The sequence below is a fragment of the Mesoplodon mirus genome (assembly GCF_964341445.2).
Source record: "Mesoplodon mirus genome assembly, chromosome: 16".
NCBI lineage: Eukaryota > Metazoa > Chordata > Mammalia > Artiodactyla > Ziphiidae > Mesoplodon > Mesoplodon mirus.
Genome location: NC_138992.1, coordinates 45,752,336 through 45,891,260, shown reverse-complemented (window position 1 = coordinate 45,891,260; position 138,925 = coordinate 45,752,336).

Sequence of the window (138,925 nt, the reverse complement as noted above, 5' to 3'; positions counted from 1 at the left end):
GAAGTCAAGGCTTCTGCCCTCCGGCCCCCACTTCCAGTGAACACGTAGTCCACTCCCTTGGCATTTCTAGTAAGTGCCCAGGGACACTAGCTACGCACTCGCTCCTGCCCTGAATCCACTTTTCTTCCCAGGGTGTTCTGTATGTAGCCAACTCCCTCATCCAAGGAACCCTCTAGGTAGCCTCTATCGGGCCATAGCCTCAACCAAAGGCTTGCAGTGTAAGAGGAAGCACTGTACTTCAGTGGCAGCGGGAACGCAAGCCGACTGTCTCCTGCAGGTATGGTGCCCTCGGCTAAGGGTTCCTGGAAGGGCTGCGAAGCAGATGGTTTCCCTAGGTGCAGCTCAGACGAGGGCAATGAGGCAGAGTTCCTTGACAAGTGGCACGTGAGAGAACAGTTTCCCTGGAGCTGCTGCCGTGCCGAGGAAATCTACCTCTCCCCAGGGTGGTGTGCAGGGCGTTGCCCTACACTCGGCATACACAGAGTGACTGGGAAGGGCTGCCGGCCTGGATGCCGCTGAGCAGGCCAGGGGAGCCTCCCGGTATTCAGTGGTCTTGCACGGAATCGGGTGCAAACAGGAGGGCCCTGGGTGTCTTGAACGGCGCACTAGCAAGAAGAGAAAGCAGAGCCGCGACGAAGGCCCCTTGGAAAGTGCTGCATGCCTCCGCTTCAGCAGGGCAATAGAGCGACTTTGCTCGAGGCAGGGGCTGACGTTCGGTCTCCAGGTAGGTGTAGAGCAGAGCGGCATGAGCTCCCAACCAGGCCCTGGACGCACCGTGTTTTACGAGAGAGCACTCATTTTCTTCCCAGAGCCATGCCTCCCGTGTACGAGAGGCCCGTCAGAGAGGGTGCCTCTCCGAGTAATTCAAGGCCCTACGGAGGGAACTTTCCAACTGTGCCTTCAGGCCCGCACCTGAAGCCCGACAGGCGGTAAACGTCACCTGGGCCTTCAACAAGGCACCAACCACACAAGGTAAAAAACCGGCCCTTCCCTGGATCAGCGTGTATACGCAGGGTGTTCTGAGTGGAGCAAACGGCCTCAACCAAGGCAGGCGCCCTTTACGCATGTAAGCGTCTGCCTCTTCCAAACGACCGATGTGTTGCCTGAAGAACTCTGCTTTAGCTGCCGCTGCAATGCAAGCGGACTTTCTCCGTGAGTAGAGCGGCTTTCCAACGGAGGTGCCAGAAGGCGTTCTAAGCAGACTATTTCCTCAGGGCAGCTGAGAGAAGGTCCATGTGCAAAACTTCCAGGGCACGGCGGACCGGCTAGAAACGCGTTCCTGATGCTGTTGGAGTGCCGAGGAATCGTAGCCGTCCTCTTTAAAAGCGCTGGTTGTAGTCCTTCCCTCGGCAAACACAGTAGTCCTCTCTCTGAAGGGCCTGGGGGCCTGGGTGTGGCACAGCATGCTCACAGGGGCAGGGGCTTTTCGCAGGGAAAAGGGTGCACGCCCAAAGCGCCTAGGAGTGCTGAGAAGGGCAGCACCGCTCAAATAAAGCACTACAGTGACTAAGACCTCCAAGAGCTTGCTGTATGCTCCGATCCATTAGGGCGACTCAAAGGCTTTCTCGAGGCATGCCCTCTCGTGGGCGTTCCCTGTAGTCCTACAGCCCGACAGGAGGAGCTCCCAGCACGGCTCCGGAAGCCCCCTGAGAACTGAGAGAAAAATTCCTTCTCTTCCCCGAGCCCTGCCTCCCGCGCCTAGAGGCCCGTCAGAAACGGTGTTATTCAGGTAGCTCCAAGGCAGCACGAATGGAGCTTTCAAAATGGGAAGTCAAGGCTTCTGCCCTCCGGCCCCCACTTCCAGTGAACACGTAGTCCACTCCCTTGGCATTTCTAGTAAGTGCCCAGGGACACTAGCTACGCACTCGCTCCTGCCCTGAATCCACTTTTCTTCCCAGGGTGTTCTGTATGTAGCCAACTCCCTCATCCAAGGAACCCTCTAGGTAGCCTCTATCGGGCCATAGCCTCAACCAAAGGCTTGCAGTGTAAGAGGAAGCACTGTACTTCAGTGGCAGCGGGAACGCAAGCCGACTGTCTCCTGCAGGTATGGTGCCCTCGGCTAAGGGTTCCTGGAAGGGCTGCGAAGCAGATGGTTTCCCTAGGTGCAGCTCAGGCGAGGGCAATGAGGCAGAGTTCCTTGACAAGTGGCCCGTGAGAGAACAGTTTCCCTGGAGCTGCTGCCGTGCCGAGGAAATCTACCTCTCCCCAGGGTGGTGTGCAGGGCGTTGCCCTACACTCGGCATACACAGAGTGACTGGGAAGGGCTGCCGGCCTGGATGCCGCTGAGCAGGCCAGGGGAGCCTCCCGGTATTCAGTGGTCTTGCACGGAATCGGGTGCAAACAGGAGGGCCCTGGGTGTCTTGAACGGCGCTCTAGCAAGAAGAGAAAGCAGAGCCGCGACGAAGGCCCCTTGGAAAGTGCTGCATGCCTCCGCTTCAGCAGGGCAATAGAGCGACTTTGCTCGAGGCAGGGGCTGACGTTCGGTCTCCAGGTAGGTGTAGAGCAGAGCGGCATGAGCTCCCAACCAGGCCCTGGACGCACCGTGTTTTACGAGAGAGCACTCATTTTCTTCCCAGAGCCATGCCTCCCGTGTACGAGAGGCCCGTCAGAGAGGGTGCCTCTCCGAGTAATTCAAGGCCCTACGGAGGGAACTTTCCAACTGTGCCTTCAGGCCCGTACCTGAAGCCCGACAGGCGGTAAACGTCACCTGGGCCTTCAACAAGGCACCAACCACACAAGGTAAAAAACCGGCCCTTCCCTGGATCAGCGTGTATACGCAGGGTGTTCTGAGTGGAGCAAACGGCCTCAACCAAGGCAGGCGCCCTTTACGCATGTAAGCGTCTGCCTCTTCCAAACGACCGATGTGTTGCCTGAAGAACTCTGCTTTAGCTGCCGCTGCAATGCAAGCTGACTTTCTCCGTGAGTAGAGCGACTTTCCAACGGAGGTGCCAGAAGGCGTTCTAAGCAGACTATTTCCTCAGGGCAGCTGAGAGAAGGTCCATGTGGAAAACTTCCAGGGCACGGCGGACCGGCTAGAAACGCGTTCCTGATGCTGTTGGAGTGCCGAGGAATCGTAGCCGTCCCCTTTAAAAGCGCTGGTTGTAGTCCTTCCCTCGGCAAACACAGTAGTCCCCTCTCTGAAGGGCCTGGGGGCCTGGGTGTGGCACAGCATGCTCACAGGGGCAGGGGCTTTTCGCAGGGAAAAGGGTGCACGCCCAAAGCGCCTAGGAGTCCTGAGAAGGGCAGCACCGCTCAAATAAAGCACCACAGTGACTAAGACCTCCAAGAGCTTGCTGTATGCTCCTCTCCATTAGGGCGACTCAAAGGCTTTCTCGAGGCATGCCCTCTCGTGGGCGTTCCCTGTAGTCCTACAGCCCGACAGGAGGAGCTCCCAGCACGGCTCCGGAAGCCCCCTGAGAACTGAGAGAAAAATTCCTTCTCTTCCCCGAGCCCTGCCTCCCGCGCCTAGAGGCCCGTCAGAAACGGTGTTATTCAGGTAGCTCCAAGGCAGCACGAATGGAGCTTTCAAAATGGGAAGTCAAGGCTTCTGCCCTCCGGCCCCCACTTCCAGTGAACACGTAGTCCACTCCCTTGGCATTTCTAGTAAGTGCCCAGGGACACTAGCTACGCACTCGCTCCTGCCCTGAATCCACTTTTCTTCCCAGGGTGTTCTGTATGTAGCCAACTCCCTCATCCAAGGAACCCTCTAGGTAGCCTCTATCGGGCCATAGCCTCAACCAAAGGCTTGCAGTGTAAGAGGAAGCACTGTACTTCAGTGGCAGCGGGAACGCAAGCCGACTGTCTCCTGCAGGTATGGTGCCCTCGGCTAAGGGTTCCTGGAAGGGCTGCGAAGCAGATGGTTTCCCTAGGTGCAGCTCAGGCGAGGGCAATGAGGCAGAGTTCCTTGACAAGTGGCCCGTGAGAGAACAGTTTCCCTGGAGCTGCTGCCGTGCCGAGGAAATCTACCTCTCCCCAGGGTGGTGTGCAGGGCGTTGCCCTACACTCGGCATACACAGAGTGACTGGGAAGGGCTGCCGGCCTGGATGCCGCTGAGCAGGCCAGGGGAGCCTCCCGGTATTCAGTGGTCTTGCACGGAATCGGGTGCAAACCGGAGGGCCCTGGGTGTCTTGAACGGCGCACTAGCAAGAAGAGAAAGCAGAGCCGCGACGAAGGCCCCTTGGAAAGTGCTGCATGCCTCCGCTTCAGCAGGGCAAATAGGGCGACTTTGCTCGAGGCAGGGGCTGACGTTCGGTCTCCAGGTAGGTGTAGAGCAGAGCGGCATGAGCTCCCAACCAGGCCCTGGACGCACCGTGTTTTACGAGAGAGCACTCATTTTCTTCCCAGAGCCATGCCTCCCGTGTACGAGAGGCCCGTCAGAGAGGGTGCCTCTCCGTGTAATTCAAGGCCCTACGGAGGGAACTTTCCAACTGTGCCTTCAGGCCCGCATCTGAAGCCCGACAGGCGGTAAACGTCACCTGGGGCTTCAACAAGGCTCAAACCACACAAGGTACACAACGGGCCCTTCCCTGGATCAGCGTGTTTACGCAGGGTGTCCTGAGTGGAGCAAACGGCCTCAACCAAGGCAGGCGCCCTTTACGCATGTAAGCGTCTGCCTCTTCCAAACGACCGATGTGTTGCCTGAAGAACTCTGCTTTAGCTGCCGCTGCAATGCAAGCGGACTTTCTCCGTGAGTAGAGCGGCTTTCCAACGGAGGTGCCAGAAGGCGTTCTAAGCAGACTATTTCCTCAGGGCAGCTGAGAGAAGGTCCATCTGCAAAACTTCCAGGGCACGGCGGACCGGCTAGAAACGCGTTCCTGATGCTGTTGGAGTGCCGAGGAATCGTAGCCGTCCCCTTTAAAAGCGCTGGTTGTAGTCCTTCCCTCGGCAAACACAGTAGTCCCCTCTCTGAAGGGCCTGGGGGCCTGGGTGTGGCACAGCATGCTCACAGGGGCAGGGGCTTTTCGCAGGGAAAAGGGTGCACGCCCAAAGCGCCTAGGAGTCCTGAGAAGGGCAGCACCGCTCAAATAAAGCACTACAGTGACTAAGACCTCCAAGAGCTTGCTGTATGCTCCGATCCATTAGGGCGACTCAAAGGCTTTCTCGAGGCATGCCCTCTCGTGGGCGTTCCCTGTAGTCCTACAGCCCGACAGGAGGAGCTCCCAGCACGGCTCCGGAAGCCCCCTGAGAACTGAGAGAAAAATTCCTTCTCTTCCCCGAGCCCTGCCTCCCGCGCCTAGAGGCCCGTCAGAAACGGTGTTATTCAGGTAGCTCCAAGGCAGCACGAATGGAGCTTTCAAAATGGGAAGTCAAGGCTTCTGCCCTCCGGCCCCCACTTCCAGTGAACACGTAGTCCACTCCCTTGGCATTTCTAGTAAGTGCCCAGGGACACTAGCTACGCACTCGCTCCTGCCCTGAATCCACTTTTCTTCCCAGGGTGTTCTGTATGTAGCCAACTCCCTCATCCAAGGAACCCTCTAGGTAGCCTCTATCGGGCCATAGCCTCAACCAAAGGCTTGCAGTGTAAGAGGAAGCACTGTACTTCAGTGGCAGCGGGAACGCAAGCCGACTGTCTCCTGCAGGTATGGTGCCCTCGGCTAAGGGTTCCTGGAAGGGCTGCGAAGCAGATGGTTTCCCTAGGTGCAGCTCAGGCGAGGGCAATGAGGCAGAGTTCCTTGACAAGTGGCCCGTGAGAGAACAGTTTCCCTGGAGCTGCTGCCGTGCCGAGGAAATCTACCTCTCCCCAGGGTGGTGTGCAGGGCGTTGCCCTACACTCGGCATACACAGAGTGACTGGGAAGGGCTGCCGGCCTGGATGCCGCTGAGCAGGCCAGGGGAGCCTCCCGGTATTCAGTGGTCTTGCACGGAATCGGGTGCAAACAGGAGGGCCCTGGGTGTCTTGAACGGCGCACTAGCAAGAAGAGAAAGCAGAGCCGCGACGAAGGCCCCTTGGAAAGTGCTGCATGCCTCCGCTTCAGCAGGGCAATAGAGCGACTTTGCTCGAGGCAGGGGCTGACGTTCGGTCTCCAGGTAGGTGTAGAGCAGAGCGGCATGAGCTCCCAACCAGGCCCTGGACGCACCGTGTTTTACGAGAGAGCACTCATTTTCTTCCCAGAGCCATGCCTCCCGTGTACGAGAGGCCCGTCAGAGAGGGTGCCTCTCCGAGTAATTCAAGGCCCTACGGAGGGAACTTTCCAACTGTGCCTTCAGGCCCGCACCTGAAGCCCGACAGGCGGTAAACGTCACCTGGGCCTTCAACAAGGCACCAACCACACAAGGTAAAAAACCGGCCCTTCCCTGGATCAGCGTGTATACGCAGGGTGTTCTGAGTGGAGCAAACGGCCTCAACCAAGGCAGGCGCCCTTTACGCATGTAAGCGTCTGCCTCTTCCAAACGACCGATGTGTTGCCTGAAGAACTCTGCTTTAGCTGCCGCTGCAATGCAAGCTGACTTTCTCCGTGAGTAGAGCGACTTTCCAACGGAGGTGCCAGAAGGCGTTCTAAGCAGACTATTTCCTCAGGGCAGCTGAGAGAAGGTCCATGTGCAAAACTTCCAGGGCACGGCGGACCGGCTAGAAACGCGTTCCTGATGCTGTTTGAGTGCCGAGGAATCGTAGCCGTCCCCTTTAAAAGCGCTGGTTGTAGTCCTTCCCTCGGCAAACACAGTAGTCCCCTCTCTGAAGGGCCTGGGGGCCTGGGTGTGGCACAGCATGCTCACAGGGGCAGGGGCTTTTCGCAGGGAAAAGGGTGCACGCCCAAAGCGCCTAGGAGTGCTGAGAAGGGCAGCACCGCTCAAATAAAGCACTACAGTGACTAAGACCTCCAAGAGCTTGCTGTATGCTCCGATCCATTAGAGCGACTCAAAGGCTTTCTCGAGGCATGCCCTCTCGTGGGCGTTCCCTGTAGTCCTACAGCCCGACAGGAGGAGCTCCCAGCACGGCTCCGGAAGCCCCCTGAGAACTGAGAGAAAAATTCCTTCTCTTCCCCGAGCCCTGCCTCCCGCGCCTAGAGGCCCGTCAGAAACGGTGTTATTCAGGTAGCTCCAAGGCAGCACGAATGGAGCTTTCAAAATGGGAAGTCAAGGCTTCTGCCCTCCGGCCCCCACTTCCAGTGAACACGTAGTCCACTCCCTTGGCATTTCTAGTAAGTGCCCAGGGACACTAGCTACGCACTCGCTCCTGCCCTGAATCCACTTTTCTTCCCAGGGTGTTCTGTATGTAGCCAACTCCCTCATCCAAGGAACCCTCTAGGTAGCCTCTATCGGGCCATAGCCTCAACCAAAGGCTTGCAGTGTAAGAGGAAGCACTGTACTTCAGTGGCAGCGGGAACGCAAGCCGACTGTCTCCTGCAGGTATGGTGCCCTCGGCTAAGGGTTCCTGGAAGGGCTGCGAAGCAGATGGTTTCCCTAGGTGCAGCTCAGGCGAGGGCAATGAGGCAGAGTTCCTTGACAAGTGGCCCGTGAGAGAACAGTTTCCCTGGAGCTGCTGCCGTGCCGAGGAAATCTACCTCTCCCCAGGGTGGTGTGCAGGGCGTTGCCCTACACTCGGCATACACAGAGTGACTGGGAAGGGCTGCCGGCCTGGATGCCGCTGAGCAGGCCAGGGGAGCCTCCCGGTATTCAGTGGTCTTGCACGGAATCGGGTGCAAACAGGAGGGCCCTGGGTGTCTTGAACGGCGCACTAGCAAGAAGAGAAAGCAGAGCCGCGACGAAGGCCCCTTGGAAAGTGCTGCATGCCTCCGCTTCAGCAGGGCAAATAGGGCGACTTTGCTCGAGGCAGGGGCTGACGTTCGGTCTCCAGGTAGGTGTAGAGCAGAGCGGCATGAGCTCCCAACCAGGCCCTGGACGCACCGTGTTTTACGAGAGAGCACTCATTTTCTTCCCAGAGCCATGCCTCCCGTGTACGAGAGGCCCGTCAGAGAGGGTGCCTCTCCGTGTAATTCAAGGCCCTACGGAGGGAACTTTCCAACTGTGCCTTCAGGCCCGCATCTGAAGCCCGACAGGCGGTAAACGTCACCTGGGGCTTCAACAAGGCTCAAACCACACAAGGTACACAACGGGCCCTTCCCTGGATCAGCGTGTTTACGCAGGGTGTCCTGAGTGGAGCAAACGGCCTCAACCAAGGCAGGCGCCCTTTACGCATGTAAGCGTCTGCCTCTTCCAAACGACCGATGTGTTGCCTGAAGAACTCTGCTTTAGCTGCCGCTGCAATGCAAGCGGACTTTCTCCGTGAGTAGAGCGGCTTTCCAACGGAGGTGCCAGAAGGCGTTCTAAGCAGACTATTTCCTCAGGGCAGCTGAGAGAAGGTCCATGTGGAAAACTTCCAGGGCACGGCGGACCGGCTAGAAACGCGTTCCTGATGCTGTTGGAGTGCCGAGGAATCGTAGCCGTCCCCTTTAAAAGCGCTGGTTGTAGTCCTTCCCTCGGCAAACACAGTAGTCCCCTCTCTGAAGGGCCTGGGGGCCTGGGTGTGGCACAGCATGCTCACAGGGGCAGGGGCTTTTCGCAGGGAAAAGGGTGCACGCCCAAAGCGCCTAGGAGTCCTGAGAAGGGCAGCACCGCTCAAATAAAGCACTACAGTGACTAAGACCTCCAAGAGCTTGCTGTATGCTCCTCTCCATTAGGGCGACTCAAAGGCTTTCTCGAGGCATGCCCTCTCGTGGGCGTTCCCTGTAGTCCTACAGCCCGACAGGAGGAGCTCCCAGCACGGCTCCGGAAGCCCCCTGAGAACTGAGAGAAAAATTCCTTCTCTTCCCCGAGCCCTGCCTCCCGCGCCTAGAGGCCCGTCAGAAACGGTGTTATTCAGGTAGCTCCAAGGCAGCACGAATGGAGCTTTCAAAATGGGAATTCAAGGCTTCTGCCCTCCGGCCCCCACTTCCAGTGAACACGTAGTCCACCCCCTTGGCATTTCTAGTAAATGCCCAGGGACACTAGCTACGCACTCGCTCCTGCCCTGAATCCACTTTTCTTCCCAGGGTGTTCTGTATGTAGCCAACTCCCTCATCCAAGGAACCCTCTAGGTAGCCTCTATCGGGCCATAGCCTCAACCAAAGGCTTGCAGTGTAAGAGGAAGCACTGTACTTCAGTGGCAGCGGGAACGCAAGCCGACTGTCTCCTGCAGGTATGGTGCCCTCGGCTAAGGGTTCCTGGAAGGGCTGCGAAGCAGATGGTTTCCCTAGGTGCAGCTCAGGCGAGGGCAATGAGGCAGAGTTCCTTGACAAGTGGCCCGTGAGAGAACAGTTTCCCTGGAGCTGCTGCCGTGCCGAGGAAATCTACCTCTCCCCAGGGTGGTGTGCAGGGCGTTGCCCTACACTCGGCATACACAGAGTGACTGGGAAGGGCTGCCGGCCTGGATGCCGCTGAGCAGGCCAGGGGAGCCTCCCGGTATTCAGTGGTCTTGCACGGAATCGGGTGCAAACAGGAGGGCCCTGGGTGTCTTGAACGGCGCACTAGCAAGAAGAGAAAGCAGAGCCGCGACGAAGGCCCCTTGGAAAGTGCTGCATGCCTCCGCTTCAGCAGGGCAATAGAGCGACTTTGCTCGAGGCAGGGGCTGACGTTCGGTCTCCAGGTAGGTGTAGAGCAGAGCGGCATGAGCTCCCAACCAGGCCCTGGACGCACCGTGTTTTACGAGAGAGCACTCATTTTCTTCCCAGAGCCATGCCTCCCGTGTACGAGAGGCCCGTCAGAGAGGGTGCCTCTCCGAGTAATTCAAGGCCCTACGGAGGGAACTTTCCAACTGTGCCTTCAGGCCCGCACCTGAAGCCCGACAGGCGGTAAACGTCACCTGGGCCTTCAACAAGGCACCAACCACACAAGGTAAAAAACCGGCCCTTCCCTGGATCAGCGTGTATACGCAGGGTGTTCTGAGTGGAGCAAACGGCCTCAACCAAGGCAGGCGCCCTTTACGCATGTAAGCGTCTGCCTCTTCCAAACGACCGATGTGTTGCCTGAAGAACTCTGCTTTAGCTGCCGCTGCAATGCAAGCGGACTTTCTCCGTGAGTAGAGCGACTTTCCAACGGAGGTGCCAGAAGGCGTTCTAAGCAGACTATTTCCTCAGGGCAGCTGAGAGAAAGTCCATGTGCAAAACTTCCAGGGCACGGCGGACCGGCTAGAAACGCGTTCCTGATGCTGTTGGAGTGCCGAGGAATCGTAGCCGTCCCCTTTAAAAGCGCTGGTTGTAGTCCTTCCCTCGGCAAACACAGTAGTCCCCTCTCTGAAGGGCCTGGGGGCCTGGGTGTGGCACAGCATGCTCACAGGGGCAGGGGCTTTTCGCAGGGAAAAGGGTGCACGCCCAAAGCGCCTAGGAGTGCTGAGAAGGGCAGCACCGCTCAAATAAAGCACTACAGTGACTAAGACCTCCAAGAGCTTGCTGTATGCTCCTCTCCATTAGGGCGACTCAAAGGCTTTCTCGAGGCATGCCCTCTCGTGGGCGTTCCCTGTAGTCCTACAGCCCGACAGGAGGAGCTCCCAGCACGGCTCCGGAAGCCCCCTGAGAACTGAGAGAAAAATTCCTTCTCTTCCCCGAGCCCTGCCTCCCGCGCCTAGAGGCCCGTCAGAAACGGTGTTATTCAGGTAGCTCCAAGGCAGCACGAATGGAGCTTTCAAAATGGGAAGTCAAGGCTTCTGCCCTCCGGCCCCCACTTCCAGTGAACACGTAGTCCACTCCCTTGGCATTTCTAGTAAGTGCCCAGGGACACTAGCTACGCACTCGCTCCTGCCCTGAATCCACTTTTCTTCCCAGGGTGTTCTGTATGTAGCCAACTCCCTCATCCAAGGAACCCTCTAGGTAGCCTCTATCGGGCCATAGCCTCAACCAAAGGCTTGCAGTGTAAGAGGAAGCACTGTACTTCAGTGGCAGCGGGAACGCAAGCCGACTGTCTCCTGCAGGTATGGTGCCCTCGGCTAAGGGTTCCTGGAAGGGCTGCGAAGCAGATGGTTTCCCTAGGTGCAGCTCAGGCGAGGGCAATGAGGCAGAGTTCCTTGACAAGTGGCCCGTGAGAGAACAGTTTCCCTGGAGCTGCTGCCGTGCCGAGGAAATCTACCTCTCCCCAGGGTGGTGTGCAGGGCGTTGCCCTACACTCGGCATACACAGAGTGACTGGGAAGGGCTGCCGGCCTGGATGCCGCTGAGCAGGCCAGGGGAGCCTCCCGGTATTCAGTGGTCTTGCACGGAATCGGGTGCAAACAGGAGGGCCCTGGGTGTCTTGAACGGCGCACTAGCAAGAAGAGAAAGCAGAGCCGCGACGAAGGCCCCTTGGAAAGTGCTGCATGCCTCCGCTTCAGCAGGGCAAATAGGGCGACTTTGCTCGAGGCAGGGGCTGACGTTCGGTCTCCAGGTAGGTGTAGAGCAGAGCGGCATGAGCTCCCAACCAGGCCCTGGACGCACCGTGTTTTACGAGAGAGCACTCATTTTCTTCCCAGAGCCATGCCTCCCGTGTACGAGAGGCCCGTCAGAGAGGGTGCCTCTCCGTGTAATTCAAGGCCCTACGGAGGGAACTTTCCAACTGTGCCTTCAGGCCCGCACCTGAAGCCCGACAGGCGGTAAACGTCACCTGGGGCTTCAACAAGGCTCAAACCACACAAGGTACACAACGGGCCCTTCCCTGGATCAGCGTGTTTACGCAGGGTGTCCTGAGTGGAGCAAACGGCCTCAACCAAGGCAGGCGCCCTTTACGCATGTAAGCGTCTGCCTCTTCCAAACGACCGATGTGTTGCCTGAAGAACTCTGCTTTAGCTGCCGCTGCAATGCAAGCGGACTTTCTCCGTGAGTAGAGCGGCTTTCCAACGGAGGTGCCAGAAGGCGTTCTAAGCAGACTATTTCCTCAGGGCAGCTGAGAGAAGGTCCATGTGCAAAACTTCCAGGGCACGGCGGACCGGCTAGAAACGCGTTCCTGATGCTGTTGGAGTGCCGAGGAATCGTAGCCGTCCCCTTTAAAAGCGCTGGTTGTAGTCCTTCCCTCGGCAAACACAGTAGTCCCCTCTCTGAAGGGCCTGGGGGCCTGGGTGTGGCACAGCATGCTCACAGGGGCAGGGGCTTTTCGCAGGGAAAAGGGTGCACGCCCAAAGCGCCTAGGAGTCCTGAGAAGGGCAGCACCGCTCAAATAAAGCACTACAGTGACTAAGACCTCCAAGAGCTTGCTGTATGCTCCGATCCATTAGGGCGACTCAAAGGCTTTCTCGAGGCATGCCCTCTCGTGGGCGTTCCCTGTAGTCCTACAGCCCGACAGGAGGAGCTCCCAGCACGGCTCCGGAAGCCCCCTGAGAACTGAGAGAAAAATTCCTTCTCTTCCCCGAGCCCTGCCTCCCGCGCCTAGAGGCCCGTCAGAAACGGTGTTATTCAGGTAGCTCCAAGGCAGCACGAATGGAGCTTTCAAAATGGGAAGTCAAGGCTTCTGCCCTCCGGCCCCCACTTCCAGTGAACACGTAGTCCACCCCCTTGGCATTTCTAGTAAGTGCCCAGGGACACTAGCTACGCACTCGCTCCTGCCCTGAATCCACTTTTCTTCCCAGGGTGTTCTGTATGTAGCCAACTCCCTCATCCAAGGAACCCTCTAGGTAGCCTCTATCGGGCCATAGCCTCAACCAAAGGCTTGCAGTGTAAGAGGAAGCACTGTACTTCAGTGGCAGCGGGAACGCAAGCCGACTGTCTCCTGCAGGTATGGTGCCCTCGGCTAAGGGTTCCTGGAAGGGCTGCGAAGCAGATGGTTTCCCTAGGTGCAGCTCAGGCGAGGGCAATGAGGCAGAGTTCCTTGACAAGTGGCCCGTGAGAGAACAGTTTCCCTGGAGCTGCTGCCGTGCCGAGGAAATCTACCTCTCCCCAGGGTGGTGTGCAGGGCGTTGCCCTACACTCGGCATACACAGAGTGACTGGGAAGGGCTGCCGGCCTGGATGCCGCTGAGCAGGCCTGGGGAGCCTCCCGGTATTCAGTGGTCTTGCACGGAATCGGGTGCAAACAGGAGGGCCCTGGGTGTCTTGAACGGCGCACTAGCAAGAAGAGAAAGCAGAGCCGCGACGAAGGCCCCTTGGAAAGTGCTGCATGCCTCCGCTTCAGCAGGGCAATAGAGCGACTTTGCTCGAGGCAGGGGCTGACGTTCGGTCTCCAGGTAGGTGTAGAGCAGAGCGGCATGAGCTCCCAACCAGGCCCTGGACGCACCGTGTTTTACGAGAGAGCACTCATTTTCTTCCCAGAGCCATGCCTCCCGTGTACGAGAGGCCCGTCAGAGAGGGTGCCTCTCCGAGTAATTCAAGGCCCTACGGAGGGAACTTTCCAACTGTGCCTTCAGGCCCGCACCTGAAGCCCGACAGGCGGTAAACGTCACCTGGGCCTTCAACAAGGCACCAACCACACAAGGTACACAACGGGCCCTTCCCTGGATCAGCGTGTTTACGCAGGGTGTCCTGAGTGGAGCAAACGGCCTCAACCAAGGCAGGCGCCCTTTACGCATGTAAGCGTCTGCCTCTTCCAAACGACCGATGTGTTGCCTGAAGAACTCTGCTTTAGCTGCCAATGCAATGCAAGCGGACTTTCTCCGTGAGTAGAGCGACTTTCCAACGGAGGTGCCAGAAGGCGTTCTAAGCAGACTATTTCCTCAGGGCAGCTGAGAGAAGGTCCATGTGCAAAACTTCCAGGGCACGGCGGACCGGCTAGAAACGCGTTCCTGATGCTGTTGGAGTGCCGAGGAATCGTAGCCGTCCCCTTTAAAAGCGCTGGTTGTAGTCCTTCCCTCGGCAAACACAGTAGTCCCCTCTCTGAAGGGCCTGGGGGCCTGGGTGTGGCACAGCATGCTCACAGGGGCAGGGGCTTTTCGCAGGGAAAAGGGTGCACGCCCAAAGCGCCTAGGAGTGCTGAGAAGGGCAGCACCGCTCAAATAAAGCACTACAGTGACTAAGACCTCCAAGAGCTTGCTGTATGCTCCTCTCCATTAGGGCGACTCAAAGGCTTTCTCGAGGCATGCCCTCTCGTGGGCGTTCCCTGTAGCCCTACAGCCTGACAGGAGGAGCTCCCAGCACGGCTCCGGAAGCCCCCTGAGAACTGAGAGAAAAATTCCTTCTCTTCCCCGAGCCCTGCCTCCCGCGCCTAGAGGCCCGTCAGAAACGGTGTTATTCAGGTAGCTCCAAGGCAGCACGAATGGAGCTTTCAAAATGGGAATTCAAGGCTTCTGCCCTCCGGCCCCCACTTCCAGTGAACACGTAGTCCACCCCCTTGGCATTTCTAGTAAGTGCCCAGGGACACTAGCTACGCACTCGCTCCTGCCCTGAATCCACTTTTCTTCCCAGGGTGTTCTGTATGTAGCCAACTCCCTCATCCAAGGAACCCTCTAGGTAGCCTCTATCGGGCCATAGCCTCAACCAAAGGCTTGCAGTGTAAGAGGAAGCACTGTACTTCAGTGGCAGCGGGAACGCAAGCCGACTGTCTCCTGCAGGTATGGTGCCCTCGGCTAAGGGTTCCTGGAAGGGCTGCGAAGCAGATGGTTTCCCTAAGTGCAGCTCAGACGAGGGCAATGAGGCAGAGTTCCTTGACAAGTGGCACGTGAGAGAACAGTTTCCCTGGAGCTGCTGCCGTGCCGAGGAAATCTACCTCTCCCCAGGGTGGTGTGCAGGGCGTTGCCCTACACTCGGCATACACAGAGTGACTGGGAAGGGCTGCCGGCCTGGATGCCGCTGAGCAGGCCAGGGGAGCCTCCCGGTATTCAGTGGTCTTGCACGGAATCGGGTGCAAACAGGAGGGCCCTGGGTGTCTTGAACGGCGCACTAGCAAGAAGAGAAAGCAGAACCGCGACGAAGGCCCCTTGGAAAGTGCTGCATGCCTCCGCTTCAGCAGGGCAATAGAGCGACTTTGCTCGAGGCAGGGGCTGACGTTCGGTCTCCAGGTAGGTGTAGAGCAGAGCGGCATGAGCTCCCAACCAGGCCCTGGACGCACCGTGTTTTACGAGAGAGCACTCATTTTCTTCCCAGAGCCATGCCTCCCGTGTACGAGAGGCCCGTCAGAGAGGGTGCCTCTCCGTGTAATTCAAGGCCCTACGGAGGGAACTTTCCAACTGTGCCTTCAGGCCCGCACCTGAAGCCCGACAGGCGGTAAACGTCACCTGGGGCTTCAACAAGGCTCAAACCACACAAGGTACACAACGGGCCCTTCCCTGGATCAGCGTGTTTACGCAGGGTGTTCTGAGTGGAGCAAACGGCGTCAACCAAGGCAGGCGCCCTTTACGCATGTAAGCGTCTGCCTCTTCCAAACGACCGATGTGTTGCCTGAAGAACTCTGCTTTAGCTGCCGCTGCAATGCAAGCGGACTTTCTCCGTGAGTAGAGCGACTTTCCAACGGAGGTGCCAGAAGGCGTTCTAAGCAGACTATTTCCTCAGGGCAGCTGAGAGAAGGTCCATGTGCAAAACTTCCAGGGCACGGCGGACCGGCTAGAAACGCGTTCCTGATGCTGTTGGAGTGCCGAGGAATCGTAGCCGTCCCCTTTAAAAGCGCTGGTTGTAGTCCTTCCCTCGGCAAACACAGTAGTCCCCTCTCTGAAGGGCCTGGGGGCCTGGCTGTGGCACAGCATGCTCACAGGGGCAGGGGCTTTTCGCAGGGAAAAGGGTGCACACCCAAAGCGCCTAGGAGTCCTGAGAAGGGCAGCACAGTTCAAATAAAGCACTGCAGTGACTAAGACCTCCAAGAGCTTGCTGTATGCTCCGATCCATTAGGGCGACTCAAAGGCTTTCTCGAGGCATGCCCTCTCGTGGGCGTTCCCTGTAGCCCTACAGCCTGACAGGAGGAGCTCCCAGCACGGCTCCGGAAGCCCCCTGAGAACTGAGAGAAAAATTCCTTCTCTTCCCCGAGCCCTGCCTCCCGCGCCTAGAGGCCCGTCAGAAACGGTGTTATTCAGGTAGCTCCAAGGCAGCACGAATGGAGCTTTCAAAATGGGAATTCAAGGCTCCTGCCCTCCGGCCCCCACTTCCAGTGAACACGTAGTCCACCCCCTTGGCATTTCTAGTAAGTGCCCAGGGACACTAGCTACGCACTCGCTCCTGCCCTGAATCCACTTTTCTTCCCAGGGTGTGCTGTATGTAGCCAACTCCCTCATCCAAGGAACCCTCTAGGTAGCCTCTATCGGGCCATAGCCTCAACCAAAGGCTTGCAGTGTAAGAGGAAGCACTGTACTTCAGTGGCAGCGGGAACGCAAGCCGACTGTCTCCTGCAGGTATGGTGCCCTCGGCTAAGGGTTCCTGGAAGGGCTGCGAAGCAGATGGTTTCCCTAGGTGCAGCTCAGACGAGGGCAATGAGGCAGAGTTCCTTGACAAGTGGCCCGTGAGAGAACAGTTTCCCTGGAGCTGCTGCCGTGCCGAGGAAATCTACCTCTCCCCAGGGTGGTGTGCAGGGCGTTGCCCTACACTCGGCATACACAGAGTGACTGGGAAGGGCTGCCGGCCTGGATGCCGCTGAGCAGGCCAGGGGAGCCTCCCGGTATTCAGTGGTCTTGCACGGAATCGGGTGCAAACAGGAGGGCCCTGGGTGTCTTGAACGGCGCACTAGCAAGAAGAGAAAGCAGAGCCGCGACGAAGGCCCCTTGGAAAGTGCTGCATGCCTCCGCTTCAGCAGGGCAATAGAGCGACTTTGCTCGAGGCAGGGGCTGACGTTCGGTCTCCAGGTAGGTGTAGAGCAGAGCGGCATGAGCTCCCAACCAGGCCCTGGACGCACCGTGTTTTACGAGAGAGCACTCATTTTCTTCCCAGAGCCATGCCTCCCGTGTACGAGAGGCCCGTCAGAGAGGGTGCCTCTCCGTGTAATTCAAGGCCCTACGGAGGGAACTTTCCAACTGTGCCTTCAGGCCCGCACCTGAAGCCCGACAGGCGGTAAACGTCACCTGGGGCTTCAACAAGGCTCAAACCACACAAGGTACACAACGGGCCCTTCCCTGGATCAGCGTGTTTACGCAGGGTGTTCTGAGTGGAGCAAACGGCCTCAACCAAGGCAGGCGCCCTTTACGCATGTAAGCGTCTGCCTCTTCCAAACGACCGATGTGTTGCCTGAAGAACTCTGCTTTAGCTGCCGCTGCAATGCAAGCGGACTTTCTCCGTGAGTAGAGCGACTTTCCAACGGAGGTGCCAGAAGGCGTTCTAAGCAGACTATTTCCTCAGGGCAGCTGAGAGAAGGTCCATGTGCAAAACTTCCAGGGCACGGCGGACCGGCTAGAAACGCGTTCCTGATGCTGTTGGAGTGCCGAGGAATCGTAGCCGTCCCCTTTAAAAGCGCTGGTTGTAGTCCTTCCCTCGGCAAACACAGTAGTCCCCTCTCTGAAGGGCCTGGGGGCCTGGGTGGGGCACAGCATGCTCACAGGGGCAGGGGCTTTTCGCAGGGAAAAGGGTGCACACCCAAAGCGCCTAGGAGTCCTGAGAAGGGCAGCACCGTTCAAATAAAGCACTGCAGTGACTAAGACCTCCAAGAGCTTGCTGTATGCTCCTCTCCATTAGGGCGACTCAAAGGCTTTCTCGAGGCATGCCCTCTCGTGGGCGTTCCCTGTAGCCCTACAGCCTGACAGGAGGAGCTCCCAGCACGGCTCCGGAAGCCCCCTGAGAACTGAGAGAAAAATTCCCTCTCTTCCCCGAGCCCTGCCTCCCGCGCCTAGAGGCCCGTCAGAAACGGTGTTATTCAGGTAGCTCCAAGGCAGCACGAATGGAGCTTTCAAAATGGGAATTCAAGGCTTCTGCCCTCCGGCCCCCACTTCCAGTGAACACGTAGTCCACCCCCTTGGCATTTCTAGTAAGTGCCCAGGGACACTAGCTACGCACTCGCTCCTGCCCTGAATCCACTTTTCTTCCCAGGGTGTTCTGTATGTAGCCAACTCCCTCATCCAAGGAACCCTCTAGGTAGCCTCTATCGGGCCATAGCCTCAACCAAAGGCTTGCAGTGTAAGAGGAAGCACTGTACTTCAGTGGCAGCGGGAACGCAAGCCGACTGTCTCCTGCAGGTATGGTGCCCTCGGCTAAGGGTTCCTGGAAGGGCTGCGAAGCAGATGGTTTCCCTAGGTGCAGCTCAGACGAGGGCAATGAGGCAGAGTTCCTTGACAAGTGGCCCGTGAGAGAACAGTTTCCCTGGAGCTGCTGCCGTGCCGAGGAAATCTACCTCTCCCCAGGGTGGTGTGCAGGGCGTTGCCCTACACTCGGCATACACAGAGTGACTGGGAAGGGCTGCCGGCCTGGATGCCGCTGAGCAGGCCAGGGGAGCCTCCCGGTATTCAGTGGTCTTGCACGGAATCGGGTGCAAACAGGAGGGCCCTGGGTGTCTTGAACGGCGCACTAGCAAGAAGAGAAAGCAGAGCCGCGACGAAGGCCCCTTGGAAAGTGCTGCATGCCTCCGCTTCAGCAGGGCAATAGAGCGACTTTGCTCGAGGCAGGGGCTGACGTTCGGTCTCCAGGTAGGTGTAGAGCAGAGCGGCATGAGCTCCCAACCAGGCCCTGGACGCACCGTGTTTTACGAGAGAGCACTCATTTTCTTCCCAGAGCCATGCCTCCCGTGTACGAGAGGCCCGTCAGAGAGGGTGCCTCTCCGTGTAATTCAAGGCCCTACGGAGGGAACTTTCCAACTGTGCCTTCAGGCCCGCACCTGAAGCCCGACAGGCGGTAAACGTCACCTGGGGCTTCAACAAGGCTCAAACCACACAAGGTACACAACGGGCCCTTCCCTGGATCAGCGTGTTTACGCAGGGTGTTCTGAGTGGAGCAAACGGCCTCAACCAAGGCAGGCGCCCTTTACGCATGTAAGCGTCTGCCTCTTCCAAACGACCGATGTGTTGCCTGAAGAACTCTGCTTTAGCTGCCGCTGCAATGCAAGCGGACTTTCTCCGTGAGTAGAGCGACTTTCCAACGGAGGTGCCAGAAGGCGTTCTAAGCAGACTATTTCCTCAGGGCAGCTGAGAGAAGGTCCATGTGCAAAACTTCCAGGGCACGGCGGACCGGCTAGAAACGCGTTCCTGATGCTGTTGGAGTGCCGAGGAATCGTAGCCGTCCCCTTTAAAAGCGCTGGTTGTAGTCCTTCCCTCGGCAAACACAGTAGTCCCCTCTCTGAAGGGCCTGGGGGCCTGGGTGGGGCACAGCATGCTCACAGGGGCAGGGGCTTTTCGCAGGGAAAAGGGTGCACACCCAAAGCGCCTAGGAGTCCTGAGAAGGGCAGCACCGTTCAAATAAAGCACTGCAGTGACTAAGACCTCCAAGAGCTTGCTGTATGCTCCGATCCATTAGGGCGACTCAAAGGCTTTCTCGAGGCATGCCCTCTCGTGGGCGTTCCCTGTAGCCCTACAGCCTGACAGGAGGAGCTCCCAGCACGGCTACGGAAGCCCCCTGAGAACTGAGAGAAAAATTCCCTCTCTTCCCCGAGCCCTGCCTCCCGCGCCTAGAGGCCCGTCAGAAACGGTGTTATTCAGGTAGCTCCAAGGCAGCACGAATGGAGCTTTCAAAATGGGAATTCAAGGCTTCTGCCCTCCGGCCCCCACTTCCAGTGAACACGTAGTCCACCCCCTTGGCATTTCTAGTAAGTGCCCAGGGACACTAGCTACGCACTCGCTCCTGCCCTGAATCCACTTTTCTTCCCAGGGTGTTCTGTATGTAGCCAACTCCCTCATCCAAGGAACCCTCTAGGTAGCCTCTATCGGGCCATAGCCTCAACCAAAGGCTTGCAGTGTAAGAGGAAGCACTGTACTTCAGTGGCAGCGGGAACGCAAGCCGACTGTCTCCTGCAGGTATGGTGCCCTCGGCTAAGGGTTCCTGGAAGGGCTGCGAAGCAGATGGTTTCCCTAGGTGCAGCTCAGACGAGGGCAATGAGGCAGAGTTCCTTGACAAGTGGCCCGTGAGAGAACAGTTTCCCTGGAGCTGCTGCCGTGCCGAGGAAATCTACCTCTCCCCAGGGTGGTGTGCAGGGCGTTGCCCTACACTCGGCATACACAGAGTGACTGGGAAGGGCTGCCGGCCTGGATGCCGCTGAGCAGGCCAGGGGAGCCTCCCGGTATTCAGTGGTCTTGCACGGAATCGGGTGCAAACAGGAGGGCCCTGGGTGTCTTGAACGGCGCACTAGCAAGAAGAGAAAGCAGAACCGCGACGAAGGCCCCTTGGAAAGTGCTGCATGCCTCCGCTTCAGCAGGGCAATAGAGCGACTTTGCTCGAGGCAGGGGCTGACGTTCGGTCTCCAGGTAGGTGTAGAGCAGAGCGGCATGAGCTCCCAACCAGGCCCTGGACGCACCGTGTTTTACGAGAGAGCACTCATTTTCTTCCCAGAGCCATGCCTCCCGTGTACGAGAGGCCCGTCAGAGAGGGTGCCTCTCCGTGTAATTCAAGGCCCTACGGAGGGAACTTTCCAACTGTGCCTTCAGGCCCGCACCTGAAGCCCGACAGGCGGTAAACGTCACCTGGGGCTTCAACAAGGCTCAAACCACACAAGGTACACAACGGGCCCTTCCCTGGATCAGCGTGTTTACGCAGGGTGTTCTGAGTGGAGCAAACGGCCTCAACCAAGGCAGGCGCCCTTTACGCATGTAAGCGTCTGCCTCTTCCAAACGACCGATGTGTTGCCTGAAGAACTCTGCTTTAGCTGCCGCTGCAATGCAAGCGGACTTTCTCCGTGAGTAGAGCGACTTTCCAACGGAGGTGCCAGAAGGCGTTCTAAGCAGACTATTTCCTCAGGGCAGCTGAGAGAAGGTCCATGTGCAAAACTTCCAGGGCACGGCGGACCGGCTAGAAACGCGTTCCTGATGCTGTTGGAGTGCCGAGGAATCGTAGCCGTCCCCTTTAAAAGCGCTGGTTGTAGTCCTTCCCTCGGCAAACACAGTAGTCCCCTCTCTGAAGGGCCTGGGGGCCTGGGTGGGGCACAGCATGCTCACAGGGGCAGGGGCTTTTCGCAGGGAAAAGGGTGCACACCCAAAGCGCCTAGGAGTCCTGAGAAGGGCAGCACCGTTCAAATAAAGCACTGCAGTGACTAAGACCTCCAAGAGCTTGCTGTATGCTCCTCTCCATTAGGGCGACTCAAAGGCTTTCTCGAGGCATGCCCTCTCGTGGGCGTTCCCTGTAGCCCTACAGCCTGACAGGAGGAGCTCCCAGCACGGCTCCGGAAGCCCCCTGAGAACTGAGAGAAAAATTCCTTCTCTTCCCCGAGCCCTGCCTCCCGCGCCTAGAGGCCCGTCAGAAACGGTGTTATTCAGGTAGCTCCAAGGCAGCACGAATGGAGCTTTCAAAATGGGAATTCAAGGCTCCTGCCCTCCGGCCCCCACTTCCAGTGAACACGTAGTCCACCCCCTTGGCATTTCTAGTAAGTGCCCAGGGACACTAGCTACGCACTCGCTCCTGCCCTGAATCCACTTTTCTTCCCAGGGTGTGCTGTATGTAGCCAACTCCCTCATCCAAGGAAACCTCTAGGTAGCCTCTATCGGGCCATAGCCTCAACCAAAGGCTTGCAGTGTAAGAGGAAGCACTGTACTTCAGTGGCAGCGGGAACGCAAGCCGACTGTCTCCTGCAGGTATGGTGCCCTCGGCTAAGGGTTCCTGGAAGGGCTGCGAAGCAGATGGTTTCCCTAGGTGCAGCTCAGACGAGGGCAATGAGGCAGAGTTCCTTGACAAGTGGCACGTGAGAGAACAGTTTCCCTGGAGCTGCTGCCGTGCCGAGGAAATCTACCTCTCCCCAGGGTGGTGTGCAGGGCGTTGCCCTACACTCGGCATACACAGAGTGACTGGGAAGGGCTGCCGGCCTGGATGCCGCTGAGCAGGCCAGGGGAGCCTCCCGGTATTCAGTGGTCTTGCATGGAATCGGGTGCAAACAGGAGGGCCCTGGGTGTCTTGAACGGCGCACTAGCAAGAAGAGAAAGCAGAGCCGCGACGAAGGCCCCTTGGAAAGTGCTGCATGCCTCCGCTTCAGCAGGGCAATAGAGAGACTTTGCTCGAGGCAGGGGCTGACGTTCGGTCTCCAGGTAGGTGTAGAGCAGAGCGGCATGAGCTCCCAACCAGGCCCTGGACGCACCGTGTTTTACGAGAGAGCACTCATTTTCTTCTCAGAGCCATGCCTCCCGTGTACGAGAGGCCCGTCAGAGAGGGTGCCTCTCCGTGTAATTCAAGGCCCTACGGAGGGAACTTTCCAACTGTGCCTTCAGGCCCGCACCTGAAGCCCGACAGGCGGTAAACGTCACCTGGGGCTTCAACAAGGCTCAAACCACACAAGGTACACAACGGGCCCTTCCCTGGATCAGCGTGTTTACGCAGGGTGTTCTGAGTGGAGCAAACGGCCTCAACCAAGGCAGGCGCCCTTTACGCATGTAAGCGTCTGCCTCTTCCAAACGACCGATGTGTTGCCTGAAGAACTCTGCTTTAGCTGCCAATGCAATGCAAGCGGACTTTCTCCGTGAGTAGAGCGACTTTCCAACGGAGGTGCCAGAAGGCGTTCTAAGCAGACTATTTCCTCAGGGCAGCTGAGAGAAGGTCCATGTGCAAAACTTCCAGGGCACGGCGGACCGGCTAGAAACGCGTTCCTGATGCTGTTGGAGTGCCGAGGAATCGTAGCCGTCCCCTTTAAAAGCGCTGGTTGTAGTCCTTCCCTCGGCAAACACAGTAGTCCCCTCTCTGAAGGGCCTGGGGGCCTGGGTGTGGCACAGCATGCTCACAGGGGCAGGGGCTTTTCGCAGGGAAAAGGGTGCACACCCAAAGCGCCTAGGAGTGCTGAGAAGGGCAGCACAGTTCAAATAAAGCACTGCAGTGACTAAGACCTCCAAGAGCTTGCTGTATGCTCCGATCCATTAGGGCGACTCAAAGGCTTTCTCGAGGCATGCCCTCTCGTGGGCGTTCCCTGTAGCCCTACAGCCTGACAGGAGGAGCTCCCAGCACGGCTCCGGAAGCCCCCTGAGAACTGAGAGAAAAATTCCTTCTCTTCCCCGAGCCCTGCCTCCCGCGCCTAGAGGCCCGTCAGAAACGGTGTTATTCAGGTAGCTCCAAGGCAGCACGAATGGAGCTTTCAAAATGGGAATTCAAGGCTTCTGCCCTCCGGCCCCCACTTCCAGTGAACACGTAGTCCACCCCCTTGGCATTTCTAGTAAGTGCCCAGGGACACTAGCTACGCACTCGCTCCTGCCCTGAATCCACTTTTCTTCCCAGGGTGTTCTGTATGTAGCCAACTCCCTCATCCAAGGAACCCTCTAGGTAGCCTCTATCGGGCCATAGCCTCAACCAAAGGCTTGCAGTGTAAGAGGAAGCACTGTACTTCAGTGGCAGCGGGAACGCAAGCCGACTGTCTCCTGCAGGTATGGTGCCCTCGGCTAAGGGTTCCTGGAAGGGCTGCGAAGCAGATGGTTTCCCTAAGTGCAGCTCAGACGAGGGCAATGAGGCAGAGTTCCTTGACAAGTGGCACGTGAGAGAACAGTTTCCCTGGAGCTGCTGCCGTGCCGAGGAAATCTACCTCTCCCCAGGGTGGTGTGCAGGGCGTTGCCCTACACTCGGCATACACAGAGTGACTGGGAAGGGCTGCCGGCCTGGATGCCGCTGAGCAGGCCAGGGGAGCCTCCCGGTATTCAGTGGTCTTGCACGGAATCGGGTGCAAACAGGAGGGCCCTGGGTGTCTTGAACGGCGCACTAGCAAGAAGAGAAAGCAGAACCGCGACGAAGGCCCCTTGGAAAGTGCTGCATGCCTCCGCTTCAGCAGGGCAATAGAGCGACTTTGCTCGAGGCAGGGGCTGACGTTCGGTCTCCAGGTAGGTGTAGAGCAGAGCGGCATGAGCTCCCAACCAGGCCCTGGACGCACCGTGTTTTACGAGAGAGCACTCATTTTCTTCCCAGAGCCATGCCTCCCGTGTACGAGAGGCCCGTCAGAGAGGGTGCCTCTCCGTGTAATTCAAGGCCCTACGGAGGGAACTTTCCAACTGTGCCTTCAGGCCCGCACCTGAAGCCCGACAGGCGGTAAACGTCACCTGGGGCTTCAACAAGGCTCAAACCACACAAGGTACACAACGGGCCCTTCCCTGGATCAGCGTGTTTACGCAGGGTGTTCTGAGTGGAGCAAACGGCGTCAACCAAGGCAGGCGCCCTTTACGCATGTAAGCGTCTGCCTCTTCCAAACGACCGATGTGTTGCCTGAAGAACTCTGCTTTAGCTGCCGCTGCAATGCAAGCGGACTTTCTCCGTGAGTAGAGCGACTTTCCAACGGAGGTGCCAGAAGGCGTTCTAAGCAGACTATTTCCTCAGGGCAGCTGAGAGAAGGTCCATGTGCAAAACTTCCAGGGCACGGCGGACCGGCTAGAAACGCGTTCCTGATGCTGTTGGAGTGCCGAGGAATCGTAGCCGTCCCCTTTAAAAGCGCTGGTTGTAGTCCTTCCCTCGGCAAACACAGTAGTCCCCTCTCTGAAGGGCCTGGGGGCCTGGCTGTGGCACAGCATGCTCACAGGGGCAGGGGCTTTTCGCAGGGAAAAGGGTGCACACCCAAAGCGCCTAGGAGTCCTGAGAAGGGCAGCACAGTTCAAATAAAGCACTGCAGTGACTAAGACCTCCAAGAGCTTGCTGTATGCTCCGATCCATTAGGGCGACTCAAAGGCTTTCTCGAGGCATGCCCTCTCGTGGGCGTTCCCTGTAGCCCTACAGCCTGACAGGAGGAGCTCCCAGCACGGCTCCGGAAGCCCCCTGAGAACTGAGAGAAAAATTCCTTCTCTTCCCCGAGCCCTGCCTCCCGCGCCTAGAGGCCCGTCAGAAACGGTGTTATTCAGGTAGCTCCAAGGCAGCACGAATGGAGCTTTCAAAATGGGAATTCAAGGCTCCTGCCCTCCGGCCCCCACTTCCAGTGAACACGTAGTCCACCCCCTTGGCATTTCTAGTAAGTGCCCAGGGACACTAGCTACGCACTCGCTCCTGCCCTGAATCCACTTTTCTTCCCAGGGTGTGCTGTATGTAGCCAACTCCCTCATCCAAGGAACCCTCTAGGTAGCCTCTATCGGGCCATAGCCTCAACCAAAGGCTTGCAGTGTAAGAGGAAGCACTGTACTTCAGTGGCAGCGGGAACGCAAGCCGACTGTCTCCTGCAGGTATGGTGCCCTCGGCTAAGGGTTCCTGGAAGGGCTGCGAAGCAGATGGTTTCCCTAGGTGCAGCTCAGACGAGGGCAATGAGGCAGAGTTCCTTGACAAGTGGCCCGTGAGAGAACAGTTTCCCTGGAGCTGCTGCCGTGCCGAGGAAATCTACCTCTCCCCAGGGTGGTGTGCAGGGCGTTGCCCTACACTCGGCATACACAGAGTGACTGGGAAGGGCTGCCGGCCTGGATGCCGCTGAGCAGGCCAGGGGAGCCTCCCGGTATTCAGTGGTCTTGCACGGAATCGGGTGCAAACAGGAGGGCCCTGGGTGTCTTGAACGGCGCACTAGCAAGAAGAGAAAGCAGAGCCGCGACGAAGGCCCCTTGGAAAGTGCTGCATGCCTCCGCTTCAGCAGGGCAATAGAGAGACTTTGCTCGAGGCAGGGGCTGACGTTCGGTCTCCAGGTAGGTGTAGAGCAGAGCGGCATGAGCTCCCAACCAGGCCCTGGACGCACCGTGTTTTACGAGAGAGCACTCATTTTCTTCCCAGAGCCATGCCTCCCGTGTACGAGAGGCCCGTCAGAGAGGGTGCCTCTCCGTGTAATTCAAGGCCCTACGGAGGGAACTTTCCAACTGTGCCTTCAGGCCCGCACCTGAAGCCCGACAGGCGGTAAACGTCACCTGGGGCTTCAACAAGGCTCAAACCACACAAGGTACACAACGGGCCCTTCCCTGGATCAGCGTGTTTACGCAGGGTGTTCTGAGTGGAGCAAACGGCCTCAACCAAGGCAGGCGCCCTTTACGCATGTAAGCGTCTGCCTCTTCCAAACGACCGATGTGTTGCCTGAAGAACTCTGCTTTAGCTGCCAATGCAATGCAAGCGGACTTTCTCCGTGAGTAGAGCGACTTTCCAACGGAGGTGCCAGAAGGCGTTCTAAGCAGACTATTTCCTCAGGGCAGCTGAGAGAAGGTCCATGTGCAAAACTTCCAGGGCACGGCGGACCGGCTAGAAACGCGTTCCTGATGCTGTTGGAGTGCCGAGGAATCGTAGCCGTCCCCTTTAAAAGCGCTGGTTGTAGTCCTTCCCTCGGCAAACACAGTAGTCCCCTCTCTGAAGGGCCTGGGGGCCTGGCTGTGGCACAGCATGCTCACAGGGGCAGGGGCTTTTCGCAGGGAAAAGGGTGCACACCCAAAGCGCCTAGGAGTCCTGAGAAGGGCAGCACAGTTCAAATAAAGCACTGCAGTGACTAAGACCTCCAAGAGCTTGCTGTATGCTCCGATCCATTAGGGCGACTCAAAGGCTTTCTCGAGGCATGCCCTCTCGTGGGCGTTCCCTGTAGCCCTACAGCCTGACAGGAGGAGCTCCCAGCACGGCTCCGGAAGCCCCCTGAGAACTGAGAGAAAAATTCCTTCTCTTCCCCGAGCCCTGCCTCCCGCGCCTAGAGGCCCGTCAGAAACGGTGTTATTCAGGTAGCTCCAAGGCAGCACGAATGGAGCTTTCAAAATGGGAATTCAAGGCTCCTGCCCTCCGGCCCCCACTTCCAGTGAACACGTAGTCCACTCCCTTGGCATTTCTAGTAAGTGCCCAGGGACACTAGCTACGCACTCGCTCCTGCCCTGAATCCACTTTTCTTCCCAGGGTGTTCTGTATGTAGCCAACTCCCTCATCCAAGGAACCCTCTAGGTAGCCTCTATCGGGCCATAGCCTCAACCAAAGGCTTGCAGTGTAAGAGGAAGCACTGTACTTCAGTGGCAGCGGGAACGCAAGCCGACTGTCTCCTGCAGGTATGGTGCCCTCGGCTAAGGGTTCCTGGAAGGGCTGCGAAGCAGATGGTTTCCCTAAGTGCAGCTCAGACGAGGGCAATGAGGCAGAGTTCCTTGACAAGTGGCACGTGAGAGAACAGTTTCCCTGGAGCTGCTGCCGTGCCGAGGAAATCTACCTCTCCCCAGGGTGGTGTGCAGGGCGTTGCCCTACACTCGGCATACACAGAGTGACTGGGAAGGGCTGCCGGCCTGGATGCCGCTGAGCAGGCCAGGGGAGCCTCCCGGTATTCAGTGGTCTTGCACGGAATCGGGTGCAAACAGGAGGGCCCTGGGTGTCTTGAACGGCGCACTAGCAAGAAGAGAAAGCAGAACCGCGACGAAGGCCCCTTGGAAAGTGCTGCATGCCTCCGCTTCAGCAGGGCAATAGAGCGACTTTGCTCGAGGCAGGGGCTGACGTTCGGTCTCCAGGTAGGTGTAGAGCAGAGCGGCATGAGCTCCCAACCAGGCCCTGGACGCACCGTGTTTTACGAGAGAGCACTCATTTTCTTCCCAGAGCCATGCCTCCCGTGTACGAGAGGCCCGTCAGAGAGGGTGCCTCTCCGTGTAATTCAAGGCCCTACGGAGGGAACTTTCCAACTGTGCCTTCAGGCCCGCACCTGAAGCCCGACAGGCGGTAAACGTCACCTGGGGCTTCAACAAGGCTCAAACCACACAAGGTACACAACGGGCCCTTCCCTGGATCAGCGTGTTTACGCAGGGTGTTCTGAGTGGAGCAAACGGCGTCAACCAAGGCAGGCGCCCTTTACGCATGTAAGCGTCTGCCTCTTCCAAACGACCGATGTGTTGCCTGAAGAACTCTGCTTTAGCTGCCGCTGCAATGCAAGCGGACTTTCTCCGTGAGTAGAGCGACTTTCCAACGGAGGTGCCAGAAGGCGTTCTAAGCAGACTATTTCCTCAGGGCAGCTGAGAGAAGGTCCATGTGCAAAACTTCTAGGGCACGGCGGACCGGCTAGAAACGCGTTCCTGATGCTGTTGGAGTGCCGAGGAATCGTAGCCGTCCCCTTTAAAAGCGCTGGTTGTAGTCCTTCCCTCGGCAAACACAGTAGTCCCCTCTCTGAAGGGCCTGGGGGCCTGGGTGTGGCACAGCATGCTCACAGGGGCAGGGGCTTTTCGCAGGGAAAAGGGTGCACACCCAAAGCGCCTAGGAGTCCTGAGAAGGGCAGCACAGTTCAAATAAAGCACTGCAGTGACTAAGACCTCCAAGAGCTTGCTGTATGCTCCGATCCATTAGGGCGACTCAAAGGCTTTCTCGAGGCATGCCCTCTCGTGGGCGTTCCCTGTAGCCCTACAGCCTGACAGGAGGAGCTCCCAGCACGGCTCCGGAAGCCCCCTGAGAACTGAGAGAAAAATTCCTTCTCTTCCCCGAGCCCTGCCTCCCGCGCCTAGAGGCCCGTCAGAAACGGTGTTATTCAGGTAGCTCCAAGGCAGCACGAATGGAGCTTTCAAAATGGGAAGTCAAGGCTTCTGCCCTCCGGCCCCCACTTCCAGTGAACACGTAGTCCACCCCCTTGGCATTTCTAGTAAGTGCCCAGGGACACTAGCTATGCACTCGCTCCTGCCCTGAATCCACTTTTCTTCCCAGGGTGTTCTGTATGTAGCCAACTCCCTCATCCAAGGAACCCTCTAGGTAGCCTCTATCGGGCCATAGCCTCAACCAAAGGCTTGCAGTGTAAGAGGAAGCACTGTACTTCAGTGGCAGCGGGAACGCAAGCCGACTGTCTCCTGCAGGTATGGTGCCCTCGGCTAAGGGTTCCTGGAAGGGCTGCGAAGCAGATGGTTTCCCTAGGTGCAGCTCAGGCGAGGGCAATGAGCCAGAGTTCCTTGACAAGTGGCACGTGAGAGAACAGTTTCCCTGGAGCTGCTGCTGTGCCGAGGAAATCTACCTCTCCCCAGGGTGGTGTGCAGGGCGTTGCCCTACACTCGGCATACACAGAGTGACTGGGAAGGGCTGCCGGCCTGGATGCCGCTGAGCAGGCCAGGGGAGCCTCCCGGTATTCAGTGGTCTTGCACGGAATCGGGTGCAAACAGGAGGGCCCTGGGTGTCTTGAACGGCGCACTAGCAAGAAGAGAAAGCAGAGCCGCGACGAAGGCCCCTTGGAAAGTGCTGCATGCCTCCGCTTCAGCAGGGCAATAGAGAGACTTTGCTCGAGGCAGGGGCTGACGTTCGGTCTCCAGGTAGGTGTAGAGCAGAGCGGCATGAGCTCCCAACCAGGCCCTGGACGCACCGTGTTTTACGAGAGAGCACTCATTTTCTTCCCAGAGCCATGCCTCCCGTGTACGAGAGGCCCGTCAGAGAGGGTGCCTCTCCGTGTAATTCAAGGCCCTACGGAGGGAACTTTCCAACTGTGCCTTCAGGCCCGCATCTGAAGCCCGACAGGCGGTAAACGTCACCTGGGGCTTCAACGAGGCTCAAACCACACAAGGTACACAACGGGCCCTTCCCTGGATCAGCGTGTTTACGCAGGGTGTTCTGAGTGGAGCAAACGGCCTCAACCAAGGCAGGCGCCCTTTACGCATGTAAGCGTCTGCCTCTTCCAAACGACCGATGTGTTGCCTGAAGAACTCTGCTTTAGCTGCCGCTGCAATGCAAGCGGACTTTCTCCGTGAGTAGAGCGACTTTCCAACGGAGGTGCCAGAAGGCGTTCTAAGCAGACTATTTCCTCAGGGCAGCTGAGAGAAGGTCCATGTGCAAAACTTCCAGGGCACGGCGGACCGGCTAGAAACGCGTTCCTGATGCTGTTGGAGTGCCGAGGAATCGTAGCCGTCCCCTTTAAAAGCGCTGGTTGTAGTCCTTCCCTCGGCAAACACAGTAGTCCCCTCTCTGAAGGGCCTGGGGGCCTGGGTGGGGCACAGCATGCTCACAGGGGCAGGGGCTTTTCGCAGGGAAAAGGGTGCACACCCAAAGCGCCTAGGAGTCCTGAGAAGGGCAGCACAGTTCAAATAAAGCACTGCAGTGACTAAGACCTCCAAGAGCTTGCTGTATGCTCCGATCCATTAGGGCGACTCAAAGGCTTTCTCGAGGCATGCCCTCTCGTGGGCGTTCCAAGTAGCCCTACAGCCCGACAGGAGGAGCTCCCAGCAAGGCTCCGGAAGCCCCCTGAGAACTGAGAGAAAAATTCCTTCTCTTCCCCGAGCCCTGCCTCCCGCGCCTAGAGGCCCGTCAGAAACGGTGTTATTCAGGTAGCTCCAAGGCAGCACGAATGGAGCTTTCAAAATGGGAATTCAAGGCTTCTGCCCTCCGGCCCCCACTTCCAGTGAACACGTAGTCCACCCCCTTGGCATTTCTAGTAAGTGCCCAGGGACACTAGCTACGCACTCGCTCCTGCCCTGAATCCACTTTTCTTCCCAGGGTGTTCTGTATGTAGCCAACTCCCTCATCCAAGGAACCCTCTAGGTAGCCTCTATCGGGCCATAGCCTCAACCAAAGGCTTGCAGTGTAAGAGGAAGCACTGTACTTCAGTGGCAGCGGGAACGCAAGCCGACTGTCTCCTGCAGGTATGGTGCCCTCGGCTAAGGGTTCCTGGAAGGGCTGCGAAGCAGATGGTTTCCCTAGGTGCAGCTCAGACGAGGGCAATGAGGCAGAGTTCCTTGACAAGTGGCCCGTGAGAGAACAGTTTCCCTGGAGCTGCTGCCGTGCCGAGGAAATCTACCTCTCCCCAGGGTGGTGTGCAGGGCGTTGCCCTACACTCGGCATACACAGAGTGACTGGGAAGGGCTGCCGGCCTGGATGCCGCTGAGCAGGCCAAGGGAGCCTCCTGGTATTCAGTGGTCTTGCACGGAATCGGGTGCAAACAGGAGGGCCCTGGGTGTCTTGAACGGCGCACTAGCAAGAAGAGAAATCAGAGCCGCGACGAAGGCCCCTTGGAAAGTGCTGCATGCCTCCGCTTCAGCAGGGCAAATAGAGCGACTTTGCTCGAGGCAGGGGCTGACGTTCGGTCTACAGGTAGGTGTAGAGCAGAGCGGCATGAGCTCCCAACCAGGCCCTGGACGCACCGTGTTTTACGAGAGAGCACTCATTTTCTTCCCAGAGCCATACCTCCCGTGTACGAGAGGCCCGTCAGAGAGGGTGTCTCTCCGTGTAATTCAAGGCCCTACGGAGGGAACTTTCCAACTGTGCCTTCAGGCCCGCACTTGAAGCCCGACAGGCGGTAAACGTCACCTGGGGCTTCAACAAGGCTCAAACCACACAAGGTACACAACGGGCCCTTCCCTGGATCAGCGTGTTTACGCAGGGTGTTCTGAGTGGAGCAAACGGCCTCAACCAAGGCAGGCGCCCTTTACGCATGTAAGCGTCTGCCTCTTCCAAACGACCGATGTGTTGCCTGAGGAACTCTGCTTTAGCTGCCGCTGCAATGCAAGCGGACTTTCTCCGTGAGTAGAGCGACTTTCCAACGGATGTGCCAGAAGGCGTTCTAAGCAGACTATTTCCTCAGGGCAGCTGAGAGAAGGTCCATGTGCAAAACTTCCAGGGCACGGCGGACCGGCTAGAAACGCGTTCCTGATGCTGTTGGAGTGCCGAGGAATCGTAGCCGTCCCCTTTAAAAGCGCTGGTTGTAGTCCTTCCCTCGGCAAACACAGTAGTCCCCTCTCTGAAGGGCCTGGGGGCCTGGGTGGGGCACAGCATGCTCACAGGGGCAGGGGCTTTTCGCAGGGAAAAGGGTGCACACCCAAAGCGCCTAGGAGTCCTGAGAAGGGCAGCACCGTTCAAATAAAGCACTGCAGTGACTAAGACCTCCAAGAGCTTGCTGTATGCTCCTCTCCATTAGGGCGACTCAAAGGCTTTCTCGAGGCATGCCCTCTCGTGGGCGTTCCCTGTAGCCCTACAGCCTGACAGGAGGAGCTCCCAGCACGGCTCCGGAAGCCCCCTGAGAACTGAGAGAAAAATTCCCTCTCTTCCCCGAGCCCTGCCTCCCGCGCCTAGAGGCCCGTCAGAAACGGTGTTATTCAGGTAGCTCCAAGGCAGCACGAATGGAGCTTTCAAAATGGGAATTCAAGGCTTCTGCCCTCCGGCCCCCACTTCCAGTGAACACGTAGTCCACTCCCTTGGCATTTCTAGTAAGTGCCCAGGGACACTAGCTACGCACTCGCTCCTGCCCTGAATCCACTTTTCTTCCCAGGGTGTTCTGTATGTAGCCAACTCCCTCATCCAAGGAACCCTCTAGGTAGCCTCTATCGGGCCATAGCCTCAACCAAAGGCTTGCAGTGTAAGAGGAAGCACTGTACTTCAGTGGCAGCGGGAACGCAAGCCGACTGTCTCCTGCAGGTATGGTGCCCTCGGCTAAGGGTTCCTGGAAGGGCTGCGAAGCAGATGGTTTCCCTAAGTGCAGCTCAGACGAGGGCAATGAGGCAGAGTTCCTTGACAAGTGGCACGTGAGAGAACAGTTTCCCTGGAGCTGCTGCCGTGCCGAGGAAATCTACCTCTCCCCAGGGTGGTGTGCAGGGCGTTGCCCTACACTCGGCATACACAGAGTGACTGGGAAGGGCTGCCGGCCTGGATGCCGCTGAGCAGGCCAGGGGAGCCTCCCGGTATTCAGTGGTCTTGCACGGAATCGGGTGCAAACAGGAGGGCCCTGGGTGTCTTGAACGGCGCACTAGCAAGAAGAGAAAGCAGAACCGCGACGAAGGCCCCTTGGAAAGTGCTGCATGCCTCCGCTTCAGCAGGGCAATAGAGCGACTTTGCTCGAGGCAGGGGCTGACGTTCGGTCTCCAGGTAGGTGTAGAGCAGAGCGGCATGAGCTCCCAACCAGGCCCTGGACGCACCGTGTTTTACGAGAGAGCACTCATTTTCTTCCCAGAGCCATGCCTCCCGTGTACGAGAGGCCCGTCAGAGAGGGTGCCTCTCCGTGTAATTCAAGGCCCTACGGAGGGAACTTTCCAACTGTGCCTTCAGGCCCGCACCTGAAGCCCGACAGGCGGTAAACGTCACCTGGGGCTTCAACAAGGCTCAAACCACACAAGGTACACAACGGGCCCTTCCCTGGATCAGCGTGTTTACGCAGGGTGTTCTGAGTGGAGCAAACGGCCTCAACCAAGGCAGGCGCCCTTTACGCATGTAAGCGTCTGCCTCTTCCAAACGACCGATGTGTTGCCTGAAGAACTCTGCTTTAGCTGCCGCTGCAATGCAAGCGGACTTTCTCCGTGAGTAGAGCGACTTTCCAACGGAGGTGCCAGAAGGCGTTCTAAGCAGACTATTTCCTCAGGGCAGCTGAGAGAAGGTCCATGTGCAAAACTTCCAGGGCACGGCGGACCGGCTAGAAACGCGTTCCTGATGCTGTTGGAGTGCCGAGGAATCGTAGCCGTCCCCTTTAAAAGCGCTGCTTGTAGTCCTTCCCTCGGCAAACACAGTAGTCCCCTCTCTGAAGGGCCTGGGGGCCTGGGTGTGGCACAGCATGCTCACAGGGGCAGGGGCTTTTCGCAGGGAAAAGGGTGCACACCCAAAGCGCCTAGGAGTCCTGAGAAGGGCAGCACCGTTCAAATAAAGCACTACAGTGACTAAGACCTCCAAGAGCTTGCTGTATGCTCCTCTCCATTAGGGCGACTCAAAGGCTTTCTCGAGGCATGCCCTCTCGTGGGCGTTCCCTGTAGCCCTACAGCCCGACAGGAGGAGCTCCCAGCACGGCTCCGGAAGCCCCCTGAGAACTGAGAGAAAAATTCCTTCTCTTCCCCGAGCCCTGCCTCCCGCGCCTAGAGGCCCGTCAGAAACGGTGTTATTCAGGTAGCTCCAAGGCAGCACGAATGGAGCTTTCAAAATGGGAATTCAAGGCTTCTGCCCTCCGGCCCCCACTTCCAGTGAACACGTAGTCCACTCCCTTGGCATTTCTAGTAAGTGCCCAGGGACACTAGCTACGCACTCGCTCCTGCCCTGAATCCACTTTTCTTCCCAGGGTGTTCTGTATGTAGCCAACTCCCTCATCCAAGGAACCCTCTAGGTAGCCTCTATCGGGCCATAGCCTCAACCAAAGGCTTGCAGTGTAAGAGGAAGCACTGTACTTCAGTGGCAGCGGGAACGCAAGCCGACTGTCTCCTGCAGGTATGGTGCCCTCGGCTAAGGGTTCCTGGAAGGGCTGCGAAGCAGATGGTTTCCCTAAGTGCAGCTCAGACGAGGGCAATGAGGCAGAGTTCCTTGACAAGTGGCACGTGAGAGAACAGTTTCCCTGGAGCTGCTGCCGTGCCGAGGAAATCTACCTCTCCCCAGGGTGGTGTGCAGGGCGTTGCCCTACCCTCGGCATACACAGAGTGACTGGGAAGGGCTGCCGGCCTGGATGCCGCTGAGCAGGCCAGGGGAGCCTCCCGGTATTCAGTGGTCTTGCACGGAATCGGGTGCAAACAGGAGGGCCCTGGGTGTCTTGAACGGCGCACTAGCAAGAAGAGAAAGCAGAGCCGCGACGAAGGCCCCTTGGAAAGTGCTGCATGCCTCCGCTTCAGCAGGGCAATAGGGCGACTTTGCTCGAGGCAGGGGCTGACGTTCGGTCTCCAGGTAGGTGTAGAGCAGAGCGGCATGAGCTCCCAACCAGGCCCTGGACGCACCGTGTTTTACGAGAGAGCACTCATTTTCTTCCCAGAGCCATGCCTCCCGTGTACGAGAGGCCCGTCAGAGAGGGTGCCTCTCCGTGTAATTCAAGGCCCTACGGAGGGAACTTTCCAACTGTGCCTTCAGGCCCGCACCTGAAGCCCGACAGGCGGTAAACGTCACCTGGGGCTTCAACAAGGCTCAAACCACACAAGGTACACAACGGGCCCTTCCCTGGATCAGCGTGTTTACGCAGGGTGTTCTGAGTGGAGCAAACGGCCTCAACCAAGGCAGGCGCCCTTTACGCATGTAAGCGTCTGCCTCTTCCAAACGACCGATGTGTTGCCTGAAGAACTCTGCTTTAGCTGCCGCTGCAATGCAAGCGGACTTTCTCCGTGAGTAGAGCGACTTTCCAACGGAGGTGCCAGAAGGCGTTCTAAGCAGACTATTTCCTCAGGGCAGCTGAGAGAAGGTCCATGTGCAAAACTTCCAGGGCACGGCGGACCGGCTAGAAACGCGTTCCTGATGCTGTTGGAGTGCCGAGGAATCGTAGCCGTCCCCTTTAAAAGCGCTGCTTGTAGTCCTTCCCTCGGCAAACACAGTAGTCCCCTCTCTGAAGGGCCTGGGGGCCTGGGTGTGGCACAGCATGCTCACAGGGGCAGGGGCTTTTCGCAGGGAAAAGGGTGCACACCCAAAGCGCCTAGGAGTCCTGAGAAGGGCAGCACCGTTCAAATAAAGCACTACAGTGACTAAGACCTCCAAGAGCTTGCTGTATGCTCCTCTCCATTAGGGCGACTCAAAGGCTTTCTCGAGGCATGCCCTCTCGTGGGCGTTCCCTGTAGCCCTACAGCCCGACAGGAGGAGCTCCCAGCACGGCTCCGGAAGCCCCCTGAGAACTGAGAGAAAAATTCCTTCTCTTCCCCGAGCCCTGCCTCCCGCGCCTAGAGGCCCGTCAGAAACGGTGTTATTCAGGTAGCTCCAAGGCAGCACGAATGGAGCTTTCAAAATGGGAATTCAAGGCTTCTGCCCTCCGGCCCCCACTTCCAGTGAACACGTAGTCCACTCCCTTGGCATTTCTAGTAAGTGCCCAGGGACACTAGCTACGCACTCGCTCCTGCCCTGAATCCACTTTTCTTCCCAGGGTGTTCTGTATGTAGCCAACTCCCTCATCCAAGGAACCCTCTAGGTAGCCTCTATCGGGCCATAGCCTCAACCAAAGGCTTGCAGTGTAAGAGGAAGCACTGTACTTCAGTGGCAGCGGGAACGCAAGCCGACTGTCTCCTGCAGGTATGGTGCCCTCGGCTAAGGGTTCCTGGAAGGGCTGCGAAGCAGATGGTTTCCCTAAGTGCAGCTCAGACGAGGGCAATGAGGCAGAGTTCCTTGACAAGTGGCACGTGAGAGAACAGTTTCCCTGGAGCTGCTGCCGTGCCGAGGAAATCTACCTCTCCCCAGGGTGGTGTGCAGGGCGTTGCCCTACCCTCGGCATACACAGAGTGACTGGGAAGGGCTGCCGGCCTGGATGCCGCTGAGCAGGCCAGGGGAGCCTCCCGGTATTCAGTGGTCTTGCACGGAATCGGGTGCAAACAGGAGGGCCCTGGGTGTCTTGAACGGCGCACTAGCAAGAAGAGAAAGCAGAGCCGCGACGAAGGCCCCTTGGAAAGTGCTGCATGCCTCCGCTTCAGCAGGGCAATAGAGCGACTTTGCTCGAGGCAGGGGCTGACGTTCGGTCTCCAGGTAGGTGTAGAGCAGAGCGGCATGAGCTCCCAACCAGGCCCTGGACGCACCGTGTTTTACGAGAGAGCACTCATTTTCTTCCCAGAGCCATGCCTCCCGTGTACGAGAGGCCCGTCAGAGAGGGTGCCTCTCCGTGTAATTCAAGGCCCTACGGAGGGAACTTTCCAACTGTGCCTTCAGGCCCGCACCTGAAGCCCGACAGGCGGTAAACGTCACCTGGGGCTTCAACAAGGCTCAAACCACACAAGGTACACAACGGGCCCTTCCCTGGATCAGCGTGTTTACGCAGGGTGTTCTGAGTGGAGCAAACGGCCTCAACCAAGGCAGGCGCCCTTTACGCATGTAAGCGTCTGCCTCTTCCAAACGACCGATGTGTTGCCTGAGGAACTCTGCTTTAGCTGCCGCTGCAATGCAAGCGGACTTTCTCCGTGAGTAGAGCGACTTTCCAACGGATGTGCCAGAAGGCGTTCTAAGCAGACTATTTCCTCAGGGCAGCTGAGAGAAGGTCCATGTGCAAAACTTCCAGGGCACGGCGGACCGGCTAGAAACGCGTTCCTGATGCTGTTGGAGTGCCGAGGAATCGTAGCCGTCCCCTTTAAAAGCGCTGGTTGTAGTCCTTCCCTCGGCAAACACAGTAGTCCCCTCTCTGAAGGGCCTGGGGGCCTGGGTGGGGCACAGCATGCTCACAGGGGCAGGGGCTTTTCGCAGGGAAAAGGGTGCACACCCAAAGCGCCTAGGAGTCCTGAGAAGGGCAGCACCGTTCAAATAAAGCACTGCAGTGACTAAGACCTCCAAGAGCTTGCTGTATGCTCCTCTCCATTAGGGCGACTCAAAGGCTTTCTCGAGGCATGCCCTCTCGTGGGCGTTCCCTGTAGCCCTACAGCCTGACAGGAGGAGCTCCCAGCACGGCTACGGAAGCCCCCTGAGAACTGAGAGAAAAATTCCCTCTCTTCCCCGAGCCCTGCCTCCCGCGCCTAGAGGCCCGTCAGAAACGGTGTTATTCAGGTAGCTCCAAGGCAGCACGAATGGAGCTTTCAAAATGGGAATTCAAGGCTTCTGCCCTCCGGCCCCCACTTCCAGTGAACACGTAGTCCACCCCCTTGGCATTTCTAGTAAGTGCCCAGGGACACTAGCTACGCACTCGCTCCTGCCCTGAATCCACTTTTCTTCCCAGGGTGTTCTGTATGTAGCCAACTCCCTCATCCAAGGAACCCTCTAGGTAGCCTCTATCGGGCCATAGCCTCAACCAAAGGCTTGCAGTGTAAGAGGAAGCACTGTACTTCAGTGGCAGCGGGAACGCAAGCCGACTGTCTCCTGCAGGTATGGTGCCCTCGGCTAAGGGTTCCTGGAAGGGCTGCGAAGCAGATGGTTTCCCTAGGTGCAGCTCAGACGAGGGCAATGAGGCAGAGTTCCTTGACAAGTGGCCCGTGAGAGAACAGTTTCCCTGGAGCTGCTGCCGTGCCGAGGAAATCTACCTCTCCCCAGGGTGGTGTGCAGGGCGTTGCCCTACACTCGGCATACACAGAGTGACTGGGAAGGGCTGCCGGCCTGGATGCCGCTGAGCAGGCCAGGGGAGCCTCCCGGTATTCAGTGGTCTTGCACGGAATCGGGTGCAAACAGGAGGGCCCTGGGTGTCTTGAACGGCGCACTAGCAAGAAGAGAAAGCAGAACCGCGACGAAGGCCCCTTGGAAAGTGCTGCATGCCTCCGCTTCAGCAGGGCAATAGAGCGACTTTGCTCGAGGCAGGGGCTGACGTTCGGTCTCCAGGTAGGTGTAGAGCAGAGCGGCATGAGCTCCCAACCAGGCCCTGGACGCACCGTGTTTTACGAGAGAGCACTCATTTTCTTCCCAGAGCCATGCCTCCCGTGTACGAGAGGCCCGTCAGAGAGGGTGCCTCTCCGTGTAATTCAAGGCCCTACGGAGGGAACTTTCCAACTGTGCCTTCAGGCCCGCACCTGAAGCCCGACAGGCGGTAAACGTCACCTGGGGCTTCAACAAGGCTCAAACCACACAAGGTACACAACGGGCCCTTCCCTGGATCAGCGTGTTTACGCAGGGTGTTCTGAGTGGAGCAAACGGCCTCAACCAAGGCAGGCGCCCTTTACGCATGTAAGCGTCTGCCTCTTCCAAACGACCGATGTGTTGCCTGAAGAACTCTGCTTTAGCTGCCGCTGCAATGCAAGCGGACTTTCTCCGTGAGTAGAGCGACTTTCCAACGGAGGTGCCAGAAGGCGTTCTAAGCAGACTATTTCCTCAGGGCAGCTGAGAGAAGGTCCATGTGCAAAACTTCCAGGGCACGGCGGACCGGCTAGAAACGCGTTCCTGATGCTGTTGGAGTGCCGAGGAATCGTAGCCGTCCCCTTTAAAAGCGCTGCTTGTAGTCCTTCCCTCGGCAAACACAGTAGTCCCCTCTCTGAAGGGCCTGGGGGCCTGGGTGTGGCACAGCATGCTCACAGGGGCAGGGGCTTTTCGCAGGGAAAAGGGTGCACACCCAAAGCGCCTAGGAGTCCTGAGAAGGGCAGCACCGTTCAAATAAAGCACTGCAGTGACTAAGACCTCCAAGAGCTTGCTGTATGCTCCGATCCATTAGGGCGACTCAAAGGCTTTCTCGAGGCATGCCCTCTCGTGGGCGTTCCCTGTAGCCCTACAGCCTGACAGGAGGAGCTCCCAGCACGGCTCCGGAAGCCCCCTGAGAACTGAGAGAAAAATTCCTTCTCTTCCCCGAGCCCTGCCTCCCGCGCCTAGAGGCCCGTCAGAAACGGTGTTATTCAGGTAGCTCCAAGGCAGCACGAATGGAGCTTTCAAAATGGGAATTCAAGGCTCCTGCCCTCGGGCCCCCACTTCCAGTGAACACGTAGTCCACCCCCTTGGCATTTCTAGTAAGTGCCCAGGGACACTAGCTACGCACTCGCTCCTGCCCTGAATCCACTTTTCTTCCCAGGGTGTTCTGTATGTAGCCAACTCCCTCATCCAAGGAACCCTCTAGGTAGCCTCTATCGGGCCATAGCCTCAACCAAAGGCTTGCAGTGTAAGAGGAAGCACTGTACTTCAGTGGCAGCGGGAACGCAAGCCGACTGTCTCCTGCAGGTATGGTGCCCTCGGCTAAGGGTTCCTGGAAGGGCTGCGAAGCAGATGGTTTCCCTAGGTGCAGCTCAGACGAGGGCAATGAGGCAGAGTTCCTTGACAAGTGGCACGTGAGAGAACAGTTTCCCTGGAGCTGCTGCCGTGCCGAGGAAATCTACCTCTCCCCAGGGTGGTGTGCAGGGCGTTGCCCTACACTCGGCATACACAGAGTGACTGGGAAGGGCTGCCGGCCTGGATGCCGCTGAGCAGGCCAGGGGAGCCTCCCGGTATTCAGTGGTCTTGCATGGAATCGGGTGCAAACAGGAGGGCCCTGGGTGTCTTGAACGGCGCACTAGCAAGAAGAGAAAGCAGAGCCGCGACGAAGGCCCCTTGGAAAGTGCTGCATGCCTCCGCTTCAGCAGGGCAATAGAGAGACTTTGCTCGAGGCAGGGGCTGACGTTCGGTCTCCAGGTAGGTGTAGAGCAGAGCGGCATGAGCTCCCAACCAGGCCCTGGACGCACCGTGTTTTACGAGAGAGCACTCATTTTCTTCCCAGAGCCATGCCTCCCGTGTACGAGAGGCCCGTCAGAGAGGGTGCCTCTCCGTGTAATTCAAGGCCCTACGGAGGGAACTTTCCAACTGTGCCTTCAGGCCCGCACCTGAAGCCCGACAGGCGGTAAACGTCACCTGGGGCTTCAACAAGGCTCAAACCACACAAGGTACACAACGGGCCCTTCCCTGGATCAGCGTGTTTACGCAGGGTGTTCTGAGTGGAGCAAACGGCCTCAACCAAGGCAGGCGCCCTTTACGCATGTAAGCGTCTGCCTCTTCCAAACGACCGATGTGTTGCCTGAAGAACTCTGCTTTAGCTGCCGCTGCAATGCAAGCGGACTTTCTCCGTGAGTAGAGCGACTTTCCAACGGAGGTGCCAGAAGGCGTTCTAAGCAGACTATTTCCTCAGGGCAGCTGAGAGAAGGTCCATGTGCAAAACTTCCAGGGCACGGCGGACCGGCTAGAAACGCGTTCCTGATGCTGTTGGAGTGCCGAGGAATCGTAGCCGTCCCCTTTAAAAGCGCTGCTTGTAGTCCTTCCCTCGGCAAACACAGTAGTCCCCTCTCTGAAGGGCCTGGGGGCCTGGGTGTGGCACAGCATGCTCACAGGGGCAGGGGCTTTTCGCAGGGAAAAGGGTGCACACCCAAAGCGCCTAGGAGTCCTGAGAAGGGCAGCACAGTTCAAATAAAGCACTGCAGTGACTAAGACCTCCAAGAGCTTGCTGTATGCTCCGATCCATTAGGGCGACTCAAAGGCTTTCTCGAGGCATGCCCTCTCGTGGGCGTTCCCTGTAGCCCTACAGCCTGACAGGAGGAGCTCCCAGCACGGCTCCGGAAGCCCCCTGAGAACTGAGAGAAAAATTCCTTCTCTTCCCCGAGCCCTGCCTCCCGCGCCTAGAGGCCCGTCAGAAACGGTGTTATTCAGGTAGCTCCAAGGCAGCACGAATGGAGCTTTCAAAATGGGAATTCAACGCTTCTGCCCTCCGGCCCCCACTTCCAGTGAACACGTAGTCCACCCCCTTGGCATTTCTAGTAAGTGCCCAGGGACACTAGCTACGCACTCGCTCCTGCCCTGAATCCACTTTTCTTCCCAGGGTGTTCTGTATGTAGCCAACTCCCTCATCCAAGGAACCCTCTAGGTAGCCTCTATCGGGCCATAGCCTCAACCAAAGGCTTGCAGTGTAAGAGGAAGCACTGTACTTCAGTGGCAGCGGGAACGCAAGCCGACTGTCTCCTGCAGGTATGGTGCCCTCGGCTAAGGGTTCCTGGAAGGGCTGCGAAGCAGATGGTTTCCCTAAGTGCAGCTCAGACGAGGGCAATGAGGCAGAGTTCCTTGACAAGTGGCACGTGAGAGAACAGTTTCCCTGGAGCTGCTGCCGTGCCGAGGAAATCTACCTCTCCCCAGGGTGGTGTGCAGGGCGTTGCCCTACACTCGGCATACACAGAGTGACTGGGAAGGGCTGCCGGCCTGGATGCCGCTGAGCAGGCCAGGGGAGCCTCCCGGTATTCAGTGGTCTTGCACGGAATCGGGTGCAAACAGGAGGGCCCTGGGTGTCTTGAACGGCGCACTAGCAAGAAGAGAAAGCAGAACCGCGACGAAGGCCCCTTGGAAAGTGCTGCATGCCTCCGCTTCAGCAGGGCAATAGAGCGACTTTGCTCGAGGCAGGGGCTGACGTTCGGTCTCCAGGTAGGTGTAGAGCAGAGCGGCATGAGCTCCCAACCAGGCCCTGGACGCACCGTGTTTTACGAGAGAGCACTCATTTTCTTCCCAGAGCCATGCCTCCCGTGTACGAGAGGCCCGTCAGAGAGGGTGCCTCTCCGTGTAATTCAAGGCCCTACGGAGGGAACTTTCCAACTGTGCCTTCAGGCCCGCACCTGAAGCCCGACAGGCGGTAAACGTCACCTGGGGCTTCAACAAGGCTCAAACCACACAAGGTACACAACGGGCCCTTCCCTGGATCAGCGTGTTTACGCAGGGTGTTCTGAGTGGAGCAAACGGCGTCAACCAAGGCAGGCGCCCTTTACGCATGTAAGCGTCTGCCTCTTCCAAACGACCGATGTGTTGCCTGAAGAACTCTGCTTTAGCTGCCGCTGCAATGCAAGCGGACTTTCTCCGTGAGTAGAGCGACTTTCCAACGGAGGTGCCAGAAGGCGTTCTAAGCAGACTATTTCCTCAGGGCAGCTGAGAGAAGGTCCATGTGCAAAACTTCCAGGGCACGGCGGACCGGCTAGAAACGCGTTCCTGATGCTGTTGGAGTGCCGAGGAATCGTAGCCGTCCCCTTTAAAAGCGCTGGTTGTAGTCCTTCCCTCGGCAAACACAGTAGTCCCCTCTCTGAAGGGCCTGGGGGCCTGGGTGGGGCACAGCATGCTCACAGGGGCAGGGGCTTTTCGCAGGGAAAAGGGTGCACACCCAAAGCGCCTAGGAGTCCTGAGAAGGGCAGCACCGTTCAAATAAAGCACTGCAGTGACTAAGACCTCCAAGAGCTTGCTGTATGCTCCGATCCATTAGGGCGACTCAAAGGCTTTCTCGAGGCATGCCCTCTCGTGGGCGTTCCCTGTAGCCCTACAGCCCGACAGGAGGAGCTCCCAGCACGGCTACGGAAGCCCCCTGAGAACTGAGAGAAAAATTCCCTCTCTTCCCCGAGCCCTGCCTCCCGCGCCTAGAGGCCCGTCAGAAACGGTGTTATTCAGGTAGCTCCAAGGCAGCACGAATGGAGCTTTCAAAATGGGAATTCAAGGCTTCTGCCCTCCGGCCCCCACTTCCAGTGAACACGTAGTCCACCCCCTTGGCATTTCTAGTAAGTGCCCAGGGACACTAGCTACGCACTCGCTCCTGCCCTGAATCCACTTTTCTTCCCAGGGTGTTCTGTATGTAGCCAACTCCCTCATCCAAGGAACCCTCTAGGTAGCCTCTATCGGGCCATAGCCTCAACCAAAGGCTTGCAGTGTAAGAGGAAGCACTGTACTTCAGTGGCAGCGGGAACGCAAGCCGACTGTCTCCTGCAGGTATGGTGCCCTCGGCTAAGGGTTCCTGGAAGGGCTGCGAAGCAGATGGTTTCCCTAGGTGCAGCTCAGACGAGGGCAATGAGGCAGAGTTCCTTGACAAGTGGCCCGTGAGAGAACAGTTTCCCTGGAGCTGCTGCCGTGCCGAGGAAATCTACCTCTCCCCAGGGTGGTGTGCAGGGCGTTGCCCTACACTCGGCATACACAGAGTGACTGGGAAGGGCTGCCGGCCTGGATGCCGCTGAGCAGGCCAGGGGAGCCTCCCGGTATTCAGTGGTCTTGCACGGAATCGGGTGCAAACAGGAGGGCCCTGGGTGTCTTGAACGGCGCACTAGCAAGAAGAGAAAGCAGAACCGCGACGAAGGCCCCTTGGAAAGTGCTGCATGCCTCCGCTTCAGCAGGGCAATAGAGCGACTTTGCTCGAGGCAGGGGCTGACGTTCGGTCTCCAGGTAGGTGTAGAGCAGAGCGGCATGAGCTCCCAACCAGGCCCTGGACGCACCGTGTTTTACGAGAGAGCACTCATTTTCTTCCCAGAGCCATGCCTCCCGTGTACGAGAGGCCCGTCAGAGAGGGTGCCTCTCCGTGTAATTCAAGGCCCTACGGAGGGAACTTTCCAACTGTGCCTTCAGGCCCGCACCTGAAGCCCGACAGGCGGTAAACGTCACCTGGGGCTTCAACAAGGCTCAAACCACACAAGGTACACAACGGGCCCTTCCCTGGATCAGCGTGTTTACGCAGGGTGTTCTGAGTGGAGCAAACGGCCTCAACCAAGGCAGGCGCCCTTTACGCATGTAAGCGTCTGCCTCTTCCAAACGACCGATGTGTTGCCTGAAGAACTCTGCTTTAGCTGCCGCTGCAATGCAAGCGGACTTTCTCCGTGAGTAGAGCGACTTTCCAACGGAGGTGCCAGAAGGCGTTCTAAGCAGACTATTTCCTCAGGGCAGCTGAGAGAAGGTCCATGTGCAAAACTTCCAGGGCACGGCGGACCGGCTAGAAACGCGTTCCTGATGCTGTTGGAGTGCCGAGGAATCGTAGCCGTCCCCTTTAAAAGCGCTGGTTGTAGTCCTTCCCTCGGCAAACACAGTAGTCCCCTCTCTGAAGGGCCTGGGGGCCTGGGTGTGGCACAGCATGCTCACAGGGGCAGGGGCTTTTCGCAGGGAAAAGGGTGCACACCCAAAGCGCCTAGGAGTCCTGAGAAGGGCAGCACCGCTCAAATAAAGCACTACAGTGACTAAGACCTCCAAGAGCTTGCTGTATGCTCCGATCCATTAGGGCGACTCAAAGGCTTTCTCGAGGCATGCCCTCTCGTGGGCGTTCCCTGTAGCCCTACAGCCTGACAGGAGGAGCTCCCAGCACGGCTACGGAAGCCCCCTGAGAACTGAGAGAAAAATTCCCTCTCTTCCCCGAGCCCTGCCTCCCGCGCCTAGAGGCCCGTCAGAAACGGTGTTATTCAGGTAGCTCCAAGGCAGCACGAATGGAGCTTTCAAAATGGGAATTCAACGCTTCTGCCCTCCGGCCCCCACTTCCAGTGAACACGTAGTCCACCCCCTTGGCATTTCTAGTAAGTGCCCAGGGACACTAGCTACGCACTCGCTCCTGCCCTGAATCCACTTTTCTTCCCAGGGTGTTCTGTATGTAGCCAACTCCCTCATCCAAGGAACCCTCTAGGTAGCCTCTATCGGGCCATAGCCTCAACCAAAGGCTTGCAGTGTAAGAGGAAGCACTGTACTTCAGTGGCAGCGGGAACGCAAGCCGACTGTCTCCTGCAGGTATGGTGCCCTCGGCTAAGGGTTCCTGGAAGGGCTGCGAAGCAGATGGTTTCCCTAGGTGCAGCTCAGACGAGGGCAATGAGGCAGAGTTCCTTGACAAGTGGCCCGTGAGAGAACAGTTTCCCTGGAGCTGCTGCCGTGCCGAGGAAATCTACCTCTCCCCAGGGTGGTGTGCAGGGCGTTGCCCTACACTCGGCATACACAGAGTGACTGGGAAGGGCTGCCGGCCTGGATGCCGCTGAGCAGGCCAGGGGAGCCTCCCGGTATTCAGTGGTCTTGCACGGAATCGGGTGCAAACAGGAGGGCCCTGGGTGTCTTGAACGGCGCACTAGCAAGAAGAGAAAGCAGAACCGCGACGAAGGCCCCTTGGAAAGTGCTGCATGCCTCCGCTTCAGCAGGGCAATAGAGCGACTTTGCTCGAGGCAGGGGCTGACGTTCGGTCTCCAGGTAGGTGTAGAGCAGAGCGGCATGAGCTCCCAACCAGGCCCTGGACGCACCGTGTTTTACGAGAGAGCACTCATTTTCTTCCCAGAGCCATGCCTCCCGTGTACGAGAGGCCCGTCAGAGAGGGTGCCTCTCCGTGTAATTCAAGGCCCTACGGAGGGAACTTTCCAACTGTGCCTTCAGGCCCGCACCTGAAGCCCGACAGGCGGTAAACGTCACCTGGGGCTTCAACAAGGCTCAAACCACACAAGGTACACAACGGGCCCTTCCCTGGATCAGCGTGTTTACGCAGGGTGTTCTGAGTGGAGCAAACGGCGTCAACCAAGGCAGGCGCCCTTTACGCATGTAAGCGTCTGCCTCTTCCAAACGACCGATGTGTTGCCTGAAGAACTCTGCTTTAGCTGCCGCTGCAATGCAAGCGGACTTTCTCCGTGAGTAGAGCGACTTTCCAACGGAGGTGCCAGAAGGCGTTCTAAGCAGACTATTTCCTCAGGGCAGCTGAGAGAAGGTCCATGTGCAAAACTTCCAGGGCACGGCGGACCGGCTAGAAACGCGTTCCTGATGCTGTTGGAGTGCCGAGGAATCGTAGCCGTCCCCTTTAAAAGCGCTGGTTGTAGTCCTTCCCTCGGCAAACACAGTAGTCCCCTCTCTGAAGGGCCTGGGGGCCTGGGTGTGGCACAGCATGCTCACAGGGGCAGGGGCTTTTCGCAGGGAAAAGGGTGCACACCCAAAGCGCCTAGGAGTCCTGAGAAGGGCAGCACCGCTCAAATAAAGCACTACAGTGACTAAGACCTCCAAGAGCTTGCTGTATGCTCCGATCCATTAGGGCGACTCAAAGGCTTTCTCGAGGCATGCCCTCTCGTGGGCGTTCCCTGTAGCCCTACAGCCTGACAGGAGGAGCTCCCAGCACGGCTCCGGAAGCCCCCTGAGAACTGAGAGAAAAATTCCTTCTCTTCCCCGAGCCCTGCCTCCCGCGCCTAGAGGCCCGTCAGAAACGGTGTTATTCAGGTAGCTCCAAGGCAGCACGAATGGAGCTTTCAAAATGGGAATTCAAGGCTCCTGCCCTCCGGCCCCCACTTCCAGTGAACACGTAGTCCACCCCCTTGGCATTTCTAGTAAGTGCCCAGGGACACTAGCTACGCACTCGCTCCTGCCCTGAATCCACTTTTCTTCCCAGGGTGTTCTGTATGTAGCCAACTCCCTCATCCAAGGAACCCTCTAGGTAGCCTCTATCGGGCCATAGCCTCAACCAAAGGCTTGCAGTGTAAGAGGAAGCACTGTACTTCAGTGGCAGCGGGAACGCAAGCCGACTGTCTCCTGCAGGTATGGTGCCCTCGGCTAAGGGTTCCTGGAAGGGCTGCGAAGCAGATGGTTTCCCTAGGTGCAGCTCAGACGAGGGCAATGAGGCAGAGTTCCTTGACAAGTGGCACGTGAGAGAACAGTTTCCCTGGAGCTGCTGCCGTGCCGAGGAAATCTACCTCTCCCCAGGGTGGTGTGCAGGGCGTTGCCCTACACTCGGCATACACAGAGTGACTGGGAAGGGCTGCCGGCCTGGATGCCGCTGAGCAGGCCAGGGGAGCCTCCCGGTATTCAGTGGTCTTGCAGGGAATCGGGTGCAAACAGGAGGGCCCTGGGTGTCTTGAACGGCGCACTAGCAAGAAGAGAAAGCAGAGCCGCGACGAAGGCCCCTTGGAAAGTGCTGCATGCCTCCGCTTCAGCAGGGCAATAGAGAGACTTTGCTCGAGGCAGGGGCTGACGTTCGGTCTCCAGGTAGGTGTAGAGCAGAGCGGCATGAGCTCCCAACCAGGCCCTGGACGCACCGTGTTTTACGAGAGAGCACTCATTTTCTTCCCAGAGCCATGCCTCCCGTGTACGAGAGGCCCGTCAGAGAGGGTGCCTCTCCGTGTAATTCAAGGCCCTACGGAGGGAACTTTCCAACTGTGCCTTCAGGCCCGCACCTGAAGCCCGACAGGCGGTAAACGTCACCTGGGGCTTCAACAAGGCTCAAACCACACAAGGTACACAACGGGCCCTTCCCTGGATCAGCGTGTTTACGCAGGGTGTTCTGAGTGGAGCAAACGGCCTCAACCAAGGCAGGCGCCCTTTACGCATGTAAGCGTCTGCCTCTTCCAAACGACCGATGTGTTGCCTGAAGAACTCTGCTTTAGCTGCCAATGCAATGCAAGCGGACTTTCTCCGTGAGTAGAGCGACTTTCCAACGGAGGTGCCAGAAGGCGTTCTAAGCAGACTATTTCCTCAGGGCAGCTGAGAGAAGGTCCATGTGCAAAACTTCCAGGGCACGGCGGACCGGCTAGAAACGCGTTCCTGATGCTGTTGGAGTGCCGAGGAATCGTAGCCGTCCCCTTTAAAAACGCTGGTTGTAGTCCTTCCCTCGGCAAACACAGTAGTCCCCTCTCTGAAGGGCCTGGGGGCCTGGGTGTGGCACAGCATGCTCACAGGGGCAGGGGCTTTTCGCAGGGAAAAGGGTGCACACCCAAAGCGCCTAGGAGTCCTGAGAAGGGCAGCACAGTTCAAATAAAGCACTGCAGTGACTAAGACCTCCAAGAGCTTGCTGTATGCTCCGATCCATTAGGGCGACTCAAAGGCTTTCTCGAGGCATGCCCTCTCGTGGGCGTTCCCTGTAGCCCTACAGCCTGACAGGAGGAGCTCCCAGCACGGCTACGGAAGCCCCCTGAGAACTGAGAGAAAAATTCCCTCTCTTCCCCGAGCCCTGCCTCCCGCGCCTAGAGGCCCGTCAGAAACGGTGTTATTCAGGTAGCTCCAAGGCAGCACGAATGGAGCTTTCAAAATGGGAATTCAACGCTTCTGCCCTCCGGCCCCCACTTCCAGTGAACACGTAGTCCACCCCCTTGGCATTTCTAGTAAGTGCCCAGGGACACTAGCTACGCACTCGCTCCTGCCCTGAATCCACTTTTCTTCCCAGGGTGTTCTGTATGTAGCCAACTCCCTCATCCAAGGAACCCTCTAGGTAGCCTCTATCGGGCCATAGCCTCAACCAAAGGCTTGCAGTGTAAGAGGAAGCACTGTACTTCAGTGGCAGCGGGAACGCAAGCCGACTGTCTCCTGCAGGTATGGTGCCCTCGGCTAAGGGTTCCTGGAAGGGCTGCGAAGCAGATGGTTTCCCTAAGTGCAGCTCAGACGAGGGCAATGAGGCAGAGTTCCTTGACAAGTGGCACGTGAGAGAACAGTTTCCCTGGAGCTGCTGCCGTGCCGAGGAAATCTACCTCTCCCCAGGGTGGTGTGCAGGGCGTTGCCCTACACTCGGCATACACAGAGTGACTGGGAAGGGCTGCCGGCCTGGATGCCGCTGAGCAGGCCAGGGGAGCCTCCCGGTATTCAGTGGTCTTGCACGGAATCGGGTGCAAACAGGAGGGCCCTGGGTGTCTTGAACGGCGCACTAGCAAGAAGAGAAAGCAGAACCGCGACGAAGGCCCCTTGGAAAGTGCTGCATGCCTCCGCTTCAGCAGGGCAATAGAGCGACTTTGCTCGAGGCAGGGGCTGACGTTCGGTCTCCAGGTAGGTGTAGAGCAGAGCGGCATGAGCTCCCAACCAGGCCCTGGACGCACCGTGTTTTACGAGAGAGCACTCATTTTCTTCCCAGAGCCATGCCTCCCGTGTACGAGAGGCCCGTCAGAGAGGGTGCCTCTCCGTGTAATTCAAGGCCCTACGGAGGGAACTTTCCAACTGTGCCTTCAGGCCCGCACCTGAAGCCCGACAGGCGGTAAACGTCACCTGGGGCTTCAACAAGGCTCAAACCACACAAGGTACACAACGGGCCCTTCCCTGGATCAGCGTGTTTACGCAGGGTGTTCTGAGTGGAGCAAACGGCCTCAACCAAGGCAGGCGCCCTTTACGCATGTAAGCGTCTGCCTCTTCCAAACGACCGATGTGTTGCCTGAAGAACTCTGCTTTAGCTGCCGCTGCAATGCAAGCGGACTTTCTCCGTGAGTAGAGCGACTTTCCAACGGAGGTGCCAGTAGGCGTTCTAAGCAGACTATTTCCTCAGGGCAGCTGAGAGAAGGTCCATGTGCAAAACTTCCAGGGCACGGCGGACCGGCTAGAAACGCGTTCCTGATGCTGTTGGAGTGCCGAGGAATCGTAGCCGTCCCCTTTAAAAGCGCTGGTTGTAGTCCTTCCCTCGGCAAACACAGTAGTCCCCTCTCTGAAGGGCCTGGGGGCCTGGGTGGGGCACAGCATGCTCACAGGGGCAGGGGCTTTTCGCAGGGAAAAGGGTGCACACCCAAAGCGCCTAGGAGTCCTGAGAAGGGCAGCACCGCTCAAATAAAGCACTACAGTGACTAAGACCTCCAAGAGCTTGCTGTATGCTCCGATCCATTAGGGCGACTCAAAGGCTTTCTCGAGGCATGCCCTCTCGTGGGCGTTCCCTGTAGCCCTACAGCCTGACAGGAGGAGCTCCCAGCACGGCTACGGAAGCCCCCTGAGAACTGAGAGAAAAATTCCCTCTCTTCCCCGAGCCCTGCCTCCCGCGCCTAGAGGCCCGTCAGAAACGGTGTTATTCAGGTAGCTCCAAGGCAGCACGAATGGAGCTTTCAAAATGGGAATTCAAGGCTTCTGCCCTCCGGCCCCCACTTCCAGTGAACACGTAGTCCACCCCCTTGGCATTTCTAGTAAGTGCCCAGGGACACTAGCTACGCACTCGCTCCTGCCCTGAATCCACTTTTCTTCCCAGGGTGTTCTGTATGTAGCCAACTCCCTCATCCAAGGAACCCTCTAGGTAGCCTCTATCGGGCCATAGCCTCAACCAAAGGCTTGCAGTGTAAGAGGAAGCACTGTACTTCAGTGGCAGCGGGAACGCAAGCCGACTGTCTCCTGCAGGTATGGTGCCTTCGGCTAAGGGTTCCTGGAAGGGCTGCGAAGCAGATGGTTTCCCTAGGTGCAGCTCAGACGAGGGCAATGAGGCAGAGTTCCTTGACAAGTGGCCCGTGAGAGAACAGTTTCCCTGGAGCTGCTGCCGTGCCGAGGAAATCTACCTCTCCCCAGGGTGGTGTGCAGGGCGTTGCCCTACACTCGGCATACACAGAGTGACTGGGAAGGGCTGCCGGCCTGGATGCCGCTGAGCAGGCCAGGGGAGCCTCCCGGTATTCAGTGGTCTTGCACGGAATCGGGTGCAAACAGGAGGGCCCTGGGTGTCTTGAACGGCGCACTAGCAAGAAGAGAAAGCAGAACCGCGACGAAGGCCCCTTGGAAAGTGCTGCATGCCTCCGCTTCAGCAGGGCAATAGAGCGACTTTGCTCGAGGCAGGGGCTGACGTTCGGTCTCCAGGTAGGTGTAGAGCAGAGCGGCATGAGCTCCCAACCAGGCCCTGGACGCACCGTGTTTTACGAGAGAGCACTCATTTTCTTCCCAGAGCCATGCCTCCCGTGTACGAGAGGCCCGTCAGAGAGGGTGCCTCTCCGTGTAATTCAAGGCCCTACGGAGGGAACTTTCCAACTGTGCCTTCAGGCCCGCACCTGAAGCCCGACAGGCGGTAAACGTCACCTGGGGCTTCAACAAGGCTCAAACCACACAAGGTACACAACGGGCCCTTCCCTGGATCAGCGTGTTTACGCAGGGTGTTCTGAGTGGAGCAAACGGCCTCAACCAAGGCAGGCGCCCTTTACGCATGTAAGCGTCTGCCTCTTCCAAACGACCGATGTGTTGCCTGAAGAACTCTGCTTTAGCTGCCGCTGCAATGCAAGCGGACTTTCTCCGTGAGTAGAGCGACTTTCCAACGGAGGTGCCAGAAGGCGTTCTAAGCAGACTATTTCCTCAGGGCAGCTGAGAGAAGGTCCATGTGCAAAACTTCCAGGGCACGGCGGACCGGCTAGAAACGCGTTCCTGATGCTGTTGGAGTGCCGAGGAATCGTAGCCGTCCCCTTTAAAAGCGCTGGTTGTAGTCCTTCCCTCGGCAAACACAGTAGTCCCCTCTCTGAAGGGCCTGGGGGCCTGGGTGTGGCACAGCATGCTCACAGGGGCAGGGGCTTTTCGCAGGGAAAAGGGTGCACACCCAAAGCGCCTAGGAGTCCTGAGAAGGGCAGCACCGTTCAAATAAAGCACTGCAGTGACTAAGACCTCCAAGAGCTTGCTGTATGCTCCGATCCATTAGGGCGACTCAAAGGCTTTCTCGAGGCATGCCCTCTCGTGGGCGTTCCCTGTAGCCCTACAGCCTGACAGGAGGAGCTCCCAGCACGGCTCCGGAAGCCCCCTGAGAACTGAGAGAAAAATTCCTTCTCTTCCCCGAGCCCTGCCTCCCGCGCCTAGAGGCCCGTCAGAAACGGTGTTATTCAGGTAGCTCCAAGGCAGCACGAATGGAGCTTTCAAAATGGGAATTCAAGGCTCCTGCCCTCCGGCCCCCACTTCCAGTGAACACGTAGTCCACCCCCTTGGCATTTCTAGTAAGTGCCCAGGGACACTAGCTACGCACTCGCTCCTGCCCTGAATCCACTTTTCTTCCCAGGGTGTTCTGTATGTAGCCAACTCCCTCATCCAAGGAACCCTCTAGGTAGCCTCTATCGGGCCATAGCCTCAACCAAAGGCTTGCAGTGTAAGAGGAAGCACTGTACTTCAGTGGCAGCGGGAACGCAAGCCGACTGTCTCCTGCAGGTATGGTGCCCTCGGCTAAGGGTTCCTGGAAGGGCTGCGAAGCAGATGGTTTCCCTAGGTGCAGCTCAGACGAGGGCAATGAGGCAGAGTTCCTTGACAAGTGGCACGTGAGAGAACAGTTTCCCTGGAGCTGCTGCCGTGCCGAGGAAATCTACCTCTCCCCAGGGTGGTGTGCAGGGCGTTGCCCTACACTCGGCATACACAGAGTGACTGGGAAGGGCTGCCGGCCTGGATGCCGCTGAGCAGGCCAGGGGAGCCTCCCGGTATTCAGTGGTCTTGCATGGAATCGGGTGCAAACAGGAGGGCCCTGGGTGTCTTGAACGGCGCACTAGCAAGAAGAGAAAGCAGAGCCGCGACGAAGGCCCCTTGGAAAGTGCTGCATGCCTCCGCTTCAGCAGGGCAATAGAGAGACTTTGCTCGAGGCAGGGGCTGACGTTCGGTCTCCAGGTAGGTGTAGAGCAGAGCGGCATGAGCTCCCAACCAGGCCCTGGACGCACCGTGTTTTACGAGAGAGCACTCATTTTCTTCCCAGAGCCATGCCTCCCGTGTACGAGAGGCCCGTCAGAGAGGGTGCCTCTCCGTGTAATTCAAGGCCCTACGGAGGGAACTTTCCAACTGTGCCTTCAGGCCCGCACCTGAAGCCCGACAGGCGGTAAACGTCACCTGGGGCTTCAACAAGGCTCAAACCACACAAGGTACACAACGGGCCCTTCCCTGGATCAGCGTGTTTACGCAGGGTGTTCTGAGTGGAGCAAACGGCCTCAACCAAGGCAGGCGCCCTTTACGCATGTAAGCGTCTGCCTCTTCCAAACGACCGATGTGTTGCCTGAAGAACTCTGCTTTAGCTGCCAATGCAATGCAAGCGGACTTTCTCCGTGAGTAGAGCGACTTTCCAACGGAGGTGCCAGAAGGCGTTCTAAGCAGACTATTTCCTCAGGGCAGCTGAGAGAAGGTCCATGTGCAAAACTTCCAGGGCACGGCGGACCGGCTAGAAACGCGTTCCTGATGCTGTTGGAGTGCCGAGGAATCGTAGCCGTCCCCTTTAAAAGCGCTGGTTGTAGTCCTTCCCTCGGCAAACACAGTAGTCCCCTCTCTGAAGGGCCTGGGGGCCTGGGTGTGGCACAGCATGCTCACAGGGGCAGGGGCTTTTCGCAGGGAAAAGGGTGCACACCCAAAGCGCCTAGGAGTCCTGAGAAGGGCAGCACAGTTCAAATAAAGCACTACAGTGACTAAGACCTCCAAGAGCTTGCTGTATGCTCCGATCCATTAGGGCGACTCAAAGGCTTTCTCGAGGCATGCCCTCTCGTGGGCGTTCCCTGTAGCCCTACAGCCTGACAGGAGGAGCTCCCAGCACGGCTCCGGAAGCCCCCTGAGAACTGAGAGAAAAATTCCTTCTCTTCCCCGAGCCCTGCCTCCCGCGCCTAGAGGCCCGTCAGAAACGGTGTTATTCAGGTAGCTCCAAGGCAGCACGAATGGAGCTTTCAAAATGGGAATTCAACGCTTCTGCCCTCCGGCCCCCACTTCCAGTGAACACGTAGTCCACCCCCTTGGCATTTCTAGTAAGTGCCCAGGGACACTAGCTACGCACTCGCTCCTGCCCTGAATCCACTTTTCTTCCCAGGGTGTTCTGTATGTAGCCAACTCCCTCATCCAAGGAACCCTCTAGGTAGCCTCTATCGGGCCATAGCCTCAACCAAAGGCTTGCAGTGTAAGAGGAAGCACTGTACTTCAGTGGCAGCGGGAACGCAAGCCGACTGTCTCCTGCAGGTATGGTGCCCTCGGCTAAGGGTTCCTGGAAGGGCTGCGAAGCAGATGGTTTCCCTAAGTGCAGCTCAGACGAGGGCAATGAGGCAGAGTTCCTTGACAAGTGGCACGTGAGAGAACAGTTTCCCTGGAGCTGCTGCCGTGCCGAGGAAATCTACCTCTCCCCAGGGTGGTGTGCAGGGCGTTGCCCTACACTCGGCATACACAGAGTGACTGGGAAGGGCTGCCGGCCTGGATGCCGCTGAGCAGGCCAGGGGAGCCTCCCGGTATTCAGTGGTCTTGCACGGAATCGGGTGCAAACAGGAGGGCCCTGGGTGTCTTGAACGGCGCACTAGCAAGAAGAGAAAGCAGAACCGCGACGAAGGCCCCTTGGAAAGTGCTGCATGCCTCCGCTTCAGCAGGGCAATAGAGCGACTTTGCTCGAGGCAGGGGCTGACGTTCGGTCTCCAGGTAGGTGTAGAGCAGAGCGGCATGAGCTCCCAACCAGGCCCTGGACGCACCGTGTTTTACGAGAGAGCACTCATTTTCTTCCCAGAGCCATGCCTCCCGTGTACGAGAGGCCCGTCAGAGAGGGTGCCTCTCCGTGTAATTCAAGGCCCTACGGAGGGAACTTTCCAACTGTGCCTTCAGGCCCGCACCTGAAGCCCGACAGGCGGTAAACGTCACCTGGGGCTTCAACAAGGCTCAAACCACACAAGGTACACAACGGGCCCTTCCCTGGATCAGCGTGTTTACGCAGGGTGTTCTGAGTGGAGCAAACGGCGTCAACCAAGGCAGGCGCCCTTTACGCATGTAAGCGTCTGCCTCTTCCAAACGACCGATGTGTTGCCTGAAGAACTCTGCTTTAGCTGCCGCTGCAATGCAAGCGGACTTTCTCCGTGAGTAGAGCGACTTTCCAACGGAGGTGCCAGAAGGCGTTCTAAGCAGACTATTTCCTCAGGGCAGCTGAGAGAAGGTCCATGTGCAAAACTTCCAGGGCACGGCGGACCGGCTAGAAACGCGTTCCTGATGCTGTTGGAGTGCCGAGGAATCGTAGCCGTCCCCTTTAAAAGCGCTGGTTGTAGTCCTTCCCTCGGCAAACACAGTAGTCCCCTCTCTGAAGGGCCTGGGGGCCTGGGTGTGGCACAGCATGCTCACAGGGGCAGGGGCTTTTCGCAGGGAAAAGGGTGCACACCCAAAGCGCCTAGGAGTCCTGAGAAGGGCAGCACCGCTCAAATAAAGCACTACAGTGACTAAGACCTCCAAGAGCTTGCTGTATGCTCCGATCCATTAGGGCGACTCAAAGGCTTTCTCGAGGCATGCCCTCTCGTGGGCGTTCCCTGTAGCCCTACAGCCTGACAGGAGGAGCTCCCAGCACGGCTCCGGAAGCCCCCTGAGAACTGAGAGAAAAATTCCTTCTCTTCCCCGAGCCCTGCCTCCCGCGCCTAGAGGCCCGTCAGAAACGGTGTTATTCAGGTAGCTCCAAGGCAGCACGAATGGAGCTTTCAAAATGGGAATTCAAGGCTCCTGCCCTCCGGCCCCCACTTCCAGTGAACACGTAGTCCACCCCCTTGGCATTTCTAGTAAGTGCCCAGGGACACTAGCTACGCACTCGCTCCTGCCCTGAATCCACTTTTCTTCCCAGGGTGTTCTGTATGTAGCCAACTCCCTCATCCAAGGAACCCTCTAGGTAGCCTCTATCGGGCCATAGCCTCAACCAAAGGCTTGCAGTGTAAGAGGAAGCACTGTACTTCAGTGGCAGCGGGAACGCAAGCCGACTGTCTCCTGCAGGTATGGTGCCCTCGGCTAAGGGTTCCTGGAAGGGCTGCGAAGCAGATGGTTTCCCTAGGTGCAGCTCAGACGAGGGCAATGAGGCAGAGTTCCTTGACAAGTGGCACGTGAGAGAACAGTTTCCCTGGAGCTGCTGCCGTGCCGAGGAAATCTACCTCTCCCCAGGGTGGTGTGCAGGGCGTTGCCCTACACTCGGCATACACAGAGTGACTGGGAAGGGCTGCCGGCCTGGATGCCGCTGAGCAGGCCAGGGGAGCCTCCCGGTATTCAGTGGTCTTGCAGGGAATCGGGTGCAAACAGGAGGGCCCTGGGTGTCTTGAACGGCGCACTAGCAAGAAGAGAAAGCAGAGCCGCGACGAAGGCCCCTTGGAAAGTGCTGCATGCCTCCGCTTCAGCAGGGCAATAGAGAGACTTTGCTCGAGGCAGGGGCTGACGTTCGGTCTCCAGGTAGGTGTAGAGCAGAGCGGCATGAGCTCCCAACCAGGCCCTGGACGCACCGTGTTTTACGAGAGAGCACTCATTTTCTTCCCAGAGCCATGCCTCCCGTGTACGAGAGGCCCGTCAGAGAGGGTGCCTCTCCGTGTAATTCAAGGCCCTACGGAGGGAACTTTCCAACTGTGCCTTCAGGCCCGCACCTGAAGCCCGACAGGCGGTAAACGTCACCTGGGGCTTCAACAAGGCTCAAACCACACAAGGTACACAACGGGCCCTTCCCTGGATCAGCGTGTTTACGCAGGGTGTTCTGAGTGGAGCAAACGGCCTCAACCAAGGCAGGCGCCCTTTACGCATGTAAGCGTCTGCCTCTTCCAAACGACCGATGTGTTGCCTGAAGAACTCTGCTTTAGCTGCCGCTGCAATGCAAGCGGACTTTCTCCGTGAGTAGAGCGACTTTCCAACGGAGGTGCCAGAAGGCGTTCTAAGCAGACTATTTCCTCAGGGCAGCTGAGAGAAGGTCCATGTGCAAAACTTCCAGGGCACGGCGGACCGGCTAGAAACGCGTTCCTGATGCTGTTGGAGTGCCGAGGAATCGTAGCCGTCCCCTTTAAAAACGCTGGTTGTAGTCCTTCCCTCGGCAAACACAGTAGTCCCCTCTCTGAAGGGCCTGGGGGCCTGGGTGTGGCACAGCATGCTCACAGGGGCAGGGGCTTTTCGCAGGGAAAAGGGTGCACACCCAAAGCGCCTAGGAGTCCTGAGAAGGGCAGCACAGTTCAAATAAAGCACTGCAGTGACTAAGACCTCCAAGAGCTTGCTGTATGCTCCGATCCATTAGGGCGACTCAAAGGCTTTCTCGAGGCATGCCCTCTCGTGGGCGTTCCCTGTAGCCCTACAGCCTGACAGGAGGAGCTCCCAGCACGGCTACGGAAGCCCCCTGAGAACTGAGAGAAAAATTCCCTCTCTTCCCCGAGCCCTGCCTCCCGCGCCTAGAGGCCCGTCAGAAACGGTGTTATTCAGGTAGCTCCAAGGCAGCACGAATGGAGCTTTCAAAATGGGAATTCAACGCTTCTGCCCTCCGGCCCCCACTTCCAGTGAACACGTAGTCCACCCCCTTGGCATTTCTAGTAAGTGCCCAGGGACACTAGCTACGCACTCGCTCCTGCCCTGAATCCACTTTTCTTCCCAGGGTGTTCTGTATGTAGCCAACTCCCTCATCCAAGGAACCCTCTAGGTAGCCTCTATCGGGCCATAGCCTCAACCAAAGGCTTGCAGTGTAAGAGGAAGCACTGTACTTCAGTGGCAGCGGGAACGCAAGCCGACTGTCTCCTGCAGGTATGGTGCCCTCGGCTAAGGGTTCCTGGAAGGGCTGCGAAGCAGATGGTTTCCCTAAGTGCAGCTCAGACGAGGGCAATGAGGCAGAGTTCCTTGACAAGTGGCACGTGAGAGAACAGTTTCCCTGGAGCTGCTGCCGTGCCGAGGAAATCTACCTCTCCCCAGGGTGGTGTGCAGGGCGTTGCCCTACACTCGGCATACACAGAGTGACTGGGAAGGGCTGCCGGCCTGGATGCCGCTGAGCAGGCCAGGGGAGCCTCCCGGTATTCAGTGGTCTTGCACGGAATCGGGTGCAAACAGGAGGGCCCTGGGTGTCTTGAACGGCGCACTAGCAAGAAGAGAAAGCAGAACCGCGACGAAGGCCCCTTGGAAAGTGCTGCATGCCTCCGCTTCAGCAGGGCAATAGAGCGACTTTGCTCGAGGCAGGGGCTGACGTTCGGTCTCCAGGTAGGTGTAGAGCAGAGCGGCATGAGCTCCCAACCAGGCCCTGGACGCACCGTGTTTTACGAGAGAGCACTCATTTTCTTCCCAGAGCCATGCCTCCCGTGTACGAGAGGCCCGTCAGAGAGGGTGCCTCTCCGTGTAATTCAAGGCCCTACGGAGGGAACTTTCCAACTGTGCCTTCAGGCCCGCACCTGAAGCCCGACAGGCGGTAAACGTCACCTGGGGCTTCAACAAGGCTCAAACCACACAAGGTACACAACGGGCCCTTCCCTGGATCAGCGTGTTTACGCAGGGTGTTCTGAGTGGAGCAAACGGCCTCAACCAAGGCAGGCGCCCTTTACGCATGTAAGCGTCTGCCTCTTCCAAACGACCGATGTGTTGCCTGAAGAACTCTGCTTTAGCTGCCGCTGCAATGCAAGCGGACTTTCTCCGTGAGTAGAGCGACTTTCCAACGGAGGTGCCAGTAGGCGTTCTAAGCAGACTATTTCCTCAGGGCAGCTGAGAGAAGGTCCATGTGCAAAACTTCCAGGGCACGGCGGACCGGCTAGAAACGCGTTCCTGATGCTGTTGGAGTGCCGAGGAATCGTAGCCGTCCCCTTTAAAAGCGCTGGTTGTAGTCCTTCCCTCGGCAAACACAGTAGTCCCCTCTCTGAAGGGCCTGGGGGCCTGGGTGGGGCACAGCATGCTCACAGGGGCAGGGGCTTTTCGCAGGGAAAAGGGTGCACACCCAAAGCGCCTAGGAGTCCTGAGAAGGGCAGCACCGCTCAAATAAAGCACTACAGTGACTAAGACCTCCAAGAGCTTGCTGTATGCTCCGATCCATTAGGGCGACTCAAAGGCTTTCTCGAGGCATGCCCTCTCGTGGGCGTTCCCTGTAGCCCTACAGCCTGACAGGAGGAGCTCCCAGCACGGCTACGGAAGCCCCCTGAGAACTGAGAGAAAAATTCCCTCTCTTCCCCGAGCCCTGCCTCCCGCGCCTAGAGGCCCGTCAGAAACGGTGTTATTCAGGTAGCTCCAAGGCAGCACGAATGGAGCTTTCAAAATGGGAATTCAAGGCTTCTGCCCTCCGGCCCCCACTTCCAGTGAACACGTAGTCCACCCCCTTGGCATTTCTAGTAAGTGCCCAGGGACACTAGCTACGCACTCGCTCCTGCCCTGAATCCACTTTTCTTCCCAGGGTGTTCTGTATGTAGCCAACTCCCTCATCCAAGGAACCCTCTAGGTAGCCTCTATCGGGCCATAGCCTCAACCAAAGGCTTGCAGTGTAAGAGGAAGCACTGTACTTCAGTGGCAGCGGGAACGCAAGCCGACTGTCTCCTGCAGGTATGGTGCCTTCGGCTAAGGGTTCCTGGAAGGGCTGCGAAGCAGATGGTTTCCCTAGGTGCAGCTCAGACGAGGGCAATGAGGCAGAGTTCCTTGACAAGTGGCCCGTGAGAGAACAGTTTCCCTGGAGCTGCTGCCGTGCCGAGGAAATCTACCTCTCCCCAGGGTGGTGTGCAGGGCGTTGCCCTACACTCGGCATACACAGAGTGACTGGGAAGGGCTGCCGGCCTGGATGCCGCTGAGCAGGCCAGGGGAGCCTCCCGGTATTCAGTGGTCTTGCACGGAATCGGGTGCAAACAGGAGGGCCCTGGGTGTCTTGAACGGCGCACTAGCAAGAAGAGAAAGCAGAACCGCGACGAAGGCCCCTTGGAAAGTGCTGCATGCCTCCGCTTCAGCAGGGCAATAGAGCGACTTTGCTCGAGGCAGGGGCTGACGTTCGGTCTCCAGGTAGGTGTAGAGCAGAGCGGCATGAGCTCCCAACCAGGCCCTGGACGCACCGTGTTTTACGAGAGAGCACTCATTTTCTTCCCAGAGCCATGCCTCCCGTGTACGAGAGGCCCGTCAGAGAGGGTGCCTCTCCGTGTAATTCAAGGCCCTACGGAGGGAACTTTCCAACTGTGCCTTCAGGCCCGCACCTGAAGCCCGACAGGCGGTAAACGTCACCTGGGGCTTCAACAAGGCTCAAACCACACAAGGTACACAACGGGCCCTTCCCTGGATCAGCGTGTTTACGCAGGGTGTTCTGAGTGGAGCAAACGGCCTCAACCAAGGCAGGCGCCCTTTACGCATGTAAGCGTCTGCCTCTTCCAAACGACCGATGTGTTGCCTGAAGAACTCTGCTTTAGCTGCCGCTGCAATGCAAGCGGACTTTCTCCGTGAGTAGAGCGACTTTCCAACGGAGGTGCCAGAAGGCGTTCTAAGCAGACTATTTCCTCAGGGCAGCTGAGAGAAGGTCCATGTGCAAAACTTCCAGGGCACGGCGGACCGGCTAGAAACGCGTTCCTGATGCTGTTGGAGTGCCGAGGAATCGTAGCCGTCCCCTTTAAAAGCGCTGGTTGTAGTCCTTCCCTCGGCAAACACAGTAGTCCCCTCTCTGAAGGGCCTGGGGGCCTGGGTGTGGCACAGCATGCTCACAGGGGCAGGGGCTTTTCGCAGGGAAAAGGGTGCACACCCAAAGCGCCTAGGAGTCCTGAGAAGGGCAGCACCGTTCAAATAAAGCACTGCAGTGACTAAGACCTCCAAGAGCTTGCTGTATGCTCCGATCCATTAGGGCGACTCAAAGGCTTTCTCGAGGCATGCCCTCTCGTGGGCGTTCCCTGTAGCCCTACAGCCTGACAGGAGGAGCTCCCAGCACGGCTCCGGAAGCCCCCTGAGAACTGAGAGAAAAATTCCTTCTCTTCCCCGAGCCCTGCCTCCCGCGCCTAGAGGCCCGTCAGAAACGGTGTTATTCAGGTAGCTCCAAGGCAGCACGAATGGAGCTTTCAAAATGGGAATTCAAGGCTCCTGCCCTCCGGCCCCCACTTCCAGTGAACACGTAGTCCACCCCCTTGGCATTTCTAGTAAGTGCCCAGGGACACTAGCTACGCACTCGCTCCTGCCCTGAATCCACTTTTCTTCCCAGGGTGTTCTGTATGTAGCCAACTCCCTCATCCAAGGAACCCTCTAGGTAGCCTCTATCGGGCCATAGCCTCAACCAAAGGCTTGCAGTGTAAGAGGAAGCACTGTACTTCAGTGGCAGCGGGAACGCAAGCCGACTGTCTCCTGCAGGTATGGTGCCCTCGGCTAAGGGTTCCTGGAAGGGCTGCGAAGCAGATGGTTTCCCTAGGTGCAGCTCAGACGAGGGCAATGAGGCAGAGTTCCTTGACAAGTGGCACGTGAGAGAACAGTTTCCCTGGAGCTGCTGCCGTGCCGAGGAAATCTACCTCTCCCCAGGGTGGTGTGCAGGGCGTTGCCCTACACTCGGCATACACAGAGTGACTGGGAAGGGCTGCCGGCCTGGATGCCGCTGAGCAGGCCAGGGGAGCCTCCCGGTATTCAGTGGTCTTGCATGGAATCGGGTGCAAACAGGAGGGCCCTGGGTGTCTTGAACGGCGCACTAGCAAGAAGAGAAAGCAGAGCCGCGACGAAGGCCCCTTGGAAAGTGCTGCATGCCTCCGCTTCAGCAGGGCAATAGAGAGACTTTGCTCGAGGCAGGGGCTGACGTTCGGTCTCCAGGTAGGTGTAGAGCAGAGCGGCATGAGCTCCCAACCAGGCCCTGGACGCACCGTGTTTTACGAGAGAGCACTCATTTTCTTCCCAGAGCCATGCCTCCCGTGTACGAGAGGCCCGTCAGAGAGGGTGCCTCTCCGTGTAATTCAAGGCCCTACGGAGGGAACTTTCCAACTGTGCCTTCAGGCCCGCACCTGAAGCCCGACAGGCGGTAAACGTCACCTGGGGCTTCAACAAGGCTCAAACCACACAAGGTACACAACGGGCCCTTCCCTGGATCAGCGTGTTTACGCAGGGTGTTCTGAGTGGAGCAAACGGCCTCAACCAAGGCAGGCGCCCTTTACGCATGTAAGCGTCTGCCTCTTCCAAACGACCGATGTGTTGCCTGAAGAACTCTGCTTTAGCTGCCAATGCAATGCAAGCGGACTTTCTCCGTGAGTAGAGCGACTTTCCAACGGAGGTGCCAGAAGGCGTTCTAAGCAGACTATTTCCTCAGGGCAGCTGAGAGAAGGTCCATGTGCAAAACTTCCAGGGCACGGCGGACCGGCTAGAAACGCGTTCCTGATGCTGTTGGAGTGCCGAGGAATCGTAGCCGTCCCCTTTAAAAGCGCTGGTTGTAGTCCTTCCCTCGGCAAACACAGTAGTCCCCTCTCTGAAGGGCCTGGGGGCCTGGGTGTGGCACAGCATGCTCACAGGGGCAGGGGCTTTTCGCAGGGAAAAGGGTGCACACCCAAAGCGCCTAGGAGTCCTGAGAAGGGCAGCACAGTTCAAATAAAGCACTACAGTGACTAAGACCTCCAAGAGCTTGCTGTATGCTCCGATCCATTAGGGCGACTCAAAGGCTTTCTCGAGGCATGCCCTCTCGTGGGCGTTCCCTGTAGCCCTACAGCCTGACAGGAGGAGCTCCCAGCACGGCTCCGGAAGCCCCCTGAGAACTGAGAGAAAAATTCCTTCTCTTCCCCGAGCCCTGCCTCCCGCGCCTAGAGGCCCGTCAGAAACGGTGTTATTCAGGTAGCTCCAAGGCAGCACGAATGGAGCTTTCAAAATGGGAATTCAACGCTTCTGCCCTCCGGCCCCCACTTCCAGTGAACACGTAGTCCACCCCCTTGGCATTTCTAGTAAGTGCCCAGGGACACTAGCTACGCACTCGCTCCTGCCCTGAATCCACTTTTCTTCCCAGGGTGTTCTGTATGTAGCCAACTCCCTCATCCAAGGAACCCTCTAGGTAGCCTCTATCGGGCCATAGCCTCAACCAAAGGCTTGCAGTGTAAGAGGAAGCACTGTACTTCAGTGGCAGCGGGAACGCAAGCCGACTGTCTCCTGCAGGTATGGTGCCCTCGGCTAAGGGTTCCTGGAAGGGCTGCGAAGCAGATGGTTTCCCTAAGTGCAGCTCAGACGAGGGCAATGAGGCAGAGTTCCTTGACAAGTGGCACGTGAGAGAACAGTTTCCCTGGAGCTGCTGCCGTGCCGAGGAAATCTACCTCTCCCCAGGGTGGTGTGCAGGGCGTTGCCCTACACTCGGCATACACAGAGTGACTGGGAAGGGCTGCCGGCCTGGATGCCGCTGAGCAGGCCAGGGGAGCCTCCCGGTATTCAGTGGTCTTGCACGGAATCGGGTGCAAACAGGAGGGCCCTGGGTGTCTTGAACGGCGCACTAGCAAGAAGAGAAAGCAGAACCGCGACGAAGGCCCCTTGGAAAGTGCTGCATGCCTCCGCTTCAGCAGGGCAATAGAGCGACTTTGCTCGAGGCAGGGGCTGACGTTCGGTCTCCAGGTAGGTGTAGAGCAGAGCGGCATGAGCTCCCAACCAGGCCCTGGACGCACCGTGTTTTACGAGAGAGCACTCATTTTCTTCCCAGAGCCATGCCTCCCGTGTACGAGAGGCCCGTCAGAGAGGGTGCCTCTCCGTGTAATTCAAGGCCCTACGGAGGGAACTTTCCAACTGTGCCTTCAGGCCCGCACCTGAAGCCCGACAGGCGGTAAACGTCACCTGGGGCTTCAACAAGGCTCAAACCACACAAGGTACACAACGGGCCCTTCCCTGGATCAGCGTGTTTACGCAGGGTGTTCTGAGTGGAGCAAACGGCGTCAACCAAGGCAGGCGCCCTTTACGCATGTAAGCGTCTGCCTCTTCCAAACGACCGATGTGTTGCCTGAAGAACTCTGCTTTAGCTGCCGCTGCAATGCAAGCGGACTTTCTCCGTGAGTAGAGCGACTTTCCAACGGAGGTGCCAGAAGGCGTTCTAAGCAGACTATTTCCTCAGGGCAGCTGAGAGAAGGTCCATGTGCAAAACTTCCAGGGCACGGCGGACCGGCTAGAAACGCGTTCCTGATGCTGTTGGAGTGCCGAGGAATCGTAGCCGTCCCCTTTAAAAGCGCTGGTTGTAGTCCTTCCCTCGGCAAACACAGTAGTCCCCTCTCTGAAGGGCCTGGGGGCCTGGGTGTGGCACAGCATGCTCACAGGGGCAGGGGCTTTTCGCAGGGAAAAGGGTGCACACCCAAAGCGCCTAGGAGTCCTGAGAAGGGCAGCACCGTTCAAATAAAGCACTGCAGTGACTAAGACCTCCAAGAGCTTGCTGTATGCTCCGATCCATTAGGGCGACTCAAAGGCTTTCTCGAGGCATGCCCTCTCGTGGGCGTTCCCTGTAGCCCTACAGCCTGACAGGAGGAGCTCCCAGCACGGCTCCGGAAGCCCCCTGAGAACTGAGAGAAAAATTCCTTCTCTTCCCCGAGCCCTGCCTCCCGCGCCTAGAGGCCCGTCAGAAACGGTGTTATTCAGGTAGCTCCAAGGCAGCACGAATGGAGCTTTCAAAATGGGAATTCAAGGCTCCTGCCCTCCGGCCCCCACTTCCAGTGAACACGTAGTCCACCCCCTTGGCATTTCTAGTAAGTGCCCAGGGACACTAGCTACGCACTCGCTCCTGCCCTGAATCCACTTTTCTTCCCAGGGTGTGCTGTATGTAGCCAACTCCCTCATCCAAGGAACCCTCTAGGTAGCCTCTATCGGGCCATAGCCTCAACCAAAGGCTTGCAGTGTAAGAGGAAGCACTGTACTTCAGTGGCAGCGGGAACGCAAGCCGACTGTCTCCTGCAGGTATGGTGCCCTCGGCTAAGGGTTCCTGGAAGGGCTGCGAAGCAGATGGTTTCCCTAGGTGCAGCTCAGACGAGGGCAATGAGGCAGAGTTCCTTGACAAGTGGCCCGTGAGAGAACAGTTTCCCTGGAGCTGCTGCCGTGCCGAGGAAATCTACCTCTCCCCAGGGTGGTGTGCAGGGCGTTGCCCTACACTCGGCATACACAGAGTGACTGGGAAGGGCTGCCGGCCTGGATGCCGCTGAGCAGGCCAGGGGAGCCTCCCGGTATTCAGTGGTCTTGCATGGAATCGGGTGCAAACAGGAGGGCCCTGGGTGTCTTGAACGGCGCACTAGCAAGAAGAGAAAGCAGAGCCGCGACGAAGGCCCCTTGGAAAGTGCTGCATGCCTCCGCTTCAGCAGGGCAATAGAGAGACTTTGCTCGAGGCAGGGGCTGACGTTCGGTCTCCAGGTAGGTGTAGAGCAGAGCGGCATGAGCTCCCAACCAGGCCCTGGACGCACCGTGTTTTACGAGAGAGCACTCATTTTCTTCCCAGAGCCATGCCTCCCGTGTACGAGAGGCCCGTCAGAGAGGGTGCCTCTCCGTGTAATTCAAGGCCCTACGGAGGGAACTTTCCAACTGTGCCTTCAGGCCCGCACCTGAAGCCCGACAGGCGGTAAACGTCACCTGGGGCTTCAACAAGGCTCAAACCACACAAGGTACACAACGGGCCCTTCCCTGGATCAGCGTGTTTACGCAGGGTGTTCTGAGTGGAGCAAACGGCCTCAACCAAGGCAGGCGCCCTTTACGCATGTAAGCGTCTGCCTCTTCCAAACGACCGATGTGTTGCCTGAAGAACTCTGCTTTAGCTGCCAATGCAATGCAAGCGGACTTTCTCCGTGAGTAGAGCGACTTTCCAACGGAGGTGCCAGAAGGCGTTCTAAGCAGACTATTTCCTCAGGGCAGCTGAGAGAAGGTCCATGTGCAAAACTTCCAGGGCACGGCGGACCGGCTAGAAACGCGTTCCTGATGCTGTTGGAGTGCCGAGGAATCGTAGCCGTCCCCTTTAAAAGCGCTGGTTGTAGTCCTTCCCTCGGCAAACACAGTAGTCCCCTCTCTGAAGGGCCTGGGGGCCTGGGTGTGGCACAGCATGCTCACAGGGGCAGGGGCTTTTCGCAGGGAAAAGGGTGCACACCCAAAGCGCCTAGGAGTCCTGAGAAGGGCAGCACAGTTCAAATAAAGCACTGCAGTGACTAAGACCTCCAAGAGCTTGCTGTATGCTCCGATCCATTAGGGCGACTCAAAGGCTTTCTCGAGGCATGCCCTCTCGTGGGCGTTCCCTGTAGCCCTACAGCCTGACAGGAGGAGCTCCCAGCACGGCTCCGGAAGCCCCCTGAGAACTGAGAGAAAAATTCCTTCTCTTCCCCGAGCCCTGCCTCCCGCGCCTAGAGGCCCGTCAGAAACGGTGTTATTCAGGTAGCTCCAAGGCAGCACGAATGGAGCTTTCAAAATGGGAATTCAACGCTTCTGCCCTCCGGCCCCCACTTCCAGTGAACACGTAGTCCACCCCCTTGGCATTTCTAGTAAGTGCCCAGGGACACTAGCTACGCACTCGCTCCTGCCCTGAATCCACTTTTCTTCCCAGGGTGTTCTGTATGTAGCCAACTCCCTCATCCAAGGAACCCTCTAGGTAGCCTCTATCGGGCCATAGCCTCAACCAAAGGCTTGCAGTGTAAGAGGAAGCACTGTACTTCAGTGGCAGCGGGAACGCAAGCCGACTGTCTCCTGCAGGTATGGTGCCCTCGGCTAAGGGTTCCTGGAAGGGCTGCGAAGCAGATGGTTTCCCTAAGTGCAGCTCAGACGAGGGCAATGAGGCAGAGTTCCTTGACAAGTGGCACGTGAGAGAACAGTTTCCCTGGAGCTGCTGCCGTGCCGAGGAAATCTACCTCTCCCCAGGGTGGTGTGCAGGGCGTTGCCCTACACTCGGCATACACAGAGTGACTGGGAAGGGCTGCCGGCCTGGATGCCGCTGAGCAGGCCAGGGGAGCCTCCCGGTATTCAGTGGTCTTGCACGGAATCGGGTGCAAACAGGAGGGCCCTGGGTGTCTTGAACGGCGCACTAGCAAGAAGAGAAAGCAGAACCGCGACGAAGGCCCCTTGGAAAGTGCTGCATGCCTCCGCTTCAGCAGGGCAATAGAGCGACTTTGCTCGAGGCAGGGGCTGACGTTCGGTCTCCAGGTAGGTGTAGAGCAGAGCGGCATGAGCTCCCAACCAGGCCCTGGACGCACCGTGTTTTACGAGAGAGCACTCATTTTCTTCCCAGAGCCATGCCTCCCGTGTACGAGAGGCCCGTCAGAGAGGGTGCCTCTCCGTGTAATTCAAGGCCCTACGGAGGGAACTTTCCAACTGTGCCTTCAGGCCCGCACCTGAAGCCCGACAGGCGGTAAACGTCACCTGGGGCTTCAACAAGGCTCAAACCACACAAGGTACACAACGGGCCCTTCCCTGGATCAGCGTGTTTACGCAGGGTGTTCTGAGTGGAGCAAACGGCGTCAACCAAGGCAGGCGCCCTTTACGCATGTAAGCGTCTGCCTCTTCCAAACGACCGATGTGTTGCCTGAAGAACTCTGCTTTAGCTGCCGCTGCAATGCAAGCGGACTTTCTCCGTGAGTAGAGCGACTTTCCAACGGAGGTGCCAGAAGGCGTTCTAAGCAGACTATTTCCTCAGGGCAGCTGAGAGAAGGTCCATGTGCAAAACTTCCAGGGCACGGCGGACCGGCTAGAAACGCGTTCCTGATGCTGTTGGAGTGCCGAGGAATCGTAGCCGTCCCCTTTAAAAGCGCTGGTTGTAGTCCTTCCCTCGGCAAACACAGTAGTCCCCTCTCTGAAGGGCCTGGGGGCCTGGCTGTGGCACAGCATGCTCACAGGGGCAGGGGCTTTTCGCAGGGAAAAGGGTGCACACCCAAAGCGCCTAGGAGTCCTGAGAAGGGCAGCACAGTTCAAATAAAGCACTGCAGTGACTAAGACCTCCAAGAGCTTGCTGTATGCTCCGATCCATTAGGGCGACTCAAAGGCTTTCTCGAGGCATGCCCTCTCGTGGGCGTTCCCTGTAGCCCTACAGCCTGACAGGAGGAGCTCCCAGCACGGCTCCGGAAGCCCCCTGAGAACTGAGAGAAAAATTCCTTCTCTTCCCCGAGCCCTGCCTCCCGCGCCTAGAGGCCCGTCAGAAACGGTGTTATTCAGGTAGCTCCAAGGCAGCACGAATGGAGCTTTCAAAATGGGAATTCAAGGCTCCTGCCCTCCGGCCCCCACTTCCAGTGAACACGTAGTCCACCCCCTTGGCATTTCTAGTAAGTGCCCAGGGACACTAGCTACGCACTCGCTCCTGCCCTGAATCCACTTTTCTTCCCAGGGTGTGCTGTATGTAGCCAACTCCCTCATCCAAGGAACCCTCTAGGTAGCCTCTATCGGGCCATAGCCTCAACCAAAGGCTTGCAGTGTAAGAGGAAGCACTGTACTTCAGTGGCAGCGGGAACGCAAGCCGACTGTCTCCTGCAGGTATGGTGCCCTCGGCTAAGGGTTCCTGGAAGCGCTGCGAAGCAGATGGTTTCCCTAGGTGCAGCTCAGGCGAGGGCAATGAGGCAGAGTTCCTTGACAAGTGGCCCGTGAGAGAACAGTTTCCCTGGAGCTGCTGCCGTGCCGAGGAAATCTACCTCTCCCCAGGGTGGTGTGCAGGGCGTTGCCCTACCCTCGGCATACACAGAGTGACTGGGAAGGGCTGCCGGCCTGGATGCCGCTGAGCAGGCCAGGGGAGCCTCCCGGTATTCAGTGGTCTTGCACGGAATCGGGTGCAAACAGGAGGGCCCTGGGTGTCTTGAACGGCGCACTAGCAAGAAGAGAAAGCAGAGCCGCGACGAAGGCCCCTTGGAAAGTGCTGCATGCCTCCGCTTCAGCAGGGCAATAGAGAGACTTTGCTCGAGGCAGGGGCTGACGTTCGGTCTCCAGGTAGGTGTAGAGCAGAGCGGCATGAGCTCCCAACCAGGCCCTGGACGCACCGTGTTTTACGAGAGAGCACTCATTTTCTTCCCAGAGCCATGCCTCCCGTGTACGAGAGGCCCGTCAGAGAGGGTGCCTCTCCGTGTAATTCAAGGCCCTACGGAGGGAACTTTCCAACTGTGCCTTCAGGCCCGCACCTGAAGCCCGACAGGCGGTAAACGTCACCTGGGGCTTCAACAAGGCTCAAACCACACAAGGTACACAACGGGCCCTTCCCTGGATCAGCGTGTTTACGCAGGGTGTTCTGAGTGGAGCAAACGGCCTCAACCAAGGCAGGCGCCCTTTACGCATGTAAGCGTCTGCCTCTTCCAAACGACCGATGTGTTGCCTGAAGAACTCTGCTTTAGCTGCCAATGCAATGCAAGCGGACTTTCTCCGTGAGTAGAGCGACTTTCCAACGGAGGTGCCAGAAGGCGTTCTAAGCAGACTATTTCCTCAGGGCAGCTGAGAGAAGGTCCATGTGCAAAACTTCCAGGGCACGGCGGACCGGCTAGAAACGCGTTCCTGATGCTGTTGGAGTGCCGAGGAATCGTAGCCGTCCCCTTTAAAAGCGCTGGTTGTAGTCCTTCCCTCGGCAAACACAGTAGTCCCCTCTCTGAAGGGCCTGGGGGCCTGGCTGTGGCACAGCATGCTCACAGGGGCAGGGGCTTTTCGCAGGGAAAAGGGTGCACACCCAAAGCGCCTAGGAGTCCTGAGAAGGGCAGCACAGTTCAAATAAAGCACTGCAGTGACTAAGACCTCCAAGAGCTTGCTGTATGCTCCGATCCATTAGGGCGACTCAAAGGCTTTCTCGAGGCATGCCCTCTCGTGGGCGTTCCCTGTAGCCCTACAGCCTGACAGGAGGAGCTCCCAGCACGGCTCCGGAAGCCCCCTGAGAACTGAGAGAAAAATTCCTTCTCTTCCCCGAGCCCTGCCTCCCGCGCCTAGAGGCCCGTCAGAAACGGTGTTATTCAGGTAGCTCCAAGGCAGCACGAATGGAGCTTTCAAAATGGGAATTCAAGGCTCCTGCCCTCCGGCCCCCACTTCCAGTGAACACGTAGTCCACTCCCTTGGCATTTCTAGTAAGTGCCCAGGGACACTAGCTACGCACTCGCTCCTGCCCTGAATCCACTTTTCTTCCCAGGGTGTTCTGTATGTAGCCAACTCCCTCATCCAAGGAACCCTCTAGGTAGCCTCTATCGGGCCATAGCCTCAACCAAAGGCTTGCAGTGTAAGAGGAAGCACTGTACTTCAGTGGCAGCGGGAACGCAAGCCGACTGTCTCCTGCAGGTATGGTGCCCTCGGCTAAGGGTTCCTGGAAGGGCTGCGAAGCAGATGGTTTCCCTAAGTGCAGCTCAGACGAGGGCAATGAGGCAGAGTTCCTTGACAAGTGGCACGTGAGAGAACAGTTTCCCTGGAGCTGCTGCCGTGCCGAGGAAATCTACCTCTCCCCAGGGTGGTGTGCAGGGCGTTGCCCTACACTCGGCATACACAGAGTGACTGGGAAGGGCTGCCGGCCTGGATGCCGCTGAGCAGGCCAGGGGAGCCTCCCGGTATTCAGTGGTCTTGCACGGAATCGGGTGCAAACAGGAGGGCCCTGGGTGTCTTGAACGGCGCACTAGCAAGAAGAGAAAGCAGAACCGCGACGAAGGCCCCTTGGAAAGTGCTGCATGCCTCCGCTTCAGCAGGGCAATAGAGCGACTTTGCTCGAGGCAGGGGCTGACGTTCGGTCTCCAGGTAGGTGTAGAGCAGAGCGGCATGAGCTCCCAACCAGGCCCTGGACGCACCGTGTTTTACGAGAGAGCACTCATTTTCTTCCCAGAGCCATGCCTCCCGTGTACGAGAGGCCCGTCAGAGAGGGTGCCTCTCCGTGTAATTCAAGGCCCTACGGAGGGAACTTTCCAACTGTGCCTTCAGGCCCGCACCTGAAGCCCGACAGGCGGTAAACGTCACCTGGGGCTTCAACAAGGCTCAAACCACACAAGGTACACAACGGGCCCTTCCCTGGATCAGCGTGTTTACGCAGGGTGTTCTGAGTGGAGCAAACGGCGTCAACCAAGGCAGGCGCCCTTTACGCATGTAAGCGTCTGCCTCTTCCAAACGACCGATGTGTTGCCTGAAGAACTCTGCTTTAGCTGCCGCTGCAATGCAAGCGGACTTTCTCCGTGAGTAGAGCGACTTTCCAACGGAGGTGCCAGAAGGCGTTCTAAGCAGACTATTTCCTCAGGGCAGCTGAGAGAAGGTCCATGTGCAAAACTTCTAGGGCACGGCGGACCGGCTAGAAACGCGTTCCTGATGCTGTTGGAGTGCCGAGGAATCGTAGCCGTCCCCTTTAAAAGCGCTGGTTGTAGTCCTTCCCTCGGCAAACACAGTAGTCCCCTCTCTGAAGGGCCTGGGGGCCTGGGTGTGGCACAGCATGCTCACAGGGGCAGGGGCTTTTCGCAGGGAAAAGGGTGCACACCCAAAGCGCCTAGGAGTCCTGAGAAGGGCAGCACAGTTCAAATAAAGCACTGCAGTGACTAAGACCTCCAAGAGCTTGCTGTATGCTCCGATCCATTAGGGCGACTCAAAGGCTTTCTCGAGGCATGCCCTCTCGTGGGCGTTCCCTGTAGCCCTACAGCCTGACAGGAGGAGCTCCCAGCACGGCTCCGGAAGCCCCCTGAGAACTGAGAGAAAAATTCCTTCTCTTCCCCGAGCCCTGCCTCCCGCGCCTAGAGGCCCGTCAGAAACGGTGTTATTCAGGTAGCTCCAAGGCAGCACGAATGGAGCTTTCAAAATGGGAATTCAAGGCTTCTGCCCTCCGGCCCCCACTTCCAGTGAACACGTAGTCCACTCCCTTGGCATTTCTAGTAAGTGCCCAGGGACACTAGCTACGCACTCGCTCCTGCCCTGAATCCACTTTTCTTCCCAGGGTGTTCTGTATGTAGCCAACTCCCTCATCCAAGGAACCCTCTAGGTAGCCTCTATCGGGCCATAGCCTCAACCAAAGGCTTGCAGTGTAAGAGGAAGCACTGTACTTCAGTGGCAGCGGGAACGCAAGCCGACTGTCTCCTGCAGGTATGGTGCCCTCGGCTAAGGGTTCCTGGAAGGGCTGCGAAGCAGATGGTTTCCCTAAGTGCAGCTCAGACGAGGGCAATGAGGCAGAGTTCCTTGACAAGTGGCACGTGAGAGAACAGTTTCCCTGGAGCTGCTGCCGTGCCGAGGAAATCTACCTCTCCCCAGGGTGGTGTGCAGGGCGTTGCCCTACACTCGGCATACACAGAGTGACTGGGAAGGGCTGCCGGCCTGGATGCCGCTGAGCAGGCCAGGGGAGCCTCCCGGTATTCAGTGGTCTTGCACGGAATCGGGTGCAAACAGGAGGGCCCTGGGTGTCTTGAACGGCGCACTAGCAAGAAGAGAAAGCAGAACCGCGACGAAGGCCCCTTGGAAAGTGCTGCATGCCTCCGCTTCAGCAGGGCAATAGAGCGACTTTGCTCGAGGCAGGGGCTGACGTTCGGTCTCCAGGTAGGTGTAGAGCAGAGCGGCATGAGCTCCCAACCAGGCCCTGGACGCACCGTGTTTTACGAGAGAGCACTCATTTTCTTCCCAGAGCCATGCCTCCCGTGTACGAGAGACCCGTCAGAGAGGGTGCCTCTCCGTGTAATTCAAGGCCCTACGGAGGGAACTTTCCAACTGTGCCTTCAGGCCCGTACCTGAAGCCCGACAGGCGGTAAACGTCACCTGGGGCTTCAACAAGGCTCAAACCACACAAGGTACACAACGGGCCCTTCCCTGGATCAGCGTGTTTACGCAGAGTGTTCTGAGTGGAGCAAACGGCCCTTTACGCATGTAAGCGTCTGCCTCTTCCAAACGACCGATGTGTTGCCTGAAGAACTCTGCTTAAGCTGCCGCTGCAATGCAAGCTGACTTTCTCCGTGAGTAGAGCGACTTTCCAACGGAGGTGCCAGAAGGCGTTCTAAGCAGACTATTTCCTCAGGGCAGCTGAGAGAAGGTCCATGTGCAAAACTTCCAGGGCACGGCGGACCGGCTAGAAACGCGTTCCTGATGCTGTTGGAGTGCCGAGGAATCGTAGCCGTCCCCTTTAAAAGCGCTGGTTGTAGTCCTTCCCTCGGCAAACACAGTAGTCCCCTCTCTGAAGGGCCTGGGGGCCTGGGTGTGGCACAGCATGCTCACAGGGGCAGGGGCTTTTCGCAGGGAAATGGGTGCACACCCAAAGCGCCTAGGAGTCCTGAGAAGGGCAGCACCGTTCAAATAAAGCACTACAGTGACTAAGACCTCCAAGAGCTTGCTGTATGCTCCTCTCCATTAGGGCGACTCAAAGGCTTTCTCGAGGCATGCCCTCTCGTGGGCGTTCCCTGTAGCCCTACAGCCCGACAGGAGGAGCTCCCAGCACGGCTCCGGAAGCCCCCTGAGAACTGAGAGAAAAATTCCTTCTCTTCCCCGAGCCCTGCCTCCCGCGCCTAGAGGCCCGTCAGAAACGGTGTTATTCAGGTAGCTCCAAGGCAGCACGAATGGAGCTTTCAAAATGGGAATTCAAGGCTTCTGCCCTCCGGCCCCCACTTCCAGTGAACACGTAGTCCACTCCCTTGGCATTTCTAGTAAGTGCCCAGGGACACTAGCTACGCACTCGCTCCTGCCCTGAATCCACTTTTCTTCCCAGGGTGTTCTGTATGTAGCCAACTCCCTCATCCAAGGAACCCTCTAGGTAGCCTCTATCGGGCCATAGCCTCAACCAAAGGCTTGCAGTGTAAGAGGAAGCACTGTACTTCAGTGGCAGCGGGAACGCAAGCCGACTGTCTCCTGCAGGTATGGTGCCCTCGGCTAAGGGTTCCTGGAAGGGCTGCGAAGCAGATGGTTTCCCTAAGTGCAGCTCAGACGAGGGCAATGAGGCAGAGTTCCTTGACAAGTGGCACGTGAGAGAACAGTTTCCCTGGAGCTGCTGCCGTGCCGAGGAAATCTACCTCTCCCCAGGGTGGTGTGCAGGGCGTTGCCCTACCCTCGGCATACACAGAGTGACTGGGAAGGGCTGCCGGCCTGGATGCCGCTGAGCAGGCCAGGGGAGCCTCCCGGTATTCAGTGGTCTTGCACGGAATCGGGTGCAAACAGGAGGGCCCTGGGTGTCTTGAACGGCGCACTAGCAAGAAGAGAAAGCAGAGCCGCGACGAAGGCCCCTTGGAAAGTGCTGCATGCCTCCGCTTCAGCAGGGCAATAGAGAGACTTTGCTCGAGGCAGGGGCTGACGTTCGGTCTCCAGGTAGGTGTAGAGCAGAGCGGCATGAGCTCCCAACCAGGCCCTGGACGCACCGTGTTTTACGAGAGAGCACTCATTTTCTTCCCAGAGCCATGCCTCCCGTGTACGAGAGGCCCGTCAGAGAGGGTGCCTCTCCGTGTAATTCAAGGCCCTACGGAGGGAACTTTCCAACTGTGCCTTCAGGCCCGCACCTGAAGCCCGACAGGCGGTAAACGTCACCTGGGGCTTCAACAAGGCTCAAACCACACAAGGTACACAACGGGCCCTTCCCTGGATCAGCGTGTTTACGCAGGGTGTTCTGAGTGGAGCAAACGGCCTCAACCAAGGCAGGCGCCCTTTACGCATGTAAGCGTCTGCCTCTTCCAAACGACCGATGTGTTGCCTGAAGAACTCTGCTTTAGCTGCCGCTGCAATGCAAGCGGACTTTCTCCGTGAGTAGAGCGACTTTCCAACGGAGGTGCCAGAAGGCGTTCTAAGCAGACTATTTCCTCAGGGCAGCTGAGAGAAGGTCCATGTGCAAAACTTCCAGGGCACGGCGGACCGGCTAGAAACGCGTTCCTGATGCTGTTGGAGTGCCGAGGAATCGTAGCCGTCCCCTTTAAAAGCGCTGCTTGTAGTCCTTCCCTCGGCAAACACAGTAGTCCCCTCTCTGAAGGGCCTGGGGGCCTGGGTGTGGCACAGCATGCTCACAGGGGCAGGGGCTTTTCGCAGGGAAAAGGGTGCACACCCAAAGCGCCTAGGAGTCCTGAGAAGGGCAGCACCGTTCAAATAAAGCACTACAGTGACTAAGACCTCCAAGAGCTTGCTGTATGCTCCTCTCCATTAGGGCGACTCAAAGGCTTTCTCGAGGCATGCCCTCTCGTGGGCGTTCCCTGTAGCCCTACAGCCCGACAGGAGGAGCTCCCAGCACGGCTCCGGAAGCCCCCTGAGAACTGAGAGAAAAATTCCTTCTCTTCCCCGAGCCCTGCCTCCCGCGCCTAGAGGCCCGTCAGAAACGGTGTTATTCAGGTAGCTCCAAGGCAGCACGAATGGAGCTTTCAAAATGGGAATTCAAGGCTTCTGCCCTCCGGCCCCCACTTCCAGTGAACACGTAGTCCACTCCCTTGGCATTTCTAGTAAGTGCCCAGGGACACTAGCTACGCACTCGCTCCTGCCCTGAATCCACTTTTCTTCCCAGGGTGTTCTGTATGTAGCCAACTCCCTCATCCAAGGAACCCTCTAGGTAGCCTCTATCGGGCCATAGCCTCAACCAAAGGCTTGCAGTGTAAGAGGAAGCACTGTACTTCAGTGGCAGCGGGAACGCAAGCCGACTGTCTCCTGCAGGTATGGTGCCCTCGGCTAAGGGTTCCTGGAAGGGCTGCGAAGCAGATGGTTTCCCTAAGTGCAGCTCAGACGAGGGCAATGAGGCAGAGTTCCTTGACAAGTGGCACGTGAGAGAACAGTTTCCCTGGAGCTGCTGCCGTGCCGAGGAAATCTACCTCTCCCCAGGGTGGTGTGCAGGGCGTTGCCCTACACTCGGCATACACAGAGTGACTGGGAAGGGCTGCCGGCCTGGATGCCGCTGAGCAGGCCAGGGGAGCCTCCCGGTATTCAGTGGTCTTGCACGGAATCGGGTGCAAACAGGAGGGCCCTGGGTGTCTTGAACGGCGCACTAGCAAGAAGAGAAAGCAGAGCCGCGACGAAGGCCCCTTGGAAAGTGCTGCATGCCTCCGCTTCAGCAGGGCAATAGAGAGACTTTGCTCGAGGCAGGGGCTGACGTTCGGTCTCCAGGTAGGTGTAGAGCAGAGCGGCATGAGCTCCCAACCAGGCCCTGGACGCACCGTGTTTTACGAGAGAGCACTCATTTTCTTCCCAGAGCCATGCCTCCCGTGTACGAGAGGCCCGTCAGAGAGGGTGCCTCTCCGTGTAATTCAAGGCCCTACGGAGGGAACTTTCCAACTGTGCCTTCAGGCCCGCACCTGAAGCCCGACAGGCGGTAAACGTCACCTGGGGCTTCAACAAGGCTCAAACCACACAAGGTACACAACGGGCCCTTCCCTGGATCAGCGTGTTTACGCAGGGTGTTCTGAGTGGAGCAAACGGCCTCAACCAAGGCAGGCGCCCTTTACGCATGTAAGCGTCTGCCTCTTCCAAACGACCGATGTGTTGCCTGAAGAACTCTGCTTTAGCTGCCGCTGCAATGCAAGCGGACTTTCTCCGTGAGTAGAGCGACTTTCCAACGGAGGTGCCAGAAGGCGTTCTAAGCAGACTATTTCCTCAGGGCAGCTGAGAGAAGGTCCATGTGCAAAACTTCCAGGGCACGGCGGACCGGCTAGAAACGCGTTCCTGATGCTGTTGGAGTGCCGAGGAATCGTAGCCGTCCCCTTTAAAAGCGCTGCTTGTAGTCCTTCCCTCGGCAAACACAGTAGTCCCCTCTCTGAAGGGCCTGGGGGCCTGGGTGTGGCACAGCATGCTCACAGGGGCAGGGGCTTTTCGCAGGGAAAAGGGTGCACACCCAAAGCGCCTAGGAGTCCTGAGAAGGGCAGCACCGTTCAAATAAAGCACTACAGTGACTAAGACCTCCAAGAGCTTGCTGTATGCTCCTCTCCATTAGGGCGACTCAAAGGCTTTCTCGAGGCATGCCCTCTCGTGGGCGTTCCCTGTAGCCCTACAGCCCGACAGGAGGAGCTCCCAGCACGGCTCCGGAAGCCCCCTGAGAACTGAGAGAAAAATTCCTTCTCTTCCCCGAGCCCTGCCTCCCGCGCCTAGAGGCCCGTCAGAAACGGTGTTATTCAGGTAGCTCCAAGGCAGCACGAATGGAGCTTTCAAAATGGGAATTCAAGGCTTCTGCCCTCCGGCCCCCACTTCCAGTGAACACGTAGTCCACTCCCTTGGCATTTCTAGTAAGTGCCCAGGGACACTAGCTACGCACTCGCTCCTGCCCTGAATCCACTTTTCTTCCCAGGGTGTTCTGTATGTAGCCAACTCCCTCATCCAAGGAACCCTCTAGGTAGCCTCTATCGGGCCATAGCCTCAACCAAAGGCTTGCAGTGTAAGAGGAAGCACTGTACTTCAGTGGCAGCGGGAACGCAAGCCGACTGTCTCCTGCAGGTATGGTGCCCTCGGCTAAGGGTTCCTGGAAGGGCTGCGAAGCAGATGGTTTCCCTAAGTGCAGCTCAGACGAGGGCAATGAGGCAGAGTTCCTTGACAAGTGGCACGTGAGAGAACAGTTTCCCTGGAGCTGCTGCCGTGCCGAGGAAATCTACCTCTCCCCAGGGTGGTGTGCAGGGCGTTGCCCTACCCTCGGCATACACAGAGTGACTGGGAAGGGCTGCCGGCCTGGATGCCGCTGAGCAGGCCAGGGGAGCCTCCCGGTATTCAGTGGTCTTGCACGGAATCGGGTGCAAACAGGAGGGCCCTGGGTGTCTTGAACGGCGCACTAGCAAGAAGAGAAAGCAGAGCCGCGACGAAGGCCCCTTGGAAAGTGCTGCATGCCTCCGCTTCAGCAGGGCAATAGAGAGACTTTGCTCGAGGCAGGGGCTGACGTTCGGTCTCCAGGTAGGTGTAGAGCAGAGCGGCATGAGCTCCCAACCAGGCCCTGGACGCACCGTGTTTTACGAGAGAGCACTCATTTTCTTCCCAGAGCCATGCCTCCCGTGTACGAGAGGCCCGTCAGAGAGGGTGCCTCTCCGTGTAATTCAAGGCCCTACGGAGGGAACTTTCCAACTGTGCCTTCAGGCCCGCACCTGAAGCCCGACAGGCGGTAAACGTCACCTGGGGCTTCAACAAGGCTCAAACCACACAAGGTACACAACGGGCCCTTCCCTGGATCAGCGTGTTTACGCAGGGTGTTCTGAGTGGAGCAAACGGCCTCAACCAAGGCAGGCGCCCTTTACGCATGTAAGCGTCTGCCTCTTCCAAACGACCGATGTGTTGCCTGAAGAACTCTGCTTTAGCTGCCGCTGCAATGCAAGCGGACTTTCTCCGTGAGTAGAGCGACTTTCCAACGGAGGTGCCAGAAGGCGTTCTAAGCAGACTATTTCCTCAGGGCAGCTGAGAGAAGGTCCATGTGCAAAACTTCCAGGGCACGGCGGACCGGCTAGAAACGCGTTCCTGATGCTGTTGGAGTGCCGAGGAATCGTAGCCGTCCCCTTTAAAAGCGCTGCTTGTAGTCCTTCCCTCGGCAAACACAGTAGTCCCCTCTCTGAAGGGCCTGGGGGCCTGGGTGTGGCACAGCATGCTCACAGGGGCAGGGGCTTTTCGCAGGGAAAAGGGTGCACACCCAAAGCGCCTAGGAGTCCTGAGAAGGGCAGCACCGTTCAAATAAAGCACTACAGTGACTAAGACCTCCAAGAGCTTGCTGTATGCTCCTCTCCATTAGGGCGACTCAAAGGCTTTCTCGAGGCATGCCCTCTCGTGGGCGTTCCCTGTAGCCCTACAGCCCGACAGGAGGAGCTCCCAGCACGGCTCCGGAAGCCCCCTGAGAACTGAGAGAAAAATTCCTTCTCTTCCCCGAGCCCTGCCTCCCGCGCCTAGAGGCCCGTCAGAAACGGTGTTATTCAGGTAGCTCCAAGGCAGCACGAATGGAGCTTTCAAAATGGGAATTCAAGGCTTCTGCCCTCCGGCCCCCACTTCCAGTGAACACGTAGTCCACTCCCTTGGCATTTCTAGTAAGTGCCCAGGGACACTAGCTACGCACTCGCTCCTGCCCTGAATCCACTTTTCTTCCCAGGGTGTTCTGTATGTAGCCAACTCCCTCATCCAAGGAACCCTCTAGGTAGCCTCTATCGGGCCATAGCCTCAACCAAAGGCTTGCAGTGTAAGAGGAAGCACTGTACTTCAGTGGCAGCGGGAACGCAAGCCGACTGTCTCCTGCAGGTATGGTGCCCTCGGCTAAGGGTTCCTGGAAGGGCTGCGAAGCAGATGGTTTCCCTAAGTGCAGCTCAGACGAGGGCAATGAGGCAGAGTTCCTTGACAAGTGGCACGTGAGAGAACAGTTTCCCTGGAGCTGCTGCCGTGCCGAGGAAATCTACCTCTCCCCAGGGTGGTGTGCAGGGCGTTGCCCTACCCTCGGCATACACAGAGTGACTGGGAAGGGCTGCCGGCCTGGATGCCGCTGAGCAGGCCAGGGGAGCCTCCCGGTATTCAGTGGTCTTGCACGGAATCGGGTGCAAACAGGAGGGCCCTGGGTGTCTTGAACGGCGCACTAGCAAGAAGAGAAAGCAGAGCCGCGACGAAGGCCCCTTGGAAAGTGCTGCATGCCTCCGCTTCAGCAGGGCAATAGAGCGACTTTGCTCGAGGCAGGGGCTGACGTTCGGTCTCCAGGTAGGTGTAGAGCAGAGCGGCATGAGCTCCCAACCAGGCCCTGGACGCACCGTGTTTTACGAGAGAGCACTCATTTTCTTCCCAGAGCCATGCCTCCCGTGTACGAGAGGCCCGTCAGAGAGGGTGCCTCTCCGTGTAATTCAAGGCCCTACGGAGGGAACTTTCCAACTGTGCCTTCAGGCCCGCACCTGAAGCCCGACAGGCGGTAAACGTCACCTGGGGCTTCAACAAGGCTCAAACCACACAAGGTACACAACGGGCCCTTCCCTGGATCAGCGTGTTTACGCAGGGTGTTCTGAGTGGAGCAAACGGCCTCAACCAAGGCAGGCGCCCTTTACGCATGTAAGCGTCTGCCTCTTCCAAACGACCGATGTGTTGCCTGAGGAACTCTGCTTTAGCTGCCGCTGCAATGCAAGCGGACTTTCTCCGTGAGTAGAGCGACTTTCCAACGGATGTGCCAGAAGGCGTTCTAAGCAGACTATTTCCTCAGGGCAGCTGAGAGAAGGTCCATGTGCAAAACTTCCAGGGCACGGCGGACCGGCTAGAAACGCGTTCCTGATGCTGTTGGAGTGCCGAGGAATCGTAGCCGTCCCCTTTAAAAGCGCTGCTTGTAGTCCTTCCCTCGGCAAACACAGTAGTCCCCTCTCTGAAGGGCCTGGGGGCCTGGGTGGGGCACAGCATGCTCACAGGGGCAGGGGCTTTTCGCAGGGAAAAGGGTGCACACCCAAAGCGCCTAGGAGTCCTGAGAAGGGCAGCACCGTTCAAATAAAGCACTGCAGTGACTAAGACCTCCAAGAGCTTGCTGTATGCTCCTCTCCATTAGGGCGACTCAAAGGCTTTCTCGAGGCATGCCCTCTCGTGGGCGTTCCCTGTAGCCCTACAGCCTGACAGGAGGAGCTCCCAGCACGGCTACGGAAGCCCCCTGAGAACTGAGAGAAAAATTCCCTCTCTTCCCCGAGCCCTGCCTCCCGCGCCTAGAGGCCCGTCAGAAACGGTGTTATTCAGGTAGCTCCAAGGCAGCACGAATGGAGCTTTCAAAATGGGAATTCAAGGCTTCTGCCCTCCGGCCCCCACTTCCAGTGAACACGTAGTCCACCCCCTTGGCATTTCTAGTAAGTGCCCAGGGACACTAGCTACGCACTCGCTCCTGCCCTGAATCCACTTTTCTTCCCAGGGTGTTCTGTATGTAGCCAACTCCCTCATCCAAGGAACCCTCTAGGTAGCCTCTATCGGGCCATAGCCTCAACCAAAGGCTTGCAGTGTAAGAGGAAGCACTGTACTTCAGTGGCAGCGGGAACGCAAGCCGACTGTCTCCTGCAGGTATGGTGCCCTCGGCTAAGGGTTCCTGGAAGGGCTGCGAAGCAGATGGTTTCCCTAGGTGCAGCTCAGACGAGGGCAATGAGGCAGAGTTCCTTGACAAGTGGCCCGTGAGAGAACAGTTTCCCTGGAGCTGCTGCCGTGCCGAGGAAATCTACCTCTCCCCAGGGTGGTGTGCAGGGCGTTGCCCTACACTCGGCATACACAGAGTGACTGGGAAGGGCTGCCGGCCTGGATGCCGCTGAGCAGGCCAGGGGAGCCTCCCGGTATTCAGTGGTCTTGCACGGAATCGGGTGCAAACAGGAGGGCCCTGGGTGTCTTGAACGGCGCACTAGCAAGAAGAGAAAGCAGAACCGCGACGAAGGCCCCTTGGAAAGTGCTGCATGCCTCCGCTTCAGCAGGGCAATAGAGCGACTTTGCTCGAGGCAGGGGCTGACGTTCGGTCTCCAGGTAGGTGTAGAGCAGAGCGGCATGAGCTCCCAACCAGGCCCTGGACGCACCGTGTTTTACGAGAGAGCACTCATTTTCTTCCCAGAGCCATGCCTCCCGTGTACGAGAGGCCCGTCAGAGAGGGTGCCTCTCCGTGTAATTCAAGGCCCTACGGAGGGAACTTTCCAACTGTGCCTTCAGGCCCGCACCTGAAGCCCGACAGGCGGTAAACGTCACCTGGGGCTTCAACAAGGCTCAAACCACACAAGGTACACAACGGGCCCTTCCCTGGATCAGCGTGTTTACGCAGGGTGTTCTGAGTGGAGCAAACGGCGTCAACCAAGGCAGGCGCCCTTTACGCATGTAAGCGTCTGCCTCTTCCAAACGACCGATGTGTTGCCTGAAGAACTCTGCTTTAGCTGCCGCTGCAATGCAAGCGGACTTTCTCCGTGAGTAGAGCGACTTTCCAACGGAGGTGCCAGAAGGCGTTCTAAGCAGACTATTTCCTCAGGGCAGCTGAGAGAAGGTCCATGTGCAAAACTTCCAGGGCACGGCGGACCGGCTAGAAACGCGTTCCTGATGCTGTTGGAGTGCCGAGGAATCGTAGCCGTCCCCTTTAAAAGCGCTGGTTGTAGTCCTTCCCTCGGCAAACACAGTAGTCCCCTCTCTGAAGGGCCTGGGGGCCTGGGTGTGGCACAGCATGCTCACAGGGGCAGGGGCTTTTCGCAGGGAAAAGGGTGCACACCCAAAGCGCCTAGGAGTCCTGAGAAGGGCAGCACCGTTCAAATAAAGCACTGCAGTGACTAAGACCTCCAAGAGCTTGCTGTATGCTCCGATCCATTAGGGCGACTCAAAGGCTTTCTCGAGGCATGCCCTCTCGTGGGCGTTCCCTGTAGCCCTACAGCCTGACAGGAGGAGCTCCCAGCACGGCTCCGGAAGCCCCCTGAGAACTGAGAGAAAAATTCCTTCTCTTCCCCGAGCCCTGCCTCCCGCGCCTAGAGGCCCGTCAGAAACGGTGTTATTCAGGTAGCTCCAAGGCAGCACGAATGGAGCTTTCAAAATGGGAATTCAAGGCTCCTGCCCTCGGGCCCCCACTTCCAGTGAACACGTAGTCCACCCCCTTGGCATTTCTAGTAAGTGCCCAGGGACACTAGCTACGCACTCGCTCCTGCCCTGAATCCACTTTTCTTCCCAGGGTGTTCTGTATGTAGCCAACTCCCTCATCCAAGGAACCCTCTAGGTAGCCTCTATCGGGCCATAGCCTCAACCAAAGGCTTGCAGTGTAAGAGGAAGCACTGTACTTCAGTGGCAGCGGGAACGCAAGCCGACTGTCTCCTGCAGGTATGGTGCCCTCGGCTAAGGGTTCCTGGAAGGGCTGCGAAGCAGATGGTTTCCCTAGGTGCAGCTCAGACGAGGGCAATGAGGCAGAGTTCCTTGACAAGTGGCACGTGAGAGAACAGTTTCCCTGGAGCTGCTGCCGTGCCGAGGAAATCTACCTCTCCCCAGGGTGGTGTGCAGGGCGTTGCCCTACACTCGGCATACACAGAGTGACTGGGAAGGGCTGCCGGCCTGGATGCCGCTGAGCAGGCCAGGGGAGCCTCCCGGTATTCAGTGGTCTTGCATGGAATCGGGTGCAAACAGGAGGGCCCTGGGTGTCTTGAACGGCGCACTAGCAAGAAGAGAAAGCAGAGCCGCGACGAAGGCCCCTTGGAAAGTGCTGCATGCCTCCGCTTCAGCAGGGCAATAGAGAGACTTTGCTCGAGGCAGGGGCTGACGTTCGGTCTCCAGGTAGGTGTAGAGCAGAGCGGCATGAGCTCCCAACCAGGCCCTGGACGCACCGTGTTTTACGAGAGAGCACTCATTTTCTTCCCAGAGCCATGCCTCCCGTGTACGAGAGGCCCGTCAGAGAGGGTGCCTCTCCGTGTAATTCAAGGCCCTACGGAGGGAACTTTCCAACTGTGCCTTCAGGCCCGCACCTGAAGCCCGACAGGCGGTAAACGTCACCTGGGGCTTCAACAAGGCTCAAACCACACAAGGTACACAACGGGCCCTTCCCTGGATCAGCGTGTTTACGCAGGGTGTTCTGAGTGGAGCAAACGGCCTCAACCAAGGCAGGCGCCCTTTACGCATGTAAGCGTCTGCCTCTTCCAAACGACCGATGTGTTGCCTGAAGAACTCTGCTTTAGCTGCCGCTGCAATGCAAGCGGACTTTCTCCGTGAGTAGAGCGACTTTCCAACGGAGGTGCCAGAAGGCGTTCTAAGCAGACTATTTCCTCAGGGCAGCTGAGAGAAGGTCCATGTGCAAAACTTCCAGGGCACGGCGGACCGGCTAGAAACGCGTTCCTGATGCTGTTGGAGTGCCGAGGAATCGTAGCCGTCCCCTTTAAAAGCGCTGGTTGTAGTCCTTCCCTCGGCAAACACAGTAGTCCCCTCTCTGAAGGGCCTGGGGGCCTGGGTGTGGCACAGCATGCTCACAGGGGCAGGGGCTTTTCGCAGGGAAAAGGGTGCACACCCAAAGCGCCTAGGAGTCCTGAGAAGGGCAGCACAGTTCAAATAAAGCACTGCAGTGACTAAGACCTCCAAGAGCTTGCTGTATGCTCCGATCCATTAGGGCGACTCAAAGGCTTTCTCGAGGCATGCCCTCTCGTGGGCGTTCCCTGTAGCCCTACAGCCTGACAGGAGGAGCTCCCAGCACGGCTCCGGAAGCCCCCTGAGAACTGAGAGAAAAATTCCTTCTCTTCCCCGAGCCCTGCCTCCCGCGCCTAGAGGCCCGTCAGAAACGGTGTTATTCAGGTAGCTCCAAGGCAGCACGAATGGAGCTTTCAAAATGGGAATTCAACGCTTCTGCCCTCCGGCCCCCACTTCCAGTGAACACGTAGTCCACCCCCTTGGCATTTCTAGTAAGTGCCCAGGGACACTAGCTACGCACTCGCTCCTGCCCTGAATCCACTTTTCTTCCCAGGGTGTTCTGTATGTAGCCAACTCCCTCATCCAAGGAACCCTCTAGGTAGCCTCTATCGGGCCATAGCCTCAACCAAAGGCTTGCAGTGTAAGAGGAAGCACTGTACTTCAGTGGCAGCGGGAACGCAAGCCGACTGTCTCCTGCAGGTATGGTGCCCTCGGCTAAGGGTTCCTGGAAGGGCTGCGAAGCAGATGGTTTCCCTAAGTGCAGCTCAGACGAGGGCAATGAGGCAGAGTTCCTTGACAAGTGGCACGTGAGAGAACAGTTTCCCTGGAGCTGCTGCCGTGCCGAGGAAATCTACCTCTCCCCAGGGTGGTGTGCAGGGCGTTGCCCTACACTCGGCATACACAGAGTGACTGGGAAGGGCTGCCGGCCTGGATGCCGCTGAGCAGGCCAGGGGAGCCTCCCGGTATTCAGTGGTCTTGCACGGAATCGGGTGCAAACAGGAGGGCCCTGGGTGTCTTGAACGGCGCACTAGCAAGAAGAGAAAGCAGAACCGCGACGAAGGCCCCTTGGAAAGTGCTGCATGCCTCCGCTTCAGCAGGGCAATAGAGCGACTTTGCTCGAGGCAGGGGCTGACGTTCGGTCTCCAGGTAGGTGTAGAGCAGAGCGGCATGAGCTCCCAACCAGGCCCTGGACGCACCGTGTTTTACGAGAGAGCACTCATTTTCTTCCCAGAGCCATGCCTCCCGTGTACGAGAGGCCCGTCAGAGAGGGTGCCTCTCCGTGTAATTCAAGGCCCTACGGAGGGAACTTTCCAACTGTGCCTTCAGGCCCGCACCTGAAGCCCGACAGGCGGTAAACGTCACCTGGGGCTTCAACAAGGCTCAAACCACACAAGGTACACAACGGGCCCTTCCCTGGATCAGCGTGTTTACGCAGGGTGTTCTGAGTGGAGCAAACGGCCTCAACCAAGGCAGGCGCCCTTTACGCATGTAAGCGTCTGCCTCTTCCAAACGACCGATGTGTTGCCTGAAGAACTCTGCTTTAGCTGCCGCTGCAATGCAAGCGGACTTTCTCCGTGAGTAGAGCGACTTTCCAACGGAGGTGCCAGAAGGCGTTCTAAGCAGACTATTTCCTCAGGGCAGCTGAGAGAAGGTCCATGTGCAAAACTTCCAGGGCACGGCGGACCGGCTAGAAACGCGTTCCTGATGCTGTTGGAGTGCCGAGGAATCGTAGCCGTCCCCTTTAAAAGCGCTGGTTGTAGTCCTTCCCTCGGCAAACACAGTAGTCCCCTCTCTGAAGGGCCTGGGGGCCTGGGTGTGGCACAGCATGCTCACAGGGGCAGGGGCTTTTCGCAGGGAAAAGGGTGCACACCCAAAGCGCCTAGGAGTCCTGAGAAGGGCAGCACCGTTCAAATAAAGCACTACAGTGACTAAGACCTCCAAGAGCTTGCTGTATGCTCCTCTCCATTAGGGCGACTCAAAGGCTTTCTCGAGGCATGCCCTCTCGTGGGCGTTCCCTGTAGCCCTACAGCCCGACAGGAGGAGCTCCCAGCACGGCTCCGGAAGCCCCCTGAGAACTGAGAGAAAAATTCCTTCTCTTCCCCGAGCCCTGCCTCCCGCGCCTAGAGGCCCGTCAGAAACGGTGTTATTCAGGTAGCTCCAAGGCAGCACGAATGGAGCTTTCAAAATGGGAATTCAAGGCTTCTGCCCTCCGGCCCCCACTTCCAGTGAACACGTAGTCCACTCCCTTGGCATTTCTAGTAAGTGCCCAGGGACACTAGCTACGCACTCGCTCCTGCCCTGAATCCACTTTTCTTCCCAGGGTGTTCTGTATGTAGCCAACTCCCTCATCCAAGGAACCCTCTAGGTAGCCTCTATCGGGCCATAGCCTCAACCAAAGGCTTGCAGTGTAAGAGGAAGCACTGTACTTCAGTGGCAGCGGGAACGCAAGCCGACTGTCTCCTGCAGGTATGGTGCCCTCGGCTAAGGGTTCCTGGAAGGGCTGCGAAGCAGATGGTTTCCCTAAGTGCAGCTCAGACGAGGGCAATGAGGCAGAGTTCCTTGACAAGTGGCACGTGAGAGAACAGTTTCCCTGGAGCTGCTGCCGTGCCGAGGAAATCTACCTCTCCCCAGGGTGGTGTGCAGGGCGTTGCCCTACCCTCGGCATACACAGAGTGACTGGGAAGGGCTGCCGGCCTGGATGCCGCTGAGCAGGCCAGGGGAGCCTCCCGGTATTCAGTGGTCTTGCACGGAATCGGGTGCAAACAGGAGGGCCCTGGGTGTCTTGAACGGCGCACTAGCAAGAAGAGAAAGCAGAGCCGCGACGAAGGCCCCTTGGAAAGTGCTGCATGCCTCCGCTTCAGCAGGGCAATAGAGCGACTTTGCTCGAGGCAGGGGCTGACGTTCGGTCTCCAGGTAGGTGTAGAGCAGAGCGGCATGAGCTCCCAACCAGGCCCTGGACGCACCGTGTTTTACGAGAGAGCACTCATTTTCTTCCCAGAGCCATGCCTCCCGTGTACGAGAGGCCCGTCAGAGAGGGTGCCTCTCCGTGTAATTCAAGGCCCTACGGAGGGAACTTTCCAACTGTGCCTTCAGGCCCGCACCTGAAGCCCGACAGGCGGTAAACGTCACCTGGGGCTTCAACGAGGCTCAAACCACACAAGGTACACAACGGGCCCTTCCCTGGATCAGCGTGTTTACGCAGGGTGTTCTGAGTGGAGCAAACGGCCTCAACCAAGGCAGGCGCCCTTTACGCATGTAAGCGTCTGCCTCTTCCAAACGACCGATGTGTTGCCTGAGGAACTCTGCTTTAGCTGCCGCTGCAATGCAAGCGGACTTTCTCCGTGAGTAGAGCGACTTTCCAACGGATGTGCCAGAAGGCGTTCTAAGCAGACTATTTCCTCAGGGCAGCTGAGAGAAGGTCCATGTGCAAAGCTTCCAGGGCACGGCGGACCGTCTAGAAACGCGTTCCTGATGCTGTTGGAGTGCCGAGGAATCGTAGCCGTCCCCTTTAAAAGCGCTGCTTGTAGTCCTTCCCTCGGCAAACACAGTAGTCCCCTCTCTGAAGGGCCTGGGGGCCTGGGTGGGGCACAGCATGCTCACAGGGGCAGGGGCTTTTCGCAGGGAAAAGGGTGCACACCCAAAGCGCCTAGGAGTCCTGAGAAGGGCAGCACCGTTCAAATAAAGCACTGCAGTGACTAAGACCTCCAAGAGCTTGCTGTATGCTCCTCTCCATTAGGGCGACTCAAAGGCTTTCTCGAGGCATGCCCTCTCGTGGGCGTTCCCTGTAGCCCTACAGCCTGACAGGAGGAGCTCCCAGCACGGCTACGGAAGCCCCCTGAGAACTGAGAGAAAAATTCCCTCTCTTCCCCGAGCCCTGCCTCCCGCGCCTAGAGGCCCGTCAGAAACGGTGTTATTCAGGTAGCTCCAAGGCAGCACGAATGGAGCTTTCAAAATGGGAATTCAAGGCTTCTGCCCTCCGGCCCCCACTTCCAGTGAACACGTAGTCCACCCCCTTGGCATTTCTAGTAAGTGCCCAGGGACACTAGCTACGCACTCGCTCCTGCCCTGAATCCACTTTTCTTCCCAGGGTGTTCTGTATGTAGCCAACTCCCTCATCCAAGGAACCCTCTAGGTAGCCTCTATCGGGCCATAGCCTCAACCAAAGGCTTGCAGTGTAAGAGGAAGCACTGTACTTCAGTGGCAGCGGGAACGCAAGCCGACTGTCTCCTGCAGGTATGGTGCCCTCGGCTAAGGGTTCCTGGAAGGGCTGCGAAGCAGATGGTTTCCCTAAGTGCAGCTCAGACGAGGGCAATGAGGCAGAGTTCCTTGACAAGTGGCACGTGAGAGAACAGTTTCCCTGGAGCTGCTGCCGTGCCGAGGAAATCTACCTCTCCCCAGGGTGGTGTGCAGGGCGTTGCCCTACACTCGGCATACACAGAGTGACTGGGAAGGGCTGCCGGCCTGGATGCCGCTGAGCAGGCCAGAGGAGCCTCCCGGTATTCAGTGGTCTTGCACGGAATCGGGTGCAAACAGGAGGGCCCTGGGTGTCTTGAACGGCGCACTAGCAAGAAGAGAAAGCAGAACCGCGACGAAGGCCCGTTGGAAAGTGCTCCATGCCTCCGCTTCAGCAGGGCAATAGAGAGACTTTGCTCGAGGCAGGGGCTGACGTTCGGTCTCCAGGTAGGTGTAGAGCAGAGCGGCATGAGCTCCCAACCAGGCCCTGGACGCACCGTGTTTTACGAGAGAGCACTCATTTTCTTCCCAGAGCCATGCCTCCCGTGTACGAGAGGCCCGTCAGAGAGGGTGCCTCTCCGTGTAATTCAAGGCCCTACGGAGGGAACTTTCCAACTGTGCCTTCAGGCCCGCACCTGAAGCCCGACAGGCGGTAAACGTCACCTGGGGCTTCAACAAGGCTCAAACCACACAAGGTACACAACGGGCCCTTCCCTGGATCAGCGTGTTTACGCAGGGTGTTCTGAGTGGAGCAAACGGCGTCAACCAAGGCAGGCGCCCTTTACGCATGTAAGCGTCTGCCTCTTCCAAACGACCGATGTGTTGCCTGAAGAACTCTGCTTTAGCTGCCGCTGCAATGCAAGCGGACTTTCTCCGTGAGTAGAGCGACTTTCCAACGGAGGTGCCAGAAGGCGTTCTAAGCAGACTATTTCCTCAGGGCAGCTGAGAGAAGGTCCATGTGCAAAACTTCCAGGGCACGGCGGACCGGCTAGAAACGCGTTCCTGATGCTGTTGGAGTGCCGAGGAATCGTAGCCGTCCCCTTTAAAAGCGCTGGTTGTAGTCCTTCCCTCGGCAAACACAGTAGTCCCCTCTCTGAAGGGCCTGGGGGCCTGGGTGTGGCACAGCATGCTCACAGGGGCAGGGGCTTTTCGCAGGGAAAAGGGTGCACACCCAAAGCGCCTAGGAGTCCTGAGAAGGGCAGCACCGTTCAAATAAAGCACTACAGTGACTAAGACCTCCAAGAGCTTGCTGTATGCTCCTCTCCATTAGGGCGACTCAAAGGCTTTCTCGAGGCATGCCCTCTCGTGGGCGTTCCCTGTAGCCCTACAGCCTGACAGGAGGAGCTCCCAGCACGGCTCCGGAAGCCCCCTGAGAACTGAGAGAAAAATTCCCTCTCTTCCCCGAGCCCTGCCTCCCGCGCCTAGAGGCCCGTCAGAAACGGTGTTATTCAGGTAGCTCCAAGGCAGCACGAATGGAGCTTTCAAAATGGGAATTCAAGGCTCCTGCCCTCGGGCCCCCACTTCCAGTGAACACGTAGTCCACCCCCTTGGCATTTCTAGTAAGTGCCCAGGGACACTAGCTACGCACTCGCTCCTGCCCTGAATCCACTTTTCTTCCCAGGGTGTTCTGTATGTAGCCAACTCCCTCATCCAAGGAACCCTCTAGGTAGCCTCTATCGGGCCATAGCCTCAACCAAAGGCTTGCAGTGTAAGAGGAAGCACTGTACTTCAGTGGCAGCGGGAACGCAAGCCGACTGTCTCCTGCAGGTATGGTGCCCTCGGCGAAGGGTTCCTGGAAGGGCTGCGAAGCAGATGGTTTCCCTAAGTGCAGCTCAGACGAGGGCAATGAGGCAGAGTTCCTTGACAAGTGGCCCGTGAGAGAACAGTTTCCCTGGAGCTGCTGCCGTGCCGAGGAAATCTACCTCTCCCCAGGGTGGTGTGCAGGGCGTTGCCCTACACTCGGCATACACAGAGTGACTGGGAAGGGCTGCCGGCCTGGATGCCGCTGAGCAGGCCAGGGGAGCCTCCCGGTATTCAGTGGTCTTGCACGGAATCGGGTGCAAACAGGAGGGCCCTGGGTGTCTTGAACGGCGCACTAGCAAGAAGAGAAAGCAGAGCCGCGACGAAGGCCCCTTGGAAAGTGCTGCATGCCTCCGCTTCAGCAGGGCAATAGAGCGACTTTGCTCGAGGCAGGGGCTGACGTTCGGTCTCCAGGTAGGTGTAGAGCAGAGCGGCATGAGCTCCCAACCAGGCCCTGGACGCACCGTGTTTTACGAGAGAGCACTCATTTTCTTCCCAGAGCCATGCCTCCCGTGTACGAGAGGCCCGTCAGAGAGGGTGCCTCTCCGTGTAATTCAAGGCCCTACGGAGGGAACTTTCCAACTGTGCCTTCAGGCCCGCACCTGAAGCCCGACAGGCGGTAAACGTCACCTGGGGCTTCAACAAGGCTCAAACCACACAAGGTACACAACGGGCCCTTCCCTGGATCAGCGTGTTTACGCAGGGTGTTCTGAGTGGAGCAAACGGCCTCAACCAAGGCAGGCGCCCTTTACGCATGTAAGCGTCTGCCTCTTCCAAACGACCGATGTGTTGCCTGAAGAACTCTGCTTTAGCTGCCGCTGCAATGCAAGCGGACTTTCTCCGTGAGTAGAGCGACTTTCCAACGGAGGTGCCAGAAGGCGTTCTAAGCAGACTATTTCCTCAGGGCAGCTGAGAGAAGGTCCATGTGCAAAACTTCCAGGGCACGGCGGACCGGCTAGAAACGCGTTCCTGATGCTGTTGGAGTGCCGAGGAATCGTAGCCGTCCCCTTTAAAAGCGCTGGTTGTAGTCCTTCCCTCGGCAAACACAGTAGTCCCCTCTCTGAAGGGCCTGGGGGCCTGGGTGTGGCACAGCATGCTCACAGGGGCAGGGGCTTTTCGCAGGGAAAAGGGTGCACACCCAAAGCGCCTAGGAGTCCTGAGAAGGGCAGCACAGTTCAAATAAAGCACTGCAGTGACTAAGACCTCCAAGAGCTTGCTGTATGCTCCGATCCATTAGGGCGACTCAAAGGCTTTCTCGAGGCATGCCCTCTCGTGGGCGTTCCCTGTAGCCCTACAGCCTGACAGGAGGAGCTCCCAGCACGGCTCCGGAAGCCCCCTGAGAACTGAGAGAAAAATTCCTTCTCTTCCCCGAGCCCTGCCTCCCGCGCCTAGAGGCCCGTCAGAAACGGTGTTATTCAGGTAGCTCCAAGGCAGCACGAATGGAGCTTTCAAAATGGGAATTCAACGCTTCTGCCCTCCGGCCCCCACTTCCAGTGAACACGTAGTCCACCCCCTTGGCATTTCTAGTAAGTGCCCAGGGACACTAGCTACGCACTCGCTCCTGCCCTGAATCCACTTTTCTTCCCAGGGTGTTCTGTATGTAGCCAACTCCCTCATCCAAGGAACCCTCTAGGTAGCCTCTATCGGGCCATAGCCTCAACCAAAGGCTTGCAGTGTAAGAGGAAGCACTGTACTTCAGTGGCAGCGGGAACGCAAGCCGACTGTCTCCTGCAGGTATGGTGCCCTCGGCTAAGGGTTCCTGGAAGGGCTGCGAAGCAGATGGTTTCCCTAAGTGCAGCTCAGACGAGGGCAATGAGGCAGAGTTCCTTGACAAGTGGCACGTGAGAGAACAGTTTCCCTGGAGCTGCTGCCGTGCCGAGGAAATCTACCTCTCCCCAGGGTGGTGTGCAGGGCGTTGCCCTACACTCGGCATACACAGAGTGACTGGGAAGGGCTGCCGGCCTGGATGCCGCTGAGCAGGCCAGGGGAGCCTCCCGGTATTCAGTGGTCTTGCACGGAATCGGGTGCAAACAGGAGGGCCCTGGGTGTCTTGAACGGCGCACTAGCAAGAAGAGAAAGCAGAACCGCGACGAAGGCCCCTTGGAAAGTGCTGCATGCCTCCGCTTCAGCAGGGCAATAGAGCGACTTTGCTCGAGGCAGGGGCTGACGTTCGGTCTCCAGGTAGGTGTAGAGCAGAGCGGCATGAGCTCCCAACCAGGCCCTGGACGCACCGTGTTTTACGAGAGAGCACTCATTTTCTTCCCAGAGCCATGCCTCCCGTGTACGAGAGGCCCGTCAGAGAGGGTGCCTCTCCGTGTAATTCAAGGCCCTACGGAGGGAACTTTCCAACTGTGCCTTCAGGCCCGCACCTGAAGCCCGACAGGCGGTAAACGTCACCTGGGGCTTCAACAAGGCTCAAACCACACAAGGTACACAACGGGCCCTTCCCTGGATCAGCGTGTTTACGCAGGGTGTTCTGAGTGGAGCAAACGGCGTCAACCAAGGCAGGCGCCCTTTACGCATGTAAGCGTCTGCCTCTTCCAAACGACCGATGTGTTGCCTGAAGAACTCTGCTTTAGCTGCCGCTGCAATGCAAGCGGACTTTCTCCGTGAGTAGAGCGACTTTCCAACGGAGGTGCCAGAAGGCGTTCTAAGCAGACTATTTCCTCAGGGCAGCTGAGAGAAGGTCCATGTGCAAAACTTCCAGGGCACGGCGGACCGGCTAGAAACGCGTTCCTGATGCTGTTGGAGTGCCGAGGAATCGTAGCCGTCCCCTTTAAAAGCGCTGGTTGTAGTCCTTCCCTCGGCAAACACAGTAGTCCCCTCTCTGAAGGGCCTGGGGGCCTGGGTGGGGCACAGCATGCTCACAGGGGCAGGGGCTTTTCGCAGGGAAAAGGGTGCACACCCAAAGCGCCTAGGAGTCCTGAGAAGGGCAGCACCGTTCAAATAAAGCACTGCAGTGACTAAGACCTCCAAGAGCTTGCTGTATGCTCCGATCCATTAGGGCGACTCAAAGGCTTTCTCGAGGCATGCCCTCTCGTGGGCGTTCCCTGTAGCCCTACAGCCCGACAGGAGGAGCTCCCAGCACGGCTACGGAAGCCCCCTGAGAACTGAGAGAAAAATTCCCTCTCTTCCCCGAGCCCTGCCTCCCGCGCCTAGAGGCCCGTCAGAAACGGTGTTATTCAGGTAGCTCCAAGGCAGCACGAATGGAGCTTTCAAAATGGGAATTCAAGGCTTCTGCCCTCCGGCCCCCACTTCCAGTGAACACGTAGTCCACCCCCTTGGCATTTCTAGTAAGTGCCCAGGGACACTAGCTACGCACTCGCTCCTGCCCTGAATCCACTTTTCTTCCCAGGGTGTTCTGTATGTAGCCAACTCCCTCATCCAAGGAACCCTCTAGGTAGCCTCTATCGGGCCATAGCCTCAACCAAAGGCTTGCAGTGTAAGAGGAAGCACTGTACTTCAGTGGCAGCGGGAACGCAAGCCGACTGTCTCCTGCAGGTATGGTGCCCTCGGCTAAGGGTTCCTGGAAGGGCTGCGAAGCAGATGGTTTCCCTAGGTGCAGCTCAGACGAGGGCAATGAGGCAGAGTTCCTTGACAAGTGGCCCGTGAGAGAACAGTTTCCCTGGAGCTGCTGCCGTGCCGAGGAAATCTACCTCTCCCCAGGGTGGTGTGCAGGGCGTTGCCCTACACTCGGCATACACAGAGTGACTGGGAAGGGCTGCCGGCCTGGATGCCGCTGAGCAGGCCAGGGGAGCCTCCCGGTATTCAGTGGTCTTGCACGGAATCGGGTGCAAACAGGAGGGCCCTGGGTGTCTTGAACGGCGCACTAGCAAGAAGAGAAAGCAGAACCGCGACGAAGGCCCCTTGGAAAGTGCTGCATGCCTCCGCTTCAGCAGGGCAATAGAGCGACTTTGCTCGAGGCAGGGGCTGACGTTCGGTCTCCAGGTAGGTGTAGAGCAGAGCGGCATGAGCTCCCAACCAGGCCCTGGACGCACCGTGTTTTACGAGAGAGCACTCATTTTCTTCCCAGAGCCATGCCTCCCGTGTACGAGAGGCCCGTCAGAGAGGGTGCCTCTCCGTGTAATTCAAGGCCCTACGGAGGGAACTTTCCAACTGTGCCTTCAGGCCCGCACCTGAAGCCCGACAGGCGGTAAACGTCACCTGGGGCTTCAACAAGGCTCAAACCACACAAGGTACACAACGGGCCCTTCCCTGGATCAGCGTGTTTACGCAGGGTGTTCTGAGTGGAGCAAACGGCCTCAACCAAGGCAGGCGCCCTTTACGCATGTAAGCGTCTGCCTCTTCCAAACGACCGATGTGTTGCCTGAAGAACTCTGCTTTAGCTGCCGCTGCAATGCAAGCGGACTTTCTCCGTGAGTAGAGCGACTTTCCAACGGAGGTGCCAGAAGGCGTTCTAAGCAGACTATTTCCTCAGGGCAGCTGAGAGAAGGTCCATGTGCAAAACTTCCAGGGCACGGCGGACCGGCTAGAAACGCGTTCCTGATGCTGTTGGAGTGCCGAGGAATCGTAGCCGTCCCCTTTAAAAGCGCTGGTTGTAGTCCTTCCCTCGGCAAACACAGTAGTCCCCTCTCTGAAGGGCCTGGGGGCCTGGGTGGGGCACAGCATGCTCACAGGGGCAGGGGCTTTTCGCAGGGAAAAGGGTGCACACCCAAAGCGCCTAGGAGTCCTGAGAAGGGCAGCACCGTTCAAATAAAGCACTGCAGTGACTAAGACCTCCAAGAGCTTGCTGTATGCTCCGATCCATTAGGGCGACTCAAAGGCTTTCTCGAGGCATGCCCTCTCGTGGGCGTTCCCTGTAGCCCTACAGCCTGACAGGAGGAGCTCCCAGCACGGCTCCGGAAGCCCCCTGAGAACTGAGAGAAAAATTCCTTCTCTTCCCCGAGCCCTGCCTCCCTCGCCTAGAGGCCCGTCAGAAACGGTGTTATTCAGGTAGCTCCAAGGCAGCACGAATGGAGCTTTCAAAATGGGAATTCAACGCTTCTGCCCTCCGGCCCCCACTTCCAGTGAACACGTAGTCCACCCCCTTGGCATTTCTAGTAAGTGCCCAGGGACACTAGCTACGCACTCGCTCCTGCCCTGAATCCACTTTTCTTCCCAGGGTGTTCTGTATGTAGCCAACTCCCTCATCCAAGGAACCCTCTAGGTAGCCTCTATCGGGCCATAGCCTCAACCAAAGGCTTGCAGTGTAAGAGGAAGCACTGTACTTCAGTGGCAGCGGGAACGCAAGCCGACTGTCTCCTGCAGGTATGGTGCCCTCGGCTAAGGGTTCCTGGAAGGGCTGCGAAGCAGATGGTTTCCCTAAGTGCAGCTCAGACGAGGGCAATGAGGCAGAGTTCCTTGACAAGTGGCACGTGAGAGAACAGTTTCCCTGGAGCTGCTGCCGTGCCGAGGAAATCTACCTCTCCCCAGGGTGGTGTGCAGGGCGTTGCCCTACACTCGGCATACACAGAGTGACTGGGAAGGGCTGCCGGCCTGGATGCCGCTGAGCAGGCCAGGGGAGCCTCCCGGTATTCAGTGGTCTTGCACGGAATCGGGTGCAAACAGGAGGGCCCTGGGTGTCTTGAACGGCGCACTAGCAAGAAGAGAAAGCAGAACCGCGACGAAGGCCCCTTGGAAAGTGCTGCATGCCTCCGCTTCAGCAGGGCAATAGAGCGACTTTGCTCGAGGCAGGGGCTGACGTTCGGTCTCCAGGTAGGTGTAGAGCAGAGCGGCATGAGCTCCCAACCAGGCCCTGGACGCACCGTGTTTTACGAGAGAGCACTCATTTTCTTCCCAGAGCCATGCCTCCCGTGTACGAGAGGCCCGTCAGAGAGGGTGCCTCTCCGTGTAATTCAAGGCCCTACGGAGGGAACTTTCCAACTGTGCCTTCAGGCCCGCACCTGAAGCCCGACAGGCGGTAAACGTCACCTGGGGCTTCAACAAGGCTCAAACCACACAAGGTACACAACGGGCCCTTCCCTGGATCAGCGTGTTTACGCAGGGTGTTCTGAGTGGAGCAAACGGCCTCAACCAAGGCAGGCGCCCTTTACGCATGTAAGCGTCTGCCTCTTCCAAACGACCGATGTGTTGCCTGAAGAACTCTGCTTTAGCTGCCGCTGCAATGCAAGCGGACTTTCTCCGTGAGTAGAGCGACTTTCCAACGGAGGTGCCAGAAGGCGTTCTAAGCAGACTATTTCCTCAGGGCAGCTGAGAGAAGGTCCATGTGCAAAACTTCCAGGGCACGGCGGACCGGCTAGAAACGCGTTCCTGATGCTGTTGGAGTGCCGAGGAATCGTAGCCGTCCCCTTTAAAAGCGCTGCTTGTAGTCCTTCCCTCGGCAAACACAGTAGTCCCCTCTCTGAAGGGCCTGGGGGCCTGGGTGTGGCACAGCATGCTCACAGGGGCAGGGGCTTTTCGCAGGGAAAAGGGTGCACACCCAAAGCGCCTAGGAGTCCTGAGAAGGGCAGCACCGTTCAAATAAAGCACTACAGTGACTAAGACCTCCAAGAGCTTGCTGTATGCTCCTCTCCATTAGGGCGACTCAAAGGCTTTCTCGAGGCATGCCCTCTCGTGGGCGTTCCCTGTAGCCCTACAGCCCGACAGGAGGAGCTCCCAGCACGGCTCCGGAAGCCCCCTGAGAACTGAGAGAAAAATTCCTTCTCTTCCCCGAGCCCTGCCTCCCGCGCCTAGAGGCCCGTCAGAAACGGTGTTATTCAGGTAGCTCCAAGGCAGCACGAATGGAGCTTTCAAAATGGGAATTCAAGGCTTCTGCCCTCCGGCCCCCACTTCCAGTGAACACGTAGTCCACTCCCTTGGCATTTCTAGTAAGTGCCCAGGGACACTAGCTACGCACTCGCTCCTGCCCTGAATCCACTTTTCTTCCCAGGGTGTTCTGTATGTAGCCAACTCCCTCATCCAAGGAACCCTCTAGGTAGCCTCTATCGGGCCATAGCCTCAACCAAAGGCTTGCAGTGTAAGAGGAAGCACTGTACTTCAGTGGCAGCGGGAACGCAAGCCGACTGTCTCCTGCAGGTATGGTGCCCTCGGCTAAGGGTTCCTGGAAGGGCTGCGAAGCAGATGGTTTCCCTAAGTGCAGCTCAGACGAGGGCAATGAGGCAGAGTTCCTTGACAAGTGGCACGTGAGAGAACAGTTTCCCTGGAGCTGCTGCCGTGCCGAGGAAATCTACCTCTCCCCAGGGTGGTGTGCAGGGCGTTGCCCTACCCTCGGCATACACAGAGTGACTGGGAAGGGCTGCCGGCCTGGATGCCGCTGAGCAGGCCAGGGGAGCCTCCCGGTATTCAGTGGTCTTGCACGGAATCGGGTGCAAACAGGAGGGCCCTGGGTGTCTTGAACGGCGCACTAGCAAGAAGAGAAAGCAGAGCCGCGACGAAGGCCCCTTGGAAAGTGCTGCATGCCTCCGCTTCAGCAGGGCAATAGAGCGACTTTGCTCGAGGCAGGGGCTGACGTTCGGTCTCCAGGTAGGTGTAGAGCAGAGCGGCATGAGCTCCCAACCAGGCCCTGGACGCACCGTGTTTTACGAGAGAGCACTCATTTTCTTCCCAGAGCCATGCCTCCCGTGTACGAGAGGCCCGTCAGAGAGGGTGCCTCTCCGTGTAATTCAAGGCCCTACGGAGGGAACTTTCCAACTGTGCCTTCAGGCCCGCACCTGAAGCCCGACAGGCGGTAAACGTCACCTGGGGCTTCAACAAGGCTCAAACCACACAAGGTACACAACGGGCCCTTCCCTGGATCAGCGTGTTTACGCAGGGTGTTCTGAGTGGAGCAAACGGCCTCAACCAAGGCAGGCGCCCTTTACGCATGTAAGCGTCTGCCTCTTCCAAACGACCGATGTGTTGCCTGAGGAACTCTGCTTTAGCTGCCGCTGCAATGCAAGCGGACTTTCTCCGTGAGTAGAGCGACTTTCCAACGGATGTGCCAGAAGGCGTTCTAAGCAGACTATTTCCTCAGGGCAGCTGAGAGAAGGTCCATGTGCAAAACTTCCAGGGCACGGCGGACCGGCTAGAAACGCGTTCCTGATGCTGTTGGAGTGCCGAGGAATCGTAGCCGTCCCCTTTAAAAGCGCTGCTTGTAGTCCTTCCCTCGGCAAACACAGTAGTCCCCTCTCTGAAGGGCCTGGGGGCCTGGGTGGGGCACAGCATGCTCACAGGGGCAGGGGCTTTTCGCAGGGAAAAGGGTGCACACCCAAAGCGCCTAGGAGTCCTGAGAAGGGCAGCACCGTTCAAATAAAGCACTGCAGTGACTAAGACCTCCAAGAGCTTGCTGTATGCTCCGATCCATTAGGGCGACTCAAAGGCTTTCTCGAGGCATGCCCTCTCGTGGGCGTTCCCTGTAGCCCTACAGCCTGACAGGAGGAGCTCCCAGCACGGCTACGGAAGCCCCCTGAGAACTGAGAGAAAAATTCCCTCTCTTCCCCGAGCCCTGCCTCCCGCGCCTAGAGGCCCGTCAGAAACGGTGTTATTCAGGTAGCTCCAAGGCAGCACGAATGGAGCTTTCAAAATGGGAATTCAAGGCTTCTGCCCTCCGGCCCCCACTTCCAGTGAACACGTAGTCCACCCCCTTGGCATTTCTAGTAAGTGCCCAGGGACACTAGCTACGCACTCGCTCCTGCCCTGAATCCACTTTTCTTCCCAGGGTGTTCTGTATGTAGCCAACTCCCTCATCCAAGGAACCCTCTAGGTAGCCTCTATCGGGCCATAGCCTCAACCAAAGGCTTGCAGTGTAAGAGGAAGCACTGTACTTCAGTGGCAGCGGGAACGCAAGCCGACTGTCTCCTGCAGGTATGGTGCCCTCGGCTAAGGGTTCCTGGAAGGGCTGCGAAGCAGATGGTTTCCCTAGGTGCAGCTCAGACGAGGGCAATGAGGCAGAGTTCCTTGACAAGTGGCCCGTGAGAGAACAGTTTCCCTGGAGCTGCTGCCGTGCCGAGGAAATCTACCTCTCCCCAGGGTGGTGTGCAGGGCGTTGCCCTACACTCGGCATACACAGAGTGACTGGGAAGGGCTGCCGGCCTGGATGCCGCTGAGCAGGCCAGGGGAGCCTCCCGGTATTCAGTGGTCTTGCACGGAATCGGGTGCAAACAGGAGGGCCCTGGGTGTCTTGAACGGCGCACTAGCAAGAAGAGAAAGCAGAACCGCGACGAAGGCCCCTTGGAAAGTGCTGCATGCCTCCGCTTCAGCAGGGCAATAGAGCGACTTTGCTCGAGGCAGGGGCTGACGTTCGGTCTCCAGGTAGGTGTAGAGCAGAGCGGCATGAGCTCCCAACCAGGCCCTGGACGCACCGTGTTTTACGAGAGAGCACTCATTTTCTTCCCAGAGCCATGCCTCCCGTGTACGAGAGGCCCGTCAGAGAGGGTGCCTCTCCGTGTAATTCAAGGCCCTACGGAGGGAACTTTCCAACTGTGCCTTCAGGCCCGCACCTGAAGCCCGACAGGCGGTAAACGTCACCTGGGGCTTCAACAAGGCTCAAACCACACAAGGTACACAACGGGCCCTTCCCTGGATCAGCGTGTTTACGCAGGGTGTTCTGAGTGGAGCAAACGGCCTCAACCAAGGCAGGCGCCCTTTACGCATGTAAGCGTCTGCCTCTTCCAAACGACCGATGTGTTGCCTGAAGAACTCTGCTTTAGCTGCCGCTGCAATGCAAGCGGACTTTCTCCGTGAGTAGAGCGACTTTCCAACGGAGGTGCCAGAAGGCGTTCTAAGCAGACTATTTCCTCAGGGCAGCTGAGAGAAGGTCCATGTGCAAAACTTCCAGGGCACGGCGGACCGGCTAGAAACGCGTTCCTGATGCTGTTGGAGTGCCGAGGAATCGTAGCCGTCCCCTTTAAAAGCGCTGGTTGTAGTCCTTCCCTCGGCAAACACAGTAGTCCCCTCTCTGAAGGGCCTGGGGGCCTGGGTGTGGCACAGCATGCTCACAGGGGCAGGGGCTTTTCGCAGGGAAAAGGGTGCACACCCAAAGCGCCTAGGAGTCCTGAGAAGGGCAGCACAGTTCAAATAAAGCACTGCAGTGACTAAGACCTCCAAGAGCTTGCTGTATGCTCCGATCCATTAGGGCGACTCAAAGGCTTTCTCGAGGCATGCCCTCTCGTGGGCGTTCCCTGTAGCCCTACAGCCTGACAGGAGGAGCTCCCAGCACGGCTCCGGAAGCCCCCTGAGAACTGAGAGAAAAATTCCTTCTCTTCCCCGAGCCCTGCCTCCCGCGCCTAGAGGCCCGTCAGAAACGGTGTTATTCAGGTAGCTCCAAGGCAGCACGAATGGAGCTTTCAAAATGGGAATTCAACGCTTCTGCCCTCCGGCCCCCACTTCCAGTGAACACGTAGTCCACCCCCTTGGCATTTCTAGTAAGTGCCCAGGGACACTAGCTACGCACTCGCTCCTGCCCTGAATCCACTTTTCTTCCCAGGGTGTTCTGTATGTAGCCAACTCCCTCATCCAAGGAACCCTCTAGGTAGCCTCTATCGGGCCATAGCCTCAACCAAAGGCTTGCAGTGTAAGAGGAAGCACTGTACTTCAGTGGCAGCGGGAACGCAAGCCGACTGTCTCCTGCAGGTATGGTGCCCTCGGCTAAGGGTTCCTGGAAGGGCTGCGAAGCAGATGGTTTCCCTAAGTGCAGCTCAGACGAGGGCAATGAGGCAGAGTTCCTTGACAAGTGGCACGTGAGAGAACAGTTTCCCTGGAGCTGCTGCCGTGCCGAGGAAATCTACCTCTCCCCAGGGTGGTGTGCAGGGCGTTGCCCTACACTCGGCATACACAGAGTGACTGGGAAGGGCTGCCGGCCTGGATGCCGCTGAGCAGGCCAGGGGAGCCTCCCGGTATTCAGTGGTCTTGCACGGAATCGGGTGCAAACAGGAGGGCCCTGGGTGTCTTGAACGGCGCACTAGCAAGAAGAGAAAGCAGAACCGCGACGAAGGCCCCTTGGAAAGTGCTGCATGCCTCCGCTTCAGCAGGGCAATAGAGCGACTTTGCTCGAGGCAGGGGCTGACGTTCGGTCTCCAGGTAGGTGTAGAGCAGAGCGGCATGAGCTCCCAACCAGGCCCTGGACGCACCGTGTTTTACGAGAGAGCACTCATTTTCTTCCCAGAGCCATGCCTCCCGTGTACGAGAGGCCCGTCAGAGAGGGTGCCTCTCCGTGTAATTCAAGGCCCTACGGAGGGAACTTTCCAACTGTGCCTTCAGGCCCGCACCTGAAGCCCGACAGGCGGTAAACGTCACCTGGGGCTTCAACAAGGCTCAAACCACACAAGGTACACAACGGGCCCTTCCCTGGATCAGCGTGTTTACGCAGGGTGTTCTGAGTGGAGCAAACGGCGTCAACCAAGGCAGGCGCCCTTTACGCATGTAAGCGTCTGCCTCTTCCAAACGACCGATGTGTTGCCTGAAGAACTCTGCTTTAGCTGCCGCTGCAATGCAAGCGGACTTTCTCCGTGAGTAGAGCGACTTTCCAACGGAGGTGCCAGAAGGCGTTCTAAGCAGACTATTTCCTCAGGGCAGCTGAGAGAAGGTCCATGTGCAAAACTTCCAGGGCACGGCGGACCGGCTAGAAACGCGTTCCTGATGCTGTTGGAGTGCCGAGGAATCGTAGCCGTCCCCTTTAAAAGCGCTGGTTGTAGTCCTTCCCTCGGCAAACACAGTAGTCCCCTCTCTGAAGGGCCTGGGGGCCTGGGTGGGGCACAGCATGCTCACAGGGGCAGGGGCTTTTCGCAGGGAAAAGGGTGCACACCCAAAGCGCCTAGGAGTCCTGAGAAGGGCAGCACCGTTCAAATAAAGCACTGCAGTGACTAAGACCTCCAAGAGCTTGCTGTATGCTCCGATCCATTAGGGCGACTCAAAGGCTTTCTCGAGGCATGCCCTCTCGTGGGCGTTCCCTGTAGCCCTACAGCCCGACAGGAGGAGCTCCCAGCACGGCTACGGAAGCCCCCTGAGAACTGAGAGAAAAATTCCCTCTCTTCCCCGAGCCCTGCCTCCCGCGCCTAGAGGCCCGTCAGAAACGGTGTTATTCAGGTAGCTCCAAGGCAGCACGAATGGAGCTTTCAAAATGGGAATTCAAGGCTTCTGCCCTCCGGCCCCCACTTCCAGTGAACACGTAGTCCACCCCCTTGGCATTTCTAGTAAGTGCCCAGGGACACTAGCTACGCACTCGCTCCTGCCCTGAATCCACTTTTCTTCCCAGGGTGTTCTGTATGTAGCCAACTCCCTCATCCAAGGAACCCTCTAGGTAGCCTCTATCGGGCCATAGCCTCAACCAAAGGCTTGCAGTGTAAGAGGAAGCACTGTACTTCAGTGGCAGCGGGAACGCAAGCCGACTGTCTCCTGCAGGTATGGTGCCCTCGGCTAAGGGTTCCTGGAAGGGCTGCGAAGCAGATGGTTTCCCTAGGTGCAGCTCAGACGAGGGCAATGAGGCAGAGTTCCTTGACAAGTGGCCCGTGAGAGAACAGTTTCCCTGGAGCTGCTGCCGTGCCGAGGAAATCTACCTCTCCCCAGGGTGGTGTGCAGGGCGTTGCCCTACACTCGGCATACACAGAGTGACTGGGAAGGGCTGCCGGCCTGGATGCCGCTGAGCAGGCCAGGGGAGCCTCCCGGTATTCAGTGGTCTTGCACGGAATCGGGTGCAAACAGGAGGGCCCTGGGTGTCTTGAACGGCGCACTAGCAAGAAGAGAAAGCAGAACCGCGACGAAGGCCCCTTGGAAAGTGCTGCATGCCTCCGCTTCAGCAGGGCAATAGAGCGACTTTGCTCGAGGCAGGGGCTGACGTTCGGTCTCCAGGTAGGTGTAGAGCAGAGCGGCATGAGCTCCCAACCAGGCCCTGGACGCACCGTGTTTTACGAGAGAGCACTCATTTTCTTCCCAGAGCCATGCCTCCCGTGTACGAGAGGCCCGTCAGAGAGGGTGCCTCTCCGTGTAATTCAAGGCCCTACGGAGGGAACTTTCCAACTGTGCCTTCAGGCCCGCACCTGAAGCCCGACAGGCGGTAAACGTCACCTGGGGCTTCAACAAGGCTCAAACCACACAAGGTACACAACGGGCCCTTCCCTGGATCAGCGTGTTTACGCAGGGTGTTCTGAGTGGAGCAAACGGCCTCAACCAAGGCAGGCGCCCTTTACGCATGTAAGCGTCTGCCTCTTCCAAACGACCGATGTGTTGCCTGAAGAACTCTGCTTTAGCTGCCGCTGCAATGCAAGCGGACTTTCTCCGTGAGTAGAGCGACTTTCCAACGGAGGTGCCAGAAGGCGTTCTAAGCAGACTATTTCCTCAGGGCAGCTGAGAGAAGGTCCATGTGCAAAACTTCCAGGGCACGGCGGACCGGCTAGAAACGCGTTCCTGATGCTGTTGGAGTGCCGAGGAATCGTAGCCGTCCCCTTTAAAAGCGCTGGTTGTAGTCCTTCCCTCGGCAAACACAGTAGTCCCCTCTCTGAAGGGCCTGGGGGCCTGGGTGTGGCACAGCATGCTCACAGGGGCAGGGGCTTTTCGCAGGGAAAAGGGTGCACACCCAAAGCGCCTAGGAGTCCTGAGAAGGGCAGCACCGCTCAAATAAAGCACTACAGTGACTAAGACCTCCAAGAGCTTGCTGTATGCTCCGATCCATTAGGGCGACTCAAAGGCTTTCTCGAGGCATGCCCTCTCGTGGGCGTTCCCTGTAGCCCTACAGCCTGACAGGAGGAGCTCCCAGCACGGCTACGGAAGCCCCCTGAGAACTGAGAGAAAAATTCCCTCTCTTCCCCGAGCCCTGCCTCCCGCGCCTAGAGGCCCGTCAGAAACGGTGTTATTCAGGTAGCTCCAAGGCAGCACGAATGGAGCTTTCAAAATGGGAATTCAACGCTTCTGCCCTCCGGCCCCCACTTCCAGTGAACACGTAGTCCACCCCCTTGGCATTTCTAGTAAGTGCCCAGGGACACTAGCTACGCACTCGCTCCTGCCCTGAATCCACTTTTCTTCCCAGGGTGTTCTGTATGTAGCCAACTCCCTCATCCAAGGAACCCTCTAGGTAGCCTCTATCGGGCCATAGCCTCAACCAAAGGCTTGCAGTGTAAGAGGAAGCACTGTACTTCAGTGGCAGCGGGAACGCAAGCCGACTGTCTCCTGCAGGTATGGTGCCCTCGGCTAAGGGTTCCTGGAAGGGCTGCGAAGCAGATGGTTTCCCTAGGTGCAGCTCAGACGAGGGCAATGAGGCAGAGTTCCTTGACAAGTGGCCCGTGAGAGAACAGTTTCCCTGGAGCTGCTGCCGTGCCGAGGAAATCTACCTCTCCCCAGGGTGGTGTGCAGGGCGTTGCCCTACACTCGGCATACACAGAGTGACTGGGAAGGGCTGCCGGCCTGGATGCCGCTGAGCAGGCCAGGGGAGCCTCCCGGTATTCAGTGGTCTTGCACGGAATCGGGTGCAAACAGGAGGGCCCTGGGTGTCTTGAACGGCGCACTAGCAAGAAGAGAAAGCAGAACCGCGACGAAGGCCCCTTGGAAAGTGCTGCATGCCTCCGCTTCAGCAGGGCAATAGAGCGACTTTGCTCGAGGCAGGGGCTGACGTTCGGTCTCCAGGTAGGTGTAGAGCAGAGCGGCATGAGCTCCCAACCAGGCCCTGGACGCACCGTGTTTTACGAGAGAGCACTCATTTTCTTCCCAGAGCCATGCCTCCCGTGTACGAGAGGCCCGTCAGAGAGGGTGCCTCTCCGTGTAATTCAAGGCCCTACGGAGGGAACTTTCCAACTGTGCCTTCAGGCCCGCACCTGAAGCCCGACAGGCGGTAAACGTCACCTGGGGCTTCAACAAGGCTCAAACCACACAAGGTACACAACGGGCCCTTCCCTGGATCAGCGTGTTTACGCAGGGTGTTCTGAGTGGAGCAAACGGCGTCAACCAAGGCAGGCGCCCTTTACGCATGTAAGCGTCTGCCTCTTCCAAACGACCGATGTGTTGCCTGAAGAACTCTGCTTTAGCTGCCGCTGCAATGCAAGCGGACTTTCTCCGTGAGTAGAGCGACTTTCCAACGGAGGTGCCAGAAGGCGTTCTAAGCAGACTATTTCCTCAGGGCAGCTGAGAGAAGGTCCATGTGCAAAACTTCCAGGGCACGGCGGACCGGCTAGAAACGCGTTCCTGATGCTGTTGGAGTGCCGAGGAATCGTAGCCGTCCCCTTTAAAAGCGCTGGTTGTAGTCCTTCCCTCGGCAAACACAGTAGTCCCCTCTCTGAAGGGCCTGGGGGCCTGGGTGTGGCACAGCATGCTCACAGGGGCAGGGGCTTTTCGCAGGGAAAAGGGTGCACACCCAAAGCGCCTAGGAGTCCTGAGAAGGGCAGCACAGTTCAAATAAAGCACTGCAGTGACTAAGACCTCCAAGAGCTTGCTGTATGCTCCGATCCATTAGGGCGACTCAAAGGCTTTCTCGAGGCATGCCCTCTCGTGGGCGTTCCCTGTAGCCCTACAGCCTGACAGGAGGAGCTCCCAGCACGGCTCCGGAAGCCCCCTGAGAACTGAGAGAAAAATTCCTTCTCTTCCCCGAGCCCTGCCTCCCGCGCCTAGAGGCCCGTCAGAAACGGTGTTATTCAGGTAGCTCCAAGGCAGCACGAATGGAGCTTTCAAAATGGGAATTCAACGCTTCTGCCCTCCGGCCCCCACTTCCAGTGAACACGTAGTCCACCCCCTTGGCATTTCTAGTAAGTGCCCAGGGACACTAGCTACGCACTCGCTCCTGCCCTGAATCCACTTTTCTTCCCAGGGTGTTCTGTATGTAGCCAACTCCCTCATCCAAGGAACCCTCTAGGTAGCCTCTATCGGGCCATAGCCTCAACCAAAGGCTTGCAGTGTAAGAGGAAGCACTGTACTTCAGTGGCAGCGGGAACGCAAGCCGACTGTCTCCTGCAGGTATGGTGCCCTCGGCTAAGGGTTCCTGGAAGGGCTGCGAAGCAGATGGTTTCCCTAAGTGCAGCTCAGACGAGGGCAATGAGGCAGAGTTCCTTGACAAGTGGCACGTGAGAGAACAGTTTCCCTGGAGCTGCTGCCGTGCCGAGGAAATCTACCTCTCCCCAGGGTGGTGTGCAGGGCGTTGCCCTACACTCGGCATACACAGAGTGACTGGGAAGGGCTGCCGGCCTGGATGCCGCTGAGCAGGCCAGGGGAGCCTCCCGGTATTCAGTGGTCTTGCACGGAATCGGGTGCAAACAGGAGGGCCCTGGGTGTCTTGAACGGCGCACTAGCAAGAAGAGAAAGCAGAACCGCGACGAAGGCCCCTTGGAAAGTGCTGCATGCCTCCGCTTCAGCAGGGCAATAGAGCGACTTTGCTCGAGGCAGGGGCTGACGTTCGGTCTCCAGGTAGGTGTAGAGCAGAGCGGCATGAGCTCCCAACCAGGCCCTGGACGCACCGTGTTTTACGAGAGAGCACTCATTTTCTTCCCAGAGCCATGCCTCCCGTGTACGAGAGGCCCGTCAGAGAGGGTGCCTCTCCGTGTAATTCAAGGCCCTACGGAGGGAACTTTCCAACTGTGCCTTCAGGCCCGCACCTGAAGCCCGACAGGCGGTAAACGTCACCTGGGGCTTCAACAAGGCTCAAACCACACAAGGTACACAACGGGCCCTTCCCTGGATCAGCGTGTTTACGCAGGGTGTTCTGAGTGGAGCAAACGGCGTCAACCAAGGCAGGCGCCCTTTACGCATGTAAGCGTCTGCCTCTTCCAAACGACCGATGTGTTGCCTGAAGAACTCTGCTTTAGCTGCCGCTGCAATGCAAGCGGACTTTCTCCGTGAGTAGAGCGACTTTCCAACGGAGGTGCCAGAAGGCGTTCTAAGCAGACTATTTCCTCAGGGCAGCTGAGAGAAGGTCCATGTGCAAAACTTCCAGGGCACGGCGGACCGGCTAGAAACGCGTTCCTGATGCTGTTGGAGTGCCGAGGAATCGTAGCCGTCCCCTTTAAAAGCGCTGGTTGTAGTCCTTCCCTCGGCAAACACAGTAGTCCCCTCTCTGAAGGGCCTGGGGGCCTGGGTGGGGCACAGCATGCTCACAGGGGCAGGGGCTTTTCGCAGGGAAAAGGGTGCACACCCAAAGCGCCTAGGAGTCCTGAGAAGGGCAGCACCGTTCAAATAAAGCACTGCAGTGACTAAGACCTCCAAGAGCTTGCTGTATGCTCCGATCCATTAGGGCGACTCAAAGGCTTTCTCGAGGCATGCCCTCTCGTGGGCGTTCCCTGTAGCCCTACAGCCCGACAGGAGGAGCTCCCAGCACGGCTACGGAAGCCCCCTGAGAACTGAGAGAAAAATTCCCTCTCTTCCCCGAGCCCTGCCTCCCGCGCCTAGAGGCCCGTCAGAAACGGTGTTATTCAGGTAGCTCCAAGGCAGCACGAATGGAGCTTTCAAAATGGGAATTCAAGGCTTCTGCCCTCCGGCCCCCACTTCCAGTGAACACGTAGTCCACCCCCTTGGCATTTCTAGTAAGTGCCCAGGGACACTAGCTACGCACTCGCTCCTGCCCTGAATCCACTTTTCTTCCCAGGGTGTTCTGTATGTAGCCAACTCCCTCATCCAAGGAACCCTCTAGGTAGCCTCTATCGGGCCATAGCCTCAACCAAAGGCTTGCAGTGTAAGAGGAAGCACTGTACTTCAGTGGCAGCGGGAACGCAAGCCGACTGTCTCCTGCAGGTATGGTGCCCTCGGCTAAGGGTTCCTGGAAGGGCTGCGAAGCAGATGGTTTCCCTAGGTGCAGCTCAGACGAGGGCAATGAGGCAGAGTTCCTTGACAAGTGGCCCGTGAGAGAACAGTTTCCCTGGAGCTGCTGCCGTGCCGAGGAAATCTACCTCTCCCCAGGGTGGTGTGCAGGGCGTTGCCCTACACTCGGCATACACAGAGTGACTGGGAAGGGCTGCCGGCCTGGATGCCGCTGAGCAGGCCAGGGGAGCCTCCCGGTATTCAGTGGTCTTGCACGGAATCGGGTGCAAACAGGAGGGCCCTGGGTGTCTTGAACGGCGCACTAGCAAGAAGAGAAAGCAGAACCGCGACGAAGGCCCCTTGGAAAGTGCTGCATGCCTCCGCTTCAGCAGGGCAATAGAGCGACTTTGCTCGAGGCAGGGGCTGACGTTCGGTCTCCAGGTAGGTGTAGAGCAGAGCGGCATGAGCTCCCAACCAGGCCCTGGACGCACCGTGTTTTACGAGAGAGCACTCATTTTCTTCCCAGAGCCATGCCTCCCGTGTACGAGAGGCCCGTCAGAGAGGGTGCCTCTCCGTGTAATTCAAGGCCCTACGGAGGGAACTTTCCAACTGTGCCTTCAGGCCCGCACCTGAAGCCCGACAGGCGGTAAACGTCACCTGGGGCTTCAACAAGGCTCAAACCACACAAGGTACACAACGGGCCCTTCCCTGGATCAGCGTGTTTACGCAGGGTGTTCTGAGTGGAGCAAACGGCCTCAACCAAGGCAGGCGCCCTTTACGCATGTAAGCGTCTGCCTCTTCCAAACGACCGATGTGTTGCCTGAAGAACTCTGCTTTAGCTGCCGCTGCAATGCAAGCGGACTTTCTCCGTGAGTAGAGCGACTTTCCAACGGAGGTGCCAGAAGGCGTTCTAAGCAGACTATTTCCTCAGGGCAGCTGAGAGAAGGTCCATGTGCAAAACTTCCAGGGCACGGCGGACCGGCTAGAAACGCGTTCCTGATGCTGTTGGAGTGCCGAGGAATCGTAGCCGTCCCCTTTAAAAGCGCTGGTTGTAGTCCTTCCCTCGGCAAACACAGTAGTCCCCTCTCTGAAGGGCCTGGGGGCCTGGGTGGGGCACAGCATGCTCACAGGGGCAGGGGCTTTTCGCAGGGAAAAGGGTGCACACCCAAAGCGCCTAGGAGTCCTGAGAAGGGCAGCACCGTTCAAATAAAGCACTGCAGTGACTAAGACCTCCAAGAGCTTGCTGTATGCTCCGATCCATTAGGGCGACTCAAAGGCTTTCTCGAGGCATGCCCTCTCGTGGGCGTTCCCTGTAGCCCTACAGCCTGACAGGAGGAGCTCCCAGCACGGCTCCGGAAGCCCCCTGAGAACTGAGAGAAAAATTCCTTCTCTTCCCCGAGCCCTGCCTCCCTCGCCTAGAGGCCCGTCAGAAACGGTGTTATTCAGGTAGCTCCAAGGCAGCACGAATGGAGCTTTCAAAATGGGAATTCAACGCTTCTGCCCTCCGGCCCCCACTTCCAGTGAACACGTAGTCCACCCCCTTGGCATTTCTAGTAAGTGCCCAGGGACACTAGCTACGCACTCGCTCCTGCCCTGAATCCACTTTTCTTCCCAGGGTGTTCTGTATGTAGCCAACTCCCTCATCCAAGGAACCCTCTAGGTAGCCTCTATCGGGCCATAGCCTCAACCAAAGGCTTGCAGTGTAAGAGGAAGCACTGTACTTCAGTGGCAGCGGGAACGCAAGCCGACTGTCTCCTGCAGGTATGGTGCCCTCGGCTAAGGGTTCCTGGAAGGGCTGCGAAGCAGATGGTTTCCCTAAGTGCAGCTCAGACGAGGGCAATGAGGCAGAGTTCCTTGACAAGTGGCACGTGAGAGAACAGTTTCCCTGGAGCTGCTGCCGTGCCGAGGAAATCTACCTCTCCCCAGGGTGGTGTGCAGGGCGTTGCCCTACACTCGGCATACACAGAGTGACTGGGAAGGGCTGCCGGCCTGGATGCCGCTGAGCAGGCCAGGGGAGCCTCCCGGTATTCAGTGGTCTTGCACGGAATCGGGTGCAAACAGGAGGGCCCTGGGTGTCTTGAACGGCGCACTAGCAAGAAGAGAAAGCAGAACCGCGACGAAGGCCCCTTGGAAAGTGCTGCATGCCTCCGCTTCAGCAGGGCAATAGAGCGACTTTGCTCGAGGCAGGGGCTGACGTTCGGTCTCCAGGTAGGTGTAGAGCAGAGCGGCATGAGCTCCCAACCAGGCCCTGGACGCACCGTGTTTTACGAGAGAGCACTCATTTTCTTCCCAGAGCCATGCCTCCCGTGTACGAGAGGCCCGTCAGAGAGGGTGCCTCTCCGTGTAATTCAAGGCCCTACGGAGGGAACTTTCCAACTGTGCCTTCAGGCCCGCACCTGAAGCCCGACAGGCGGTAAACGTCACCTGGGGCTTCAACAAGGCTCAAACCACACAAGGTACACAACGGGCCCTTCCCTGGATCAGCGTGTTTACGCAGGGTGTTCTGAGTGGAGCAAACGGCCTCAACCAAGGCAGGCGCCCTTTACGCATGTAAGCGTCTGCCTCTTCCAAACGACCGATGTGTTGCCTGAAGAACTCTGCTTTAGCTGCCGCTGCAATGCAAGCGGACTTTCTCCGTGAGTAGAGCGACTTTCCAACGGAGGTGCCAGAAGGCGTTCTAAGCAGACTATTTCCTCAGGGCAGCTGAGAGAAGGTCCATGTGCAAAACTTCCAGGGCACGGCGGACCGGCTAGAAACGCGTTCCTGATGCTGTTGGAGTGCCGAGGAATCGTAGCCGTCCCCTTTAAAAGCGCTGCTTGTAGTCCTTCCCTCGGCAAACACAGTAGTCCCCTCTCTGAAGGGCCTGGGGGCCTGGGTGTGGCACAGCATGCTCACAGGGGCAGGGGCTTTTCGCAGGGAAAAGGGTGCACACCCAAAGCGCCTAGGAGTCCTGAGAAGGGCAGCACCGTTCAAATAAAGCACTACAGTGACTAAGACCTCCAAGAGCTTGCTGTATGCTCCTCTCCATTAGGGCGACTCAAAGGCTTTCTCGAGGCATGCCCTCTCGTGGGCGTTCCCTGTAGCCCTACAGCCCGACAGGAGGAGCTCCCAGCACGGCTCCGGAAGCCCCCTGAGAACTGAGAGAAAAATTCCTTCTCTTCCCCGAGCCCTGCCTCCCGCGCCTAGAGGCCCGTCAGAAACGGTGTTATTCAGGTAGCTCCAAGGCAGCACGAATGGAGCTTTCAAAATGGGAATTCAAGGCTTCTGCCCTCCGGCCCCCACTTCCAGTGAACACGTAGTCCACTCCCTTGGCATTTCTAGTAAGTGCCCAGGGACACTAGCTACGCACTCGCTCCTGCCCTGAATCCACTTTTCTTCCCAGGGTGTTCTGTATGTAGCCAACTCCCTCATCCAAGGAACCCTCTAGGTAGCCTCTATCGGGCCATAGCCTCAACCAAAGGCTTGCAGTGTAAGAGGAAGCACTGTACTTCAGTGGCAGCGGGAACGCAAGCCGACTGTCTCCTGCAGGTATGGTGCCCTCGGCTAAGGGTTCCTGGAAGGGCTGCGAAGCAGATGGTTTCCCTAAGTGCAGCTCAGACGAGGGCAATGAGGCAGAGTTCCTTGACAAGTGGCACGTGAGAGAACAGTTTCCCTGGAGCTGCTGCCGTGCCGAGGAAATCTACCTCTCCCCAGGGTGGTGTGCAGGGCGTTGCCCTACCCTCGGCATACACAGAGTGACTGGGAAGGGCTGCCGGCCTGGATGCCGCTGAGCAGGCCAGGGGAGCCTCCCGGTATTCAGTGGTCTTGCACGGAATCGGGTGCAAACAGGAGGGCCCTGGGTGTCTTGAACGGCGCACTAGCAAGAAGAGAAAGCAGAGCCGCGACGAAGGCCCCTTGGAAAGTGCTGCATGCCTCCGCTTCAGCAGGGCAATAGAGCGACTTTGCTCGAGGCAGGGGCTGACGTTCGGTCTCCAGGTAGGTGTAGAGCAGAGCGGCATGAGCTCCCAACCAGGCCCTGGACGCACCGTGTTTTACGAGAGAGCACTCATTTTCTTCCCAGAGCCATGCCTCCCGTGTACGAGAGGCCCGTCAGAGAGGGTGCCTCTCCGTGTAATTCAAGGCCCTACGGAGGGAACTTTCCAACTGTGCCTTCAGGCCCGCACCTGAAGCCCGACAGGCGGTAAACGTCACCTGGGGCTTCAACAAGGCTCAAACCACACAAGGTACACAACGGGCCCTTCCCTGGATCAGCGTGTTTACGCAGGGTGTTCTGAGTGGAGCAAACGGCCTCAACCAAGGCAGGCGCCCTTTACGCATGTAAGCGTCTGCCTCTTCCAAACGACCGATGTGTTGCCTGAGGAACTCTGCTTTAGCTGCCGCTGCAATGCAAGCGGACTTTCTCCGTGAGTAGAGCGACTTTCCAACGGATGTGCCAGAAGGCGTTCTAAGCAGACTATTTCCTCAGGGCAGCTGAGAGAAGGTCCATGTGCAAAACTTCCAGGGCACGGCGGACCGGCTAGAAACGCGTTCCTGATGCTGTTGGAGTGCCGAGGAATCGTAGCCGTCCCCTTTAAAAGCGCTGCTTGTAGTCCTTCCCTCGGCAAACACAGTAGTCCCCTCTCTGAAGGGCCTGGGGGCCTGGGTGGGGCACAGCATGCTCACAGGGGCAGGGGCTTTTCGCAGGGAAAAGGGTGCACACCCAAAGCGCCTAGGAGTCCTGAGAAGGGCAGCACAGTTCAAATAAAGCACTGCAGTGACTAAGACCTCCAAGAGCTTGCTGTATGCTCCGATCCATTAGGGCGACTCAAAGGCTTTCTCGAGGCATGCCCTCTCGTGGGCGTTCCCTGTAGCCCTACAGCCTGACAGGAGGAGCTCCCAGCACGGCTCCGGAAGCCCCCTGAGAACTGAGAGAAAAATTCCTTCTCTTCCCCGAGCCCTGCCTCCCGCGCCTAGAGGCCCGTCAGAAACGGTGTTATTCAGGTAGCTCCAAGGCAGCACGAATGGAGCTTTCAAAATGGGAATTCAACGCTTCTGCCCTCCGGCCCCCACTTCCAGTGAACACGTAGTCCACCCCCTTGGCATTTCTAGTAAGTGCCCAGGGACACTAGCTACGCACTCGCTCCTGCCCTGAATCCACTTTTCTTCCCAGGGTGTTCTGTATGTAGCCAACTCCCTCATCCAAGGAACCCTCTAGGTAGCCTCTATCGGGCCATAGCCTCAACCAAAGGCTTGCAGTGTAAGAGGAAGCACTGTACTTCAGTGGCAGCGGGAACGCAAGCCGACTGTCTCCTGCAGGTATGGTGCCCTCGGCTAAGGGTTCCTGGAAGGGCTGCGAAGCAGATGGTTTCCCTAAGTGCAGCTCAGACGAGGGCAATGAGGCAGAGTTCCTTGACAAGTGGCACGTGAGAGAACAGTTTCCCTGGAGCTGCTGCCGTGCCGAGGAAATCTACCTCTCCCCAGGGTGGTGTGCAGGGCGTTGCCCTACACTCGGCATACACAGAGTGACTGGGAAGGGCTGCCGGCCTGGATGCCGCTGAGCAGGCCAGGGGAGCCTCCCGGTATTCAGTGGTCTTGCACGGAATCGGGTGCAAACAGGAGGGCCCTGGGTGTCTTGAACGGCGCACTAGCAAGAAGAGAAAGCAGAACCGCGACGAAGGCCCCTTGGAAAGTGCTGCATGCCTCCGCTTCAGCAGGGCAATAGAGCGACTTTGCTCGAGGCAGGGGCTGACGTTCGGTCTCCAGGTAGGTGTAGAGCAGAGCGGCATGAGCTCCCAACCAGGCCCTGGACGCACCGTGTTTTACGAGAGAGCACTCATTTTCTTCCCAGAGCCATGCCTCCCGTGTACGAGAGGCCCGTCAGAGAGGGTGCCTCTCCGTGTAATTCAAGGCCCTACGGAGGGAACTTTCCAACTGTGCCTTCAGGCCCGCACCTGAAGCCCGACAGGCGGTAAACGTCACCTGGGGCTTCAACAAGGCTCAAACCACACAAGGTACACAACGGGCCCTTCCCTGGATCAGCGTGTTTACGCAGGGTGTTCTGAGTGGAGCAAACGGCGTCAACCAAGGCAGGCGCCCTTTACGCATGTAAGCGTCTGCCTCTTCCAAACGACCGATGTGTTGCCTGAAGAACTCTGCTTTAGCTGCCGCTGCAATGCAAGCGGACTTTCTCCGTGAGTAGAGCGACTTTCCAACGGAGGTGCCAGAAGGCGTTCTAAGCAGACTATTTCCTCAGGGCAGCTGAGAGAAGGTCCATGTGCAAAACTTCCAGGGCACGGCGGACCGGCTAGAAACGCGTTCCTGATGCTGTTGGAGTGCCGAGGAATCGTAGCCGTCCCCTTTAAAAGCGCTGGTTGTAGTCCTTCCCTCGGCAAACACAGTAGTCCCCTCTCTGAAGGGCCTGGGGGCCTGGGTGGGGCACAGCATGCTCACAGGGGCAGGGGCTTTTCGCAGGGAAAAGGGTGCACACCCAAAGCGCCTAGGAGTCCTGAGAAGGGCAGCACCGTTCAAATAAAGCACTGCAGTGACTAAGACCTCCAAGAGCTTGCTGTATGCTCCGATCCATTAGGGCGACTCAAAGGCTTTCTCGAGGCATGCCCTCTCGTGGGCGTTCCCTGTAGCCCTACAGCCCGACAGGAGGAGCTCCCAGCACGGCTACGGAAGCCCCCTGAGAACTGAGAGAAAAATTCCCTCTCTTCCCCGAGCCCTGCCTCCCGCGCCTAGAGGCCCGTCAGAAACGGTGTTATTCAGGTAGCTCCAAGGCAGCACGAATGGAGCTTTCAAAATGGGAATTCAAGGCTCCTGCCCTCCGGCCCCCACTTCCAGTGAACACGTAGTCCACCCCCTTGGCATTTCTAGTAAGTGCCCAGGGACACTAGCTACGCACTCGCTCCTGCCCTGAATCCACTTTTCTTCCCAGGGTGTTCTGTATGTAGCCAACTCCCTCATCCAAGGAACCCTCTAGGTAGCCTCTATCGGGCCATAGCCTCAACCAAAGGCTTGCAGTGTAAGAGGAAGCACTGTACTTCAGTGGCAGCGGGAACGCAAGCCGACTGTCTCCTGCAGGTATGGTGCCCTCGGCTAAGGGTTCCTGGAAGGGCTGCGAAGCAGATGGTTTCCCTAGGTGCAGCTCAGACGAGGGCAATGAGGCAGAGTTCCTTGACAAGTGGCCCGTGAGAGAACAGTTTCCCTGGAGCTGCTGCCGTGCCGAGGAAATCTACCTCTCCCCAGGGTGGTGTGCAGGGCGTTGCCCTACACTCGGCATACACAGAGTGACTGGGAAGGGCTGCCGGCCTGGATGCCGCTGAGCAGGCCAGGGGAGCCTCCCGGTATTCAGTGGTCTTGCACGGAATCGGGTGCAAACAGGAGGGCCCTGGGTGTCTTGAACGGCGCACTAGCAAGAAGAGAAAGCAGAACCGCGACGAAGGCCCCTTGGAAAGTGCTGCATGCCTCCGCTTCAGCAGGGCAATAGAGCGACTTTGCTCGAGGCAGGGGCTGACGTTCGGTCTCCAGGTAGGTGTAGAGCAGAGCGGCATGAGCTCCCAACCAGGCCCTGGACGCACCGTGTTTTACGAGAGAGCACTCATTTTCTTCCCAGAGCCATGCCTCCCGTGTACGAGAGGCCCGTCAGAGAGGGTGCCTCTCCGTGTAATTCAAGGCCCTACGGAGGGAACTTTCCAACTGTGCCTTCAGGCCCGCACCTGAAGCCCGACAGGCGGTAAACGTCACCTGGGGCTTCAACAAGGCTCAAACCACACAAGGTACACAACGGGCCCTTCCCTGGATCAGCGTGTTTACGCAGGGTGTTCTGAGTGGAGCAAACGGCCTCAACCAAGGCAGGCGCCCTTTACGCATGTAAGCGTCTGCCTCTTCCAAACGACCGATGTGTTGCCTGAAGAACTCTGCTTTAGCTGCCGCTGCAATGCAAGCGGACTTTCTCCGTGAGTAGAGCGACTTTCCAACGGAGGTGCCAGAAGGCGTTCTAAGCAGACTATTTCCTCAGGGCAGCTGAGAGAAGGTCCATGTGCAAAACTTCCAGGGCACGGCGGACCGGCTAGAAACGCGTTCCTGATGCTGTTGGAGTGCCGAGGAATCGTAGCCGTCCCCTTTAAAAGCGCTGGTTGTAGTCCTTCCCTCGGCAAACACAGTAGTCCCCTCTCTGAAGGGCCTGGGGGCCTGGGTGTGGCACAGCATGCTCACAGGGGCAGGGGCTTTTCGCAGGGAAAAGGGTGCACACCCAAAGCGCCTAGGAGTCCTGAGAAGGGCAGCACCGCTCAAATAAAGCACTACAGTGACTAAGACCTCCAAGAGCTTGCTGTATGCTCCGATCCATTAGGGCGACTCAAAGGCTTTCTCGAGGCATGCCCTCTCGTGGGCGTTCCCTGTAGCCCTACAGCCTGACAGGAGGAGCTCCCAGCACGGCTACGGAAGCCCCCTGAGAACTGAGAGAAAAATTCCCTCTCTTCCCCGAGCCCTGCCTCCCGCGCCTAGAGGCCCGTCAGAAACGGTGTTATTCAGGTAGCTCCAAGGCAGCACGAATGGAGCTTTCAAAATGGGAATTCAACGCTTCTGCCCTCCGGCCCCCACTTCCAGTGAACACGTAGTCCACCCCCTTGGCATTTCTAGTAAGTGCCCAGGGACACTAGCTACGCACTCGCTCCTGCCCTGAATCCACTTTTCTTCCCAGGGTGTTCTGTATGTAGCCAACTCCCTCATCCAAGGAACCCTCTAGGTAGCCTCTATCGGGCCATAGCCTCAACCAAAGGCTTGCAGTGTAAGAGGAAGCACTGTACTTCAGTGGCAGCGGGAACGCAAGCCGACTGTCTCCTGCAGGTATGGTGCCCTCGGCTAAGGGTTCCTGGAAGGGCTGCGAAGCAGATGGTTTCCCTAGGTGCAGCTCAGACGAGGGCAATGAGGCAGAGTTCCTTGACAAGTGGCCCGTGAGAGAACAGTTTCCCTGGAGCTGCTGCCGTGCCGAGGAAATCTACCTCTCCCCAGGGTGGTGTGCAGGGCGTTGCCCTACACTCGGCATACACAGAGTGACTGGGAAGGGCTGCCGGCCTGGATGCCGCTGAGCAGGCCAGGGGAGCCTCCCGGTATTCAGTGGTCTTGCACGGAATCGGGTGCAAACAGGAGGGCCCTGGGTGTCTTGAACGGCGCACTAGCAAGAAGAGAAAGCAGAACCGCGACGAAGGCCCCTTGGAAAGTGCTGCATGCCTCCGCTTCAGCAGGGCAATAGAGCGACTTTGCTCGAGGCAGGGGCTGACGTTCGGTCTCCAGGTAGGTGTAGAGCAGAGCGGCATGAGCTCCCAACCAGGCCCTGGACGCACCGTGTTTTACGAGAGAGCACTCATTTTCTTCCCAGAGCCATGCCTCCCGTGTACGAGAGGCCCGTCAGAGAGGGTGCCTCTCCGTGTAATTCAAGGCCCTACGGAGGGAACTTTCCAACTGTGCCTTCAGGCCCGCACCTGAAGCCCGACAGGCGGTAAACGTCACCTGGGGCTTCAACAAGGCTCAAACCACACAAGGTACACAACGGGCCCTTCCCTGGATCAGCGTGTTTACGCAGGGTGTTCTGAGTGGAGCAAACGGCGTCAACCAAGGCAGGCGCCCTTTACGCATGTAAGCGTCTGCCTCTTCCAAACGACCGATGTGTTGCCTGAAGAACTCTGCTTTAGCTGCCGCTGCAATGCAAGCGGACTTTCTCCGTGAGTAGAGCGACTTTCCAACGGAGGTGCCAGAAGGCGTTCTAAGCAGACTATTTCCTCAGGGCAGCTGAGAGAAGGTCCATGTGCAAAACTTCCAGGGCACGGCGGACCGGCTAGAAACGCGTTCCTGATGCTGTTGGAGTGCCGAGGAATCGTAGCCGTCCCCTTTAAAAGCGCTGGTTGTAGTCCTTCCCTCGGCAAACACAGTAGTCCCCTCTCTGAAGGGCCTGGGGGCCTGGGTGTGGCACAGCATGCTCACAGGGGCAGGGGCTTTTCGCAGGGAAAAGGGTGCACACCCAAAGCGCCTAGGAGTCCTGAGAAGGGCAGCACCGCTCAAATAAAGCACTACAGTGACTAAGACCTCCAAGAGCTTGCTGTATGCTCCGATCCATTAGGGCGACTCAAAGGCTTTCTCGAGGCATGCCCTCTCGTGGGCGTTCCCTGTAGCCCTACAGCCTGACAGGAGGAGCTCCCAGCACGGCTCCGGAAGCCCCCTGAGAACTGAGAGAAAAATTCCTTCTCTTCCCCGAGCCCTGCCTCCCGCGCCTAGAGGCCCGTCAGAAACGGTGTTATTCAGGTAGCTCCAAGGCAGCACGAATGGAGCTTTCAAAATGGGAATTCAAGGCTCCTGCCCTCCGGCCCCCACTTCCAGTGAACACGTAGTCCACCCCCTTGGCATTTCTAGTAAGTGCCCAGGGACACTAGCTACGCACTCGCTCCTGCCCTGAATCCACTTTTCTTCCCAGGGTGTTCTGTATGTAGCCAACTCCCTCATCCAAGGAACCCTCTAGGTAGCCTCTATCGGGCCATAGCCTCAACCAAAGGCTTGCAGTGTAAGAGGAAGCACTGTACTTCAGTGGCAGCGGGAACGCAAGCCGACTGTCTCCTGCAGGTATGGTGCCCTCGGCTAAGGGTTCCTGGAAGGGCTGCGAAGCAGATGGTTTCCCTAGGTGCAGCTCAGACGAGGGCAATGAGGCAGAGTTCCTTGACAAGTGGCACGTGAGAGAACAGTTTCCCTGGAGCTGCTGCCGTGCCGAGGAAATCTACCTCTCCCCAGGGTGGTGTGCAGGGCGTTGCCCTACACTCGGCATACACAGAGTGACTGGGAAGGGCTGCCGGCCTGGATGCCGCTGAGCAGGCCAGGGGAGCCTCCCGGTATTCAGTGGTCTTGCAGGGAATCGGGTGCAAACAGGAGGGCCCTGGGTGTCTTGAACGGCGCACTAGCAAGAAGAGAAAGCAGAGACGCGACGAAGGCCCCTTGGAAAGTGCTGCATGCCTCCGCTTCAGCAGGGCAATAGAGAGACTTTGCTCGAGGCAGGGGCTGACGTTCGGTCTCCAGGTAGGTGTAGAGCAGAGCGGCATGAGCTCCCAACCAGGCCCTGGACGCACCGTGTTTTACGAGAGAGCACTCATTTTCTTCCCAGAGCCATGCCTCCCGTGTACGAGAGGCCCGTCAGAGAGGGTGCCTCTCCGTGTAATTCAAGGCCCTACGGAGGGAACTTTCCAACTGTGCCTTCAGGCCCGCACCTGAAGCCCGACAGGCGGTAAACGTCACCTGGGGCTTCAACAAGGCTCAAACCACACAAGGTACACAACGGGCCCTTCCCTGGATCAGCGTGTTTACGCAGGGTGTTCTGAGTGGAGCAAACGGCCTCAACCAAGGCAGGCGCCCTTTACGCATGTAAGCGTCTGCCTCTTCCAAACGACCGATGTGTTGCCTGAAGAACTCTGCTTTAGCTGCCGCTGCAATGCAAGCGGACTTTCTCCGTGAGTAGAGCGACTTTCCAACGGAGGTGCCAGAAGGCGTTCTAAGCAGACTATTTCCTCAGGGCAGCTGAGAGAAGGTCCATGTGCAAAACTTCCAGGGCACGGCGGACCGGCTAGAAACGCGTTCCTGATGCTGTTGGAGTGCCGAGGAATCGTAGCCGTCCCCTTTAAAAGCGCTGGTTGTAGTCCTTCCCTCGGCAAACACAGTAGTCCCCTCTCTGAAGGGCCTGGGGGCCTGGGTGTGGCACAGCATGCTCACAGGGGCAGGGGCTTTTCGCAGGGAAAAGGGTGCACACCCAAAGCGCCTAGGAGTCCTGAGAAGGGCAGCACCGCTCAAATAAAGCACTACAGTGACTAAGACCTCCAAGAGCTTGCTGTATGCTCCGATCCATTAGGGCGACTCAAAGGCTTTCTCGAGGCATGCCCTCTCGTGGGCGTTCCCTGTAGCCCTACAGCCTGACAGGAGGAGCTCCCAGCACGGCTACGGAAGCCCCCTGAGAACTGAGAGAAAAATTCCCTCTCTTCCCCGAGCCCTGCCTCCCGCGCCTAGAGGCCCGTCAGAAACGGTGTTATTCAGGTAGCTCCAAGGCAGCACGAATGGAGCTTTCAAAATGGGAATTCAACGCTTCTGCCCTCCGGCCCCCACTTCCAGTGAACACGTAGTCCACCCCCTTGGCATTTCTAGTAAGTGCCCAGGGACACTAGCTACGCACTCGCTCCTGCCCTGAATCCACTTTTCTTCCCAGGGTGTTCTGTATGTAGCCAACTCCCTCATCCAAGGAACCCTCTAGGTAGCCTCTATCGGGCCATAGCCTCAACCAAAGGCTTGCAGTGTAAGAGGAAGCACTGTACTTCAGTGGCAGCGGGAACGCAAGCCGACTGTCTCCTGCAGGTATGGTGCCCTCGGCTAAGGGTTCCTGGAAGGGCTGCGAAGCAGATGGTTTCCCTAGGTGCAGCTCAGACGAGGGCAATGAGGCAGAGTTCCTTGACAAGTGGCCCGTGAGAGAACAGTTTCCCTGGAGCTGCTGCCGTGCCGAGGAAATCTACCTCTCCCCAGGGTGGTGTGCAGGGCGTTGCCCTACACTCGGCATACACAGAGTGACTGGGAAGGGCTGCCGGCCTGGATGCCGCTGAGCAGGCCAGGGGAGCCTCCCGGTATTCAGTGGTCTTGCACGGAATCGGGTGCAAACAGGAGGGCCCTGGGTGTCTTGAACGGCGCACTAGCAAGAAGAGAAAGCAGAACCGCGACGAAGGCCCCTTGGAAAGTGCTGCATGCCTCCGCTTCAGCAGGGCAATAGAGCGACTTTGCTCGAGGCAGGGGCTGACGTTCGGTCTCCAGGTAGGTGTAGAGCAGAGCGGCATGAGCTCCCAACCAGGCCCTGGACGCACCGTGTTTTACGAGAGAGCACTCATTTTCTTCCCAGAGCCATGCCTCCCGTGTACGAGAGGCCCGTCAGAGAGGGTGCCTCTCCGTGTAATTCAAGGCCCTACGGAGGGAACTTTCCAACTGTGCCTTCAGGCCCGCACCTGAAGCCCGACAGGCGGTAAACGTCACCTGGGGCTTCAACAAGGCTCAAACCACACAAGGTACACAACGGGCCCTTCCCTGGATCAGCGTGTTTACGCAGGGTGTTCTGAGTGGAGCAAACGGCGTCAACCAAGGCAGGCGCCCTTTACGCATGTAAGCGTCTGCCTCTTCCAAACGACCGATGTGTTGCCTGAAGAACTCTGCTTTAGCTGCCGCTGCAATGCAAGCGGACTTTCTCCGTGAGTAGAGCGACTTTCCAACGGAGGTGCCAGAAGGCGTTCTAAGCAGACTATTTCCTCAGGGCAGCTGAGAGAAGGTCCATGTGCAAAACTTCCAGGGCACGGCGGACCGGCTAGAAACGCGTTCCTGATGCTGTTGGAGTGCCGAGGAATCGTAGCCGTCCCCTTTAAAAGCGCTGGTTGTAGTCCTTCCCTCGGCAAACACAGTAGTCCCCTCTCTGAAGGGCCTGGGGGCCTGGGTGTGGCACAGCATGCTCACAGGGGCAGGGGCTTTTCGCAGGGAAAAGGGTGCACACCCAAAGCGCCTAGGAGTCCTGAGAAGGGCAGCACCGCTCAAATAAAGCACTACAGTGACTAAGACCTCCAAGAGCTTGCTGTATGCTCCGATCCATTAGGGCGACTCAAAGGCTTTCTCGAGGCATGCCCTCTCGTGGGCGTTCCCTGTAGCCCTACAGCCTGACAGGAGGAGCTCCCAGCACGGCTCCGGAAGCCCCCTGAGAACTGAGAGAAAAATTCCTTCTCTTCCCCGAGCCCTGCCTCCCGCGCCTAGAGGCCCGTCAGAAACGGTGTTATTCAGGTAGCTCCAAGGCAGCACGAATGGAGCTTTCAAAATGGGAATTCAAGGCTCCTGCCCTCCGGCCCCCACTTCCAGTGAACACGTAGTCCACCCCCTTGGCATTTCTAGTAAGTGCCCAGGGACACTAGCTACGCACTCGCTCCTGCCCTGAATCCACTTTTCTTCCCAGGGTGTTCTGTATGTAGCCAACTCCCTCATCCAAGGAACCCTCTAGGTAGCCTCTATCGGGCCATAGCCTCAACCAAAGGCTTGCAGTGTAAGAGGAAGCACTGTACTTCAGTGGCAGCGGGAACGCAAGCCGACTGTCTCCTGCAGGTATGGTGCCCTCGGCTAAGGGTTCCTGGAAGGGCTGCGAAGCAGATGGTTTCCCTAGGTGCAGCTCAGACGAGGGCAATGAGGCAGAGTTCCTTGACAAGTGGCACGTGAGAGAACAGTTTCCCTGGAGCTGCTGCCGTGCCGAGGAAATCTACCTCTCCCCAGGGTGGTGTGCAGGGCGTTGCCCTACACTCGGCATACACAGAGTGACTGGGAAGGGCTGCCGGCCTGGATGCCGCTGAGCAGGCCAGGGGAGCCTCCCGGTATTCAGTGGTCTTGCAGGGAATCGGGTGCAAACAGGAGGGCCCTGGGTGTCTTGAACGGCGCACTAGCAAGAAGAGAAAGCAGAGCCGCGACGAAGGCCCCTTGGAAAGTGCTGCATGCCTCCGCTTCAGCAGGGCAATAGAGAGACTTTGCTCGAGGCAGGGGCTGACGTTCGGTCTCCAGGTAGGTGTAGAGCAGAGCGGCATGAGCTCCCAACCAGGCCCTGGACGCACCGTGTTTTACGAGAGAGCACTCATTTTCTTCCCAGAGCCATGCCTCCCGTGTACGAGAGGCCCGTCAGAGAGGGTGCCTCTCCGTGTAATTCAAGGCCCTACGGAGGGAACTTTCCAACTGTGCCTTCAGGCCCGCACCTGAAGCCCGACAGGCGGTAAACGTCACCTGGGGCTTCAACAAGGCTCAAACCACACAAGGTACACAACGGGCCCTTCCCTGGATCAGCGTGTTTACGCAGGGTGTTCTGAGTGGAGCAAACGGCCTCAACCAAGGCAGGCGCCCTTTACGCATGTAAGCGTCTGCCTCTTCCAAACGACCGATGTGTTGCCTGAAGAACTCTGCTTTAGCTGCCAATGCAATGCAAGCGGACTTTCTCCGTGAGTAGAGCGACTTTCCAACGGAGGTGCCAGAAGGCGTTCTAAGCAGACTATTTCCTCAGGGCAGCTGAGAGAAGGTCCATGTGCAAAACTTCCAGGGCACGGCGGACCGTCTAGAAACGCGTTCCTGATGCTGTTGGAGTGCCGAGGAATCGTAGCCGTCCCCTTTAAAAACGCTGGTTGTAGTCCTTCCCTCGGCAAACACAGTAGTCCCCTCTCTGAAGGGCCTGGGGGCCTGGGTGTGGCACAGCATGCTCACAGGGGCAGGGGCTTTTCGCAGGGAAAAGGGTGCACACCCAAAGCGCCTAGGAGTCCTGAGAAGGGCAGCACAGTTCAAATAAAGCACTGCAGTGACTAAGACCTCCAAGAGCTTGCTGTATGCTCCGATCCATTAGGGCGACTCAAAGGCTTTCTCGAGGCATGCCCTCTCGTGGGCGTTCCCTGTAGCCCTACAGCCTGACAGGAGGAGCTCCCAGCACGGCTACGGAAGCCCCCTGAGAACTGAGAGAAAAATTCCCTCTCTTCCCCGAGCCCTGCCTCCCGCGCCTAGAGGCCCGTCAGAAACGGTGTTATTCAGGTAGCTCCAAGGCAGCACGAATGGAGCTTTCAAAATGGGAATTCAACGCTTCTGCCCTCCGGCCCCCACTTCCAGTGAACACGTAGTCCACCCCCTTGGCATTTCTAGTAAGTGCCCAGGGACACTAGCTACGCACTCGCTCCTGCCCTGAATCCACTTTTCTTCCCAGGGTGTTCTGTATGTAGCCAACTCCCTCATCCAAGGAACCCTCTAGGTAGCCTCTATCGGGCCATAGCCTCAACCAAAGGCTTGCAGTGTAAGAGGAAGCACTGTACTTCAGTGGCAGCGGGAACGCAAGCCGACTGTCTCCTGCAGGTATGGTGCCCTCGGCTAAGGGTTCCTGGAAGGGCTGCGAAGCAGATGGTTTCCCTAAGTGCAGCTCAGACGAGGGCAATGAGGCAGAGTTCCTTGACAAGTGGCACGTGAGAGAACAGTTTCCCTGGAGCTGCTGCCGTGCCGAGGAAATCTACCTCTCCCCAGGGTGGTGTGCAGGGCGTTGCCCTACACTCGGCATACACAGAGTGACTGGGAAGGGCTGCCGGCCTGGATGCCGCTGAGCAGGCCAGGGGAGCCTCCCGGTATTCAGTGGTCTTGCACGGAATCGGGTGCAAACAGGAGGGCCCTGGGTGTCTTGAACGGCGCACTAGCAAGAAGAGAAAGCAGAACCGCGACGAAGGCCCCTTGGAAAGTGCTGCATGCCTCCGCTTCAGCAGGGCAATAGAGCGACTTTGCTCGAGGCAGGGGCTGACGTTCGGTCTCCAGGTAGGTGTAGAGCAGAGCGGCATGAGCTCCCAACCAGGCCCTGGACGCACCGTGTTTTACGAGAGAGCACTCATTTTCTTCCCAGAGCCATGCCTCCCGTGTACGAGAGGCCCGTCAGAGAGGGTGCCTCTCCGTGTAATTCAAGGCCCTACGGAGGGAACTTTCCAACTGTGCCTTCAGGCCCGCACCTGAAGCCCGACAGGCGGTAAACGTCACCTGGGGCTTCAACAAGGCTCAAACCACACAAGGTACACAACGGGCCCTTCCCTGGATCAGCGTGTTTACGCAGGGTGTTCTGAGTGGAGCAAACGGCCTCAACCAAGGCAGGCGCCCTTTACGCATGTAAGCGTCTGCCTCTTCCAAACGACCGATGTGTTGCCTGAAGAACTCTGCTTTAGCTGCCGCTGCAATGCAAGCGGACTTTCTCCGTGAGTAGAGCGACTTTCCAACGGAGGTGCCAGTAGGCGTTCTAAGCAGACTATTTCCTCAGGGCAGCTGAGAGAAGGTCCATGTGCAAAACTTCCAGGGCACGGCGGACCGGCTAGAAACGCGTTCCTGATGCTGTTGGAGTGCCGAGGAATCGTAGCCGTCCCCTTTAAAAGCGCTGGTTGTAGTCCTTCCCTCGGCAAACACAGTAGTCCCCTCTCTGAAGGGCCTGGGGGCCTGGGTGGGGCACAGCATGCTCACAGGGGCAGGGGCTTTTCGCAGGGAAAAGGGTGCACACCCAAAGCGCCTAGGAGTCCTGAGAAGGGCAGCACCGTTCAAATAAAGCACTGCAGTGACTAAGACCTCCAAGAGCTTGCTGTATGCTCCGATCCATTAGGGCGACTCAAAGGCTTTCTCGAGGCATGCCCTCTCGTGGGCGTTCCCTGTAGCCCTACAGCCTGACAGGAGGAGCTCCCAGCACGGCTACGGAAGCCCCCTGAGAACTGAGAGAAAAATTCCCTCTCTTCCCCGAGCCCTGCCTCCCGCGCCTAGAGGCCCGTCAGAAACGGTGTTATTCAGGTAGCTCCAAGGCAGCACGAATGGAGCTTTCAAAATGGGAATTCAAGGCTTCTGCCCTCCGGCCCCCACTTCCAGTGAACACGTAGTCCACCCCCTTGGCATTTCTAGTAAGTGCCCAAGGACACTAGCTACGCACTCGCTCCTGCCCTGAATCCACTTTTCTTCCCAGGGTGTTCTGTATGTAGCCAACTCCCTCATCCAAGGAACCCTCTAGGTAGCCTCTATCGGGCCATAGCCTCAACCAAAGGCTTGCAGTGTAAGAGGAAGCACTGTACTTCAGTGGCAGCGGGAACGCAAGCCGACTGTCTCCTGCAGGTATGGTGCCTTCGGCTAAGGGTTCCTGGAAGGGCTGCGAAGCAGATGGTTTCCCTAGGTGCAGCTCAGACGAGGGCAATGAGGCAGAGTTCCTTGACAAGTGGCCCGTGAGAGAACAGTTTCCCTGGAGCTGCTGCCGTGCCGAGGAAATCTACCTCTCCCCAGGGTGGTGTGCAGGGCGTTGCCCTACACTCGGCATACACAGAGTGACTGGGAAGGGCTGCCGGCCTGGATGCCGCTGAGCAGGCCAGGGGAGCCTCCCGGTATTCAGTGGTCTTGCACGGAATCGGGTGCAAACAGGAGGGCCCTGGGTGTCTTGAACGGCGCACTAGCAAGAAGAGAAAGCAGAACCGCGACGAAGGCCCCTTGGAAAGTGCTGCATGCCTCCGCTTCAGCAGGGCAATAGAGCGACTTTGCTCGAGGCAGGGGCTGACGTTCGGTCTCCAGGTAGGTGTAGAGCAGAGCGGCATGAGCTCCCAACCAGGCCCTGGACGCACCGTGTTTTACGAGAGAGCACTCATTTTCTTCCCAGAGCCATGCCTCCCGTGTACGAGAGGCCCGTCAGAGAGGGTGCCTCTCCGTGTAATTCAAGGCCCTACGGAGGGAACTTTCCAACTGTGCCTTCAGGCCCGCACCTGAAGCCCGACAGGCGGTAAACGTCACCTGGGGCTTCAACAAGGCTCAAACCACACAAGGTACACAACGGGCCCTTCCCTGGATCAGCGTGTTTACGCAGGGTGTTCTGAGTGGAGCAAACGGCCTCAACCAAGGCAGGCGCCCTTTACGCATGTAAGCGTCTGCCTCTTCCAAACGACCGATGTGTTGCCTGAAGAACTCTGCTTTAGCTGCCGCTGCAATGCAAGCGGACTTTCTCCGTGAGTAGAGCGACTTTCCAACGGAGGTGCCAGTAGGCGTTCTAAGCAGACTATTTCCTCAGGGCAGCTGAGAGAAGGTCCATGTGCAAAACTTCCAGGGCACGGCGGACCGGCTAGAAACGCGTTCCTGATGCTGTTGGAGTGCCGAGGAATCGTAGCCGTCCCCTTTAAAAGCGCTGGTTGTAGTCCTTCCCTCGGCAAACACAGTAGTCCCCTCTCTGAAGGGCCTGGGGGCCTGGGTGGGGCACAGCATGCTCACAGGGGCAGGGGCTTTTCGCAGGGAAAAGGGTGCACACCCAAAGCGCCTAGGAGTCCTGAGAAGGGCAGCACCGTTCAAATAAAGCACTGCAGTGACTAAGACCTCCAAGAGCTTGCTGTATGCTCCGATCCATTAGGGCGACTCAAAGGCTTTCTCGAGGCATGCCCTCTCGTGGGCGTTCCCTGTAGCCCTACAGCCTGACAGGAGGAGCTCCCAGCACGGCTACGGAAGCCCCCTGAGAACTGAGAGAAAAATTCCCTCTCTTCCCCGAGCCCTGCCTCCCGCGCCTAGAGGCCCGTCAGAAACGGTGTTATTCAGGTAGCTCCAAGGCAGCACGAATGGAGCTTTCAAAATGGGAATTCAAGGCTTCTGCCCTCCGGCCCCCACTTCCAGTGAACACGTAGTCCACCCCCTTGGCATTTCTAGTAAGTGCCCAGGGACACTAGCTACGCACTCGCTCCTGCCCTGAATCCACTTTTCTTCCCAGGGTGTTCTGTATGTAGCCAACTCCCTCATCCAAGGAACCCTCTAGGTAGCCTCTATCGGGCCATAGCCTCAACCAAAGGCTTGCAGTGTAAGAGGAAGCACTGTACTTCAGTGGCAGCGGGAACGCAAGCCGACTGTCTCCTGCAGGTATGGTGCCTTCGGCTAAGGGTTCCTGGAAGGGCTGCGAAGCAGATGGTTTCCCTAGGTGCAGCTCAGACGAGGGCAATGAGGCAGAGTTCCTTGACAAGTGGCCCGTGAGAGAACAGTTTCCCTGGAGCTGCTGCCGTGCCGAGGAAATCTACCTCTCCCCAGGGTGGTGTGCAGGGCGTTGCCCTACACTCGGCATACACAGAGTGACTGGGAAGGGCTGCCGGCCTGGATGCCGCTGAGCAGGCCAGGGGAGCCTCCCGGTATTCAGTGGTCTTGCACGGAATCGGGTGCAAACAGGAGGGCCCTGGGTGTCTTGAACGGCGCACTAGCAAGAAGAGAAAGCAGAACCGCGACGAAGGCCCCTTGGAAAGTGCTGCATGCCTCCGCTTCAGCAGGGCAATAGAGCGACTTTGCTCGAGGCAGGGGCTGACGTTCGGTCTCCAGGTAGGTGTAGAGCAGAGCGGCATGAGCTCCCAACCAGGCCCTGGACGCACCGTGTTTTACGAGAGAGCACTCATTTTCTTCCCAGAGCCATGCCTCCCGTGTACGAGAGGCCCGTCAGAGAGGGTGCCTCTCCGTGTAATTCAAGGCCCTACGGAGGGAACTTTCCAACTGTGCCTTCAGGCCCGCACCTGAAGCCCGACAGGCGGTAAACGTCACCTGGGGCTTCAACAAGGCTCAAACCACACAAGGTACACAACGGGCCCTTCCCTGGATCAGCGTGTTTACGCAGGGTGTTCTGAGTGGAGCAAACGGCCTCAACCAAGGCAGGCGCCCTTTACGCATGTAAGCGTCTGCCTCTTCCAAACGACCGATGTGTTGCCTGAAGAACTCTGCTTTAGCTGCCGCTGCAATGCAAGCGGACTTTCTCCGTGAGTAGAGCGACTTTCCAACGGAGGTGCCAGTAGGCGTTCTAAGCAGACTATTTCCTCAGGGCAGCTGAGAGAAGGTCCATGTGCAAAACTTCCAGGGCACGGCGGACCGGCTAGAAACGCGTTCCTGATGCTGTTGGAGTGCCGAGGAATCGTAGCCGTCCCCTTTAAAAGCGCTGGTTGTAGTCCTTCCCTCGGCAAACACAGTAGTCCCCTCTCTGAAGGGCCTGGGGGCCTGGGTGGGGCACAGCATGCTCACAGGGGCAGGGGCTTTTCGCAGGGAAAAGGGTGCACACCCAAAGCGCCTAGGAGTCCTGAGAAGGGCAGCACCGTTCAAATAAAGCACTGCAGTGACTAAGACCTCCAAGAGCTTGCTGTATGCTCCGATCCATTAGGGCGACTCAAAGGCTTTCTCGAGGCATGCCCTCTCGTGGGCGTTCCCTGTAGCCCTACAGCCTGACAGGAGGAGCTCCCAGCACGGCTACGGAAGCCCCCTGAGAACTGAGAGAAAAATTCCCTCTCTTCCCCGAGCCCTGCCTCCCGCGCCTAGAGGCCCGTCAGAAACGGTGTTATTCAGGTAGCTCCAAGGCAGCACGAATGGAGCTTTCAAAATGGGAATTCAAGGCTTCTGCCCTCCGGCCCCCACTTCCAGTGAACACGTAGTCCACCCCCTTGGCATTTCTAGTAAGTGCCCAGGGACACTAGCTACGCACTCGCTCCTGCCCTGAATCCACTTTTCTTCCCAGGGTGTTCTGTATGTAGCCAACTCCCTCATCCAAGGAACCCTCTAGGTAGCCTCTATCGGGCCATAGCCTCAACCAAAGGCTTGCAGTGTAAGAGGAAGCACTGTACTTCAGTGGCAGCGGGAACGCAAGCCGACTGTCTCCTGCAGGTATGGTGCCCTCGGCTAAGGGTTCCTGGAAGGGCTGCGAAGCAGATGGTTTCCCTAGGTGCAGCTCAGACGAGGGCAATGAGGCAGAGTTCCTTGACAAGTGGCCCGTGAGAGAACAGTTTCCCTGGAGCTGCTGCCGTGCCGAGGAAATCTACCTCTCCCCAGGGTGGTGTGCAGGGCGTTGCCCTACACTCGGCATACACAGAGTGACTGGGAAGGGCTGCCGGCCTGGATGCCGCTGAGCAGGCCAGGGGAGCCTCCCGGTATTCAGTGGTCTTGCACGGAATCGGGTGCAAACAGGAGGGCCCTGGGTGTCTTGAACGGCGCACTAGCAAGAAGAGAAAGCAGAACCGCGACGAAGGCCCCTTGGAAAGTGCTGCATGCCTCCGCTTCAGCAGGGCAATAGAGCGACTTTGCTCGAGGCAGGGGCTGACGTTCGGTCTCCAGGTAGGTGTAGAGCAGAGCGGCATGAGCTCCCAACCAGGCCCTGGACGCACCGTGTTTTACGAGAGAGCACTCATTTTCTTCCCAGAGCCATGCCTCCCGTGTACGAGAGGCCCGTCAGAGAGGGTGCCTCTCCGTGTAATTCAAGGCCCTACGGAGGGAACTTTCCAACTGTGCCTTCAGGCCCGCACCTGAAGCCCGACAGGCGGTAAACGTCACCTGGGGCTTCAACAAGGCTCAAACCACACAAGGTACACAACGGGCCCTTCCCTGGATCAGCGTGTTTACGCAGGGTGTTCTGAGTGGAGCAAACGGCCTCAACCAAGGCAGGCGCCCTTTACGCATGTAAGCGTCTGCCTCTTCCAAACGACCGATGTGTTGCCTGAAGAACTCTGCTTTAGCTGCCGCTGCAATGCAAGCGGACTTTCTCCGTGAGTAGAGCGACTTTCCAACGGAGGTGCCAGAAGGCGTTCTAAGCAGACTATTTCCTCAGGGCAGCTGAGAGAAGGTCCATGTGCAAAACTTCCAGGGCACGGCGGACCGGCTAGAAACGCGTTCCTGATGCTGTTGGAGTGCCGAGGAATCGTAGCCGTCCCCTTTAAAAGCGCTGGTTGTAGTCCTTCCCTCGGCAAACACAGTAGTCCCCTCTCTGAAGGGCCTGGGGGCCTGGGTGTGGCACAGCATGCTCACAGGGGCAGGGGCTTTTCGCAGGGAAAAGGGTGCACACCCAAAGCGCCTAGGAGTCCTGAGAAGGGCAGCACCGTTCAAATAAAGCACTGCAGTGACTAAGACCTCCAAGAGCTTGCTGTATGCTCCGATCCATTAGGGCGACTCAAAGGCTTTCTCGAGGCATGCCCTCTCGTGGGCGTTCCCTGTAGCCCTACAGCCTGACAGGAGGAGCTCCCAGCACGGCTCCGGAAGCCCCCTGAGAACTGAGAGAAAAATTCCTTCTCTTCCCCGAGCCCTGCCTCCCGCGCCTAGAGGCCCGTCAGAAACGGTGTTATTCAGGTAGCTCCAAGGCAGCACGAATGGAGCTTTCAAAATGGGAATTCAAGGCTCCTGCCCTCCGGCCCCCACTTCCAGTGAACACGTAGTCCACCCCCTTGGCATTTCTAGTAAGTGCCCAGGGACACTAGCTACGCACTCGCTCCTGCCCTGAATCCACTTTTCTTCCCAGGGTGTTCTGTATGTAGCCAACTCCCTCATCCAAGGAACCCTCTAGGTAGCCTCTATCGGGCCATAGCCTCAACCAAAGGCTTGCAGTGTAAGAGGAAGCACTGTACTTCAGTGGCAGCGGGAACGCAAGCCGACTGTCTCCTGCAGGTATGGTGCCCTCGGCTAAGGGTTCCTGGAAGGGCTGCGAAGCAGATGGTTTCCCTAGGTGCAGCTCAGACGAGGGCAATGAGGCAGAGTTCCTTGACAAGTGGCCCGTGAGAGAACAGTTTCCCTGGAGCTGCTGCCGTGCCGAGGAAATCTACCTCTCCCCAGGGTGGTGTGCAGGGCGTTGCCCTACACTCGGCATACACAGAGTGACTGGGAAGGGCTGCCGGCCTGGATGCCGCTGAGCAGGCCAGGGGAGCCTCCCGGTATTCAGTGGTCTTGCATGGAATCGGGTGCAAACAGGAGGGCCCTGGGTGTCTTGAACGGCGCACTAGCAAGAAGAGAAAGCAGAGCCGCGACGAAGGCCCCTTGGAAAGTGCTGCATGCCTCCGCTTCAGCAGGGCAATAGAGAGACTTTGCTCGAGGCAGGGGCTGACGTTCGGTCTCCAGGTAGGTGTAGAGCAGAGCGGCATGAGCTCCCAACCAGGCCCTGGACGCACCGTGTTTTACGAGAGAGCACTCATTTTCTTCCCAGAGCCATGCCTCCCGTGTACGAGAGGCCCGTCAGAGAGGGTGCCTCTCCGTGTAATTCAAGGCCCTACGGAGGGAACTTTCCAACTGTGCCTTCAGGCCCGCACCTGAAGCCCGACAGGCGGTAAACGTCACCTGGGGCTTCAACAAGGCTCAAACCACACAAGGTACACAACGGGCCCTTCCCTGGATCAGCGTGTTTACGCAGGGTGTTCTGAGTGGAGCAAACGGCCTCAACCAAGGCAGGCGCCCTTTACGCATGTAAGCGTCTGCCTCTTCCAAACGACCGATGTGTTGCCTGAAGAACTCTGCTTTAGCTGCCAATGCAATGCAAGCGGACTTTCTCCGTGAGTAGAGCGACTTTCCAACGGAGGTGCCAGAAGGCGTTCTAAGCAGACTATTTCCTCAGGGCAGCTGAGAGAAGGTCCATGTGCAAAACTTCCAGGGCACGGCGGACCGGCTAGAAACGCGTTCCTGATGCTGTTGGAGTGCCGAGGAATCGTAGCCGTCCCCTTTAAAAGCGCTGGTTGTAGTCCTTCCCTCGGCAAACACAGTAGTCCCCTCTCTGAAGGGCCTGGGGGCCTGGGTGTGGCACAGCATGCTCACAGGGGCAGGGGCTTTTCGCAGGGAAAAGGGTGCACACCCAAAGCGCCTAGGAGTCCTGAGAAGGGCAGCACAGTTCAAATAAAGCACTGCAGTGACTAAGACCTCCAAGAGCTTGCTGTATGCTCCGATCCATTAGGGCGACTCAAAGGCTTTCTCGAGGCATGCCCTCTCGTGGGCGTTCCCTGTAGCCCTACAGCCCGACAGGAGGAGCTCCCAGCAAGGCTCCGGAAGCCCCCTGAGAACTGAGAGAAAAATTCCCTCTCTTCCCCGAGCCCTGCCTCCCGCGCCTAGAGGCCCGTCAGAAACGGTGTTATTCAGGTAGCTCCAAGGCAGCACGAATGGAGCTTTCAAAATGGGAATTCAAGGCTTCTGCCCTCCGGCCCCCACTTCCAGTGAACACGTAGTCCACCCCCTTGGCATTTCTAGTAAGTGCCCAGGGACACTAGCTACGCACTCGCTCCTGCCCTGAATCCACTTTTCTTCCCAGGGTGTTCTGTATGTAGCCAACTCCCTCATCCAAGGAACCCTCTAGGTAGCCTCTATCGGGCCATAGCCTCAACCAAAGGCTTGCAGTGTAAGAGGAAGCACTGTACTTCAGTGGCAGCGGGAACGCAAGCCGACTGTCTCCTGCAGGTATGGTGCCCTCGGCTAAGGGTTCCTGGAAGGGCTGCGAAGCAGATGGTTTCCCTAGGTGCAGCTCAGACGAGGGCAATGAGGCAGAGTTCCTTGACAAGTGGCCCGTGAGAGAACAGTTTCCCTGGAGCTGCTGCCGTGCCGAGGAAATCTACCTCTCCCCAGGGTGGTGTGCAGGGCGTTGCCCTACACTCGGCATACACAGAGTGACTGGGAAGGGCTGCCGGCCTGGATGCCGCTGAGCAGGCCAGGGGAGCCTCCCGGTATTCAGTGGTCTTGCACGGAATCGGGTGCAAACAGGAGGGCCCTGGGTGTCTTGAACGGCGCACTAGCAAGAAGAGAAAGCAGAACCGCGACGAAGGCCCCTTGGAAAGTGCTGCATGCCTCCGCTTCAGCAGGGCAATAGAGCGACTTTGCTCGAGGCAGGGGCTGACGTTCGGTCTCCAGGTAGGTGTAGAGCAGAGCGGCATGAGCTCCCAACCAGGCCCTGGACGCACCGTGTTTTACGAGAGAGCACTCATTTTCTTCCCAGAGCCATGCCTCCCGTGTACGAGAGGCCCGTCAGAGAGGGTGCCTCTCCGTGTAATTCAAGGCCCTACGGAGGGAACTTTCCAACTGTGCCTTCAGGCCCGCACCTGAAGCCCGACAGGCGGTAAACGTCACCTGGGGCTTCAACAAGGCTCAAACCACACAAGGTACACAACGGGCCCTTCCCTGGATCAGCGTGTTTACGCAGGGTGTTCTGAGTGGAGCAAACGGCCTCAACCAAGGCAGGCGCCCTTTACGCATGTAAGCGTCTGCCTCTTCCAAACGACCGATGTGTTGCCTGAAGAACTCTGCTTTAGCTGCCGCTGCAATGCAAGCGGACTTTCTCCGTGAGTAGAGCGACTTTCCAACGGAGGTGCCAGAAGGCGTTCTAAGCAGACTATTTCCTCAGGGCAGCTGAGAGAAGGTCCATGTGCAAAACTTCCAGGGCACGGCGGACCGGCTAGAAACGCGTTCCTGATGCTGTTGGAGTGCCGAGGAATCGTAGCCGTCCCCTTTAAAAGCGCTGGTTGTAGTCCTTCCCTCGGCAAACACAGTAGTCCCCTCTCTGAAGGGCCTGGGGGCCTGGGTGTGGCACAGCATGCTCACAGGGGCAGGGGCTTTTCGCAGGGAAAAGGGTGCACACCCAAAGCGCCTAGGAGTCCTGAGAAGGGCAGCACCGTTCAAATAAAGCACTGCAGTGACTAAGACCTCCAAGAGCTTGCTGTATGCTCCGATCCATTAGGGCGACTCAAAGGCTTTCTCGAGGCATGCCCTCTCGTGGGCGTTCCCTGTAGCCCTACAGCCTGACAGGAGGAGCTCCCAGCACGGCTCCGGAAGCCCCCTGAGAACTGAGAGAAAAATTCCTTCTCTTCCCCGAGCCCTGCCTCCCGCGCCTAGAGGCCCGTCAGAAACGGTGTTATTCAGGTAGCTCCAAGGCAGCACGAATGGAGCTTTCAAAATGGGAATTCAAGGCTCCTGCCCTCCGGCCCCCACTTCCAGTGAACACGTAGTCCACCCCCTTGGCATTTCTAGTAAGTGCCCAGGGACACTAGCTACGCACTCGCTCCTGCCCTGAATCCACTTTTCTTCCCAGGGTGTTCTGTATGTAGCCAACTCCCTCATCCAAGGAACCCTCTAGGTAGCCTCTATCGGGCCATAGCCTCAACCAAAGGCTTGCAGTGTAAGAGGAAGCACTGTACTTCAGTGGCAGCGGGAACGCAAGCCGACTGTCTCCTGCAGGTATGGTGCCCTCGGCTAAGGGTTCCTGGAAGGGCTGCGAAGCAGATGGTTTCCCTAGGTGCAGCTCAGACGAGGGCAATGAGGCAGAGTTCCTTGACAAGTGGCCCGTGAGAGAACAGTTTCCCTGGAGCTGCTGCCGTGCCGAGGAAATCTACCTCTCCCCAGGGTGGTGTGCAGGGCGTTGCCCTACACTCGGCATACACAGAGTGACTGGGAAGGGCTGCCGGCCTGGATGCCGCTGAGCAGGCCAGGGGAGCCTCCCGGTATTCAGTGGTCTTGCATGGAATCGGGTGCAAACAGGAGGGCCCTGGGTGTCTTGAACGGCGCACTAGCAAGAAGAGAAAGCAGAGCCGCGACGAAGGCCCCTTGGAAAGTGCTGCATGCCTCCGCTTCAGCAGGGCAATAGAGAGACTTTGCTCGAGGCAGGGGCTGACGTTCGGTCTCCAGGTAGGTGTAGAGCAGAGCGGCATGAGCTCCCAACCAGGCCCTGGACGCACCGTGTTTTACGAGAGAGCACTCATTTTCTTCCCAGAGCCATGCCTCCCGTGTACGAGAGGCCCGTCAGAGAGGGTGCCTCTCCGTGTAATTCAAGGCCCTACGGAGGGAACTTTCCAACTGTGCCTTCAGGCCCGCACCTGAAGCCCGACAGGCGGTAAACGTCACCTGGGGCTTCAACAAGGCTCAAACCACACAAGGTACACAACGGGCCCTTCCCTGGATCAGCGTGTTTACGCAGGGTGTTCTGAGTGGAGCAAACGGCCTCAACCAAGGCAGGCGCCCTTTACGCATGTAAGCGTCTGCCTCTTCCAAACGACCGATGTGTTGCCTGAAGAACTCTGCTTTAGCTGCCAATGCAATGCAAGCGGACTTTCTCCGTGAGTAGAGCGACTTTCCAACGGAGGTGCCAGAAGGCGTTCTAAGCAGACTATTTCCTCAGGGCAGCTGAGAGAAGGTCCATGTGCAAAACTTCCAGGGCACGGCGGACCGGCTAGAAACGCGTTCCTGATGCTGTTGGAGTGCCGAGGAATCGTAGCCGTCCCCTTTAAAAGCGCTGGTTGTAGTCCTTCCCTCGGCAAACACAGTAGTCCCCTCTCTGAAGGGCCTGGGGGCCTGGGTGTGGCACAGCATGCTCACAGGGGCAGGGGCTTTTCGCAGGGAAAAGGGTGCACACCCAAAGCGCCTAGGAGTCCTGAGAAGGGCAGCACAGTTCAAATAAAGCACTGCAGTGACTAAGACCTCCAAGAGCTTGCTGTATGCTCCGATCCATTAGGGCGACTCAAAGGCTTTCTCGAGGCATGCCCTCTCGTGGGCGTTCCCTGTAGCCCTACAGCCTGACAGGAGGAGCTCCCAGCACGGCTCCGGAAGCCCCCTGAGAACTGAGAGAAAAATTCCCTCTCTTCCCCGAGCCCTGCCTCCCGCGCCTAGAGGCCCGTCAGAAACGGTGTTATTCAGGTAGCTCCAAGGCAGCACGAATGGAGCTTTCAAAATGGGAATTCAACGCTTCTGCCCTCCGGCCCCCACTTCCAGTGAACACGTAGTCCACCCCCTTGGCATTTCTAGTAAGTGCCCAGGGACACTAGCTACGCACTCGCTCCTGCCCTGAATCCACTTTTCTTCCCAGGGTGTTCTGTATGTAGCCAACTCCCTCATCCAAGGAACCCTCTAGGTAGCCTCTATCGGGCCATAGCCTCAACCAAAGGCTTGCAGTGTAAGAGGAAGCACTGTACTTCAGTGGCAGCGGGAACGCAAGCCGACTGTCTCCTGCAGGTATGGTGCCCTCGGCTAAGGGTTCCTGGAAGGGCTGCGAAGCAGATGGTTTCCCTAAGTGCAGCTCAGACGAGGGCAATGAGGCAGAGTTCCTTGACAAGTGGCACGTGAGAGAACAGTTTCCCTGGAGCTGCTGCCGTGCCGAGGAAATCTACCTCTCCCCAGGGTGGTGTGCAGGGCGTTGCCCTACACTCGGCATACACAGAGTGACTGGGAAGGGCTGCCGGCCTGGATGCCGCTGAGCAGGCCAGGGGAGCCTCCCGGTATTCAGTGGTCTTGCACGGAATCGGGTGCAAACAGGAGGGCCCTGGGTGTCTTGAACGGCGCACTAGCAAGAAGAGAAAGCAGAACCGCGACGAAGGCCCCTTGGAAAGTGCTGCATGCCTCCGCTTCAGCAGGGCAATAGAGCGACTTTGCTCGAGGCAGGGGCTGACGTTCGGTCTCCAGGTAGGTGTAGAGCAGAGCGGCATGAGCTCCCAACCAGGCCCTGGACGCACCGTGTTTTACGAGAGAGCACTCATTTTCTTCCCAGAGCCATGCCTCCCGTGTACGAGAGGCCCGTCAGAGAGGGTGCCTCTCCGTGTAATTCAAGGCCCTACGGAGGGAACTTTCCAACTGTGCCTTCAGGCCCGCACCTGAAGCCCGACAGGCGGTAAACGTCACCTGGGGCTTCAACAAGGCTCAAACCACACAAGGTACACAACGGGCCCTTCCCTGGATCAGCGTGTTTACGCAGGGTGTTCTGAGTGGAGCAAACGGCCTCAACCAAGGCAGGCGCCCTTTACGCATGTAAGCGTCTGCCTCTTCCAAACGACCGATGTGTTGCCTGAAGAACTCTGCTTTAGCTGCCGCTGCAATGCAAGCGGACTTTCTCCGTGAGTAGAGCGACTTTCCAACGGAGGTGCCAGAAGGCGTTCTAAGCAGACTATTTCCTCAGGGCAGCTGAGAGAAGGTCCATGTGCAAAACTTCCAGGGCACGGCGGACCGGCTAGAAACGCGTTCCTGATGCTGTTGGAGTGCCGAGGAATCGTAGCCGTCCCCTTTAAAAGCGCTGGTTGTAGTCCTTCCCTCGGCAAACACAGTAGTCCCCTCTCTGAAGGGCCTGGGGGCCTGGCTGTGGCACAGCATGCTCACAGGGGCAGGGGCTTTTCGCAGGGAAAAGGGTGCACACCCAAAGCGCCTAGGAGTCCTGAGAAGGGCAGCACCGTTCAAATAAAGCACTGCAGTGACTAAGACCTCCAAGAGCTTGCTGTATGCTCCGATCCATTAGGGCGACTCAAAGGCTTTCTCGAGGCATGCCCTCTCGTGGGCGTTCCCTGTAGCCCTACAGCCTGACAGGAGGAGCTCCCAGCACGGCTCCGGAAGCCCCCTGAGAACTGAGAGAAAAATTCCTTCTCTTCCCCGAGCCCTGCCTCCCGCGCCTAGAGGCCCGTCAGAAACGGTGTTATTCAGGTAGCTCCAAGGCAGCACGAATGGAGCTTTCAAAATGGGAATTCAAGGCTCCTGCCCTCCGGCCCCCACTTCCAGTGAACACGTAGTCCACCCCCTTGGCATTTCTAGTAAGTGCCCAGGGACACTAGCTACGCACTCGCTCCTGCCCTGAATCCACTTTTCTTCCCAGGGTGTGCTGTATGTAGCCAACTCCCTCATCCAAGGAACCCTCTAGGTAGCCTCTATCGGGCCATAGCCTCAACCAAAGGCTTGCAGTGTAAGAGGAAGCACTGTACTTCAGTGGCAGCGGGAACGCAAGCCGACTGTCTCCTGCAGGTATGGTGCCCTCGGCTAAGGGTTCCTGGAAGGGCTGCGAAGCAGATGGTTTCCCTAGGTGCAGCTCAGACGAGGGCAATGAGGCAGAGTTCCTTGACAAGTGGCCCGTGAGAGAACAGTTTCCCTGGAGCTGCTGCCGTGCCGAGGAAATCTACCTCTCCCCAGGGTGGTGTGCAGGGCGTTGCCCTACACTCGGCATACACAGAGTGACTGGGAAGGGCTGCCGGCCTGGATGCCGCTGAGCAGGCCAGGGGAGCCTCCCGGTATTCAGTGGTCTTGCACGGAATCGGGTGCAAACAGGAGGGCCCTGGGTGTCTTGAACGGCGCACTAGCAAGAAGAGAAAGCAGAGCCGCGACGAAGGCCCCTTGGAAAGTGCTGCATGCCTCCGCTTCAGCAGGGCAATAGAGAGACTTTGCTCGAGGCAGGGGCTGACGTTCGGTCTCCAGGTAGGTGTAGAGCAGAGCGGCATGAGCTCCCAACCAGGCCCTGGACGCACCGTGTTTTACGAGAGAGCACTCATTTTCTTCCCAGAGCCATGCCTCCCGTGTACGAGAGGCCCGTCAGAGAGGGTGCCTCTCCGTGTAATTCAAGGCCCTACGGAGGGAACTTTCCAACTGTGCCTTCAGGCCCGCACCTGAAGCCCGACAGGCGGTAAACGTCACCTGGGGCTTCAACAAGGCTCAAACCACACAAGGTACACAACGGGCCCTTCCCTGGATCAGCGTGTTTACGCAGGGTGTTCTGAGTGGAGCAAACGGCCTCAACCAAGGCAGGCGCCCTTTACGCATGTAAGCGTCTGCCTCTTCCAAACGACCGATGTGTTGCCTGAAGAACTCTGCTTTAGCTGCCAATGCAATGCAAGCGGACTTTCTCCGTGAGTAGAGCGACTTTCCAACGGAGGTGCCAGAAGGCGTTCTAAGCAGACTATTTCCTCAGGGCAGCTGAGAGAAGGTCCATGTGCAAAACTTCCAGGGCACGGCGGACCGGCTAGAAACGCGTTCCTGATGCTGTTGGAGTGCCGAGGAATCGTAGCCGTCCCCTTTAAAAGCGCTGGTTGTAGTCCTTCCCTCGGCAAACACAGTAGTCCCCTCTCTGAAGGGCCTGGGGGCCTGGGTGTGGCACAGCATGCTCACAGGGGCAGGGGCTTTTCGCAGGGAAAAGGGTGCACACCCAAAGCGCCTAGGAGTCCTGAGAAGGGCAGCACAGTTCAAATAAAGCACTGCAGTGACTAAGACCTCCAAGAGCTTGCTGTATGCTCCGATCCATTAGGGCGACTCAAAGGCTTTCTCGAGGCATGCCCTCTCGTGGGCGTTCCCTGTAGCCCTACAGCCTGACAGGAGGAGCTCCCAGCACGGCTCCGGAAGCCCCCTGAGAACTGAGAGAAAAATTCCTTCTCTTCCCCGAGCCCTGCCTCCCGCGCCTAGAGGCCCGTCAGAAACGGTGTTATTCAGGTAGCTCCAAGGCAGCACGAATGGAGCTTTCAAAATGGGAATTCAAGGCTCCTGCCCTCCGGCCCCCACTTCCAGTGAACACGTAGTCCACCCCCTTGGCATTTCTAGTAAGTGCCCAGGGACACTAGCTACGCACTCGCTCCTGCCCTGAATCCACTTTTCTTCCCAGGGTGTTCTGTATGTAGCCAACTCCCTCATCCAAGGAACCCTCTAGGTAGCCTCTATCGGGCCATAGCCTCAACCAAAGGCTTGCAGTGTAAGAGGAAGCACTGTACTTCAGTGGCAGCGGGAACGCAAGCCGACTGTCTCCTGCAGGTATGGTGCCCTCGGCTAAGGGTTCCTGGAAGGGCTGCGAAGCAGATGGTTTCCCTAAGTGCAGCTCAGACGAGGGCAATGAGGCAGAGTTCCTTGACAAGTGGCACGTGAGAGAACAGTTTCCCTGGAGCTGCTGCCGTGCCGAGGAAATCTACCTCTCCCCAGGGTGGTGTGCAGGGCGTTGCCCTACACTCGGCATACACAGAGTGACTGGGAAGGGCTGCCGGCCTGGATGCCGCTGAGCAGGCCAGGGGAGCCTCCCGGTATTCAGTGGTCTTGCACGGAATCGGGTGCAAACAGGAGGGCCCTGGGTGTCTTGAACGGCGCACTAGCAAGAAGAGAAAGCAGAACCGCGACGAAGGCCCCTTGGAAAGTGCTGCATGCCTCCGCTTCAGCAGGGCAATAGAGCGACTTTGCTCGAGGCAGGGGCTGACGTTCGGTCTCCAGGTAGGTGTAGAGCAGAGCGGCATGAGCTCCCAACCAGGCCCTGGACGCACCGTGTTTTACGAGAGAGCACTCATTTTCTTCCCAGAGCCATGCCTCCCGTGTACGAGAGGCCCGTCAGAGAGGGTGCCTCTCCGTGTAATTCAAGGCCCTACGGAGGGAACTTTCCAACTGTGCCTTCAGGCCCGCACCTGAAGCCCGACAGGCGGTAAACGTCACCTGGGGCTTCAACAAGGCTCAAACCACACAAGGTACACAACGGGCCCTTCCCTGGATCAGCGTGTTTACGCAGGGTGTTCTGAGTGGAGCAAACGGCCTCAACCAAGGCAGGCGCCCTTTACGCATGTAAGCGTCTGCCTCTTCCAAACGACCGATGTGTTGCCTGAAGAACT